This window comes from Cucumis melo, chromosome 8 (genome assembly GCF_025177605.1).
Source record: "Cucumis melo cultivar AY chromosome 8, USDA_Cmelo_AY_1.0, whole genome shotgun sequence".
NCBI lineage: Eukaryota > Viridiplantae > Streptophyta > Magnoliopsida > Cucurbitales > Cucurbitaceae > Cucumis > Cucumis melo.
The window spans coordinates 2278192-2384869 of NC_066864.1; the positions used below are offsets into that span (position 1 = coordinate 2278192).

The 106678-nt window shown below is 33.9% G+C and overlaps 21 protein-coding genes across 26 annotated transcripts; 7 read left to right on the plus strand and 14 right to left on the minus strand.

Annotated features, from left to right (window-relative positions):
* The first annotated feature begins 1164 nt into the window (after positions 1-1164).
* LOC103484571 (NAD(P)H dehydrogenase (quinone) FQR1-like) lies at positions 1165-4055 on the plus strand. The gene is made up of 4 exons (XM_008441712.3): positions 1165-1633; positions 2856-2949; positions 3282-3544; positions 3631-4055. Exons 1-4 carry the CDS (start codon positions 1611-1613, stop codon positions 3857-3859), a joined length of 609 nt encoding a protein of 202 aa, XP_008439934.1. The 5' UTR covers positions 1165-1610; the 3' UTR covers positions 3860-4055.
* A 3917-nt stretch (positions 4056-7972) lies between these two features.
* Positions 7973-10871, minus strand: LOC103484572 (transcription factor bHLH112-like). Of its 2 annotated transcripts, none has more exons than XM_008441714.3 (7): positions 10377-10871; positions 9794-10280; positions 9595-9717; positions 9324-9389; positions 8766-8825; positions 8579-8638; positions 7973-8493 (listed from the first exon to the last, which is right to left on the minus strand). In XM_008441714.3, the coding sequence occupies exons 1-7, from the start codon at positions 10640-10642 to the stop codon at positions 8347-8349; spliced, it is 1209 nt and encodes a 402-aa protein (XP_008439936.1). In that variant the 5' UTR covers positions 10643-10871; the 3' UTR covers positions 7973-8346. The 2 variants fall into 2 exon arrangements, with proteins under 2 accessions (XP_008439936.1, XP_008439935.1); XM_008441713.3 differs by having other exon boundaries at positions 8760-8825; positions 10377-10869.
* A 9531-nt stretch (positions 10872-20402) lies between these two features.
* LOC103484574 (pentatricopeptide repeat-containing protein At1g55890, mitochondrial-like) lies at positions 20403-21599 on the plus strand. Its single transcript, XM_008441715.2, has one exon. It carries the CDS (start codon positions 20403-20405, stop codon positions 21597-21599), a length of 1197 nt encoding a protein of 398 aa, XP_008439937.1.
* Positions 21600-23836: 2237 nt separating this feature from the next.
* LOC103485315 (pentatricopeptide repeat-containing protein At1g55890, mitochondrial-like) lies at positions 23837-25036 on the plus strand. The gene has a single exon (XM_008442866.3). It carries the CDS (start codon positions 23837-23839, stop codon positions 25034-25036), a length of 1200 nt encoding a protein of 399 aa, XP_008441088.3.
* A 3009-nt stretch (positions 25037-28045) lies between these two features.
* Positions 28046-29299, plus strand: LOC127150521 (pentatricopeptide repeat-containing protein At1g55890, mitochondrial-like). Its single transcript, XM_051088374.1, has one exon. It carries the CDS (start codon positions 28046-28048, stop codon positions 29297-29299), a length of 1254 nt encoding a protein of 417 aa, XP_050944331.1.
* A 183-nt stretch (positions 29300-29482) lies between these two features.
* On the minus strand, positions 29483-35663 carry LOC103484575 (uncharacterized). Its single transcript, XM_008441716.3, has 4 exons — positions 35300-35663; positions 34703-34871; positions 30705-33230; positions 29483-30611 (listed from the first exon to the last, which is right to left on the minus strand). The coding sequence occupies exons 1-4, from the start codon at positions 35411-35413 to the stop codon at positions 29647-29649; spliced, it is 3774 nt and encodes a 1257-aa protein (XP_008439938.1). The 5' UTR covers positions 35414-35663; the 3' UTR covers positions 29483-29646.
* LOC103484577 (uncharacterized) lies at positions 33185-37353 on the plus strand. 2 transcript variants are annotated; one of them, XM_051088628.1, is made up of 2 exons: positions 33185-33323; positions 36495-37353. In XM_051088628.1, exons 1-2 carry the CDS (start codon positions 33242-33244, stop codon positions 37223-37225), a joined length of 813 nt encoding a protein of 270 aa, XP_050944585.1. In that variant the 5' UTR covers positions 33185-33241; the 3' UTR covers positions 37226-37353. The 2 variants fall into 2 exon arrangements, with proteins under 2 accessions (XP_050944585.1, XP_008439941.1); XM_008441719.3 differs by lacking the exon at positions 33185-33323 and adding an exon at positions 35824-36094.
* Positions 37354-38795: 1442 nt separating this feature from the next.
* Positions 38796-39938, minus strand: LOC103484579 (uncharacterized). The gene is made up of 2 exons (XM_008441721.3): positions 39461-39938; positions 38796-39379 (listed from the first exon to the last, which is right to left on the minus strand). Exons 1-2 carry the CDS (start codon positions 39936-39938, stop codon positions 38796-38798), a joined length of 1062 nt encoding a protein of 353 aa, XP_008439943.1.
* Positions 39939-41026: 1088 nt separating this feature from the next.
* On the plus strand, positions 41027-42281 carry LOC103484578 (protein DESIGUAL 2-like). The gene is made up of 3 exons (XM_008441720.3): positions 41027-41413; positions 41525-41730; positions 41863-42281. Exons 1-3 carry the CDS (start codon positions 41249-41251, stop codon positions 42092-42094), a joined length of 603 nt encoding a protein of 200 aa, XP_008439942.1. The 5' UTR covers positions 41027-41248; the 3' UTR covers positions 42095-42281.
* A 598-nt stretch (positions 42282-42879) lies between these two features.
* Positions 42880-44525, minus strand: LOC103484580 (STOREKEEPER protein). The gene has a single exon (XM_008441722.3). It carries the CDS (start codon positions 44355-44357, stop codon positions 43113-43115), a length of 1245 nt encoding a protein of 414 aa, XP_008439944.1. The 5' UTR covers positions 44358-44525; the 3' UTR covers positions 42880-43112.
* A 1655-nt stretch (positions 44526-46180) lies between these two features.
* LOC103484581 (cysteine-rich receptor-like protein kinase 26) lies at positions 46181-47307 on the minus strand. Its single transcript, XM_051088629.1, has one exon. It carries the CDS (start codon positions 47255-47257, stop codon positions 46295-46297), a length of 963 nt encoding a protein of 320 aa, XP_050944586.1. The 5' UTR covers positions 47258-47307; the 3' UTR covers positions 46181-46294.
* Positions 47308-50075: 2768 nt separating this feature from the next.
* On the minus strand, positions 50076-52971 carry LOC103485317 (cysteine-rich receptor-like protein kinase 27). Its single transcript, XM_051088376.1, has 6 exons — positions 52197-52971; positions 51894-52016; positions 51641-51765; positions 51339-51549; positions 50709-51211; positions 50076-50635 (listed from the first exon to the last, which is right to left on the minus strand). Exons 1-5 carry the CDS (start codon positions 52969-52971, stop codon positions 50973-50975), a joined length of 1473 nt encoding a protein of 490 aa, XP_050944333.1. The 3' UTR covers positions 50076-50635; positions 50709-50972.
* LOC127150522 (cysteine-rich receptor-like protein kinase 44) lies at positions 50291-50852 on the minus strand. Its single transcript, XM_051088375.1, has 2 exons — positions 50709-50852; positions 50291-50635 (listed from the first exon to the last, which is right to left on the minus strand). Exons 1-2 carry the CDS (start codon positions 50850-50852, stop codon positions 50291-50293), a joined length of 489 nt encoding a protein of 162 aa, XP_050944332.1.
* Positions 52972-55399: 2428 nt separating the features above from the next.
* Positions 55400-63430, plus strand: LOC103484582 (cysteine-rich receptor-like protein kinase 8). Its single transcript, XM_008441725.3, has 16 exons — positions 55400-55875; positions 55960-56067; positions 56152-56354; positions 56449-56659; positions 56751-56988; positions 57243-57393; positions 57486-57785; positions 58475-58496; positions 58578-58611; positions 60202-61013; positions 61459-61566; positions 61657-61859; positions 62054-62264; positions 62370-62607; positions 62712-62862; positions 62959-63430. Exons 1-16 carry the CDS (start codon positions 55476-55478, stop codon positions 63265-63267), a joined length of 3699 nt encoding a protein of 1232 aa, XP_008439947.3. The 5' UTR covers positions 55400-55475; the 3' UTR covers positions 63268-63430.
* Positions 63431-64612: 1182 nt separating this feature from the next.
* On the minus strand, positions 64613-67571 carry LOC103484586 (cysteine-rich receptor-like protein kinase 44). Its single transcript, XM_008441731.3, has 7 exons — positions 66676-67571; positions 66315-66452; positions 66086-66225; positions 65775-65985; positions 65463-65700; positions 65233-65383; positions 64613-65055 (listed from the first exon to the last, which is right to left on the minus strand). Exons 1-7 carry the CDS (start codon positions 67547-67549, stop codon positions 64735-64737), a joined length of 2073 nt encoding a protein of 690 aa, XP_008439953.3. The 5' UTR covers positions 67550-67571; the 3' UTR covers positions 64613-64734.
* A 780-nt stretch (positions 67572-68351) lies between these two features.
* Positions 68352-74932, minus strand: LOC103485320 (uncharacterized). The gene is made up of 14 exons (XM_051088377.1): positions 74110-74932; positions 73500-73649; positions 73258-73382; positions 72924-73134; positions 72578-72815; positions 72230-72380; positions 71786-72103; positions 70330-71173; positions 69999-70145; positions 69767-69906; positions 69444-69654; positions 69116-69353; positions 68836-68986; positions 68352-68744 (listed from the first exon to the last, which is right to left on the minus strand). The coding sequence occupies exons 1-14, from the start codon at positions 74930-74932 to the stop codon at positions 68415-68417; spliced, it is 4077 nt and encodes a 1358-aa protein (XP_050944334.1). The 3' UTR covers positions 68352-68414.
* Positions 74933-75545: 613 nt separating this feature from the next.
* On the minus strand, positions 75546-86892 carry LOC107990443 (cysteine-rich receptor-like protein kinase 29). The gene is made up of 15 exons (XM_051088378.1): positions 86081-86892; positions 84438-84581; positions 84159-84298; positions 83847-84057; positions 83510-83747; positions 83263-83419; positions 82637-82916; positions 82544-82553; positions 78215-78831; positions 77424-77567; positions 77164-77303; positions 76837-77047; positions 76499-76736; positions 76159-76309; positions 75546-76029 (listed from the first exon to the last, which is right to left on the minus strand). The coding sequence occupies exons 1-15, from the start codon at positions 86871-86873 to the stop codon at positions 75700-75702; spliced, it is 3804 nt and encodes a 1267-aa protein (XP_050944335.1). The 5' UTR covers positions 86874-86892; the 3' UTR covers positions 75546-75699.
* Positions 86893-90073: 3181 nt separating this feature from the next.
* LOC127150601 (cysteine-rich receptor-like protein kinase 29) lies at positions 90074-92365 on the minus strand. Of its 4 annotated transcripts, XM_051088634.1 has the most exons (7): positions 92149-92365; positions 91272-91482; positions 91120-91173; positions 90936-91005; positions 90693-90849; positions 90549-90609; positions 90074-90391 (listed from the first exon to the last, which is right to left on the minus strand). In XM_051088634.1, the coding sequence occupies exons 1-7, from the start codon at positions 92221-92223 to the stop codon at positions 90129-90131; spliced, it is 891 nt and encodes a 296-aa protein (XP_050944591.1). In that variant the 5' UTR covers positions 92224-92365; the 3' UTR covers positions 90074-90128. The 4 variants fall into 4 exon arrangements, with proteins under 4 accessions (XP_050944591.1, XP_050944592.1, XP_050944589.1 ...); XM_051088635.1 differs by lacking the exon at positions 91120-91173; XM_051088632.1 differs by having other exon boundaries at positions 90936-91173.
* LOC127150523 (cysteine-rich repeat secretory protein 38-like) lies at positions 92244-92875 on the minus strand. Its single transcript, XM_051088379.1, has 2 exons — positions 92355-92875; positions 92244-92268 (listed from the first exon to the last, which is right to left on the minus strand). The coding sequence occupies exons 1-2, from the start codon at positions 92873-92875 to the stop codon at positions 92244-92246; spliced, it is 546 nt and encodes a 181-aa protein (XP_050944336.1).
* A 207-nt stretch (positions 92876-93082) lies between these two features.
* LOC127150600 (cysteine-rich receptor-like protein kinase 10) lies at positions 93083-96486 on the minus strand. Its single transcript, XM_051088631.1, has 8 exons — positions 96201-96486; positions 94911-96054; positions 94701-94829; positions 94457-94596; positions 94162-94372; positions 93811-94048; positions 93571-93731; positions 93083-93342 (listed from the first exon to the last, which is right to left on the minus strand). Exons 2-7 carry the CDS (start codon positions 95731-95733, stop codon positions 93620-93622), a joined length of 1653 nt encoding a protein of 550 aa, XP_050944588.1. The 5' UTR covers positions 95734-96054; positions 96201-96486; the 3' UTR covers positions 93083-93342; positions 93571-93619.
* Positions 96487-101507: 5021 nt separating this feature from the next.
* On the minus strand, positions 101508-104595 carry LOC103485324 (cysteine-rich receptor-like protein kinase 44). The gene is made up of 7 exons (XM_051088630.1): positions 103524-104595; positions 103314-103442; positions 103070-103209; positions 102775-102985; positions 102425-102662; positions 102199-102349; positions 101508-102060 (listed from the first exon to the last, which is right to left on the minus strand). The coding sequence occupies exons 1-7, from the start codon at positions 104344-104346 to the stop codon at positions 101704-101706; spliced, it is 2049 nt and encodes a 682-aa protein (XP_050944587.1). The 5' UTR covers positions 104347-104595; the 3' UTR covers positions 101508-101703.
* Between the last annotated feature and the right edge of the window lie 2083 nt (positions 104596-106678).

The following is a 106678-nucleotide window of genomic DNA, read 5'->3' on the forward strand; positions in this document are numbered from 1 at the left end:
ATGAAATATGAAAAAAGATATAGAGAAGATGAGTGAGTGGACCCACAAATGATCCATTTTGACCAAAGGAATGCATGTGCTAAAGTTTTGAGGCAAAAATATGCTTTACTCTCATCATACATACTATCCAACAACCCTACTGATTTGTTTTCCTTCCATCTTTCATTAGTTGCAAAAAAGAAAGAGAAGAAAAAAGGTATAAAATTTGTAGCAGAAACAGATTCAAAATCCATTCAACTTCTTCTTGACTTCACCCATTCTCCTCCTCTACAAAAAGGTAGAAAGAAGAATCCGAGAAGTGGTATGGTCTTTCCCTATTGACAAGCAATGCTCCATTCCACATTGGTGGACCACACCACAAACCCCAATCTCTTTCTTTATTTCCATTTCTATTTTTGAGTCCTCTGAACCCGAACTCACACTAGGCTATCTCATGGCTTTTTAAGCTCTCATTGGGGTTGATTCCATGGGTCATCTGAACTCAGGTTAGGCTCCATCATGGATCTTGTAATTGTAAGCTCTCTCATGGATTTTGGCCAATCCATTGGGACTAATCTCCTAAAGCGATGGAGGATTATTAGGTCGGATGTCATTATTATCGGCCTTGGTCTGTCTATGTGAATCCTTATCTTTGTCTATAAGCCTCTTATCAGTTATGAGTTATCTATCTAAACTCTCGGTCTTGGCCTTGATAAATCTACTCATAACAAAGTTCAAACAGTAACTGATTTCACACCAGATTGGACAGAATTATATCAAGCTTGTTTAGAAGCAATTAGTGACCCAATTTCAGGAGCCAAGAAGGGGAGGCAATTTGTATTTGGCAATCATGTTATTATCAAAGCGTAAATGGGATGAAAATGAAGGGAGTGGAATGGATTAACAAAGACAAGAAACGCACGCTTCAAGACAAAGGCTATCGATTCTCTCTAAACCCTCTCTACATTGCAATTTTACAGACGTTTTCCATTAAACTTAATTTCACCTAATAATTGATGTCATGGGACCCCCTTTAATCACTTACCTAAAACCTTTATTATAAAGCTTATCAACTTAAACCAAACCCAAATCACAATCTTATTTTACTCATTCTTTTTTAATCCCCCTTTCCCAAGATATCTTGAATTTCAAGTAAGGGACTATGAACAGAAAGAAGTGCAAAACTGTGGGAAAAGCATATGAAGAAAGTTAGTTCTTCTATCACTCTTTAGAAAATGATTTCGTTCATCGAATGGATGAATTTTACTTACATCAATAGTGAATCAGATTGAATCTTTCACCTGATGAAGAAGGGAGAACTTCCAATACGAAGAAGAATGAAGTTTTAATCAAAGAAAACAATGATGGTGGAAGGAGTGGAGTGGACATCAACCGTCCCACAATTCAACATTATTACTAACGAAACCCCACCAAAATTGGGGTTAGACCCCATTAATTATGGTATTAAAAAAAAACAAATAACATTTTCGTAGAACACAGCTTGTAGAGCACTATAAATTGGGGTCCCCCTTAATGTCAATACTGTCAAACATTTCGCTCACCCACTCAAATTAGAGAGAACAAGAAGAAGAAGAAGAAGACATACAGACAGAAACTCAGAGAATCTATCAATGGCCACCAAAGTTTACATTGTGTAATCCTCTCTCAATCCCTTCCAATTTATCAGTTTTTTCTTTTGATTATAATTCTCTGTTTTGTAGTCAACTTTCATGGCAATTATAAACCCAGATTTTTTTCGATATTTTTTCTGCAATTTTGAAGCTTTCTTTTTTATTCAAACGATAAACGTTGTTATGAATGATTATCAACAACCCCACTTGTCAAAGGTTCTGTTTTTTAATGATCAAGAGATATCCTGGAAACTTGGAGCTTGTTTACTCTGTTTTCGTATGATTCTGTAAGGGATTACTCTGATTTCTTTTTTGGTTTTGATTTTTTCCGATTAAAAGTCCATCGAACTCTAGCTTCGTTTTATGTTATGAACTTATTCTTGGTGTATTTTATTATAAATTTTTTTAATAATCTGCATGAACAATGAGATGAATAGCCTCAATGATGTTAGGACATTAATTGGATATCTTTTTCAATATTTGGTTGCTCCACCAAACGTCAGTAAATTTTGAATGTCACCCTCAAATTTTGTCCCAAGAGTTCAGAGTCAAAGTAGATTTTAATTACCATGTGTAAGTTTTATGGTTTTCCTTACCTATTATTAGGTTACTTCTAGAAATTGGATCTTAGTTTGACAAAATAATTGGGAATTTAGCTGTCATGTGTGAACTAGACTGTCATGAAAACTGAAGTGACTAAGAAACCTAACCTAACCTGTGGAAATCATGCAAGAACTTTTGGCTAATTTTGTGGACCCTGCTTTAGGACTTCCACTTCTCTTTCCTTTTACTTGTTTTTTGGTCCATAACTATTGAAACTTCCACTAAGTTCCATTGCTTAGCTTGTGTGATGTCAATGTATTACTGTTGTTTTGGCCTCAATGATAAGCAAAATTGTCTTGTCTCCCTTTTAATTACCTGTCATATTTCTACCTTATTCTTCTAGATAAATGGCTGCAACTCCCTTGAGATTCGCTTCCTTTTGGTTTTTTTAGTGTGTTGTTTTCGTGAATTCGGTTTTGTCGCAAAAATTTCTTCTCTTTATTTTGACATCACTTATCCAAAAAACACCATACATGTTGATTCCAATGAAGGATAGCTACGAGTATGAGAAATTATGGCCAACTATAGTTGTTTGTGATACGGTTGGTCGTCATGTCATACATGTATGAGAAAAACTTTGGTGGTTAGTCAATGGATGTAGAAAGTTATTTTGGAAATGATGAGGATGTTATGCTTGTGCAGATACTATTCCACTTATGGACATGTCTTGAGGCTGGCAGAGGAAATTCAAAAAGGAGCTGCTTCTGTGGAGGGAGTGGAAGTCAAATTATGGCAGGTGCGGGTCTTATTGTGATTGTAAACATCCGTTTCTTTACGTTCTCGATTAAGATCTGAAATCTGTTCACATTGAATTTGACAATGAACAACAAACGTCTTCATTTTGCTGATTAAGAGTTACTTTCCTGTTTTATCACACTCTTGCTATCCTTCGTTTTTATTTGAGATGCCTTGTTCAAATTAAATACAAACAAACTAGACAATCTATAGTTGAATGTGCTTTTTCAAGTTCATCAATTATGCAATTTAATCAGTGACAATTCTGAATACATTTTATAACTGGTTTTGGTATTCGAGCCACTTGAATGAGTATGCATCATATTTAAACAGGTGCCTGAAACGTTACCAAGCGAGGTTCTTGAAAAGATGCAAGCACCACCGAAGGGTGAAGCACCGATCATTACGCCAAGTGAACTCGCTGAAGCTGACGGTTTACTATTCGGGTTCCCTACAAGATTCGGAATGATGTGTGCTCAATTCAAAGCATTCATGGATGCAACAGGAAGTTTATGGAGAACACAATCACTTGCAGGAAAGCCAGCAGGCATTTTCTATAGCACTGCTTCTCAAGGAGGTGGACAGGAGACTACACCGTGAGCCTCTTTTTCAAACATTTTAGAGTTCAAACATTTCAAAATGAAAATTCGATCTTAAAATTTTTGTATTATATATATTGCAGCTTAACAGCCATAACTCAGCTGGTTCATCATGGCATGCTGTTTGTTCCAATTGGATATTCGTTCGGAGCTGGAATGTTCGAGATGGAAAACATCAAGGGCGGGAGCCCTTACGGTGCTGGAACTTTAGCCGGTGATGGCTCCAGACAGCCTTCTGAACTTGAACTGCAGCAAGCTTTCCATCAGGGGAAGTACTTTGCTGGCATTGCAAAGAAGCTCAAGGGAAACTGATTGTTTTCTATACTTATTATTTGTTCTCCCCGCCATTATATATATTAATATAATATATAATATATATATAGCTGTTCTTTGTTGAAGAATTTGCTATATCCTGTGTTTTGTCTTTTGATTTGTGTATGTATTGAATCTTACACTGCTACCAAACATTATTATCTATCAAAGTTATCTGCTATGCATGTATTTTTAACCCTTAATCTTTACATACATTACAGTAAATTTATTTATTACGAATGTTATACTGGTACGAGAGATGATTTGAGTGAAATAATATGTAATGAGAAAGGAAATACAACATTTTTTATGTGGATCACTTGGTTAGAAAGAAACCAGCTGGCATGGCATGCATGGATAGGTTAACTTATAATTAGGACAAGAAAGTTGGGGGAAAATGAAAACTGAAGCTGTATGATTAAAGAGGATGAAAACATATGGGCCAACAGAAACAGCTACAAATTTTATCCAACGCGAAGTTTTTGTTTCATTGTTTGGATATACAGATAGTAAGTACAATATTGGATGTACAGATTCTGTCTATATATATATCATCAAACTGGTCCATCCAAATGGGTTTAACATCAATCAAAGGCCAATCTGTTAAGGTTGTAGGTTCAAGACCACACACAATGATCTTAACCAAAAAAGAAAAAGAAATAAAAGAAACATTGCCGTACTACACTTATTAGTTTTGGATTTTAGATGTTGGAAGAGAATATATATAAAAGAATGTTAAAATATCATTTACCATTTTCATATTTATTCAATTTTAGCTTCAAATTATCACAATTATAACATATGACAAAATCAAGTATAATAAATAGTATGTCAACTTTTCTATCTTTTAAAAAAACCCAGTTTAGTTGCTATTAAAATTAGCTGATGTTGTTTTTCTGGTATATATAGAAAAAAGATTCGTGGAGGTATTTTTACTATAAATTTTAGAAATATATCCACATTATATTTTATATTCTTATATGAAATTAATTATTATTATCTAACCAATTTTGATAAAAATTAACTTAGAAGACTTTCAGCAATTGTAAAAATGCTCAAATGTTGCCTGACATAGGATAGTCCTGGGTCATGTCTCTGTCTTAGTATTGTGAGTCATTAATTCTCTTGTTCCCAATAACGATTGCTCTTTGCCTTGATAGACTATTGTCCACAAATTAGCTGATCAGATGCAAGCTCCTTTTTTGAGAGATCCATTCTTTTGTTTCTTACCCTACAAAACTGCAATCTAAATATTGGATACTTCCAATTATATAAAAGATTAGATATGACCAATTTTTTTAAAAATATGCGAGGGTTGAGTTGTATGAGGTAAAAAACTCTTAAACACAGTCTAAACTAAATTTAGGATGAATTTTAAATGTAGAGACTAAGATTATAAGTACTTCAAAGTTAAGAGTACATTATGTTATTTTAAAGATAAAAAGTCTAAATTTGTGGAAAAGGAAGATATAAATATATGATGAGGGAATGGATGAGGCCAACAATAATATTTCTAAAAGAAAAGCAGCTACATAAAAGTTTCTAAAAAGAGAGTATTTGGCCAAACGCTGTATTTTGATTCCTGAATGCCATACAAGATCGGATTCAAAGTTACGAAAAGAAATTACACTTTTTCATCCCACCCCCCCAAAAAAAATCCAATTTATCTTCAGATATTTAAAACTTCAAACAGAAGTCGAACAAATTCATTGTTTTTTTTTCCTCTTTTTAACCCATCCAAAACAAGAAAAGAAATTTGAGAAATGAAAAGTTATGGCAGAAAAAGAAAAAGAAAAAGGTAATAGGGTGTGAAATGGATGGGGGGATATGTGCTTTTGATTTTATTAAACATCATTCATAACCCAGATGCCTCACAAAGCTACCTTTTCCTTTTTCAGTATCAATCAATTATTACTATTGTTCTTATTTAATTTTCATAAACCATATATACCATTACCCCCCAAAAAGAAAAAAAAAGGTGAAAAATTCTTCATCTTAGAGAGACCAAGCAAAGGCAAAGTACTGATCCGGATTCTGCTAAAGCATGATACAAAAAATAACATAATATATATACACATATATTAAGTAGAAAAAGCAGTTTCCCACATGATTGGTCAGTTGTCAAAATGGTTCTTCCACGTTAAGCTTCTTACAAATGTTAATGTTCTTAATTCTAGTTTTGCTTGCATGTCCATAAAGCAACAAATTAAAAGAACCCACCTTCTTTTTTTCTTTTCTTTTTTAATGATTGGTTCTGTTAAAAGAAACAGATCAATTTTATTCATTTTAACATCACAAACAAGCTTCCTCGTTCTTTTTATAATCAAATATTATTCAATTTAAAGAAATCATTATTAAGAAAGAGAGATTAATTAAGTAGCCTACTAGCTTAGCTGTCCTCATATATATATAATTAACCTTAATTAAATCAGCTTCTATTTGGTTTAATACATTAGATTATTATAAACTTTGACATGCATGTTTGAATCATCGATTGGGTTTCTTCGTCGTGTTTTTTTTTTTCTTCTTTACTTTTTATAAGAATATAAGATTTAAGATTTATTTATTATCATATTTGTGGAATGTGGATGTTAAATGCTACATTAGCAGTTGTAGCAAAAATGCCATATAAGGGATAAGAAAATTTGATATGCTATCTGCCACATGTAATGGGAGAATTTGGGTGGTAAAAAGTTTAGGCCATCAGAATAAAATATTTCCATTATATATATATAACTTTAAATTACTTCAGTTTAATAAAAAAATTATTTTGGTGTAAATATTAAATGAATAAAATTAAAAACTTTTAAAAGGATAACGAAATAAAATCCTTTAGATAAAAATGTTTTAGCTAGCGGAACTATTTCCCTGAACAATTTTGAAAAAAATATAAAGTAAAACCATTATACATAGTTGTCTTTAATGTACAGTTGTTCTAGGGTTTTTTTCGAACAAAGTTGAAGATATTTGAACCACAATTTTATTTTTTTATTGTTAAGTAGACATCATTATTTCTAATTAAACCATACTCGTTGTGTTTTAGTTATGGGTTATAGATCACCCTATATCATTCTAGGAAATTATAACCCTTACCTGATCTAATATTTGTTAGGATTATATGTTATAATTGAGAAGTCATATTTCTTTGTCATAGAATATAATTTCTTTTATAAAAAGATATATTATTAAGAATATTTTGTTTAAAAAAGTTGTTATCATCAAAGGGATAATCACTACGTTGATTATCTGTGATATATAAACTATCAATCACAAATCTAACATGATGTGATAAAGCTATAATATATACGGAAGTAGTTAAAACAACATAACACATCAACACAAAATATATTCTTTCTTTTTTTCTCTTTTTTCCTTTTCTTGAACATACAGAAATTCTTTTTTTTTTTTTTTTCTTTTATCATATTCCATAAAAATAATTTTTTTTAAAGTAAATAGCATCTAAATTCCCAGTTAAGAAACACTACCAGTACTCAAGTTAATTAGTTACCTACAAATACACTTCTCCTCTCATCTCTACATCAACATAATAACACAACAAAAACTTTTAGACGTACGTGCTTAAACAGCAAAGAAAAAGAAGCCAACAATTATCAAAATTGTTATCTAGTTATCAACATTAACTCCAAAGATATCATCTCACAATATCAAACAAAGGTTAATACATTGTTTTCAAGTGTAATCTAGAAAAGTACAACACCAAATATGATCTTAAATATGGATAACAAAAATTATGATCGAGCAATTTGTAAGATAGAATATACGTATTTTTCTTCTTCGGGCATGAAGAAGCTCGTAAATGGCCCTTTGTAGGGTTGATCCCAGCACGCGCGCATGCCCTTCAGGAACCCTAAAATCAAAAGCACAAACACAAAGTGGGCCGCCCTCTTTCTGAGCTTCCCACTACCTATCCATCAAATTCCATAAATTCCAAAATTATTATTATTATTATTATTAAAAGAGAGAAAAAAAAAAGACTTATTTTTATTCCATCCAAACAAACACAAACACAAACTCCACGACTTACGCTTCTCGCTTCCCTAGGTATACATATTATGATTCAAAATCGAATTAATAATATTTGACAAACAAATAGATTCAAAAATAAAATTGATAATATAGACTTTGATGAAGTTCACAGGATATTACATATTAGAAATTGAAAAAGAAAAAAAAAAAAGGAACAGGAACAAAAGGGCCAACTTTATATTATAATTAAAAACCCCATCTGCTAAATCCAGCTATCATCAACCATTTCCTCGCTGCCCTTAATTACTCCAATTTGGTTGAGTACTTTACCTGAATTTAGCACTTGTTCCTGTTCTTCGATCTCGATATATTAGGCTACTACACTACCACAATCTCTAATTTCTTTTTTCTTTTTTATTACACCAATTTAAATCTTATATAGTTAATATATATCGCTCTATATAACTTCTTCCTACTCCCTGCATTTTTTTCGGTTCGCTTCACCGGAACGTTCCGCCGAACGTCGGTGTCCAGAAATCTGTGGGGGATGCATTTGTCACTGGAAATGTGCTTGAAATTGGCACCAAGCAAAGGCCTCGGCTTTTCAGATCTTGTTTTGGGCTATCTTGGTTTGCCTTTTCAGATACCTGAAATTCAACGACTAAATGTTAAAGCTGCAAACTTTTTTCCCTTTTCTTTTTGGGATTTTGAAGAAAAATTAATAGTTTTTACCTGTTGGTGTTGGACGGGTGTTATTCCATTGCTGTTTTTCATATATGGTGTGCTCAAGACCTGAAAATTACAACCAAATTGATAATCTTGATGAATGAATTTATTAATTAATTAATTTGGGTTTTTCTTTTTTTCTGAGGGAATTTATGTTGTAAATATATATAAATATAATGGAACATACACTGACTTGATCGTGGAGGAACTTTATGTACTCAATGGCTTCGTGTAGCACTGAGGCTGTATCGGTCTGGGTAAGAATAGATCACAAAAAACATTATTATTAATAAAAAGTAAAGTTGCTCTTTTTTCTTTTAGTTAAATTGCAAATTAGTCCTCTACGATTTGGTTGAAGTTTTCGTAAATTTATATTTAAATTTTCAGCAATACTTTCGGTGCATTTCAAGAATATCCATCTTTATGCAGAACATATTTGACCACATATCTAAACCAACAAACTATGATTTGAAAATTTGATGAAACACGTTAAGATATAAATACTATTTAAAATGTATTTAATTATTTTTTAAAAAGCTCATCCATATATAGTTAAATAGAACTCTCATAAATAATTTTTACCATAGGAATTAAGTTTTTATCAAATTATAAGAACTATCCATAAGATTTTATTGAATCATAATAACTAAATTCTAACCTTTTTAAATAATATGAGTTAAACTCTAGCTTCAATTTAACCATTTATATATATGTCAAAAAAGGATGAGACAATGAAAATCCAAGAATTCACCTTTCCAAATGGTGAAACCAGTTGTTGAAGGGCAGTGACTCGGTCCCCTAGCTTCTCTTTCCGCACCTGATAGCAAAACCATTAGTTTTTGTCCTTTTTATATTTATCAAGATTCTTCAAACATTCTTTTTCCTTTTTTTTTTTTTAAATAAAAAAAAACCCTAGCTACTCTACAATATTGAAGGGCTCACAAATAATAACAATAATAATTCACATTGCCAAACACAAAGAATAAATTTTAAAACACACAAAATTCAATATCTTATCTCACCTTAAATGTTGGCAATGGTGAAGGAGTTTCAATCCGAGGCCTTTTAAACACGGTTGGTTCAGTCGTTATTGCACTATTTTTATCAACTTTCTTCACTTGATCTTGACCATCTTCATTCATAGACTAAAGAAAAATAACCCAATAAGTAAGAACGACAAATTCAAAAAATAAAATATATAAATTAATAAAAAAAAATTACCTTGAAAGCAAGGGTATTGTTTTGGGATTTAGGGTTATTTTTGTCTTCAAGCAAGGAAGCAATACCCTGTGGAATGGAATTTGAAGAGGATGCATTCCAAAAAGGAGTATTGTTTGTGAATTGCAAGTGAGGTTGTGGGTTTGAAAGTGAGGGTTTAACAAGGTAATTAGAAGAAAAATTAGGGGTTGAAGATAAAGATAAGTGATTAGGAGGATTAATATTTGTGGGGAAGGTAGTGGAATTAGTGGTAATTGAAGGTGTAGAATTGAAAAGAGAACGAGGATCAGAATTATCATCCTCATATAAATTAGTTTGAAGCAACTTAGTTGAAGGAGAAGAGTATCCATATAAACTCGACTCCACAGGAAATAAACCGCCTTGACAATTTGTTGTATTTGTGGACGAACAATTTAAATAATCATCTCCATCATTTCCTTGCTTCAATCCATTTTCACTTGAGAAATTCGTTGGAATTCCATTCGAATTACTTCAACCAAAAAAGTTATATATTAATTACAAATTAAACCAAAAAAAAAAAAATCAATAAAAATCGAATCTCTTGTTGTTATTGTCAATTACTTACAGCAAATCTTGAGATTGATTCCAATGTTCGGAAGTGGTAGAAGAAGAAAGAGCAAAACCCATCATTTGAAAAGTGGAATAATCTTGAAAAAGCATGGAGGAATTGTTGTTGACGGAATCAGTGGCGGCAGAGGGCGGTTGTGGTGGCCAAGATAAGTCGGCGATACCGACGGAACAAGGGGACAACCCACCGACGGCGACCAACATACTCCGGGAAGAGTTCCACCAATTATCGCCACAAATAGGAGCTTGAAAATCTTCTGCCATATTCTAAAATTTAGCACTATCTTTACAAGTCGCTGCCTTTAAATATCAAAGAGAGAGAGCGGGCAGTTAAAAAAAAAATTGTGTTTAAAGTTTTAAGCGTTAAACAAATTTAAAATCGGAATCGGGTTGACGTTTCGAGGATAGATTGATGGATAGGACGAGAGGAACAAAAAGAAAAGAAAAAAAACAATTTTTTATTCAATTTTCTTTCTCCTACTTTCCCCTTTAATTTCTTCTTCTTCTTCTCCCACCTTTTTTATTTTCTTTTTAATACTTTAGTAATTTGGTACAAAAATTGTATATTGTTCCTTGAGAATAAAGGGTGTAGGGTTGACAATGATGGTGAGGAAGCTGAGGTGCTTAATCTAACGGTCACATCATGCTTTTAGACCAAATGATGTGCTCTCTCTTTTCCATCCAACGGTCTATATTTTTTCCTTTTCCTTTTTCTCATATTAAGCGCGCCAAAATATATAATTTAAATGGTTTATCTTACACGATTAATCAATTTTTAAAAACATTATTGTTTTTAGTTTTATTTATTCTATGTGTACGAACCACCACAAGTTCTATTTTCCTTCAAGCATTGAAATAAAATTGAAATCAAAATTTGTTTTTTCTTTTTTATTTAACCTCTCAACAAAACATTTATTAAAAAAAAAAACTTATTTTCTATTTATATAATCACTCCAATTTTGAAATCAGGTAAGAGAAAGTTAATTCATTCTTTGATTCCTCTTTTATCCGTATAGTTGAACACGTAGACATATCACTAAAATACTATCTAATAAATATGTGTTATGCTTACTTGTTTGTTAATGAAACATTAAATATAGTAAAATATGAGTTATTTTAACGAATATTTTAAAATTTTTGAATGGTCTACTTGAGAATATTTTATTTGAAAGAGATAAAGTTATTATATCTATTAAAGAGGTAGAATATTTAGCCAAAATTGTATATTATAAGAAGTAGATGGTTTAAAGACTCTTGACAATATAATGAAAGAATATGTAGACTAAAGTTTATAAATGTAGTTATCTTTACCAAGGCCAAACTAGACAATATGAATTATAATCTTTATACTATTTACACTTTAGGTTGAGTATCTTTTAATGGTTGTTAAAAGAAATTATTCAGCCTTTATGGAAAAGAAACTCCTATAATATGGATAATATAATAATTAGTTTAGCCTTTTTCTTTTTTAATTCACTGTTTTCATGAATGAATATAATAGCACAATAGTAAACAAATTTAAAGATAAATGTGGGAACATTTTTATCTATGATTCTTTAATGAAACAATATAATAAGTTTTGAAAATATATATATATATATATACAGCAATTTCTTTTTCAAATTTCTACACATAACAAAAATCACCTGATACTATACCCTATAAAACCCACTTTCAATGATTATTGACTAAGATTGAATTGCATGCTATGGTATACATGATAATATCAAGAGTAATCATTCAAATTTTAAATTATTCTCTTGCTTCAATTTGATTATTGATACGGTTTTATTTTTGTCGTAAAGGTGTTTATTCTCTAATAAATATATTTTTAGATATACTTTTTTTTTTATCATTTTAGAAGTGTTTTTGACTTCTTGAAAACTTTCAAATTTTTAAAGTTTTTTTTTTTTTTTATCTTATATCAAAACCGTGTGTATATTTCAAATCTTTAGAAACAGTTTGGTGTGTGATTACGAAAGAAACATCACATCAATTTCTTTGACCATAACACTATTTTGAAAATATATTAAAACATAATTTATGAATTCTCTCAAGTCCCTTAAGCATTTGCTTTTTTAAAAAAGAAATAATTGAAGTTATTTAAGAAGAAATCATAAATTATTTTATGAATTGAGAGAACACTTTACTGTGTTTAAAAAAAAAATCATACCTAACTAAGTACACTGTTAATCCATATCTAATAATCATATCTACAAAAGACCCCTTAACTTCTCACAGTTTCTTTATTATACTATTTGTTTTACTTGATTGTATTGTTAAGTTAATTTGACTACAACCACTATGGAAAAATGGAGATGGTCTCGATAAATTACTGCACACAACAAAAAATACTCGAGGTGGAAAAAGAAAGTTAATTCAGTTTTTTTTTTTTTTAAAAAAAAAGAGAAGGGTTGACTTTTGTGGTCTAAATATTATGAAGTAGAGGGAAAAAATGAAGTTGGAGAAGTTAGGTGGGTTGGATGATTGACTCAAATAAATCCAAGGGGTTGAAACTTGAAAGTAGGCTTAGGCAGAGTCATCAAATATTTAAATAAAGAAATCAAACTCAAACTCACGTGTAGAAAAAGAATTGGTTAAATGAATCAATCATATATATTTTCATTTCCATTACACTCCACTTACCCAATAGCAAGCTCCCTACTTTTCTTCCTCCTAATCTTGACTAAACCCACACCACATTTTCTCTTTTCTTTCTTTCACTTACTTTCTAACGCCATTGCTTGAGTTAGTTTTTTTTTCCCCTTAATTTGTGTTTTATATTTTTGTTATTAGTTTGAATTTAACTTTTGTGATTGTTAGTTGAGTTTCAAATTTTTTAATTCAATTCTATAAATATAAATAAACTTTATACTACATTTACGTCCGCGTAAACATCCAATTAACTTAACAAATCAATCCAATACAAAAAGCAGATTTGTTGTCATATGTAAATAAAAAAAAGAATTGTATGACCAAGTACTTGAACATATTTACAAATGAAGATATCTAATTCAAATTTTTACCCTCATGTATATTTGTTGTGCTGGAAAATAAATTATAATCGGAAAGGATTAACTATAAAAGGCAATGTATGAAATTGGACAAAATCATAGATAAGTCAAAATAAAAATAAACCGAAAACTAGAAAAGAGGAAATAGAAATGAATGAAAGGGAGGTGAATTAAAAGAAAAGATGGAGAATGGTCAAAGATAGCGACTTGTAAATAAATAAACGAGGAATAGAATTATGATTTGAGTTTTATATAATATATAAATAAATGGATTTAGAAAATGGGAAGAGGGGGAAAAAAGAATTAATTAAAAAGAAGAATGGGAAATGATGATAATAATAATAATAATAATAATAATAATAATAATAATAATAATAATAATAAATAATAATAATAATAATAATAATAATAATAATAATAATAATAAATAGATAAATAAATAAATGAAAAGTGAGGACCCACACGGTAATGGAGCGTGCGAGACATGTGGGGCCCATTTTTTGTTAAGAGAAAAAGTCAAAGGCCCAAAGACTCCATAGTCAGAGAGAGTCCTAAGTTTCCAATTTCAAATCATTTCGCTTAGCTTACACGAACAGCCTCCGCCTCCGCCTCCGACTGCGCTTCTTCCCCTTTCACCTCTTGACTTAATGATGCAAACATTTCACATTAAAACACATAAACATGTAGTTTAATGAAATTGTTTAGATTTAATTTATTATAATAGATAAGTATACTGTGTCAAACTTTTACCTCTAAAGCCACATAGATCAACTAGATAAATTCAAAATTCAAAATTAAAAACAAAAAAGAAAAAGTAATAAAAGATTTGTTAGAATTAAAATAAACAAGTATTAGACCGTTTGACGCCACCATTAAGCATCAAATACAAATTTGAAATTTGAGAAGCGTGTGGTGTGATGATTATGTTAAAAGGGTTTGAACTTTGAAGAATGGAGAGTAAGAAGATGATACGCCATTGTAAGGCTAAGGCAAGGCTTTGTGCTTACATCGTTGATTGGGATATGTGGGAATTAGGGTCAAATCCCTCCACTCCTTTTCTTTTGGATTTTCTTCTTTGTCCTTTTTTCCCTTTTAAGCATCCATCCTTTAGGTTTCCTCAATTTCAATTCTCTCTTTTTGTTATTTGTCGTTTTTTTTTACCACCCTTCAACATCACTATTCTCGTATTTAACTCTCGCTCATAGTAATACATCTGTACTAAATTATCATTTAGTTATAAACGTGTTAATTAAAAGTTTCTGTTTCTAAATTATTGTTTACATACACATCTAACTTTGTCACACCTCATTAGAAGTACGTCTATTGTTAACTGGGTGGTAGAACTACATTCATTAGTTCTAATGATTAAACAAGATTATTGTATAAAATATTGTTTTGTAACTTGGTTAACCAAGTTTTGGATGAGTTATTAACTTTGTTACCATCTTACAATTACATCTTCATTTTAGACACGTCTTCTTGTTTCTCCACCACAAGAACGTATGAGTGGAGATGATAAATATTTATTTAAACAAAAAATTAAGTTAAAAAAAGAGGTGCGCTATTACATGTGACGTCAAGATGGCGTAACCATGAGGTGTAGAAAACGACAAAATATCAAAACATGAGTCAGACATGGTCGGCCCCATAAGAATGGTGGAAAAGTGCCGTGGATCACGTGTCATTATGCCACCAACGGACACGTGCAGAGCGCATGCCCACAAAAATACTCTAATTTTTCCTCCTCCATCTTTCCTATTTTTTCATAGTTCCATTTTGTATTTTTTTTCCCCTAATAAAAGCTTTCCTATCCTCACCTCTGCTTTTATTACCTTTCCCTAGTCCTTGAATTTAACAATAATTCGTGTAATATTTTAAAATCTGCACGATTGGATAATTTATTAAATAAACTGTTCAAACTTATCTTTAAATTAGTCAACTAATTAATTCAATTCGAACATGATTTAGCCAATAATAAAGATGGTTATTAAAAACTCTCATACAATATACAAAGTTTAGTAAGAGATAAAAAAGAAATAGGGATGAATACAAGAGCTTTTATGTTTGATATTAAACTATTACAAATAAACGCAATACAATATATAATTACATCAACATTGAATACTCTAACACATATTAGAATTCTTAAGATAGGATGTCATATATATTCTCTAAATTGAAGCCTCATGAATGAACTTATCATAGAAGTCAACTATTGTAATCGTAAAAATATAACAAGCAAGCAGATAATTATATAATTTAAGAAAAGTTTCTTTGTGTTTTTAATTGGAAGCATTATTGTTTGTATGTCTGATATTTAGCAATGTCATTTGTTGTATGTTCTTACTGATAGGGGAAGTAAAAAAGTAAAAGATGCGCCTTAGAGAATGAAACAAAATGGGAATGACAAAGAAACATGGACAAAGACAAAAATGTTAGTTTCGCATGGGAGTTTCCTCAGCCAAACAAATTTAGGTATTTATTTATTTTTAACGGAGTTTATAATATATAGAACTGTCAAATCTCTTCCACCACGTAAGTTTGAAGATTTTCATTTTATTTTATTTTAAGAAGTCGTTATTGTAATTATAACAATTACTACTAATTTGACATGGAAAAAAAAATATGATCCTTTTAGAATTTATAAAACCTCTTACCTATATAAAATTTAAAAATGAATGTTGAAAATAATTCTAATACGAAAAACAATTATCTATTATTAAATTTAATTTGAAGGTAAAAAAAGGTTAGATGGAAAAGACGAATTAAGTATATAAATAAAATCAAACTAACTTCTCAAAGGAAAAAAAAAAAAAAAATCAAATCAAATAAGAAAATGTTAAAATATTAGTTTTGGTATTTATAAGTTTGGATTCGGACACATGTATATTGGAAAAATCAAATTTAGTTATTATAATTTTAATAATGACTAAATTTCCTCCCTTAAAGTTAATTTTTAAAATTAATATCGTAAAATATTAAAACTATTTTTAAAATATAGTAAAATTTATCAAACTATCTAAAGATTAATTAAATTCTCTTGCTATATTATAAATAGATCGAACAATTTTCCAATTTTTTTATCAAATAAAATACAGTAATTATTAAAAAAGTTTAAAGACTAAAGTGACATTATTTCCACTTAAACTATGTTCTATTTCTAAATCATCGATTTTGTCTAATTGAATTTTCAACTCAAATAAATTTGTTGTAATTTTTACCTTCAATTAAAATTTCACAATTTGGAAGAGAACGGAAAAAAAAAAGAAAAACAATGTTAAAATCTACATATATGCACACACTCATTAATTGCAATAAGATGAACTTTTACGCACAAAATATGGACAAAATTCACAAATTATTCATGGGATAAGTATAAAAAAATTACACATATTTTATAAGATTAAAGTGAGCTTTAGTACATATATATATCAAATTCGATAATTTCTATTTTCACAATGGTTGTACTCTTCTTATTAGAGAATAAAACTTGCCATAATGGTTAAAACTGAGACACTTGTATCTATCTATATTTGGAGTGGAATTTAATGGAATAAAATATTTAAAGGAACTTAATAAAAAGTTACCATTTTTTACTTTTTATTTTGTTCTATTGGAAAAAGAAAAAAACAAATGAATTAAGAAGCGTTAGAGAGGTAAAAACAAATGGAATTCCGTGAGTTGATGGCTTCATCTAATCCTTGTCGGAAATTCTCTCTCTCTAACAAACAAACTTACCCTAAAAAAAAAAACAAAATAAACAACCAACAAATTTTGAACACTAATCATAAACAATTCAAAAGTGTAATCAAAATATAAACAATAGAAAGCTCTGGATCCTGTATTTCTTACCTTTGACATTCGTGTAAGAATTGAATTCCCATTCAATTAATTAAGAATTTTTTTAATAGAGATTGATTCATTTAAATCCTCAAATTATATGAAAAAATCTTATATTTAATTCATGGTGATAATTTTTTATAGATTACTTTGATATTAAAAATGTTGTAGAATTGGATAAGCTAACTCATGGATATATAAAAAAAAAAACTATATAAAAAGGTTAATCAAATCTTTAATTTCTTGGAAAAACCTTTTTAACCTAATTTTTTTGCGTAGTCGAGTAGATAGTGTATACTCTAATTCCTTATTTTATATATTTTTATAACATTTAATTCAACTGATCTAAGTCTTTTAAACCCTGATAAAGTGGGGTTTCATTCACTAAACTAAACATAATTAATTAAAGATAACTTCCCTTTAGTACCTAATTTAATTAATTGGTTTAATTTATTAGGACCTCCTCCAGTTCATCTATATATAATTCCATTTTTTTAAAAAGACAAAAAATTCTTGATTTTGAAGACATTGATTAGAAAACATGGGTCATTCTTGTCTGTTGCCTTTTTTAACAACCCTATGTGTTGTCACTTTTTTCAATATTATTCTTCTTCACAATATTTTATTTTATATATACATACATTTATACGATCTTCATCTCTATCACAATAATGGGGTTTTCCTATAGCTTGATGCATATTTTTCAAGCATCCATGGAAACGTATTCTTCAAAGCAACACTTTTCTTTTATCCTTCTTTTTTCATGAAAAAATGATCACAAAATGGCATTTGAAAACCCTAAATAATAACAAAATGTTTAGGTCATTTTTAGGTATTTGCATATTTCAATAAACTCCATGGATAAAATGGAGTTGAAAGATGGGGGTTGGACCTACTCCCAGTTTTTCCTCTCCTTTTTTGCTCTATTAATTTTTATCATCATCATTAAAAGCAAGAAACTAAGAACACCCTCTATTTCTCTCTCTCTCATATATCACTTTGTTCTCAAGTTTTACTTTAATTATATATATATATATAATAATAATAAAGTATTAGATGAAAGGGGAAGGTAAGAACTTGAGTAGAGAGAAAAATAAATATAAATATGTGTATAGTAGTAACCATTCCATTCATTTTAGATAGCTTTTCTTTTTCTTTAGGGTTTCAATCATTTCATATAGTGTATAGGTTAGAAGGTTTAAGTTACTTGCTTTGTAATTTTATTATATATATATAGGTAACACCAAAGTCTAAGATCATATATTATCATAATTGACTCATACAAATAGTCTTCTTTTCTGACGTTACCAATCTTAATTGACCCGTTTTAATTAAGTCAATTTAATTTCTTCGCCTATTATATACTTTTTGATCTTGCTTAGAGTCAACCCATTGCTTCTTCCCAAAAACATAATTCCAAAACCAGGCATTAAAGTAATGATTAGGGGAGAGAAATTTTGTATTAGTTAGGTAAAACAACAAAAGTCACGAGATGAATTAATTAAGAACTCAATTTCTTTTTTAAAAAAATAAAAAATAAAAAAGAAATCCCTTGTTGGAGATTTAACTTATAATTAACTATATACATATGGGCTCAATCGAATTAATTAATAATCAAATCATCTCTCCTTTTGTGTTCTTCTAAAAGATTAATTGTATTATACATATTGGCTTTTTGTAGTGCTTCTTATTCCGTCTTATCTGCAAATTACTCTTAAAAAATGAGGATTTGTTCAACCACTAATACAATATTCTAAAATCAGAGAAGTTGCTCATGTAATTATTCTATAATTTACAAGACATTCCTTCTTTTCTAATTAGTTATAATAATTAATATAATCTTTCCTACTTTAATTTATATTTGAATCTTTGAGATTTTGTTATGTTACTTATGTCATTAGATTTGTTAGGGCATGTTAACAATGTTAAATAACCCGCTCTTTTTCAAACAAAAAAAAAAAATGTAAAAACGGAGAGATATCATAGTAAATTTATTATCATTGTCTAAATGAACACAACTCAATTGACATACAAATGTGTGATTTTGGTTTTCTATACATATTTTATTAACAAAAAGAACCTTAGTGTATATTTACGCGTATTTTTCCTATGTCACAACCGCAACCTTATACATGATTGAAAAAATATTGTATTATTCATATAGTTTTTATGCTGATGGGAAATGTATAATAATTTTCATCGATGAATACGTATTATTCAACAACACTCACACATACCACAAACGAGATAGACAAATATGATTTTATAAGAAAGAGACGTATGAATGTTTGTATGTATATGGATTACTAAAAATATTTAAAAGAGTCTATTGTTGTTGCCTATCGATTTGTAGAAAGTAGAAAAAACATCATTCCTTGTCAAGTTGAATTTGCTTTGAGACATCCAATAATCTGGATCGAACAATCTTAGGCCCACTTGATTTTCGGACAAATCCGTGTTTGAGAATTTATATGTTCTGGGCTGTATAATATTCAGGCCCATGTTTTATTTGGATACAACATTGTAGGTTTTTAGTTGGGCTTCAACCTTTGCATCCCAGCCCATATTATTGATAGTGCAAATAATGGAATGTTTTCTTAATCATAGAGATATCATTAACAAAGTATTTGAAACATTTCTGTTGTCTGAAGGATTTTCCTTTTTTTTTTGGATACATTGTTAAAGAAAACAATCTCAGATCAAAGTCAAAGCACAAACAAGACATAACAAAGAAAAACACAAAAGAAACACCCGGAAAGGAATATTTTTTAATTAGAAAAATTACATAATTAACCTATTATATTATCTTAAATGGAAAAGATGCTATTTATTCTCAAAAAGAAAAAAAAAAAAAAAAAGTAAAGGGAGAGAGATTATAATTAAAATGGAAGAACAATATTGTGGAAGCAAATAGATTGAGGGCGTATATCAAAGTATATTTTAAGAGTAGCAACATTTATAGATGATATAAATGAACATAAAAGAGATTATGATTATGTATAAAATTTGGTGTTTGGATTTATGGGAAGCCCAAGCATTATATAAAAAATGGACTACCAAAACGCAGTCGTATTGAGTTTTTGGTAAAGCCCCGTTCCTTGTATATTACATACCTTTTACCTCTACAAACCCTAAACCCTAAATCTCCCTGTTTCTCCTCAGTTGAAAATATGTCTTCCTCTTCCCTCTTCCGTCGTCTCCATGGCATCTTCAACCATTCTCGTTCCCCCACACGCATATTCAACAAACCCAACCTGTCGCTTCCTTCCTCAGCTACCAAAAAATCCAACAAATCCCCAGCCGCAACTCCTCTCACCGCCGAACAAGGTCTTCAAGAGCTCGCTAACAAGTTTATTAAGAACTCCGAGTCCAAACTATTTCGCCGCAAGAAAGGTACCTATGATTATACAATTCGCCTTCTTGCTGTCCGTAAAAGTTTTTCCATGATTGAAGATATTATAGAAGCCCAGAAGAAGTATGAGGACATTAAAGACGAAGGTTTTGCGACCCGCCTCATTATGCTCTATGGGAAAGCGGGCATGTTATCTCATGCGCGCAAGTTGTTCGATGAATTGCCTGCACTGAATTGCGAGCGGACTGTTCGGTCTTTTAATGCCCTTTTGTCTTCTTGTGTTAATTCCAAGGAATTTGATCAAGTTGAGAAGATTTTTAGGGAGGTGCCACGGGAACTTTCGATAGAAGCAGATGTGAGATCGTATAATATTGTTATCAATGCTTATTGCGAGATGGACGCTTTGGATAAAGCCATCTTGTTCTTCAATGACATGGAGAAGAATGGAATGGAGCCAGATTTGGTTACATTCAATACGCTTTTAGCTGCACTCTATAGAAAGGGTCAGTTCTCAGATGGAGAAAGCATCTGGGCTATGATGGAAAGCAAGAACATTGCTCCTAATCTAATAAGTTACAATGCGAGGTTGCGAGGAATGGTTCTAGAGAAGAGAATTCAAGATGGGATTGAGTTGCTAGCTGAAATGGAGGAGAAGGAAATCAAGCCAGATGTGTACAGTTACAATATTCTGATTAAAGGCTTTTGTGAAGATGGGGATTTGGAGGAAGCCAAAAAATGGTATGACAAACTGAAGGAGAGTGAAGTTGTTCCAAATGCATCGACTTACGCGACACTTCTCTCCTTGCTGTGCGAGCAGGGTGATTTTGATTTTGGACTTCAGCTGTGCAAGGAGGCCATTGATAATGGATTAGTTTTTCATACAGCGGAGGTGCAGCGTGTGGTCGATGGATTGGCTGAAGATTCCAAGATGGAAGAAGCAAATGACCTTGTGGAGCTCTACAATTCTAACAGTAAATTAAAATTCAAATTGAAACTGCCTCAGAACAGCACTTGAAAAGATGGTTTTACTTCTGTGTGACTTCGGCTTCAATTTTATCCTGTTTGTTAAATTGACCATCTTGTTCTTCTTCTTGAGTGGGAAATTTGATTAAAGAGGGATCTGAATGTATTTTTTTATGCTTATTATGAATCGTGAATTAGGAAGAAAGTTATTTTTTTTTCAAGTCTTGGCATCGGGATGAGAATGAAACTAATGGAAGAATAATTTCATCATTCTGACTTCACAGAATTATGATACAATTGTAGCATGAGAATGAATTGAGATGAATGGTGGTACATTACGTATCTCCACATCCTCCACACGGTCTCGCAACCCGTCTCCTTCCAATGCTCTAAGAACATCAGACTTGTCATCCTCAGTGACATCAACCACACCCTTTGGTTTTGGAGTATCCAGTTCATCCATTTGGATCTCCACCACCTTTGCTCTTCTCAAGACTTTCGCAGTTTCATCAGTGTCCCCTTTTGTTCTAAGGGGCAAGTGACTTTCCTCTTAAATTGACTCCAAAGTCTAAATTTAAAATAATTAAAGCTAATTAATTTAAGGTAATTTATTTTAATTTATATGGATTCGAGTTAATTTATTGTTTAGGTTTCATATAATTGTAATTGTAATTAATGCAGCCAATGGTTGTTCTATAACGTTTGATATTAACACTTGTATGAATTATGGATAACAACTATTATTTAAAGATATACTCGACTCTCCTATGTAGTCATTTGTAAATTTAATTACACTAACTAATGTTTGAAATTTACTAAATAATGTATTAAGGAATGAAAAATTTAGTGTAAGCTTCTGGCCTCTCTAAGCCTTAAATTACAATTTGAAACTTATGATAGTTTTTTTAGTACAAATGGTGGAGGAATTTGGACCAGCATAATTTGAATTCGAGATTTTTTTATTTTCAAATAGACAAGTTTTTGTTCCCACTAAACAAAACTCATGTTGGTATCAAGTGATCATATAGCAAAGAGAGAGATTAAGAAATGAGGGCGAGCATGATAGATCGAAAAACTAATTTGACCAACCAAACTGAAGTCGGTCAGAAAACGAAAGGGGTTAGTCAAGGTCAGTTTCAAGAAGTTTCAAAAAATATTTTTAAGTGTTAAACTAACCCAACCCTTATTCATTAGTGTCGAGGTCGGTTTGATACTTATTAAACTGACTATGGTCCCCGATTCCAATCGACCAATGAGCACTCTTATTAAGAACAATGAAAGGGTTAAAACTTAATTGAGAGTTGACTATGGTTATTTGTAATCTGATTTAATATAATACAAAGTTTATTTCATTGATAAAAACAAGTAATTGTAAACTAAACATATGTTTCATGTTTAAAATGAAACTTATAGTAAATAAAATCAAATTTTAAACAAGAAAAGTTATTTAAAAACTAGATACATATAACGTTCTTTCATGTTTAAAATGAAATTCTATTAAAGATACGATAAAAATATTGATAAAAACAATTTTGACAATAAATGATTTAGTTAGTATGGACGTAAACAATATTTATGAAAAATAACGTAACTTGAGATTTTTGAGATAGAAAATTCTTTAGATATGAACTTGACATATTTTTAAACCATAAACTGAAACTAATACCAAAATATATGCGTGTGTATTTGACGAATTAATTACCGTCTAATGATGATACTATTGGATCAATTGAAGTGTAATTAAAGGTATCGTCAAGGACATCAACCATTTTAATCTTTACATTAGAATAATTGCAACTATTACAATACAATTTTAACCGAGAAATTATATATTCAGAAAAGGGATCCATGACAAGATATTGTTTGGTAGGAGATGAAAAAGTTGGATTATGAGTTAGAGTGTCGTAAGTGTATAAATCAAAATAATTTTACAACGAACAATAAGATACATCTTTTAACGATTCAATAAAATGGGAAGGCATTTTATTACTTCATAAAGTAGAATACACGTGAATTTTGCTAAAAAAATCAAAAGAATGTCCTTGTATGACATATATCAAAATCAAACTTAAAACATGATATATATACACACACACACACACACCTACCTGATCTTCCTTAAAGAGTTCTTTGGATTTATGGGAGGCCAAGCACTATCCAAAAATCCAAAAATGGGCCATTAAACAACAACAACAACGCCGTCGTTTTGGTTTTTGTTAAAGCCCGTCCCTTATTACACACCTTTTACCTCAAAACCCTAAACCCTCTGTCACTCTTCAGTTGAGAAAAATGTTTTCCTCTTCCCTCTCCCGTCGTCTCCATGGCATCTTCAACCATTCTCGTTCCCCCACACCCAGATTCAACAAACCCAACCCCTCGCCTCCTTCTTCAGCTACCAAAAAATGCAACAAATCCACCGCCGCAACTCCTCTCACGTCCGAACAACGACGTTTTCAAAACCTCGTTGACAGGTTCATTAAGAACTCCGAGTCCAAACGATTCCGCCAAAACAAAGGTAAGTATGATTATACAGTTCGCGTTCTTGCTGTCCGTAAAAATTTTTCCATGATTGAAGATATTATAGAAGCCCAGAAGAAGTATGAGGAGATTAAAGAAGAAGGTTTTGCGACCCGCCTCATTAAGCTCTATGGGAAAGCGGGCATGATCTCTCATGCGCGCAAGTTGTTCGATGAATTGCCTGCACTGAATTGCGAGCGGACTGCTCAGTCTTTTAATGCCCTTTTGGCTTCTTGTGTTAAGTGCAAGGAATTTGATCAAGTTGACAAGATTTTTAGGGAGGTACAACAGGAAGTTTCGATAAAAGCAGATGTGATATCGTATAATATTGTTATCAATGCTTACTGCGAGATGGACGCTTTGGATAAAGCCATCTTGTTCTTCAATGACATGGAGAAGAATGGAATGGAGCCAAATTTGGTTACATTCAATACGCTTTTAACTGCACTCTATAGAAAGGGTCAGTTCTTAGATGGAGAAAGCATCTGGGCTTTGATGGAAAACAAGAACATTGCTCCTGATCTAATAAGTTACAATGCGAGGTTGCGAGGAATGATTCTAGAGAAGAGAATTCGAGATGGGATTGAGTTGCTAGCCGAAATGGAGAAGAAGGAAATCAAGCCAGATGTGCACAGTTACAATATTCTGATTAAAGGCTTTTGTGTAGATGGGGATTTGGAGGAAGCCAAAAAATGCTATGTCAAATTCAAGGAGAGTGAAGTTGTTCCAAATGCAACGACTTACAAGACACTTCTCCCCTTGCTTTGCGAGCAAGGTGATTTTGATTTTGGACTTCAGCTGTGCAAGGAGGCCATTGATAATGGATTAGTTTTTCATACAGCGGAGGTGCAGCGTGTGGTTGATGGATTGGCTGAAGTTTCCAAGATGGAAGAAGCGAAGGAACTTGTGGAGCTTTACAATTCTAATAATTATTTAAAATTCAAATTGAAATTACCTCAGAACAGCACTTGAAAAGATGGTTTTACTTCTGTGTGACTTCGGCTTCAATTTTATCCTGTTTGTTAAATTGACCATCTTTTTCTTCTTCTTCAGTGGGAAATTTGATTAAAGATGGATCTGATTGTATTTTTCTTGAGTTTTTTTATGCTTATTATGGATCGTCAATTAGGAAGAGAGTTTGTTTTCAACTCTTGGCACGAGGATGAGAATGAAACTAATGGAAGAATAATTTCATTGTTCTGACTTATCAGGATTATGACACAATTGTAGCATGAGAATGAATTGAGATCAATGATGGTACATTTTCAAATGATAGTGTACCAATATCAAGAATTAATTGAAAGAGGCATTCAATATCGCACACAACTTGCTCTTAATTCGATACCAAGGCTTTCAACTATTTTTCGTAGAGTTTGGCTCGCCGCAAGGCATCTAAGGCTTCACCTTGCTTTCCCAGACGTTTCAAGTTCACTGCCTTCACCTTCTCTACTTTGATACGTTCCTCCAATCGACTTCTTTCGAACTTTGTATTTTCCTTCTTATCCGTGCTTACTTTTGGTGGTGGCTTTAACGTTTCTTGACTTCTAGATATGCTCGGAGTCGAATCTTCCAAACCAATAACTCTCAAAGCAGAGAGCAGCTGAGGATCAAAAATGTCCTCAACACTTATATCTTATACATGCTTTTCTCCACTTGCAGATGATTTTGTTGAGTCGGTTAACTGCTCTAACTGAGTTTCAATGGCCTTGGCCTTTTCAAACTCTTCATCAGCTTGTTGTGTTCGACCTTCTCTACTAAATTTCAAATGTGCTTGGTTTCTGTTCTACAGTTGCTAGATTCCTTACGGTCAGTTGATAGTACATTGTTTGAGGAAATTGACGAACTTTGTGAAGTAAGTTGAACCCGACCATTGTTTCCCTCAAGAGATTTCTTCACGAGCTTCTGACAGTCTTCCCTCTATCTTAAATGCAACTGCCTTTTTCTTGCGAGCCAAAACTTCTTGGCGCAGGGAACTTTCGTTGCTCTGAGAATTAGAGTCCTGATAGGAGCTGTCCGCTTGGTAATGTTGTTTCCCTTTATGATGAATTACAGTGTCTTGGTTTACGATGCTGAAATAATCTGTGTACAAACAGTAGAAATTGCCTGGGATCCAGACTCTGTGGAAAGGCCAACATTAGTCAACACATCGGAGTGAGAGATTGATTGATCATCTCGTCGTCCATTGCCTACATGAAATATCCAATTATTTAAAGTTAAATATGTATTCACATTCTCACCAAGTTGATAATTTGAACTGAAAGCTTCAGTAGCTTATCTTACCTTCCAAAGATCTATTTCTACCTGAAGTACTTTCTCTGAATGAGGCTCCACGCTCTTTAGAAAGGTCAGATATTTGTCAAAATTCTGCAAACGGGAATGAACTGAATTGCCTTCGGAAAACTTTAAATCCATGGACAGACGATCTGGCACTCCATCATTTGCTTTGAGACCGTCTCCAACTTGTGCTGATGCATTATGTATCTCCACATCCTCCACACGGTCTCGCAACTCATCTTCTTCCAATGCTCTAAGCACTTCAGACTTGTCATCCTCTGTGACATCAACCACATCTTTTGGTTTGAGTATCCAGTTCATCCATTTGGATCTCCACCACCTTTGCTCTTTTCAAGACTTCCTCAGCTTCATCAATGTCCCCTTCTCTTCTAAGGGCAAGTGCCTTTCTTCTTAAATTGACTCCAAAGTCTAAATTTAAAATAATTAAAGCTAATTAATTTAAGATAATTTATTTTAATTTATGTAGATTCTAGTTAATTTATGTAATTGTAATTGTAAGTAATGCAGCCAAGGGGTGTTTTATTACGTTCATATTAATACTTCTATGAATTATGAATAACAATTATTATTAAAAAAGTATACTCGATTCTCCTATGTAGTCATTTGTAGAGCTAATTACACCAACTAATAATTGAAATTTACTAACCAATGCATTAAAGAATATATGAAGCATAGTGTATACGGACTTCAAGGTCCTAGGAATAAAATTTAGTGCAAGCTTTTGACCTCTCTAAGCCTTATATCACAATTCACATCTCATATAAATCATTTTCATGAAACTTAGATAGAAGTGATGATATTTTCTTAGTACAAATTGAGGATGGAGGAATTTAAACTCACATAATTTAAACCCGAGACTTTTTGGTCTTTAGATAAACAAGTTTTTCTATTAGTTGAACTAAGCTATTGTTGGCATCAAGTGAAGATATAACAAAGGGAGAGATTAGGAACAATGAAAGAGCTAGCGAACACTTAATTGATAGTTGACTATATAGTTATTTGTAATTTGATTTAATAAAATACGAGGTTTATCCCATCGATAAAAACAAGTAATTGTAAACTAAACATATATTTCATGTTTAAAATTATTATAATAAATGTGGCGATAAAATCAAATTTGAAAACAAGAAGAATTGTTTAGAAACTTGATAGCTATAAAAATATTGATAAAAATAATTTTGAAACAGAATGATTTAACGACAAAAAAACGATTATAAAAAGTAACATAATATGAGATTTTGAAATTTAAATTAAAACTCAAAGATAAAAAGTTATTTAGATATGTATTCAGTTATGTTAAAATATTTGCGTATGTATTTGAAAAATTAATTACAGTCTAATAATAAAACCATTAGACTAATTAAAATGTAGTTAAAGATGTTGTCAAGAACAACAACCATTTTCGTCCCTATCATTATCATTGTCACAATTATCACAATACAATGTCAAATGAGAAATTATATATTCAGAAGAGAGATCGATGACAAGAAAGTGTTGTTTCGTAAAAGGGATGAAGAAAGTTGGACTACGAGTTAAAAAATTTCAACTTGAAAATTAAAATCTGTTACTAAAACTAAATATTAACTATATGAAAATGAAAATTAGAAGAAGCTATATACCTGATTTTGCTTAAGAAGTGTTTTGGATTTGGGCCATTAAACAACTAAAACGCCGTCCTTTTACTTTATGGTAAAGCCCGTCCCTTATTACACACACCTTTTTACCTCTGTTTCTCTTCAGTTGAGAAATATGTTTTCCTCTTCCCTCTCCCGTCGTCTCCATGGCATCTTCAACCATTCTCGTTTCCCCACACCCATATTCAACAAACCCAACCCCTCGCCTCCTTCTTCAGCTACCAATAAATGCAACAAATCAACCGCCGCAACTCCTCTCACCGCCGAGCAAGGTCTTCAAAAGCTCGTTAACAAGTTCATAAAGAACTCGGAATCCGAAAAATTTCGCCGCAAGGACAGTATTTATTTTTCTACAGTTCGCCTTCTTGCTTTACATAAAAAATTTTCCATGATTGAAGATATTATAGAAGCCCAGAAGAAGTATGAGGAAATTAAAGAAGAAGGTTTTGCGACCCGCCTCATTAAGCTCTATGGGAAAGCGGGCATGTTCTCTCATGCACGCAAGTTGTTCGATGAATTACCTGAACTGAATTGCGAGCGGACTGTTAAGTCTTTTAATGCACTTTTGACTTCTTGTGTTAATTCCAAGGAATTCAATCAAATTGAAACAATTTTTAGGGAGGTACCACAGGAAGTTTCGATAGAAGCAGATGTGATATCGTATAACATTGTTATCAATGCGTGCTGCGAGATGGACGCTTTGGATAAAGCCATCTTGTTCTTCAATGACATGGAGAAGAATGGAATGGAGCCAAATTTGGTTACATTCAATACGCTTTTAACTGCACTCTATAGTAAGGGTCAGTTCTTAGATGGAGAAAGCATGTGGGCCAGGATGGAAAACAAGAACATTGCTCCTGATCTAATAAGTTACAATGCGAGGTTGCGAAGAATGGTTCTAGAGAAGAGAATTCAAGATGGGATTGACTTGCTGGCTGAAATGGAGGAGAAGGCAATCAAGCCAAATCTGGACAGTTACTATATTCTGATTAAAGGCTTTTGTGAAGATGGGGATTTGGAGCAAGCCAAAAAATGGTATTACAAATTGAAGGAGAACGAAGTTAATCCAAATGCATCGATTTACAGGACACTTCTCCCATTGCTTTGCGAGAAGGGTGATTTTGATTCTGCACTTCAACTGTGCAAGGAGTCCTTTGGTTGTGGAATAGTTTTTCTTGCAGAGGAGGTGAAACGTGTGGTTGATGGATTGGCTGAAATTTCCAAGATTGAAGAAGCTAAGGACCTTGTGGAGCTCTACAATTCTCATTCAATTTTCAAATTGAAATTGCCTCAGAGGAGCACTTGAAAATATGGTTTTACTCCTGTGTGACTTCGGCTTCAATTTATCCTGTTTGTTAAATTGACCATCTTTTTCTTCTTTTTCACTGGGAAATTTGATTAAAGAGAGATCTGAATGTATTTTCCTTGTGAATTTCTATGCTTAGAAAGAGTTTTTTTTACCTTAAAACTCTTGGCACCAGAATGAGAATGAATCTAATGGAAGAATAATTTCATCATTCTGGCTTAACAGAATTATGACACAATTGTAGCATGAGAATGAATTGAGATCAATGATGGTACATTTTCAAATAACAATGGACCAATAGGAAGAACTAATTGAAGGAGGCATTCAACATCTCACACAACTTGCTCTTAATTCGATACTAAGGCATTCAACTTTTTTTCATAGAGTTTGGCTCGCCGCAAGGCATCTAAGGCCTCTGCTTGCTTTCCCGAACGTTTCAAGTTCACTGCCTTCATCTTTTCTGCTTTGATACGTTCCTCCAATTGATTTCTTTCTAACACTGGATTTTCCATCTTATCAGTGCCAGCTTTTGGTGGTGGCTTTAACGTGTCTTGACCTCTAGAAATGCTCGGTGTCGGATCTTCCAAACCAATAGCTCTCAAAGCAGAGAGCAGTTGAGGATCAAGAAAATCCTCAACACTAACATCTCCTGCATGCTCTTCTCCACTTGCAGATGAATTTGTAGCGTTGGTTAACTGCTCTAATTGAGTTTCAATGGCCTTGGCCTTTTCAAACTCTGCATCAGCTTCTTGTGTTCGACCTTCTCTACGAAATTTCAAAGCCTGTCGTTTGTGCTTGAGTGACTCCTGCTGCAACTTGAAGCGGTCACGAGCAGACATTGGTTTCTGTTCCATAGTTGATGGGCTAGACTGCTTCTCAGGTGATGGTTTCTGTTCTACGGTTGATGTGCTAGATTCCTTTCGGCTAGGTGATGGTACATTGTTTGAGGAAATTGACGAACTTTTTGAAGTAAGTTGAACCTGACCATTGTTTTCCTCAAGAGATTTCTCCATTAACTTTGCGTGTCGAAGTTCTTCACGAGCTTCTGACAGTTTTCCCTCTCTCTTTAATGCAACTGCCTTCTTCTTGCGAGCCAAAACTTCTTGGCGCAGGGAACTTGTGCTGCTCTGAGAATTAGAGTCCTGAAAGGAGCTGTCCGCTTGGTAATGTTCTTTCCCTTCATGAACTACAGTGTCCTGGTTTACAATGCTGAAATGATCTTTATTTGTAACAGTAGAAATTGCCTGGGATCCAGACTCTGTGAAAAGGCCAACACTAGTCAACACATCGGAGTGAGAGATTCGTCCATTTCCTACATGAAATATCCAATTATTTAAGATTAAATATGTATCCACATTCTCAGCAGGTTGATAATTGGAACTAAAAGCATCAGTAGCTATCTTACCTTCCAGAGAACTATTTCTACCTGAAGTACTTTCTCTGAATGACGCTCCGAGCTCTTTCGAATCTAAACGGTCTGATTGGTTAAAATTCTGTAAACGGGAATGAACTGAATTGCCTTTGGAGGACTTTAAATCCATGGACAGATCTGGTACTTCGTTATACACTTTCAGACCGTCTGCAACTTGTGCTGATACATTATTTACCTCCACATCCTTCACACGGTCTCGCAACTCATCGCCTCCCAATGCTCTGAGAACTTCAGACTTGTCATCCTCAGTGATACCGACCACACCTTTTGGTTTTGGAGTATCCAGTTCATCCATTTGGATCTCCAACACCTTTGCCCTTCTCAAGACTTCCTCAGCCTCATCAATGTCGCCTTTCCTTCTAAGGGAAAGAGCCTTTCTTTTCAAATTTAGAACCTCTCTTTGAATTTCACTTCTACTTTGTGGTGCAGTGACATTGGTTGTAGAAGATTGGTTACTAGATGGTTTTGCATCCTCTTTAACTGGATTGACCTGCTTAATTACTGGTGCAACATCATCACCATTCCATCCCAAATTCTGTAGAACAGAGAGTAATGACGGATCACTCATATCTTCCTCTGTGACATCACAATCATCACCTTGATTGACCAACCTTCCAGAAGAGGCTTTGCGATTGTCCTCTTGGTTCCCACTATAGGCAGCAGTTCTAACTCTATCCCTACTTTCTATCTCCTCCATCTCAGCCTCTAAAGCTTTGGTCTTTAGCAGCACTTCGTCTGCTGCCTCAGTCTCCCCTTGGCGTCTAAGAGAGAGAGCCTTTCTTTTCAATCCCAAAAGTTCTCTCTGGACTTCAGCCTTTTTTCTTAGTGGCCTAACTGCGTATTTAGGAGCATGATTTGCAGATGACTCACTTGGTTCCACATCTAACAAATCATCTTGTTTAGAGGGCTTTGAAGGAACCAAATCATCATCTTTGTCATTCCAACCTAAATTTTTAAGAACAGAAAGATACTCGGGATCATGCATTTCTTGATCTGTTACATCTTCAACCACTTCCACATCTAGCAAGTTTTTATTGAGATCCTCAGAGAGCAAATGTGGATTTTTAGTCTCAACACCCACCTCTCTGCCATTCCCCCTTGAAGCTTCAGCCGCTTGTTCAAGTTGGTGCTCCAGGACCTTGCATTTGTTCAATTCTTTTTCTGCCTCATCCAACCTTCCTTCCCTTCTCAAGGACAGGGCTTTCTTCTTTATAGCAAGAAGCTCTTTCTGGATGGCTACTTTACTTTTCGAAGGAAGTTTAGGAATCATGACTTCTGTCGTTTCAGTACTGCCACCGCCTGAAACATGCTTATCTTCTTGAGATCCGAAGTTCTCAAGGTCTCTCTCAAGTATCTTGGCTTTCTTAAGCTGTTCCATAGCCACTGCAATATTACCTGCACGCTTTTGATTAAGAGCCTCTCTTTTCAAGGAAATTATTTCACTTTTTATCGAATCCCTAGTACTAGAAGAAGGTTGGGGCTGAGTGCTTTCAGCGTTATTGGAATCTTCAGTCCAACCTAATGTTTCTAAAGCAGCAGAAATTTCAGGATCTTCCATGTCCTCATCTGTCACTTCGAAGTTGATGTCAGAAATGATAGTATTAGCAGCCCCTAGAAGGTTATCAAGATCAAATTCGAGATTCTCCTTGTACTGAAATGAAATATCTTCATGCTTATTATCATCCAAACTACGCACCAATGCAGATAGCTCATCATCTGACTCATCCTCAGCTCCAGCCAAGAGCTCTTGTTCTTCAAGCTGCTTTTCTAAAACTTTGGCTTTCTTAAGTTCTTCCTTGGCTTCCGTTAGCTTGCCTTCACGTTTCAACATTAAAGCTTTTCTTTTGTGAGCAACAACCTGGGTATTATCAATGCTATGAACACCCTTAGCTTTGTCGGTCTTTTGTGAGACCCCACTAAGAAGAGAAGATAGCTCGCCCTCTAAACTCATTGTAGCTGATTTTTTATCCTCGGCATGGAGATCCATTTCAGACCATCCAAGTTCTTTGAGTTCAGCATTAAGATCATGCTTTTCATTACTACTTTGTTGATTAAGTTTCATTTTCCTACCAGATTCTTTAGAACCAACATTTTGGTCTTCACATGCATTACTGGATACTAGAGCATTTCTACGGCTTCTTCTTATGGAAATCTCCAAAGCATCAGCTTTCCTCTCGAGTTCTTTTCCTCTCTTAAAAGCTTTTAATGCTTCCTCAGATTTACCTTCTCCTTTAAGAACTCTATATTTCTTTTTTTCATCTAAAGCTTGCTGGCGCAATTGCTCCGGACTGCTAGATTCCATTTTATTCTCTAGACGATCTGTTAAGCTACTGGATGCCTCTCCTTCCCCATGGTCTACGAACTCTTCACCAGCAACAGTCCTTCCACTTGAAGAACTGTTGCCATTTAATTCTTGCACTGAAGATGATGATTCCTTTCTATCACTACCAAGAATTTCAGCCAAAATGTCATCCTCAGGCTTTGTCGATTTCAAGCTACCTACACGATAAATGGAGAGAATAAAACTCTTTCAGAAAGGCAAACAGAAAGCGAGAGAATCAAGAATGACAGACGATGTTATACGTGGGAATGGTAAGCGTGCTTTCTGAACCTAACATACACAAGAAAGAGAAAGTAGTTCTTGTCAATGCATTATACAAAAGCCTAAACACATTCAAATTATACAAAAAGAAACAATATTTTTCATTAATTATTGAAAGTAGAGATGAAGAAAACAAAAGGAAACAATACTCTATTAATTATTGAAAGTAGAGATGAAGAACAAACACCTGTTTTATGTGAAAACTCTAGTTCAGGAAGAAAAACCAAGGTGCAAATCTTTTTTATTATTTTCTTATATAACTAATGATATAGGGGAGCATTATTAGTTGGGGAGGAAACAACAATACAAAGTTTGGACATAGGACCTCAGACCACCTGCTCTGATACCATATTAAAGCATCAATTCACCTAAAAGCTTAAGCTGGTGGTTGAAGTCAAATTTAATTATATATCACTAACGAGGATAGAAGTAGAAGGAAAATTTCAAAGCTTGAATCATTCCACAAAAACCACCCGATTTCCTTTGATCTCCATGAAGACTTGATGAATACTATATCAAACTCTTCCCTTTCAGTATCTTGATTTACAACCAATTTTGGATTTAGATTTTTCAGAATTTTCTTTAAAGCCAAACGATTAGATTTGTCTGCAAGACCTTCCATATTCCATGAGATGATCTTCATACTGAAAACATAATTTGTTGCCAGCAATTAAGGATGAACAAAGAGGAGACTTACACAATCGTAGAGCACAAGCATCAACAATGGAGGAAAACTTAGCAGGAATTGGAAACCTGGTGAACCTTTTCTTCTTCTGATCTTTGAAATAGACAAACTAAAGCTTTCCCATTATTTTCTTCTGAAAAAACCACCTCAGAATCTGACTCCAACGCAATATCATCTAAATCTTTGCTACTTACACTGGAGACAAATCATTGTTCGAATTATACTGAGAAGAAGAATTATTTTTAGGAACTTGACCTGTGAATTTGAAACAAAGATAACCGACTGATTTAAACTACGTGAAGGAGAAGACTCCTTAGAAGGAATGCAGTTAACCTTTGAGGGCAGATCCAAACTCTGTGCGGGATACTTGCTTAAAATAAATCGTAGTTTACTTCAAGTATTGTGGATGGACGTGTAAAACAAAACTTGCAAGAATAGTGAAGGGGAAAAGCTGAAATAAACCTCTCAGTTATCACTCCACCAGATTCATCTTTTTTGCTCAAATGAACAAACTTCTCAACTTTCAAAGGAGTAGAAAATTCATCAGATGAAATAAACTTTTCACCTTCCGAAGGTCTTAGTTCAAATTTCATACTTCTACAAATTTAATTACGGAAGTACAATGATTACAAAGAAAAAAAAAAAAAAACTCGTAGAACAATTGGCTTCATGATACACTCATACCTCTTCCAGTTCTGCTTTTGTGTCCATGCCGAAGCTCAAACCTTGCAGCTTCTTCTAGCTTCTTGCAAGGTTCGCATATGCGCACAGGAGAATCACCTTGTCCACGCAAAACCATTCGATGCTGCGTGCAACTATTGCAAAATATTCCCCCGCACCTCCGACAATGATGCTGAAAACCCAGAATGCATACGTACCAAAATAATTAACAAGTGGTATCAGATATCTTCAGTAAGATACAGCGTTCAAATTTTAATAAAAAAAATTGAATTCCTTATTAAGAATCTAGCCTTGTTCATTAGAGCACCCGTATCATGATTCATCGGTCATCTTGATTTTAGCCCTAGTGCTTGTTGTCTAATTCAAACCAAGACAATCCCTTACACTTATATGCAAAGAAACCGTCACTTAGAGGAATGAAAGAAAAAAAAAAAAAAAAAAAAAGAATCATCCACACAGCTGAGCAGAATAGAATTAAGTAAGACGTCAGAGGATACTATCATGATGACCTACACACACCGTGCTTCAAAAGAAAAAAAGAAGAATTTAAAGATAGAGTATGAAAAAAAACCAAAGATTAGAAGTAGAAATAAGACAGACCTTGCGATTGATAAAGGTGAACTGAGACGAACATCCTTGACAATGAGAAGCATCCACCACCCAGTTGTTCCCTCGAAGAGATGGCCTAGCCGGCAATCCGATCTTCTCCAACATCTCGGCTACCGGAGATAATTAAAATCCGAACGATATCAAATAAATGAAAGATCTGATTAAAGCCACCGCTTCGAAGATCTTCGATTTTCCTTCAGAGTTTTTCTCAGACTGGAAATTGATTAAGACTTCAGAACTAGAAGGACGAAAAAGTGGCTATCGGAAAAAGGGAATTGTAAAACCGAGCGACCGAAACGACGACTTTGGAGCCATGGACGAAGTAATTGTTCGGAAAGGAGAAGGACTCGTAAGGACGCCGTATGGAATGTGTCCCAAGTCCATATTTGACGGCTCAATTGACGTCGTTTGTTTTGTAGATAACGGGATAAACGTATCTGGGCCTCGAATATGGGCCTCCACCTTTGCAAATGGCCACGTCGTAAAACCATATCGTACTAATTCGTAACGTTTGCCCTAAACCAAATTCAAAGTTATAATCCGACCCTCAACCCATCCAACGAACCCAAATTTAGGGTTCGAATTCGTAAAAATTTGAAAATTTTAGTGCCAGATTTTGAGTTTTGTTCCCCTGTTTCTTTCCCAAAACCTAATTCTTTTGTAAGACCTCCGCCTTCTTCTTTTTCCTACCGACCTTCTTCCCTCATCCTCATTTATCCTTCACCGGCGACGGCGACGGCAACGGCAAGGGCTCGTTCCCACCAGCCAGATTTTGACGATTGAAATGTAAAAATTACATTTTTATTAAGTTGGTTTAAATGCGTTTTGATTCTCGAAACACTATGGTTGTAGGAGCTTCAAACAATAATAGGGTATATGTTTAGAAGTAATTTTAGTAATATTATTCTAGTGAGTGATTTGAATCTGATTATATAATTGTTTTAATATTTAGTTTTACACTTTTTCAGAGGTAATTCTGAATGATTTGAAGGTTTTTTTTTGTGATTATTGTTTGTTTGTTTTTGTATATATTGGAAGTTTGATGGTACGCTGGATTGGGAGGAAGAGTTTTGATTACTCAAATTTAGTTTAGTTAATGTCAAAGACCCGAATTCTAAAAATAATGAAAACTAATGTTAGACACTCTCAACATCAATTTGTTTGAAACACTGTATTGTTGGTGCAGCAATGAGTAAATCACAAGGGCCATCATCACTCAAGAGAAAAAGGCCAGATTTGAGTACGAAAAATTCCTCTGTAGGAGCTCTAATTGGGCAAGAAAAAGTTCTCTATGACCTAATTTGCAGCAAGCAAAGCATGGGGATTTGCACTTTTGACATGAAAAGAGAAACAAAGTTTGCCGAAAGTGTTGTAACAAAATCCCTTAAGTCTCTTCAAACCAAAGGCCTGATAAAGATAGTCCAACACTATCAAAACAAAGGCAAGAAGTTCTACCTATCTAACGACTTTGAACCAGCTAAGGAATTAACCGGTGGTAACTGGTATCGTGACGGGGAGCTCGACAAAGACTACATCAATACTCTCAAACAAGTTTGTGCAAGAATGATACAAAGGAAGAAGTTGATGACCATTGAAGGGATTGTGGAGTCTTTCAAACAGAGTGGAGCTTTCAAAGTAGAGTTGACAAGAGAACAAATTGAAGAGATTGTAAATGCTTTGGTGTTGGACAATCAAGTGACGGAAGTGAAGAGCTCTGGATTTGGTGAATTTGAATTTATTCCAATTGGGAAGATTTGTTATAAGTATTGTAGTCAAGGAGGCCTCAAAGGGGAGCCTAAAACAGGGGCAATGGCTTCCATTCCTTGTGGAGTTTGTCCAAGGATCACTCATTGTACCCCAAATGGCATCATTTCTCCTGCTACCTGTGTCTATTATACCAAGTGGTTAGATTTTTAAGTTAACCATTTTGAAAATATACACATAATGTGCATATGAATTTGAACTTGTCTCAAGTTGTGGGACTGATTTCTGTTTTCTTTTTATTTATATATATACACATATTACAGTGTGTTTGGGCTAGCTTACATACTAATCTATCTAGTCTTTCAAGTTATAACATTTAGATGAAGGAAACTTTTAAGATATTAATCTTAGATAAGTAACAAACATGGATTCAACTCATGATTTCTTGATTGTCATCTCTCTTATTTACATATTATTCTTATTCTTATTGATGACTGATAGGAGCTTCAAGCAATAATAGAGTATATGTTTAGAAGTAATTTTAGTAACATTTTTCTAATGAGTGAATTGAATCTGATTATATAACCACTTTAATATTTAGTTTTACACTTTGAAAAAGGTAGTTTTGAATGATTTGAAGGTGTTCTTTTTTCTGTGATTATTGTTTGTTTGTGTATATATTGGAAGTTTGATGGTAGCTGGATTGGGAGGAAGAGTTTTGATTACTCAAATTTAGTTTCGTTAATGTCAATGACTCGAATCCTAAAAATAATAAAACTAATATCACACTCTCAACATCAGTTTGTTTGACATTAGTGCAACCAAATTTGGATTATCCCTTAAGAAAAAACACTCTCGAAGAAATGAGTATCCTGTTATTGTTTGAATACATGGTAGAAAGCAAATTATTAGACAATCTCAACATCAATTTGTTTGAAGCACTATAATGTTGGTGGCAATGAGTAAATCACAAGGGCCATCATCACTAGAGAAAACGGCCAGATTTGAGTACGAAACATTCCTCTGGAGAGCTGAGCTCTAATTGGGCAAGAAAAAGTACTCTATGACCTAATTTGCTGCAAGCAAAGCATGGAGATTTGCACTTTTGACATGAAAAGAGAGACATGCTTTGGATGCAGCCCACAAAGCACATACACCTAAATATTTCTATTTTGTAAATCGATATAGCATGAACCCTAGAAATATTAAAAAAAAGTTGAGAGATCATTTGTTTATCTGTTATTCCTACCATGTCACTCACTCACGAGTCACCTACTCTAGGGGCGAAAATGCCAAAAGAAAAGAGAGAAAAAGCATAGCAACCAGGATGTGGAAAGGGGCTGGACATTCCAATAGGTGCAGCCATGAGTATGGACCTTCAAAGACGACCATTTTATTCTCCCTTCATCCATCTCTTTCCAACCTTTTTACTCTATTTTCCCATCCTTTTTTACTCCCTTGTTTTATTTCTAACCTTGAATTCAACATACTTTTATTTGAGATTCATTTCCTTTCATTATAATTCACGTCTACAAAATTATCCATATATTATTAAAGGATTATGATATAGTCGATAGTTTTGCATTTCAAAATGTAAAAACACGATTAAAGTATCATTTTGGTTGAACATTGTGGTTGGTTTTTTAAACGTTATATTTTATTATAAAATTTAATTTGGAAGAGGAAGTTCAAAATTTATTACATAGACCAAAATTGTGGAACATACGAAAACGACCAAAATCGTATTTTAAGCTTTAAAAAGTCATAAAATAAGATTCCCTAATTAGCGTTTGAAAGTTAGCACGAAGCAAGGAAGTACAGCTTTAGAATCAAAGACATAAAGCTCTTCCCGTTTCGAACTCCGACCCGTTTTCCCACCCGACAAATCCAACCCGGAATTATCACTCTCTTCGTCTTCCTCAATCCTACCTGCAATCACTCTGCACACCATTAAAGCTTTTCTTAACCTCACATCTTCATTCATCGCAATACCTTCAAAGGCTTTTCCACTTGTTGCACAAGTAAACGCGCCATTAAACCCATGTCTTAAAATTTGGCAAACTCCACAGTTCACTAAGTTGCAGAGAATCTGAGAACCATCGGCGGCCGATAATGAGCAAGCAATCGTTGTCCCATAGAACCTCAAGAGCTCGTTTCCATCGACTAAGCAACGTGGGTTTTCATTCTCCAGTTCTCTCGCTTTGGTTTTCACCATTTCTCTGTAGACTTCAAAGAGAGACTGAGTTCTTGGGGAACTGTGGACTTTGAAAACCTTCTCAATGTGATGGGATTTTGACATGTGCCAATTTCTTTTGCAGATTAGTTCTATCACTCTCCTCGATGAATCCCCCTGTAATAATTCTCTCACTGCAACATCAAAACTAATCCATTATAGTCTACAATTTGAAGAGTTTGAGCAACAGAGGAAACAGTTTAATCTTTCATTACCAGCATGCTTGGAAAGATGATGCGATTCCAGTGCATCCGAGTTCTTAAAAACCCCGCCACATTCTTGGCAAATCAATTCGTAGCCATCATTGAATTGGCTATGAGAAGTTGCAGAATAGGCATGGCTATTTCTTGTAACAGAAATTTTGTGGAGTTTAAGACGGGGTTTCTCTTCATGAGGAACAAAGAAGTTATCTCTTTTAATTTGGGATTCAATTTCATGGATCATGGTGTGGAGAACTTCACTCATCGCCAATGATCTCGAGCTCGATCGTGGCGATGGCTTCTGTGAGTGTCTTTTGCTTCCACAAATGATGTCTCTAAGGTTAGATTTGGACCTTAAACATCCAGATGAATCTCGTTCTGTTCTTTCCTTGGAGTTTGAATCTCTAATCGGTTCTGGCTCATGAACATCGTCACAAAGGAATGATTTGCTGCAGGATAATGATCTCTTCAGAGTACACCAAACTTCTGGCATTCTACAGTGTTAATCTTGCACTGAAACTCCTCTTTGTTTTTTGTTCTTCTAGTCTCTAATGGTTTCAATCTTCTGAGAATCCCTTGAATTTGTCTGCCATTACACTTTAGAAAGGAAATTAAAACCAATTTTTCTCATAAAAATCCTTCTGTTTCTGGTACCCTTTTCCCTAATGTTCTCCAACTTCTTTCCTATCTTGAAATACCCACAAAACGAATTATGTAAAGGAATTAATGGGTTTCGAAGCAGTTTTCTTCACAAAAAGTAATTTGCTTTATTTTGATACTGCATCGTTTTCAACTTTCCTACTTTGCAATGTCATTTTCTCTTCCTATCTGAAAAATACAATGATTTTTCTGGAGTGAACTGCCGCCATTTTCCAAACACAAGAAACAAGATGACAACAATTGAGGAATATAGTCAACTACATACACTGCCACCATTTTCCTTAAACGACCAAACAGTCCAAACAAGTTGCAGAGACATTTTTCATCATGGACAGCAGATTACAATTCAAGCAAGAATAATCAATGGCCGTAAACAGTCTCGAGCAAAGAAATCAAAACCAATACTCGGCTGATCAATTTCTGTAGTGATTGCTAAACTGCAGCCGATGATCCCTTCCTCCTCTGCTCGGCTCGTGCTATTCTCCAACTTTAGTCTGCGGATAAAGTACAGAACTTGATGAAATAAGCACACGAAGTTTGGCCCTATAAGTAATGTGGATGAATGCGAAGCCTTTGAATCAAATATTTTCCTACATACTTGTAGTGTGTAAAATGCGTAGCCTTTGAATCACAAGTCATTGCGCCATTGTAAGACTATTGAAGGTATCTCTCAGATAATGACATGAAATCAAACCACTTTCCAACTTGACCCAAGTCAGAACTCTCATAAGTTCTATTGATGACGATAACAACACAAACAGTGGGATAAAAAAAAAAAAAGAGAAACCCTGTTCTTTTAACTGTGTTATATTCCAAAGAGCTTTTTGATGGATTAAAAAGCTCGAAGAAGGCGAGATAAAGATTAGGGAGGCATTCAGAGAAGGATACTCACCCTGCACTGCTGGAGATGCCCAACTTTCCTTGCACCCTGTGACAAGAATCAGCATCTAAAGATAAAAGGAAGACGCAGGGAAAAAATTTTAGAGGAGAAAAGAAGCTTTTACAATGTTGCCACAGCTAAATCTAAGGCATCACACATATAAGTTTATTAGCCTACAAGCTGGCTTTCCCTTTATTCGTATTCCCTCCTCGTAATCTAGACCACTTATAAAGCTTTCTTGACAAAGCCTACAGTTCTTGCCTATGGTTTCTCCTCAACCTCCTTCTTCACGTAATTCAATTGAGCTTCTTCCATTTGTTTCTGCCAAAATGAAGAAAACTTACGGTATTGTTGTCTGCATCTTGATTATTATTTTGGATGTTACAGCAGGAATTCTTGGAATTCAAGCTGAAATAGCTCAAAACAAGGTATACCGAAACTGGAATGAAAATTATGTACCGATATATTATATATATAATATATTTGTCATGGATATGGTTTTTTATTTCTTTCCAATTGTATTATGTACTCTTTGACAGGTGAACCATTTCAAAATGTGGATATTTGAGTGTAAAGACCCAAGCTATAATGCTTTCAAGCTAGGTTTGGCTGCAGCCATACTGCTTGCCCTTGCTCACGCCATTGCCAACCTGGTTGGTGGGTGCATTTTTGTTCGATCTGCCCAGGACTACAAAGGATTATCCGCTAACAAGCAACTTGCTGCGGGTTCACTCATATTTGCATGGTAACAGCCTTACTTTCCCCCTTTTCAAGTTCAATCCTTAGTATGCAATTTCAGAGATCTCCAAAAGTTCTAATAGACTTAAATTATCCAAACCTTGTTGAATCTAATGTTTTTGAATGACGATTACATCAGGATTGCGCTAATTGTTGGGTTCTCCTTGCTCATCTCTGGGGCGATGTATAACACAAGGTCGAGAAAGTCATGCGGACTCGCACACAATCAACTTCTGTCTATAGGGGGGATTGTGTGCTTCGTGCACGGCCTGTTTGCAGTTGCTTATTATGTTTCTGTCACAGCTGGACAAAGGGAGGATACAAAGCCACCACCACAAGGGAATCCTGCCGTAGCTACAGGCCATGTTTAGCTCTTTGATCTTCATGTTATCCTAAAAATGCAATCAATGAACTTCACTTCAATTTTTCAGCCGTAAGATTTTGTGAAATGGACTGCTTTCAAATTCTGCATGTTACTTCAACTCGTAGCTAGATACTAAATTCAGGAAATTGTTCTCCTTGCAAAATATAAAATGATATCCCTCGCGAAGTTGGTCATTATCTTGGTTCGAGAACTCTGAGGAAAGGAAGAAATTTCATTTTATAAGAACTACTTAGTAACATGAAATTTGAAAATGACAAACTATAATGAATTGTTTGAACAAAATATAGGATTTTTTTAATATAAAAGGTTGTTTGGACAACATTTTCAAGTTAACTTTAGAAGAACCTGTTCGTTAACCATTTCACAAGAGTTTTGTATGAATATAACTTTAGAAGAACTCTGTGAAATGTGCGTAAGATCATGATCTGCAGACATTAAAAAAAAAAACAACAATAAAACAATTCCATGAAATTATTCCAAAACATGCATACCCCATTCAGAACCTAACCAGCCAATTCATCTACAACAAGAGAACCGTAATTTACACCTCCATGGGATTATTAAATTATATAGAATCTCATAATATGTTAATGATCTTCAATTACCAAACACAGCAATTGAAATAAAACGCCCTACAAATTTCTTGAATGATATTATAACTGTCCATACCAAAGTAATAAGACAGCCAGATACCTGTTTAACAACAATGAAGGACATATAAAGCAGTTGTTCTTAGGAGTAAAAGAAAAATCCAAACATCACTAGAAGAAATTGACACAAACACAAAATACATATAGCAGAGATTCACCAACAGAAGTAGATGTTTAAACATAGTCTGTAGTAACTCACCCTAGCGTCTCAAGAATATTCGTAAAATTAGACAAACTACAAGTATAACAATCAGTAAATCCTAGACAGAAACAACGAACAACATGAATAAAATTGAGCCCTCAATTATCAACCTGGAAGCTGATGAGTTATACCCTTGTCCAAACTTCAATTCTTTACTTGCTAGATGACTTGTACGCGTCCAGTATCAACTTTGTCTGATCCCTAATCAACTCCGTCCTCTTCAGAAAAAGCTCGAGTTCTGCAAGATGCAATTTCTTCCACTCTTCCTCCAGCTCTGTTCTCTTGGATTGCCCTATTAACTCTAATCCTGGCTTCAAAAAACTTTCCGGCAAACCAACAGCACCCAAAGACCTTTCAAACGCAACAAAACCATCCATGCAACCTGAAGGAGCCTCGCAATCATCGACTTTCATGCTATCATCCTCCTTCGGGGCATCAGGAGAAGGAAGCAAATCAGCTTTCAGTGAAGCCAGTGCCTTACTGGTGTTACCTCTTTGGTTCTTCTTTGGAGTGCCATTAGCATTTGGCTTGAGCTGCTCCACAGCCGGAGTTCGAAGAATTCCTTCGCCGCCCCATATTCTCTTCGACAGTTCAAACCCTTTCTGCTCGTGGGCTTTTGAGAACGTTGGGTCTGCACCCTTCTTCCCTCTATCTGCATTGTTCCTATATTTCTTCTTCAGTCGACGTATCTTATCCATTAATTGGGCCTTGGTTACGTCGACATGGAGAGATTTCTTGATGAAATCATGAAATGCATTCATATCCAAAGATGGGTCAGAACCCTTCTCAGCTGAATAATCGATCATACCGTTCAGTATAGCAATCTCGTCGTCCTCACTCCATAGTCTCTGAAACAGCTTCTTGGACTCGTCAACAGATTTCTTGGAATCGTCTTCCGCCACAACCCCATCATCAGCGTCAGCGTCAGAACTCTTCTTTGGCCGTTTTGCATCTCTTGTCGTCTCACTAGGCTTCTTCAAAGACGGTCTCGCAGGCGTAGCTGAGGCAGAAGGCTTGGATCTGGGCTTTTTCACCTTCGGAGTCTCTTCCATCGGCTTAGAAGCAATCGGCTTGACGTTTCGTCCGGACTCAGTATCCGAATCGGTGTCGGATCCGGAGCCGGTCTCTGAGGAAGAAGACTGAGCCTGAGAGTTAGTAGAAGGTTCAGATTTCTTAGGTACAGGTTTCTTCTCGACAACAGGAGTGGAAGGAAGAGAAGAAGGTTTCTTCGGTTTCTGAGTCTGAGCTTGAGTTTCTTCTTCATCCTCTTCTTCTTCTTCAGAGGAAGATCCGTCTCTGGAAACGCCTTCCTCTTCCTCGCCTGATGAGGTTTCTACTTCTTCGGAGGAAGACGCTGCCGGAGGCTCATCCAACGGCGAGGGGCGTTTGGGAGCCATAGTCGGGGACGGAGATCGGGGTTTGTTTGGCTTGGAGGTGCTAGGGTTTGATCAGAAACAAGAGACTGCGCATCAAAAGTTCCGTGGTCTTAGTCAAAGGAACGAGAATTGGGCGCAATATCTGGGGGTCCACCATTTGTGACCGTCAGGTTAAAGTTAAAGGAATCTTCTTCCGTTGGGGGTAATGACGAACGCATCACATTTTCAACTCATTTCTAAAATTAAATTTGTCAAGAAAAAAAAAAAAAAACAAAAAACAAAAACTATTCAAAATATGCAAAGTATTATAAAAATATAATTCTTAATAGATTGTAGTAGATAAAAGATAAATCACTATTGATTTATTATAATAGATACTTTTAGATTACTAGCATTCATGAATGTATGGTGGTTGCTCCGTTTCTAGTTCATGTTAAGGCGTCTATGTAGCAACTTCTTACCACTGATTATTACTATGGAGGTTTTCACTTTTCACCAAAGTTAACGCCACCAACGTTATTGACGACGACAACACACCGTCAATGCGATTAACTTTCTTGTCCTTTGTGTTGATGCTTTATGTCTCTGTTTTAGCTAATTTGATGTGATCATCTCAAAGAGCAAAAAAGAATATTGATGAAAAGAAAAAAAATAATAAGCTTAAATACTAATTATTCTATGATTTTGAAAATATGTATTTGAAATCTTGAATTTTCTTTTTACTAATATCAAAATATTTAGTAAAGAATTTACAATGATAACTCACTGATGACGATTTATGAATTTCTAAATGTTGTTGGTAATATGTTGTCTTGCAAAACTACTAAAATTATAATCAAAAGTAAAATCATAAATTCTTGAGTGGTTGTCTTTTGAAAAATAAACAGATAAAGAAATTTCGTATTCAACGTTACATTTAATGATAATTAATAATTAAAAATCATTTTTATTAAGAGTTTATTGAAGTGATTTAATTAGCAATCTTACATCTGATTTATAAAATAATAAAGTTATCCATCAAATTAATTATGAAAATTGTTAAAAAGGATAAAAAGGAAGGGTAAAATACAGAAAAAAGAATTTTTCCATATAGAAACTTTTATACATAGTATAAATACAAAAATTTATATACATAGTAATACAGACTTTAATTGCTGAAAGGCTTCTATAATTTATCCGTGATAAATCAATATTTTAGATATAATTTATAGTTATAGATTTTCGTCGATTTTGTTATATTTACAATATTTTTAAAATATTACGTATGTTAATATTTTAAATATAATTACTATTTCATTTATTTTTAAACAATTATTATAAACTATATAAATACTTAATGTAGATGGTAAATGAATATTATTTATTGAATAATTGGTAATATGCATAAAAGAAAATAAATTGTTGTAACGTACATATGTTAACATATATAAATTGGAAACTTTGTAGTTCCCATCAACCTTCAAGATTTTTTTTTTTCTTTTGGTAAAAATAAGTATTTATATGGTTTCCTACGGAACACAATAATGTAACAATGGTCAGAATATTTATGATCTTGAACCATGCCAACTGTTAATGCATGGCTCGATTCCAATCAAAATCTAAGAAATTGATCAACTCAAGCATTTTTAACATCGAGCGGTAGATTAGGTCCACATTTTATTGTTATTTTTATCGTCATCAATATTTTAGTCAATATCTTTATAGAATTACATGTGATCCATAAAAAAAATCCAACTGAACTTTTTTAGAAGTTTATTCCAAATAAACCCCACGTTAACCACCATTATTAGAAGCTGGAAAAAAAGAAAAGTCAAAGTTTTATACAAAAAGGGAAAGAGCTTGATTGTTCACTGGAATCTAAGTCAATCTTTCATTTCTTTCTCTTCTTTCTTGAAGTAATATAATATAATGAATTGAATATAAGAACAAAAAGAGATTAAATACTATCAGCTCTCTCCTCAATCTTCCTGGATTGCAGAAACATGTAGATGCAGATTATCAAAATCCAGCAAGAAGCTACTGACAAAACCATTATGATCACAATATGAACTTTGTTCTTCCCATTCTTTTTGCCTGCAAAAACCTGAGTTAGGCCCAGAATTCACACTGCTCTGTGAAGATAAACAAAAGGAAAGAAACATACCTACTGCACGAGATTTGTGAACGGTTGATGAGGTAGTTGGCCCATCATCAGTTACAGAATCAAAGAAGCGGGTTGGTTTATAATTCACCAAACAGCTGGGGGTAAAAATCCCAGCTGATTGGCTACAACAACTTGGGAGTTTCTTGAAAATGGAGGATAAGCAATCATCACATTGTTGTGGAGTTAAATCAGGCAGGCATTGAACAAGGGCGTATGTTGTTTCCAGCTCTGAACTTGACATATTTCCAGCTGCATATTTGTGTAGAGAACCATGATCACCTAAAGAAGCTTTGTTTTTTAGACTATTCAACAAGATTCTTAGATTTCGAATGAACTGATCTGTGTTCGTTGCGTTTTTTGTAGACTGAGTCCTGAACATTGGACTAATATGCATTTGATTGGACAAGGATGAACTTGAGTAGTGCAAGAAGCAATTTTCATACCATCCAATTGCTTCCTTTTGGTTAGGACAGCGCTTTGTGAGGAGGCGAACAGAGTCATTGAGGCAGCTTTGACAAGCGTCAAGCTTAATCTCAGGTCGACAAAGACCAACGGCATTAGCTCTGTCTGAGTTTTGTCCATAAGAGAATCTGTAAAAGCCATTCTCGAGCTTTCCATTGGTGGTGACGGAGGAGAGGACATGGTCAAGGTTGGCCTTGAAGGTACTGTTGGGTATGAAGTTACCAGTTTTATACAAGCAGAGGTGAGAGATGAAGTTTGGCTGAGCACTAGCTTTGGTCATTAATAGCAGCAGAGAAGGGAGAAGGTACAATGCCATAGCTGCTTGGCTTTGAGCTTCTTCTCAGCCATTCCCTTTTATATATCAGACTCATTTTGAGTTTCCTATTTGACCATGTATATAAAATTAATGGAAATTCATAATTGTCAAATAACCATGTTCAATTATTCTTGACAGCACACTATAAATTTAAATCATGACGGGAGAATTGGAAAAAAATGTACGCAACACATATAAATTAAAACAATTATGAAGGTGAGAATATTCAATTTGAAATAGAAGAAGAATACATATGTTACAAGCACATTCAACTTTATGAAGATTACAAGACCTGTTTTGCACCAATGTTAATTTGAGATTGTTACCTCCATCCCAGGACCCTAGTAAGCTTGAACATCAATAGCTGAATACTGATTTGCCGATTCTTCTTCAACATAAAAGCTCTCAGATAGACTATGCTGTGATCCTTCTGTGTAATCATCAAGATGCCGTGGCAAGTTTGAGGTATTGCTCTGCAGCAAAAATCCAGGCTCCAACGGTACAGGTAGAGTGACGGAGTTGCAATTGAGCATGAGAACAACTGAATCCATGGTTGGTCGGCTATCTACATTTTCTTGAACACACAGTAATCCTAGATGGATGCATCTCACGATTTCATCAATGCAAGTTCTAGCCAGTATTGGGTCTATTATGGTATTCTTCTTTGCTGAAAACAATTGACATCTCTCTGCTAAATTCTTGAACTAATTCTTTTTAAACAACAAGTCTATAATTAATATTCTATTAATATTCCTTTGTTTCTTTTTTTAGTGAAAATTAAGCTAGCACACACCGATTCCAAGTTCAAACTTTGGATCCCCTTCCTCCCCCTTTTTACAAGTGTTTTGCAACTTCGGAAAGCTAAAACTTAAAAAGAAAATTTAAAACTAAATTTATCGAAAGAAATTAAAATATATACATATACATGCATAAATACATACACATTTATGTATATTTGACGATAGGTGGAGTAGAGGAATCAAAACTCAAACTTGCAACCAAAAGCTTGTGAGTCAAACACCAAACGCCAATATGTGATATCTAACATTACAGTTGGGTGAATAATATCTCCAAGTTTTAGTACAACATAGTGGGATTCTTTGAAACACCAATTTAAGCATGCGTCTTCCTTTTATCTTTCGATGCTGGTTGAATTGTTTGCTGAAGCCAAGCACGCATGTATATCAAATATACATACAATGTGATGTGCATATATCCTACCAAAAGCTTCTTGGATTGAATCCTACTATAACAATGTAGGAAGACACGGGGAAAAATTTAGGCACGCATCACATTGTACATTTGAATCCAAGCTTTTGGCAGTAAGTTTGAGGTTTGATTCCTCCACCAGCGGTCAAATATTATGCATGTATATGCATAGACTTTAGTTCTTCAATAAATTTCAAAGATGGGGAGGGAGATCTATAGTTGAATTGTTTTGACTGCTGAATCCAAGCATGGCTCACATAAGTAAATAATAAGAAATGTATGTATTGTGGTTTTTCTCCATGTGCTAAAAGTTTCTCCGAATATATCTTCACTTGTTACAAATAATGGACTTAGGTCATGTTGAAAGCTCAAGAATAACTAAGATTTACTTTGTCCAAATTTTTTATTATCCTAATAAGGATCTTGTTGCTTATAAATACTTCCCCTTTGTACCTTTATTATTATAAGAAAATAATGAGAAATATTAATACCGTAGTTTTTCTCCCTTTTAGTACTTCCGTATATAGAATCACGAAGAAGCAGCATCTTTCAAGCTATCCAGTAATGCGATCAGGTTTGCTTGAACAGATCTTTCTGTATTATTTGGTGGTTTGTTATCCATGGTATGTATTGGGGCTCAAGTTCCATTGCTCCAAATATGGGACGACTTGAAAAGCGTGGCATACAGTTACCATACCACACAATTGCTTCTTTCTGCTTAGGACAAGGATGTGTGAGAAAATATATATTAAGGCAGCTTCGACAAACATCCGGCTCTGTCTCTCCTCGGCAGAGGCCAATAACGTTTGCTGATTCTGAGCTTTGACCATAGGAAAAATTGTAAAAGTCATTGACAGTATCTTCGGCAGTGATTATGGAGGAGAGTACATGATCGAAGTTGGTCTGATAGGTGCTGTTGCCGGTAAGTTCCCTACTTCATACATGCAGACATGGTTGACCATGACTCGTTGGGTGGCACAAATTCTTGCAAAGAAAAACAAAGCAAGAGGAAGAAGGAATGCCATATAATGTTGGCTAAACAACAGAGAAGTTACAAAAAACCATAACATGTAGGAGCTTCCCTTTAAGACAAATATATCAAATATTTAAACAGTAGCCTTTGGACTTCGAAGGTCCTTGGTTTATCCTTTGACTTCTGATTTTTGTCTGACTTTCCCTTATTTAAATTTTTAATAGAGTTTTTATTGTATGATCTACTTTATTAATAAATTCAAATTTTGAATATAGTATAACAACAGTTGTTATCTGCTAACTTTATAACTCGCGGATAGAATTTTCAACCAACTTAGGAAAACCAATTTTTATTGATCTAAAGTTATGAAAACGACACAAGAATTTAATCATAGGGTAATCTATTTTTTTTTAATACTTTTAAAGACAGTGCGTACATGGAGATATTATAATCATTGGAAAGATAATGGAATGCCTAAATAAAAAAAATGTCAAAAGTCAATGACCAATCCAATTAGCTTCACAAACGAAAAGACAAATTAAAAATCTATGAATACTTTTTCAACTAATTAAGAAGTTAAAATGACAAATGACTTGATATACTTATTTGTTAACTTAAATCTTTTCATCTATAACTTTTTTAGAAATATATATCACAATTCTGTCTAAATCACCTTAAAATTGAGATGGGACATTTTTCTCAATATCAACTTTTAAAAGCCTGGGTTAGAAATACCCTAGAGTTATTCTTATTTCTCCACAGAAAATCACTAAAGACATGGACTAAAGAACTATGCACATGAAAAGGTTAGTATTGCCTGTTCACATAAATGTTAAGTCGAGGTTGTTTCTTCATTCCAAGTCCCTAGAATATGGGTTAAACTGGTTTGATGATTCTTCTTCAATAGAATTGCTCGCAGATGGGCTAAATTGAGAACCTTCTGAGCAATTAAATTGCTGTGCAATGTTCGATGATCTACTATGCAGCAAAAATCCAGGCCGTGTTGGTGCAGGAAGAGTGAAGGAGTTGCTATTCAGCATGAGAACAACAAAAGCCATGGTTGGTCTGCTATCTGCATCTTCTTGAACACATAATAATCCTAGATGAGTGGATCTTATGATTCCATCAATGCAAGTTCCACTCAATATTGGGTCTATAATATTTGCAATTGTTCCTTTCGTCCAGTTTTCCCATGTCTGCATTGCCAGGATTGTGTTACATTTGTAGGAAAAGAAGTAAATGATGTCCCTTAAGAATATTAGTACTTACATAGCTCAAAAGATGCTTTATATTTTCACCGTCTTGAAAGCTACCGTTCTTCTGGCCACTCACTATCTCTAAAAGAAGGACACCAAAACTAAATACGTCTGATTTTACTGAGAAATGTCCATACAATGCATATTCTGGGGCCATGTATCCACTTGAAATAAATAAATACTTTTAAGTTCAATAATTGTCTGTCTCCCAAAAGAAACTAATTTTTCAAGAGAATTCAATTCCTCGACTTTAAAAAAAGGGGGCAAAAGAGACTTACTATGTTCCTTTAATTTTACTTGTATCACCATTGGATTGATTGTTCGAACACAATCTTGCCATTCCAAAGTCGTTAATTTTTGGATTTAGTTCTGCATCTAATAATATATTACTAGCTTTAAGATCATGATGGATGACTTTGAATCGAGAATCTTCATGGAGATACATGAGGCCACGACTGATGCCTACTATAATTTTGTAACGTCTTGGCCAGTCCAAATATTGGCGCTGCATTGGATCTACATTTTCATTTGACAGGAATATGGCTTGCTTAGCTACTAAAGGCAACGATAATGTGGATTTTTTTTTTACCAGAAAGTTTACAAAATGATGCTCAAGAACATAGAACAAAGTGCAGAAAAGTACCGAATATGAAACGATCTAGGCTTGAATTAGGTAAAAACTCGTAGATTAGAAGTCTTTCACTTCTCTCGAAACAAAAGCCTAGAAGACGAACCAGATTCCGGTGCTGCAACTTGGCAACCAATAAAACTTCATTCTTAAATTCAAGGTCTCCCTGTTGAGATCCTCGAGCTAGCCTTTTTACAGCCACTTCTTGTCCATTGAGAAGTTTACCCTGAAGGATAAAAAGCAAAACAAAAATATTAGAATTCATCTATCCTGATGGGACAAAATGCTACAGTTGTGTTCTATTTCTGTTCAATTACCTTATAAACGATGCCAAATCCACCTCGTCCAAGTTCATTGGCAGTTGAAAAGTCATTGGTTGCACCTCTGATCGTCTTAAAGTCGTATTGCAAGAAGTCCACAGAGTTAATATCACCATCACTAGCTTCACAAGTAGTGTAGTGACAAGAGATTTAAAAGAAAATCATACTTTCAAGAAGATAATTATACCCATTGGGGGGGGGGGGGGGGGGGGGGGGGGGGAGCTCTGTGACAAAAATAAAATAATCTTACTCTCTCGTCTTTCCCTCAACTTTCTGGATCTCCAAAAGATAAAGATCCCGGTGGTCAATAATGCCAAAACCGCCACAAGTGGAAGAACTATCACAATGACACTTCGTATTTTGAACTTCTTTCCTGAAAAAAGGGCATCTTTGGAAGCTAAATTCTTGAACTACTTGTTAAAAACACTAAATCTTTTTATCCTGAGAATGTATTATTCAATTTTTGCAAATACATTGCTTGATTCTTGAAAGCTTGAGAAAAAACAAAATATAGTATAGAAAAGGGCAAAAGTGACATAAGCATAAACCATACCCCCTGTAGACATGGTACTAGTTGGGTGCGGTTGCAGTGGTCGTTTCCACTTAGAAGAAAACTCAAAGAAGATGTACGGTTCATATCTGGCATGACAGCTGGGTAAAAAAACTTTCATTCCTTCGCTACAGCATGGTGGGATTGCTTGCAACGCTGACTCTAAGCACTCATCACATTGTAGCTGAGACAGGTCAGGTGTGCATTGCATAAGCCCATATATTGTCCAGAGCCTCTCTGCAACTACGTCTCCAGTTGCATACTTCATTAGAGAACCACCTGAAGAGGTATTGTTTTTCAAGCTATCCAGCAACAATTTTAACTTCTGGCTGAACATAGCTTCCTCTGTTATATTGACTGTCGACCACGTGTAGATTTTGGGTCGAGTATCCACTACACCAAATATGGAAGAGCTTGAATAGCGAAGCATACAGTTGTCAAACCACCCAATTGCTTCTTTCTGCTGAGGACATAGATTTTTCAGAAGATATATAGAGTCAATGAGGCAGCTTTGACATACATCAAACATAAGATCGCCTCGGCAGAGGCCAATAGCATTGGCTTTGTCTAAGTTTTTCCCGTAGGAAAAACTGTAAAAGCCATTGCCAGTATCTTTGGCAGTTGCAATAGTGGTGAGGACATGATCGAGGTTGGTCTTATACGTACTGTTGCTGGTGAAGTTCCCCCTATCATACGAACAGAAATGGCCGATGAAGACAGGTGGGCTGGCACAAACTCTGGCAATGAAAAACAAAACAAGAGTAAGAAAGAATGCCATGTACAATATTGGCAATGAGAACAAAAGAATTGCAGAAACATCATTACAATATTTTGGTTTTTAAGTTAGATCTATCAAATATTTAAATCTGTTAGGACTTGGAATGATCATAAAGACCATGATTAGTTTATTGTTTGACCAACAAGATACAAATTTTGGCTTAAAATACTGATCCTTTGCTTTGTTTATTGCCTTTATTTTATAAGAAGTTTGATTCTATACACTACATTATTATGAATTCCAAATGTCGCAATCGATGTTATTAGTCAATTTAATAAATTGCAGGTGCAATTTCCATCCAAAACTCACCAAGTTCCGCCTTTCTTAAACTAAAGTTAAAAACTAAACATACAATTTAACAATAAGGTTATTTAATCCATGTAAATATTCGTACTTACTATGGAAAGTGCGTTCATGGAGAGAAGCATTTCGCATTTATTTATATTTAAACATAGTCAATGATCAGAATCAGGAATGCAAGAATACCTGAAATATTGGCTATAAAATCTTCATTGTCAAGCTTTTCAACCATTACGACTGACCTAATTGGAAACATGAGGAGTCTCTTTTGCTACAAATTGTATTGCTGAAATTTAAAAACGAACCATACAATAGGAATTGGTATAATTTCTGGAAGCGTTCCTGCAAATAAGAAAAAGTCAAAGTCAGAGTTCAGTCCGGTCAATTCCATGCATTGTATAAAATGTCTTCGGTTCTGATAAAACATAGAATCTCTACCCAAAACCAAACTACGATTCATCTCACACAGATGCAAACTCAATCAATCTTCCTCCAACTCCGTTCTTTAGGATTTTCACAGATTTTAGGGCAAAAGCAGGAAGACCATTCAAGCATCCTGCAGAGACCGTGATAGTGATTTTTCAAACTTCTTGTCCCCCCTCCTTTCGGAATGTCTAGAGACGAATGAAACTTGGGTTTCAGTGACTCGACGAAACTTGTAAATTGATTAGGTCTTAGTAACATCGACGATCATGAAACGGATTCATCCATTTGTAAAGCTAGGGCTTCATTTTTTTCTTTCTCCGTATAATCAATCAACAAATTCAGTATAGCTATCTGGTGCTCCCCAGATATGAAAACAAATTTATAATATGAACAAGACTACTTTAATACTACAAAAATTTCTTAGATATATGTGTTTGGAGAGGATGAGTTGAGTTGAAATGTTTGTTTGAGTTTACAAAATTCAATCTATTCCTCTAAGGAATTTTAATTCAATTTGGTTGGAAGGTTTCCCCTCTCAATCTTAGATAACTTTAATGTCACAGTCTAAAGAGTGTCAACTTCTATACTAATCAACAAATTATAATTAATTAAAATTATAAAGAAAACTTGTAAACACTACTTTTATCAATATAATCTTTTTGTTATCATTTTTTCGAAGAATGCTTTCAAAATTCAATCAAGATGGAAGGTTTAGTCTCCACTTTCGTAATTGTTGATATTAAGTTTAAGGTAAATCGTATAGATGGCAATTATGTGCTATCTTAGTTCAATTTTTCATAAAAGGATAGTCGTTGATGTTGATGGGGAGGAAGAAGAAAATTGGTTGAAAATTTTTCAATTTTATCGTGTTATTATTTTTCAGAGAAAAATCTCATACCTATCGGGAAAAATGTCAATGGAATTTTTTTTTTTCTCTCTTTAAAAGTTTACAAACATCATTTTTCCAATATTGGCGCCCCCACCCACAACCACTTCCGACGAGAAGCTTCCGTGCTTCAAGAAATCTAAAAGCCATTACTTTATGATTGTCGTTTAACAGAAAAATCTATATCAGCATTCTCAGAAGAAGTCCAACGAGTATTAGGTCCAGAAAGGAAACTTTGGTTGCAAAGTTTTCTTCTTGACACACGTGATGACTATTTGTATTGAGAAGTTATGATAAGTTTCTTTTACTACAAATAGTAATTCTGAAACTTTCAAATGGAAAAACATAGACAGGTTAGTTGTTGATCTTACTTCCACTTCCACAAGCGTTTTGGTTGAATTTGGACTCCAGAATCACTTCATTCAAACTTATTCAACAAAATATATCTTCATTTCAATATATAATGACATCTCTCTCAACTCATCATCCTCATTTGTTTCTTTTTGAGCAACCTGAAAACTTAAAAAAAGTTATAAACCATGATTCCTTTCCTCATTCAAACACCTTCTTCTTGGCCTTTAACTTTACTGCTTCTGATTTCAATCTCTGAATTCATATTCCTTGTTGTAGCCAACGTTATCTATCCTGCTCAGGATCCAACACAGCTCACCCCAATCTAAATTCAAACATCAATTTCCTATTGAATTCCTTGATCTCTCATGCTTCCTCTCGCACTTTCTACACTGAGACCTCTAATGGAATCCATGGCCTCTTCCTCTGCCGAGGGGATATTCCCAATGAGACTTGTCGTACATGCATCGAAGGAGCTAGTCAACAAATCAAGGTCGATTGTGCATCACAAACAAATGGTACCATAGGCTTTGATGAATGTATGTTGAGATACTCAGTTGTGAACTTCTTTGGAATTCTGGAGATGTCACCAAGAATACTACTATATAATAGTCTGAATCAATCTACTTTTGAAGACCGCGATTTCGTCGATCTTGCATTGGTGTCTAATTTAGTAAGAGATGCCACAAATGCGGATTCTATGTTCAAGGAAGGTGAGGTAAATATAGCGGGGGTGGATCAGAGATTTGGATTGGCACAGTGTACAAGAGGTATCGATAAGCGTGATTGTGAGTTCTGTTTGACAAATTTAGTGGATTACGCCAAGGGATGTTGCCTAAGGCAACGGGGATGGCGAGTTTTAGCCCCCAATTGTAATTTAAGAGTTGAGGCCTTTCGTTTTTATGGAATTCCACCTCCATCTTTGCCTCTGGACGAAGAAGGTGAGATGAAGACATTCAGTTTATTTTCTTGACTGTCATCAAATTTAAAAGATTTTTGATCTAACGATAAAAGGGAATGCACAGGAGGGAGCAGAACGAGGATCATAGTCATCACCATATCAACAGTTGCCGCGACTGCAGTTCTGCTAGGCCTATTGTATGGCTCATTTTTATGGAGAAACAAGAGACGGGGTAAGAAGACTAAATCTCTAAGATAAACAATGCACTTGCAGTAGGATTTTGATTAATAAAAACATACATGGTTTTTTCATTCAGAGATGGATAGAAGTGAAGAGTTTCCTTTGCGAAATGGATCAGATCAACAACCAGTTTACTCACTAAGGCAACATTTTGATGAAACAAATCATGACAATGATGGAGATATGCATTACTTCAACTTTAGTACTCTAAAAGCTGCTACAGATGACTTTTCAGATGTTAATAAACTTGGAGAAGGGGGGTTTGGTCCAGTTTACAGGGTTAGTAAATCAGAAGTTTGAGATATAAATTTTTATTACTTTTATTTCTAAGGAGTATTAGAACAACCATATGACAATATCATTAATTGATCAGGGGAAGCTGACGGGTGGTGAGGAAGTAGCAGTGAAAAGACTATCAACAAAATCAAGTCAAGGACATGAAGAGTTCAAGAATGAAGCAAAGGTCATTTGGAAGCTTCAACATAAGAATCTGGTCAGGCTCTTGGGATGTTGTGTTGAAGGAGAAGAAAAACTTCTAGTCTACGAGTACATGGCAAATACTAGCCTTGATGCTTTCTTGTTTGGTTAGACCTCTTTCTCTCATATAATTTCATTTTTATTCCCCATACACCTTTTTCTAGTCATGTGCTTATACTGATCTAATTCCGGTAGCAGATCCATTGAAGTGCAAACAACTTGATTTTCTCAAGCGTGAAAACATCGTCAATGGGATTGCAAGAGGAATTCTCTACCTCCATGAAGATTCTCGACTCAAAATCATCCACAGAGATTTGAAAGCAAGCAATGTACTATTAGATGAGGAGATGAACCCAAAAATATCAGACTTCGGAACTGCCAGGATATTTGGAGGCAAACAAATTGATGCCAGCACCAATAGAATAGTTGGAACATAGTAAGTCATGTACAGTTAGTAATCCATTCAGCCATACGTTCATCTATATATAAATTCATGAGTACAAGTAAAAACAGCATCTCCATTCATACGAGAATTTTAAGCAAGTAAGCTTACACTTAAAATAGATTTATTGCACGGTGAAGATAATGAAAAGTTTGTTATCGTAACAGTATACTAGGCATATAAAAATGAACTAACATTGTTTTTCTTTCACATTCGTTGCTCATTGGCTGTAATTATCAATTTTGTAGTGGTTATATGGCACCAGAGTACGCTATGGAGGGAGTTTTCTCAGTTAAGTCCGATGTATACAGTTTCGGAGTTCTTATGCTCGAAGTGATGAGCGGGAGAAAAAACATTGGTTTTCTGAACATGGACAGAGCACAGAACCTTCTGTCATATGTATGTATGGTTTTGCTCTTTATCAAACATAAACTTCGAAAACTCTCCTCTCATTTTTGTGATGGATGTTTAACAAGATAACAATTTAACAGGCGTGGGAGCTATGGAGTGAAGGAAGAGCAGAGGAAATGATAGACGAGAACTTGAGTGGAGAATGTCCTGAGAGTGAGGCTGTAAAATGGATCCACATAGGGTTGTTGTGTGTGCAAGAAGATCCTAACATCAGGCCTACCATGTCAATGGTTGTTTTAATGCTTGGAAGCAAATCGATTCAGCTTCCTCAGCCATCAAAACCTCCATTTCTTACAAGTAGAGGGTCTCTAAGTAGATATCAATTTTCAACAACTGAAACAAGAACAGGGTTACACACCACAGATCAGTCGTCTACTAGTGCTTCTATTTAGCCATAGCACTCGGTCTTAGGATGTATTTTTCTTGTCATTCTTTCTTTTCTTGTAATTGAGGCTCGTATATAGTTTAAATTATGGTTTGTCTTCACACGATTAATCGTCCAAAAGTCATTGCCTTTTGAGAGAGGTTGATCATTTCTTTACGTGATAAGTTTCTTACTAAATTTATATTTACTTGAATGAGCGAAAAATGAACCTCAAACTAGATATAATATCATAAAAAATTATTACATCTTGCTCATGTTAATGATTAAATTATATTCATGATTAAATTATATTATAAAGAGATGTTTCCAAATATAGCAAATTGAGCCAACTTAACTAAAAATATAAAAAAAAAAATTGTAGATGGCAAAAGGCAATAAGAAGCCTAGTAACAAAATTGCATCCTTCAAATAACATTGCCATGTGAAACTATACAATTGCTTATAATGATCAGAAACTATAAAATGAAAAAAGTATGAACTTTTTAATACAAATCAAGGGTAGGAGACTTGAACAAGGATTTGTTGATCCTCAGGTACATAAGCACTCGTTGGCACATTGATTGAACTAACATAGCTAATTCCTAAAACAAATTGAATTTTTTTCAATTTTTGTCCGAATGGAGGAAAACAAAATTACTTTATGAAAAATTTTAGACCATCCAAATCTTGAAATTTTGATTTCAGAGATTTTGGATAAAAATTTTCAGTAAATGAAGTACCAAACAAATGAGGCTACCCAAGAATGGATGAGATTCTGTAAGTTATTCCATCTTTGTTGGAATCACAGATCTCGAAGATGATGATGCTATGTATGCTTTAAGGTTTGTTCCCTTTCACCTTTCACCTAAGTAAACGTGACCAAACTTGACAACACAATCTCTCTCAACTACCCCTCTCCTTCAAGAAATTAACTTTATTTAATTAGACATTCACACTACATCCTAAATTGTCTCTAAATACAACAAATTGAAAAGAATATATATATATAGAAAGGATTGAATTGAAAAATATATTGAAAGATAAGTTTCTTTCATACTACTTGATATAATCCCATCTGCAGCCGCGGTTTTTGAACAAGGCAACGGAGCCGAGTCTTGGGCAGTTGAAGTAAGGCACCAATGTCGTAGATTAGGGTTGCTATTGCTCCATCACTAGGTTGTCGTTGGAGAAAAAAATAATAGGGAAGAAACAAGGAAGTATAGTATGGTCTTGGAATACACCAGAAAAGGAATGGCACTCTTGTATGAAATGAATTAATATATTATTTAGAAATTATATGTTATAAACACAACTCAAGCTTATAACTTTATTACATTACATTGCACCCTTACATGAAGTCTTTTGGATCCGCCACTCCTTCACTCATGCCGGTGTAGAAGGTTCCCCTTATAATTTGTGAGTGAGTCTTAACTATGGCGGTGGTGTAAACAGAAGGTAAGACAAAAGCATCAATAATAATTTTTTTGACATTTATTGCATTGAGCAATGAGCGACAGTTAACTGATATAAATATGTATATTTATGTGTTGTTGTTTACGTTGCAACACCAAATGATAATTTGATCTCAATTGGAAAACAGTTGGATGTCAATAATTATGTTAAGGTTGGTGTCATAATTTAAAACTCAACTACCACGTAAAATTGAATTAAAAGGGAGAGAGAAATATTTTGAACCAATAGCCACAGCCATTTAATATAACATTTTGAAATTTAGTGAATAAATAGAACTTAACTTTAAAATAAGGACCAAAGTATTTTTTTTTTCCTAATACTTTTGCTAATTATTTATCTACTGTCTTAATGAATACATGTTTCTACTATATTCATGTGTCAGATCAACATATGGTTATTTACATAAATAATCATATGGTTATCTCTTACAATATAATGCCGATGCAACCAATTTTCTACGATGACTCTGTCCCTGTCCACACGACTTTTACGGCTACCGGCGCAGCAATATTTCGCACCCTGCATTAGTATTATCCAATTGTCAACCCGAAAGATCAAGGTTTGTAAAAAATGGATTCAAGCCCATGAAAATTATTGCATACAAAACTCAAGAGTAACGTAAATGAAAGTAAATTTTTCCGAGTGCTTGCTGTGTTCAACATTGTCTTCTCTGATCACGAAGTTTTATCATCTTCTCTGCTTGAAGAAACTAGTCGAACGAGTCAATTGGTAAAATCCCAGACGTAATCCTCATAATGAAAAACAGACTTACTTTCTTAGAAGAGTATTTAATATGGCCCATCAACTTCTGAATATTCAATTTTGTATCAAACCCAACAGAACCCGCCATGATACGATGACTTGGTCTTTTGTACTGCAAATAAATGCTGAAAAGCACATCTAGACAAGTGGCTCCAAAAGGTTACCTCTGAATTATTGTACAGCTAAAGGTACTAAAGATATTTCAATCATCTGTTTTTATCTCTAAAACAAAAAAGTTCGTTTCTTTTTCTGCTTTCCCAAACCAAAATCATGTTCTGTTTCCTCGATTACAGATCTTTGCCAATTTCGTTGCTAATCCTGATTTCAATCTTTGGGCTCAGTCACTCCCATCATTTCGAACCCAAATATAGGTTCCACATCTGTTCAGCGCCAAGTAATAACATAACAAACGCTAATCTGGGTTCGAACCTCAGTGGCTTACTGAGTTCCCTATCAGAAGCTTCATCTGACACCTTCTACAGTATGACTTCCAATGGAATGTACGGTGTCGTCCTTTGTCGAGGGGATATTAACAGCGATAACTGTCATAGTTGTGTCAGTGCCGCAAGCAAAGAATTAAGCATTCGATGCTCTTTAAGAGTTAACGGCATAATATGGTACGATGAATGTATGCTGAGGTACTCAGACAAGAACTTCTTGGGTACTGTAGAGATGTCGCCAAGATTCCTCATGGGCGATTCTGGGAACCAGACATCGCCAGATGATCGCAACATTGACGGGCCTGATTTTTTGTCTCAGATGGCCAGTGAAGCTGCAGGGTTAGAGATGATGTTCAAGGCAAACAAGTTGGATAACCGTGGGACACGCTATGGACTGGTTCAGTGCACAAGGGATCTTAACAGTAGCCAGTGTGGTACATGTTTGACGGCTCTGCTGGAGGAGATCAAGCTGGTTTACAAAGGGAGAGTGGGGTGGAGAATATTGAGCCCAAGTTGTAGCATAACGTATGAGCAATATCTTTTCTATCAGCTACCAGATTCGCCTCCAGGTGATTCAAATGGCAGCTTCTTTTACATCTTTTGACTTGTGTTTGCATTTCTCAGCTGACTCATTTTTAGTTTATGACGTGTTGTGATCTGAACTCAGTTTCACATCAAGTAGAAGTGAAAAAGATTATATCATATAAAGTAAGGAGAACATCTCTATTAGTATGAGACGTTTTGAATAGAATTCCAAAGCATAATGCATAGACCAAAGGTAGAAGTAGAAAGCGTGAGAACTTCTGTTGGCGTGGGACCAAGAACTTAGTAAAACTTGGGTCTTAAAAACTAAGAAAATGAGTTCAACATGGTTAAATATAAAATAGTTCTCTTAAATTTATGGTGAGAATATAGATTTTTCATGAAAGCTTCTTTCACTCAAATATAGATTTATTGCTTAGTTCTTCTACGTCTTGTAATTTTATACTAAATCTCAAAATTGTTGTTAAACAGGATTAAGTGCGAAAATGATTGCAATAATCACTGTATCAACAATTGCTGCAGTAGCAATTTTTGCTATTCTATTGTATTGCTTACTTTTGTCCAGGAAGAGACGACAGGGTAAGAAAAACGAATCTTTTGTGTTTAGACTGCACTTGTAAGGCTTTGATTCAAATAAAATATTATGATATATTAAATCCATACATCCAGATATGGACACAGGTGAACAAGTTCTGTTGCGAAATTTGGGAGATGCAAAGTCCGCAGAATTGATGAAGCAAGATTTGCATACAAGAGATAGAGACAATGATGAAGACATGCACTACTTCAGTTTCATCACCCTACAGGCTGCCACAAACAACTTTGCAGATGCAAATAGGCTTGGAGAAGGTGGTTTTGGTCCGGTTTTCAAGGTTAACTACTGAATCCTAAAATTAAATATATGGAAATGGTATTAGGATATATAGTAATATGAATTTAAGAACTGTCATAATGTACATATAACAAAGAACAATTATCTGGTCCTTTTGCTCAGAACTACATGTATTAGTTACCCCTGTGCTATTTGCTGCTTTCGTTCTGTTTGCTAAATTTTAAATACATCCAGGGAAAGTTGACAAATGGGGAAGAAATAGCTGTAAAAAGACTGTCCGTGAAGTCGAGTCAAGGTCACGATGAGTTCAAGAATGAAGTAATGGTCATAATGAAGCTTCAACACAAAAATCTGGTCAGACTTTTGGGATGCTGTCTGGAGGGAGAGGAAAAGCTACTTGTCTATGAGTACATGGCAAACACTAGTCTAGATGCCTTCTTATTTGGTTTGTTTAGTTTTAATTCTCCATATGATTTTTTGGTCCATTGGAATCAAAACAAAGGATCATTAACAGGAAAGCTTATCTCCTCTGGTTCATACTGCAATGCAGATCCAGTTAAAAGCAAACAACTCAACTGGGTTAAGCGCAACAACATCATCAATGGAGTTGCAAAAGGAATTCTTTATCTACATGAAGACTCTCGGCTCAAAATTATTCATAGGGATTTGAAAGCCAGCAATGTGTTATTGGATGACGAGATGAATGCAAAGATATCAGACTTTGGAACAGCCAGAATTTTTGGAGGCAAGCAAGTTGAGGCTAGCACCAACAGAGTTGTTGGGACTTTGTAAGTCATTAAGCATAAGATATTTCAACGAATAGAACAGTGACAATGAGTATCAATTGTTGTCAGTATTAGCATCTAATCCTTCATTCTAATAACTTCTACAGTGGATATATGGCACCGGAATATGCAATGGAAGGAGTGTTTTCAATAAAGTCTGATGTTTACAGTTTTGGGATATTAATGTTAGAAGTGATAAGCGGAAGAAAGAACAGCGGTTTCTTCAAAGTAAACAATGCACAGAGCCTTCTATCACAGGTAAAGATTGTTTCCTAGTTTATGCATGAAAATCAAATTATTAGTATTTGTGTGGGCAAGATATTTACAATACAAAAATCAATTGAACAAAATCAGGCATGGCAACTTTGGAAGGAAGGCAGAGAAGAGGAAATGGTTGATGCGAACCTGGTTGGAGAATGCTCTTTAAGCGAAGCACTGAGATGGATCCAAATTGGTCTGCTGTGTGTCCAAGAAGATCCTAACATCAGACCAACCATGTCAATGGTTGTTCTAATGCTTGGAAGCAAATCGATTCACCTTCCCCAACCGTCGAAACCTCCATTCTTTCCGATTGGGTTTCCAATGTCTGCCAATCAATCTTCAACAACTTTACTGGGAACAGGATATCTCTCCACTCAATCTTCTACCACTGCTTCTATATAGCTAACCATGGGCTTCGCAAATTTGCACAAAAATTCAATCTGCCTCATGGATTACTTCACATTATATTAGAAATTAAAAACGTGTTTAGATTGTTAATACATGCAACTTTGCAATAGGAACTGATTTGTCCTTTTTCTTTTTAGTAGAGACTACACTTTATTTAGGACCTTCTAAACATTTGTAAATCTTCAAACTTACAAACATGACAAACAAAATGCAATTAGTATATACTGTTGCCAAAATCTAAATCAAACTAAACAACAAACAGAAACATCCAGAATTAGATTCCTTATATCTATATCTATATATACTTTATCATTTATGTCTCCAAATAATACATATCTGCGAAAGGAAGATGAAGAAAAATCTTCACACGACTGTGAAGTGGTCATCGTTCTTTTCTTTTGTCAAAATGAGGATTAGAAATTTATGAGTTTGACAAGTCCAAGATATCTGGATCTTTGGTCCCCTATTATTAATGCGTTATTGAGTTTCGTTACGTTTCGTTCTTTTCCGATCGAAACATTCTTAGAATTGTCTTTATAATAACTTCCACATTTCCACGGATTCATATTGCCTCCTTCCTTCTTCAATTGCATTTTTTCTACAAAATTTTGCGACTTTATTCATGATATCAATACTCAAAAAGACCATGCCAGATTATACTAGTTTTATTAGTTAGGTAAATCATATCTAAAAAACTTTGGTTGTATCTTAGTTGTCCAATAAAAATAGTACAATTTTTTTCAATGATCTTTTTTTTTTAAAAAAAAAATTAATTTTCATATAAAAGAAAGGAATGCATGGAATTTTAGGTGTATTCTAAATTGCACCAATTATTGTCTTTACAAATTTATCCTTTAATTTTCATTTTGAGATTTGTTTGTCTAGCCAGAAGTATAACTTTGTGCTTTAAAAGATCTTTCAGCTCTTTCATATTTTTGAAAGCTTATGAACTTATTAAATAGAATTAAATGGAAACATTTAGCTAGGTTTCGGTTATACCTAAAATTTAATATTTAAGTCGATACATGTATATTGTTGAAACTATATCATAACATCTTCCGTGATAGCGGATTTTTTTTCTAAACTAATTTTGATAGTTCCTACATTCAACTATTCTTTGGTAAACAATTAAGATGAGGGATTCCATTTTCAACCATTTTGGAGATGAAAGTCACCTTAATACACTAATGATGTGTTTGAGATATATTTTTAGGTGTTAAAAAAAAGTCATTTGAAAATAAAGTAGAATTGTGGCCAAAGCATATATTTTAAAGAACTTCTTTAACCGTCTCTATATATATATATATGTTCAAGATTGATTGTGAGTATATGAACCAAATTTTGGTCGAATGAAGAACTTAACATATTATTAAAATTCTTGAGGTTGTCAGTGGCACTAGCTAGTACATGAAGAACTTTCAAAATAACATATAGTTTACTGCCAAAATACATGACGACAACTTAACGAGGATGAAGTTCTGTAACTGAAGTTTCGTTATCCGAATGTTGAAGAGTTGTACTTTTAGAATGATTAAACTCATTTGTGTTGGATCCACCGGTGACACTATCCATAAAGAATGCAGGTTTAGAGGGTATAGGGAGAGTAAGAGAAGAACTACTTAGCATCATAACCACTGAAGCCATTGTTGGTCGGTTTGCTACATTTTCTTGAACACACAATAGTCCAATGTGAATGCATCTTATCATTTCAATTCTTGAACCAATACCAAGTGTTGAATCTATGACATTTGTTGTTGCTCCTGCCCTCCAATTATTCCAAGTCTACGAAAAGTCCACGATAAATACTTTATATGAGAACTTTGAGATCTAACTATCGACTATAGAAGACTAAATTTAACAAATAACTATTTTTTTATTATCAAAATCTTCTAGCACTATTGTTTGTTGCTAGAAGTTTATTATGTATGGATATTTAAGAGAAGTAAACCAAATACTTACAAAGCTGGTGAGATCTTCTCTATTTTCTCCGTTGGAAAGACAATTGTTTTTCTGGCCGCTCACAATTTCAAGAACCAAAACACCAAAACTAAAGACATCAGATTTTATCGAAAATTGTCCATGCGTTATATACTCAGGAGCCATATAGCCACTGCAAAAAATGATCACGACAATAGATTTAGATTATTCAAAAGGTATATTGTGTAAAAGAGAAAAAAAGTTGTACTTACTAAGTCCCCACAATTCTACTTGTATTGCCTTGAGTTTCATCTACTTCGAACAATCTTGCTAGACCAAAATCGGCAATCTTCGGATTCATTTCTTCATCTAACAGAATATTGCTAGCTTTGAGATCACGATGAATGATTCGAAGGCGAGAATCTTCATGAAGATAAAGAAGTCCTCGTGCAATGCCATTTATGATTTTGTATCGTCTTCCCCAATCCAAGAGTATACGCTTCTCAAAATCTACATGGTCATAAATATCAAAAAAGGATGCCTTCTTCAATTTGTGTATGCCAAATAATGAACAAATGTCATACCAAATATGAAATGGTCAAGGCTGCCATTTGGTACAAACTCATAAATGAGAAGTCTTTCGCTTCCTTGCAAGCAGAATCCCAATAGCCTAACCAAATTTCGATGTTGAAGTTTGACTACCAAAAGGACTTCATTTTTGAATTCAGCATCTCCTTGTTGTGAATTATGCGCAAGCCTCTTGACTGCAATATGTTGTCCATTAGGTAGCTTACCCTGAAAGCATAAACATCAATTTTTATCACGAAACATTTCACTTAACACTACTTTAACCCAATTTAGTGCCATTACATTCTTCAATAAATCAATTTCATACCTTGTAAACAGCTCCAAACCCACCCTGTCCTAGCTTGTTTTCATTTGAGAAGTCATTAGTTGCATCTTTAATGACATCAAAATCAAATTGAATTGTTTCCACAATGCTAATTTCATCACTGGCATCTTCAACATCAACATCTAAGAATGTAGGTTAAGATTTAATTTAAGACACAGACATCAAATTGGAAATTTGTAGAATATAAGTAAGGGTAACATAAACCACTAACTTCCAAATTTTCTTAGTAGTCCTTTCTGCTTTCTTTTTCTGAATCTCCGAACCAAGCAAATCCCAACAATGAGAATGATGACAGAAGCGATGGACACTGTAACAACTATAACTATTATAATAGTATTGCTATTATTTCCTGCAAAAGAAAAGAACCCAAATCAAAGATGAAAAGAAAATATAAAACAGAAGAGACGGAGATAGGGATTCATATGTATTACTAAGAGTGCGTTAATTAATACATCTTCAAGGAGAACGTTTATTATTAGATAGAATAATTCTTATTTAGTGTAGTTAATTCTCTAAAGCTTTAGTCGGTGGATGCGCGTAAGTCATTCCAACATGTTTAAAGGTATTATTACCTTGTGTTGGCGGAGAAGATGAAGTGGGGAAATCAGGGAGATCAGAATCTGACGGCCGAAGCGGGAGCGGGGATGGGGGCGGAGGGAGAAGTGATTCATAGAGAGGGTGAATTTCATAATTGATTTGACAACTAGCTGCAATCAATCTTGCTCCTATGCTGCCGCTACAACAAGTAGGAAGATTACTTTGAAGCCGACTGAGGCAGACATCACAACTGAAGTACGACATGTCGGGAAAACAATCAACAAGCCCATATATAGTATAAGTATTCGGATTTTGAAGCTTCACATCTCCGGCTGCAGACTTCCGAATCGAAGTCCCTGATGCAGCCTCCACGCGCAGTCCATCCAATAACTCTCTGAGTTCCTCATTGAAACCGTTCTGGTCTGGGGCTCTACCGGTGTTGAATAAAATTCGAAAGGCAGGCAAGTCTGTCTCATCGTGAACAGAGTTGTTTGAGTAAAGAATCTGGCAATCGCCGTACCATCCTGCACCTTCCTTCTGGTTCGGACAGTTTTGTTTAATTCTAAGAACAGAGTTATTCACGCAAGTTCTGCATTGTTCCAACGGAACTCCTTTACGACAAAGAACCTTAGCGTTGGCTGTGTCGGGATCTTCTCCGGAGGTTGCGTTATAGAAACCGTAGTCGACGTGGCGCGTGTCGGTGTTGGAATTGGAGGAGATTGAAGCAAGAACATTGTCAAGATTTTTCTCGAAAGGGCTGTTGTTGGTGTAGTTTCCTTTTTCTGAACAGATGTGATAAAAGAAGTCGGGCTGAGATGTTGTTGTGGTTATAAACATCAGTTGTGAAAAAAGAGAGAAGAGGAGGAAAAGCCTAATGGATAATCTCAAAAACAAAATTCCCATATCCATTTTATTCTCCCGGGGGATATAAAATTGAGAAGAGAGAATTAAATAATAGATTGAAGGGGGAGTAGGGATGGATGGATTGGATTCGTGGGTCTTCATTATCGGTCCTTGTCCTTACGCAAGTCAACGGACTCGGTCATCACTTCCGTTGCGTTGGAAAATTCTGATTGATACTGATAGGCACCACTGACTTTGATTTTAAAGGAGGAGTTAAACTTAAAATCAACCTACCTAATACTGACACGTGGTCCATTCTAACGTGTCAATTCAGTTTTTATGTTTCTTTTTCCAAAATATAGCCATTTAAAGTTTACTTGATTCCACCTCATATTCCCATTTATTAAATTAAGTTTATATTCTATTTCTTTTTACTGCAACCTGAAGGGTGCCAGTTAAATATGTTTTTATATTGACTATCGTTCTTTTGTTTGAGACTTTTTTTTTTTCTTTTTAATTTTTGCTTTTAGAATGTTTTTATTGACTATTTCACAGCACAACTATTTCCATTAAATGTTGTTGTATACTTAATTAGTATTTCTAATTAGAACTACTTAATTCGTAGTTAATTAGGAGGTAATAACAAAACTTTTCTAAAATTGATTGCAATGGGATTGCACATATAGCCTAGCTTTGCTTGCTTTGCGAGGATAACCAATACGAATAGTATATGTATAGATAATAAATACTAGAGAATGTTTTACTAAACCTACGCAACATTTGGTGGTTCATTGAGCAATAAAAATAAATACATATTGAATAATAGCCCATTTACATTTAATGTGTTGCTTAATCCACGATTAATCTCAAAATAAAAAACAACTTCCAAAACAATTAGATATATACTTTGCATAAAATTAAAGATAATAATCTAACGAGCATGGATCTCTGTAATCGAAAGGTTGTTGATTGAAGGTTGAATGGAGGGGTTTTCACGCCCATTTCCATCTGACCTTGATACTATGTGATTGTTGGTAGACATACTATGCAGGAAGAATGCTGGTTTATGGGGTATAGGGAGAGTGAGAGTAGAACTACTTAGCATTGTAACTATTGAATTCATTGTTGGTCGATCTACTAAATTTTCTTGAATGCACAATAGTCCAATATGAATGCATCTTTCCATATCCATCCTTGAACCAACGGTAAGAGTTGAATCTATGACATTTGTAGTTGTTCCTGCCCTCCAATTTGTCCACACCTATAAGAAAAAAATCACAATATTGTTTTTTTAGCTGCTTCAAGCGTTGTCAAGAGTTAGGAGATTTTAAAAATGAAATTATAATACTTACAAAGCTTGAGAGATCTTCGGAATGTTCTCCATTGTGAGAATTGTTATTTTTTTTGCCGCTCAAAATCTCAAGAACCAAAATACCAAAACTAAAAACATCTGATTTTACTGAAAAATGTCCATGCTTTACATACTCTGGAGCCATATAGCCACTACAAAATTAATGACAACAAATAATTATTCATATATGCATTTATCCACTGAGTTATACTTAGATCATTGACAACAACAAATGATTATTCAAAATTAAAGGATTGCAAAGGAAAAAAAGTTGTACTTACAAAGTCCCAACTATTCTATTTGTATTGCCTCGAGTCTGATCTACTTCGAATAATCTTGCCATACCAAAATCTCCAATCTTTGGATTCATTTCTTGATCCAACAAAATATTGCTAGCTTTGAGATCACGATGTATGATGCGAAAGCGAGAATCTTCATGAAGGTAAAGAAGTCCTCGTGCAATGCCATTTATAATCTTGTATCGTCTTTCCCAATTTAATTGTGTCCGCTTCTGAGGATCTACATGATCATCCATGTACGTAAAATCATTTGTCAATTGTATGAAAGGACGTCTTAAGATCAAGAAGAAGAAGAAGAATTGTTGTATACCAAATATGAAGTTGTCAAGGCTGCCATTTGGTATGAACTCATATATAAGCAGTCTTTCGCTTCCTTGCAAACAGAATCCCAATAGCCTAACCAAGTTTCGGTGTTGAAGCTTGAGCACCAAAAGGACTTCATTTTTGAATTCAGCATCGCCTTGTTGTGAATTGTTCGCAAGCCTCTTCACAGCTATAGGTCGTCCAACAGCTAGCCTACCCTGAAAAGTATCATTAATGATTGTAAATTTTAATTAGTTCGAGTATCGCATAACTCATAATTAATTATGATTTGGCCATCATCGTTAGCAATTTTTTCAATTCATTTCATACCTTATAAACAACTCCAAACCCACCCTGTCCGAGCTTGTTTTCACTAGCGAAGTTGTTTGTTGCAGCTTTAATGCTATCAAGATCAAATTGAATCATCTCCACACAGCTAATTTCATCAGTGGTGTCTTCAAGAGATGCACCTAAAAAGTAAACTATTATGTTTAAAAAAAGAAAAAATTGCACAATGAAAACAAAATTGCTCATATATATAAAGAAAACCAGGGAATCATACGTTCGAAATTGTCTAATGGTCTTTTGTGCTTTCGCTTCCTCAATATCAAAATGATGAAAATGGCAACAAGAAGAATGACAGTAGGAACTACGGCCACCACAACGACTACAACACTACTTCTACTTCTACCTGTACTGCCACTAATCACTGAATTTTTAAGGGGGAAAGAAAGCAGGGACAAATGTTAATGGTGTTACTGTACGAAAAATAAGTGTATGTATGTGAGTAATTTAACTTTTAAACATTATTTTTCACACCAACAAAAATTGATTTTATAGGAATGATAAAAGTGATGTGAACCATTTTCAAAACTTTTCAGAACAAGTGATACCAGGTGTCGGAGGTGAGGATGGCAATGGCGATGGCGGAAGCGAAGGAGAAGATATAAGTGAGGGATAGATGGGTTTACTCTCATAATTGAGCTGACAACTAATTCCAATTACTCTAACTCCCATACTGTTATTGCAACAAGTAGGAAGAAATTTTTGAAGCATATGGAGGCAGTCCAAACAATCCAAGTAAGACAAATCAGGAAGACAATCAACCAATCCATATATGATATCCACGCTTGAACTTGGAACCTTCTTATCTCCCCAAGCTGACTTCTGAACAGAGCTCCCCGACGCAGCCTCCCTCCCCAGCTCATCCAACAAACTGCGCAGCACCTTATTGAACCCATCTGGGTTTACTGCTGTTCGCCTGTTCCACACCACGTACTTGATATTTCTGACTAAGACACCATAAATAGAGTTGTTTGAGTAACGAATTTGACAATCCGAGTACCATCCCTCTGCTTCTCTCTGCTTTGGACAATCTTTAGTAATCCTCAGCGTGGAGTTATAAACACAGCTTCTACATTGCTCTAATGGAACGCCTCCACGGCAAAGAGCGAGAGCGGTGGCTCGATCGGGATCTTCGCCAGAAGTGGCGTTGTAGAAACGACCGTAATCAAGTAGGGTGGTTTGGGAAGAGATGGAGAAAAGTACGTTGTGGAGATTTTTCTTGAAAGGGCTGTTGTTGGTGTAGATGGCATTGTTTGAACAGCTGCTGTATATAAAGTCTGGCTGAGAATTAGTTGTGGGAAACATTGAGTGTTGGAGGACGAGGAGGAGAATGAAGGAGACGAGGAAGAAGGGCGTTTCACAACACAAGCTTCCCATCTCTATGACCTTGACCTACATATTTTGTTAGATTAAGTGGAGGAACGGTTATTGAACTTGACTGCATGCCCAGCAGTCAGCACCCAAAGATAATAGATAACTCAGCTTTTTAATAATACTAATGGTTGGGAGAAGGGTTCCACTCATCTTGCCTTCTTTAATCAGTTTTCTAACATTTGATACTTTCTTTTGTTTGTTTTTTAAGATTCAAAATCTCAATTTGATTATCTCTTTTAGAAAAGTCAATCAAATTTGTTAAAAATAGTTCGTAGCAAGTCAATAGGTGTATGTCGAATTGTATTATAAAAATGATAATGATGGAGAGTCAACTGCTTAAACATTCAGCAGTTAGCGGCCAAAAATTGTTTTGTTACTTTCTTTGTTTTTGTTTCTTTAATGTATTAATGTATGAGAAAATTAATTTGATATGCAAATATATATTTTGTTAATGAAATTCCAAACTGATAAACAACATATATTAATGACTTTGATGATTAATTATAGCGTTTCATAAAATAAAAAAAGAATTGTTAAAATAACACACACACACACACATATATATATATACTTTAATTTACATTTTACAACCATAGGGGTGATGATAATTATAATCTAACGAGGATGCACCTCCGTAATTGGAATGTAATTCTTCGAAAGTTGAATAGATGCATTTTCACAATTAGCTCCACCTGGCCTTGCAAGTGTGCCGTTATATCTATTTGTAGAACTATGCAAAAAGAATGCTGGTTTAGAGGGCATAGGGAGAGTGAGAGAAGAAGTACTTAACATCATAACTACTGTAGTCATGGTTGGTCGGTTTGTTAAATTTTCTTGAACACACAATAGTCCAATATGGATGCATCTTATCATCTCAATTCTTGAACCAACGGTGAGTGTTGAATCTATGATATTTGAAATTGTTCCTGCCATCCAATTTGTCCATGCCTGTAACAAAGTTTACAATAATTACCTTATATTAATTAGAACTTATGAAGAACATGTATTGTTGTCTAGTTGCTTGATATGTTGTCAATATGCAAGCATATTTTAAGAATTAAATCTTGTACTTACAAAGCTCGAGAGATCTTCCGAAAGTTCTTTATTGTGAAAAGAATTGTTTTTTTGACCACTCAAAATCTCAAGCACTAAAATACCAAAACTATAGACATCTGATTTCACTGAGAACCGTCCATGTATTACATACTCTGGAGCCATATAGCCACTGAAAATAATAACAATAAATTTATTATTACTATTATTATTTAGTTCAACAATTGTAGGGTGAGAAATGAATAATTACCATCATCAATTTTTTAGGTGGTGTAATGAATATTTTTATATACTAAGCATATAATGCTTCAAATGGTTGGCAACAATAAATTATAAAGGTAAAAAATTAATAATTAAATTTGTACTTACTAAGTTCCCACAACTCTATTCGTATTGCCTTGAGTTTGGTCTACTTCGAACAATCTTGCCATACCAAAATCTGAAATCTTTGAATTCATATCTTCATCCAACAAAATATTACTAGCTTTAAGATCACGATGTATGATTCGATGTTGAGAATCTTCATGAAGGTAAACAAGTCCTCGTGCAATGCCATTTATGATTTTGCAACGTGTTTCCCAATCTAACAGTCCCCGCTTCGCAGAATCTATATACCCATTCATTCAATGATAATTTGTCAAATATATATAAGAAAAAAAATGTCTTTTACAATAAGTGTAGACCAAAGAAACTAAAATAAACCATAAAGTTATACCAAATATGAAGTGGTCAAGGCTGCCATTTTGTATAAACTCATATATAAGAAGTCGCTCACTCCCTTGCAAACAGAATCCCAATAGTCTAACTAAGTTTCGATGTTGAAGTTTGAGCATTAAAAGAACTTCGTTTTTGAATTCAACATCCCCTTGTTGTGAACTACTTGCAAGCCTCTTCACAGCTATAGCTCGCCCATCAGGTAGTTTACCCTAAAAATATTAGTAATAACTATAAGTCTCAAGTCGTTTTAACTACAATATCACTTTAGCACTCTTAATTAATTATGATTTATTTTAATTTACCCATCATCGGTAGCAGCAATTCATAGATACCTTATAAACAACTCCAAATCCACCCTGTCCAAGCTTGTTTTCACTTGCAAAGTCATTTGTTGCGACCTTAATGCTATCAAAATCAAATTGAATCGTCTCCACACTAATTATCTCATTACCGGTGCCTCCAGCAGATATATCTAGGCATAGATTAATAAGGACGTACATGAAAATCAAATTCATTTTTACGATTAAAGCATATATTAAACTGCCCATCTTAAAAAAGAGAGGAATATTCATACCTTCGAAATTGTCCGATGGTCTTTTGCGTTTTTTCTTCCTCAGTATCAAAATGGTAAAAATGACAACAAGAAGAATGACAGCAGCAGAAACGATGGTCACCATAATAATTACAAAAGTAGTTCTACTTCTACCACTGTTGTCATTATTTTCTGATTAGAAAAAAAACAAAGAAAGTAATAGGAGCTTATGTGCATAACCAACCAAAGTTCAAAGATGATCCACTAAATTATCTGTAAATTAAGGAAGAAAAGAAAAGAACATGGGGGGAGAGATTTGAACTGGGAATCTTGAATTCATAATAAGACTGCATTTTTTTTCTTCTTTTGCTTAGAAACATTATTCTTTTAGTTAAACACATTTAACAATTTTTCGACTTGAATCCATAAATTTTGTCTACAATTCATAAACTTGACCGGAGATTCAAGTTTTTTTTCGCCATTCTTTTTCTTTTTTTCTGAAAATTCATATCTCCTTTGTAGAAAAGTAATAATAATAAATCAACCAAAAACCAAAAAACAACTCTCAAAACTTAATCTAAAAAATTGACCAACAAATTTATAATTTAGAAGAATGTATTAGATATTATATTAAATTTATCTTAAAATGTACCATGCGAGGGGGAAGGAGACAGAGACAGAGGGGAAGGTGGAGGCGGAAGCGGAGCATAGACGGGGTGGAGCTCATAAGCGAGTTGACAACTAGTTGCAGCTAATCTGACCCCTATACTGGCATTACAACAACTAGGAAGAGAAGCTTGAAGCTGATTGAGGCAATCAAAACAGTCCAAATAAGACAAATCAGGAAAACAATCAACCAATCCATATATGGTATCCATACTCGGACTTCGAACCTTCTCCCCTCCCCAAGCCGACTTTTGAATCGAACTCCCCGACGAAGCTTCCATTTTCAACCGATCAAACAAACTTCTTAGCGCCATATTGAACCCAACCCAGTCTTCAACTCTTCCACCGTTGACTAAAAACAACTGCACAGTGTTGTCTTTCACCCCATAAATAGAGTTGTTTGAGTAACGAATTTGACAATCCTGGTACAATCCTTCTGCCTCTTTCTGGTTTGGACAATCTTGAGTAATCCTCAGCGTTGAGTTATACACACACCTTCTACATTGTTCTAACTCAACGCCTCCACGGCAAAGCGCTAAAGCCGTGGCTCGGTCCGGTTCTTGGCCTGCAGTTTCGTTGTAGTAACCGTAATCGATATAGCTGGTTTTAGAAGAGATGGAGAGAAGTACGGTGTCGAGATTTTTCTTGAAAGTGGTGTTGTTGGTGTAGTTGCCAGCTTCGTCGGAACAAGTAAATTGTAAAAAGGGGGGCAGCTGTGAAGTTGTGTGAAACATTAAATGTGGGAGAGGCAGAATGAAAGAGTACAGCATGAAATACAAATTCGTTTCCCAAATCAACCTACAACCCATCTCTTTGTTACCCTATTTGATTTCCATTCTCTCAAAAAATCTATATAAATTTATTAAACACTTCTCAGCTACCTTTGCCGTTCGACGACGTCGAGAAACAGTCGTTAAAGCTCTTTTCTTTTTTCTCAACACAAAAAAGTATATCAGTTTGTTTTATTCAAAGTCTAAGTTAAGGTCATTTTCTTAGAAACGTGGATAGAATTTGTTTATTTAAAAATAAGATCGGTTTAATAATTATGGTCATGTTGAATGGACTAATACCAATAATTAACATATAATTGAGGAGCTATCAAAGCAAAATTTATTTCTTTACGAGTAATTAAGTCAGAGTCATCTCGACACAACAAATTATTTCAATTGGAAATTAGCCGCCCTTTCAAGCAAAGGGTGATGACAGACTCACTTTTTTTCTTCTGAAATTCTCATCCTACAATCGTATATATTTCTGAAATTGAGCGATCTTTTTCCTTTTTTCTTTTTGAAGCTCCCAGTTGATTGATATTTGATATCTCAATAATGCCATTTATATATGCTGGTAAAGTGAATGGAATTTATTAACAATAACTCAGGTTGGGATGTACTACATCAATTACATAACAAACTAGCCAGAGAATACTTTTAATCATGAAAAATTACATTGAATCATTGAGATTTTGAAACTATTTACAAATATAATAAAATATTGCAATTTTTTTAATGATAGTTCTATAAAAAAAAAAAACAACCATTCAAATAACAAATACTTTACGACCACAGATGATGACAATCTAACGAGGATGAATCTCTGTGATTGAAGTATTATTTCTCGAATGTTGATCAGACAGACTTTCACTATTAGATTCGTCTGATCTTAATGTTGTGTCATATCTATTTGTAGTAGTATGCATAAAAAATGCTGGTTTAGAGGGTATAGGAAGAGTGAGGGAAGCACTACTTAGCATCATAACTATGGAAGTCATTGTCGGTCGATTTGCTATATTTTCTTGTACACACAATAGTCCAATGTGAATGCATCTTATCATATCAAATCTTAAACTAGAGGTAAGTGTTGAATCTATGACATTCAAAGTTGTTCCTGCTCTCCAATTTGTCCATGCCTGTAAGAAAATTAACAATAATCTTTGCCTTATATATATATATCACTTATGAAGAACATATACTATTCTTAATTGCATGATATCATGTTGTCATGCAAGGAGATTTTAAGAATTAAATCGTGTACTTACGAAGCTTGTGAGATCTTCCAAGGCTTCTCCATTGTAAAAATTGTTATTTTTTCTACCACTTATAATTTCAAGGACCAAAACACCAAAACTAAAGACATCTGATTTTACTGAGAAATGTCCATGTATCGCATACTCCGGAGCCATATAACCACTGTCAAAATAATAACAATAAATTGTTACTATTATTGTTTAGTTCAACTATTGCAAGGTGAGAAATGCACCATCAACTTTTGAGATGGCCTAATGAGTGTCTCAACCTGATAAGTGATGCATAGATAATTGGCAACGATGAATTATTCAAAATCTTTATAAAGGAAAATAAAATTAAATTTATACTTACTAAGTTCCCACAATTCTACTTGTATTGCCTCGAGTCTGATCTACTTCGAACAATCTTGCCATACCAAAATCTGAAATCTTTGAATTCATATCTACATCTAACAAAATGTTGCTAGGCTTAAGATCACGATGTACAATTCGAATTTGAGAATCTTCGTGAAGGTAAAGAAGTCCTCGTGCAATGCCATTTATGATTTTGTAACGCGTTTCCCAGTCTAAAAGTCTCCGCTTTTCAGAATCTACACATCCTCATCCAATTATTTGTCAATTAATTATAAGAAAGGATGTCTTTTCCATACGTTAAATTTAGACCAGAGAAAGAAACCAAGATCACTGTACCAAATAGAAGGTGGTCAAGACTGCCATTTTGTACAAACTCATATATGAGAAGTCTTTCGGTTTGTTGCGAACAGAATCCCAATAGCCTAACCAAGTTTCGATGTTGAAGCTTCAGCACCAATAGGACTTCATTTTTGAATTCAACATCTCCTTGATGTGAATTCTTCGCAAGCCTCTTCACAGCTATAAGTTGTCCATTAGGTAACTTACCCTGAAAATATCACTAATAACTACAAGAATAATCTAATAATAATTACATGATCACTTTACTCCTTAGTTTTATGATTTGTTCATGATCCGTAACAATTTTTTAAATTCAATTTATACCTTATAAACAACTCCAAATCCACCTTGTCCAAGCTTGTTTTCGCTTGCGAAGTCATTTGTTGCGGCTTTAATGCTATCAAAATCAAATTGAATCGTCTCCACACTGCTAATTTCATTATCGGTATCTCCAACGGATATATCTAACCCTAGATTATTAGAACGTACATGAACATCAAATTCATTTTTATGATTAAAAAAAAACTTCACAATCAAAGCATATATCAAACCGTGCATCTCAAAAAACAAAGGGACATCCGTACCTTCAAAATTGTCTGATGGTCTCTTGTGATTTTGCTTCCTCAATATCAAAATGATAAAAAGGGCAACAAGAAAAATGGCAGCAGAAACGACGGTCACTGTGATGATGACAATAGTTCTAGTTCTACCAGTATTGTCGTTATTTCCTGATAAAAGAGGACCAAGAAGCTAAATGGTTTATGTGGGCAATCAATCCTAAGTTCAGAAAATCAACTATAAGTTAAGGAAGAACAAAAAGAAAAAAAAAACATAAAAAATAATGTGTTAAAGTATATGATAATTGTGAGTAATATTAAAACAGACTGACCTTTGTAAAATCTTAAAAATACATTTTTTTACGGGCTACATCACTATTTTAAGTATTTAAGGACTCCATCTAAATATGCCTTTAATTGAGATTACATCTAAAATTAAAGATCAAAATTTCAAACCATAATTCATAATTTTTTGGCTAGAAGCCTTGAATTATGAATTTGGGTTGAAATACATCGACCATCAATAGAAATAACCAAGATTCTACTTTTCAGTACTAAATCCTTAGTTTCGAAAATCAAATCCGCTTAAAATATTAGTTGGAAAAAAAAAAAAAAAAAGTCAACCAAAACCAAACAATAGAATTACTTACCTAAATCATGATTAATTTTGTTAGAAATACAAGTTAATTCAACCACAAATTCATAATTCTTATTCAACAGACTTAATCGTAAACTACATTATTATCTAAAGTCAAACACGCACAAAAACAAAAGTAGTAATTTTTATTCATGACATCAATTTTTTCCCATAAGAGTACCAGGTTTCGGAGATGAAGATGGAGACAGCAAGGCCGGAGGAGAAGAAGGCGGGAGTGGAGATGGAGGAAAGGGATAAATGGGGTGGAGCTCATAATTGAGTTGACAACTAGTTGCAATTAATCTCACCCCTATACTCGCATTACAACAACTTGGAATAACAGTTTGAAGATTCCGAAGGCAATCAAAACAACCCAAATAAGACAAATCAGGATAGCAATCAACCAATCCATATAATATATCCACACTCCGATTTCGAATCTTCTCCCCTCCCCAAGCCGACTTCAGAACAGAGGTCCCCAACGCCGCCTCCTTCCTCAGCCGGTCAAGCAAATTCCATAACGCATCATTGAACCCCACCGGATCTTCCGCTGTTCGAAAGTTCCAGAAGAAAATCTGGGGAGTGCTGTCTTCCACGCCATAAATAGAGTTGTTTGAGTAACGAATTTGACAATCTTGATACCACACAGCAGCTTCTTTCTGGTTTGGACAATCTTGAAGGATTCTGAGGGTGGAGTTATAGACACAGGTTCTACATTGTTCTAAGGGAACGCCTCCGCGGCAAAGAGCGAGAGCAGTGGCTCGGTCGGGGTCGTGGCCGGAAGTGGCGTTATAGAAACTGTAATTATTGAATCGGGTGTTGGAAGAGATGGAGAGAAGTACGTTGTTGAGGTTTTTGTTGAAAGTGCTGTTTTGTGTGTAGTTGCTGTTGTTGGAACAGGTGCGGTATAAAAAATCTGGCTGAGAAGTAGTGGGAAAGATCAAGTGTGCGGCTGCGAGAATGAAGAAAAGGGGTTTGAAACTTAACCTTCCCATCTCATCTGCCTATTTCTCTCTCTCAAAGACCTATGAATTTAAACTTCTAAGACAGATTTGGAACGTTGACTCCATGGAGGATTGTTGTTAAACTTGGAATTCTTCCAGACTTCCAAGTTCCAATCCAAGTTTTAAGAAATATATAAAAACGTCGACGTGATTTAAATAATGATAATATTTTTAAACTTTCAAAATTAAATTTTTTTTTTTAACCCTCAAACTTATCTAAATTCTAAAATTGAAACTTTAAAACTTAAATTAATTGTATTCAATTAAATAAGTTTAAACGTTAAATTTGTTTAAAAGTTGACTTAATTATTTTTATTAAAAGTTTATGGACTTAATTATTTTTATTAAAAGTTCAAAAGAGATCGTAACTACTTTTCAATTCAAAAAAGAGTTTCAAATATTATTTTGATATCTATATTTGAAAGTTTGTTCAATTTTGCCAAAAACACTTTTAATTGTCCAATTTTACTCGGAATGCTTCTACTAAATCTTTATATTCCCTTTTTATTATTTTGAATAACATGTTAAATCATCACTCAACCCAAAAATTAAATTATTAGATCATGTTAAAATAACTATTTCAATAGGATCCCTTTTGCATCAGAAAACTAAAATACTGTGTTACATGCAAAAATATCTAAGTTGACATAATTCATTATTGTTTATCATAAAATAAATATTTAAAAATGATATAAATTTATAAATATCATCTTAAAAAAGGAAGTATGTATAGTATTGTAATCAAAATTAAAAAAAAAATGTACACTCGCTCATAATTGAAAAATAGGTTAAATAAACTTAACTCAACATTTTTCTTAAAGAGAAACGACGTAAGTCGAAGAAGCTTAAACTTAACTCAACATTAATCGACATGATTTAAAAATACCTACTACCCATTGTTATGGTAAAAGAAAACCATGGGAATGGAATATATAATTTATGTGGCACACGAAACATATACAATTCATCAATTGTGACGTCTCAAATCTCTCTCCTAGATTGTGATCACATAATTCCTTAACATTTAGTGCAGTTTAATGATTTAAGAAGCAGGTCAAAGGAAGGAAGCAGCTGGCCCCCCATACATTATATTAATATAAATTCAAAAAAATTATTGACAATGATTCAGGTTTGTATATGGACTAGATGAATATATGTTACACAATTAACATGAAGAAACGATCAAAACTTTGGTACTGATAGGTTCAGAAGTGATGATGAAATTATTAAAATATTTTTGGCCTTGTAACATAAAGTGATTTCAAATTAGTTACTCTTTTAAACCTGCAGTTGAATATAAGGAATGAGATAATTGAGAATGAGAATATGGAAAAGTGACCTTATATTTGTCTATTGAAGTTGTAGCAATACACCGTAAGAAGTGATTTCAAACATAAAGTGACCTTATTTTTGGCCTTGTAACATAAAGTGATTTCAAACAGACACACCGTAAGAAGATAATGTATTAATTGTAGCAATAAAAGTAAATTTAATAAATAAAACCCAAAAAGATTAAGCAAAACTAGACCAATTAACTTCTTTGAGTTACGTGTGGCAATTAAACTAATTAATTAACTTAATCTTAATGTGAATTAATATGTTATTTATATGAGTTGGTAGAAGAAAACAATTATTCGTAATTTATTTTGAAACGATGAATAGTCAACTAAGGATTGATTCAGCAACAATATAATCTATATAATATATGATAAAATGAATAATAATGGAGACAAATTGAAATTAAAGTAGATGTGAGAGTGAGTATGGTACTGGTGCAGGCTGAATATAATCCCACTAGACCTCTTCCCCCATATCTTTCTTTAACAAATGTGGTGATTATACTCCATAATTTATATAACAAAATTTGCATCATATGCCAAAAAACAAAAGTTTTACAACATACTACCGTTGTCACTTATTTTATTAATATTGCAAATATGACCTAATTACGTTATATCACATTTAACGTTCTTTTTAATTCCAAATTTACCTTTAATTTACAAAAGATTCCTTTCTTCTTTTTCTTCCATATGTACTGTTCGAATTCCCCCATCTTCTAGTTTTGTCCACCATTTTTAAGTCGCAACGCCGACGCCATCTTTCATTTCAGTTGCGGCCCCTCCTTCTCGCTTCCCAGCCATCGACGTGCCAGTACTCCTCTCTGTTTCACTCCCAAGTAGTTAGTCGACGCCTACTTTCGATTATTTGATGAATGGTGTCTCGCTCATACCAAACGACACTCGCGTATAATAATGGTATCGCTTTCGCTTTCACCCATTTTTCAAAATGGTGTTATTGCTTGCCATGGATTCGATGTGTTTGAGCTTTTTTTTTTTAGTGAAATCTCGGACAAGATTAACACCAAGATCCTATATATGTGCCAAATATTAGATTATGTTTTTTTTTTCCGCAAAATTTGATATTTTCCAAAATTTTAGTTTACATTCAAGTTGGAGTTTGAGTAGGATTTCTAATTTGTCAAAAGTAATATTTAATGTTAGTAAGAATATGTTTTATTCTTTTAAATTGCGTGTTTTTCCTGAGCAGCAACATAAATTTTATTTTCTTCACAACGTAGCTCTAAAAATTATAAAGATAACTTATTTGCAAAAGGATTATTCGCTTTATTTAATTAAATGTATTTGAAATATTATTTGAAAAATAAAATAAAATATGTATCTAGCCTGAGCTACGTACATAGTCGTTTGACTTTACATTGTGTGTTGGATTCATATGCTTTTTACTAGCCATATCTAATAAAATTATCAAATTTCCTCCTACTTTAAACGAAACAAATTAATGAAGTCTTGAACATACGATCTTGTTAGATCATTTACTATGTTACTCTTTTAAATTATCAATTGACCCAAAAACAATTAAAATTTTTTTTAATTATATATCATCTAACATCTCTAGGGTTTTAGCATTGTTAGACAAATAAAAATAAGAACTCTAAAATTAAATTATAATTTTCAATTATTCGTTTAAGTTGTTATGATTAAGGGCCTGGACGTGAAAGGCTATACCTTCTGTCTGTGGTTGACTTGAAAGGCCATAACTCTTATCTGGTGCCATTGTGTCTAGCTGTGTATATTAATCATACTATATGTCTGCTGAATTCACAAATTAAAAATACTCCATTCTCTTAATCATAATTTTATTTGATTTTTTATTTTCAATACCTCATCAACAATACTTCCAAACCCAATATATCATATTTTTGTCATTCACTTTCTACTAACATTTTTAAAAACCTAGCTAGTCAAATTTTAAAACAGTAAAAATGTAGTTTTCAAAATCGGGTTGTTTTTAGAATTTGACTAGAAATTCAATTGTTTCTATATAGATACATAAAAGTACTCATACGAAACTATCGAGAAAATAAGCTTGAATTTCAGAAATAGATAGCTAAAAGCACAACATATATATATATATATATATATATATATATATATATATATATATATATATATATAAATAAGAAATTTAAAGGTTACAGAACTTACCATGATATTTCTATCCAAATGAAATAGTACATGTCGTAATGGATGAAAATGCAAGTGAGAGCTAACGAGGATAAAATTCAGAAACAGACATACCATTTTTTGAAGCTGGAGGAGGAGCTGTTTGGGAATTATGTGCATTTGAGCAGTCATTATTACTGTACAAAAGAAAGCCAGGTTTAGAGGGAAGAGAGAGTGTAAGCGAGAAACTGTTTAGCATCAAAATTACTGAAGCCATTGTTGGTCGATCCACCACGTTCTCTTGAACACATAACAATCCAATTTGAATACATCTTATCATTTCAACGTTCGAACTTGATATTAGTATCTTATCTATTACATTTTCAGGTTTTCCTGCCCTCCAACTTTTCCATGCCTGCAAAAAATAATCTACCATCAATCTGTGTGATGTTAATGAAAAATATACTAATTATGATTTATGTGATATTATTAATCGTTCGCATCCTCGTTCTTTCCTTAACTTAATTTCCTTTGAGAAACATGTACTTGGTGCATCTTGATCTGCACCTATTATTTTCCGTCGATTGTCGGCCAACAACACTTTGCCACTCGATAAACTCTTCTTCCTTCCTTTCCAATCTTTTGTTTTTGTTTTTTTTACTTGTTGGAGTGGGTTGCATCCAAATTATTCCCCATTTTATAATTCACAGAAAATATTTCTTTTTCTCTAAAATCTTCAATTATATGTAAAATGTACTTACAAAGTTTAAAAGATCTATGTCTCGCTCTCCGTTGTCATTGCAAAAATCAGTATTTTTCTGGCCACTTATAATTTCAAGAATTAGAATTCCAAAACTAAACACGTCTGATTTTGGTGAGAATTGTCCATGATATGCATATTCTGGAGCCATATAACCACTACAAAAAAAATTAATAATTAAAAAATTTATTCAAATTTAATTAACCTTTACGTATAGAGGATGTCACAGAAAAATGATTAAAACTTACTAAGTTCCCACAATTTTTTGAGTATGACGTCTAGTCTCGTCTAATTTGAATAACTTTGCCATGCCAAAGTCTGCAATCTTAGGATTCATATTTTCATCCAACAAAATATTGCTAGCTTTAAGATCACGATGAACGATTCGAATACGGGAGTCTTCATGGAGGTATACCAATCCTCGAGCAATACCATTTATAATTTTGTATCGTGTTTGCCAATCCAAAATTGTGCGTCTGACAACATCTACTCCATAATGCAGGCACATACTAAGATTTTTTAATATATCTGTTAATTTTGAATGAATAAAAGAACGAGAGGAATAAAATTAAAATGAATTTATACCGAAGATGAAGTGATCAAGGCTGGCATTTGGTAGAAACTCATAAATGAGAAGCTTTTCATTCCCATCCAAACTAAACCCTAGCAGCCTAACTAAGTTCCTGTGTTGAAGCTTGGCCATTACAAGAACTTCATTTTTGAATTCCAAGTCTCCTTGATTTGAATCTCTTGATAGCCTCTTCACTGCTATGTCTTGTCCATTACACAACTTTCCCTGAATTATTCAATGCATTTTAAAATTTATTTTGAATTCTATTGCCAGTCGATCTCAAAATCAATGATAACTAAACCACTACTATGGGTAATTTTTTTTACCTTGTAGACAACTCCAAATCCACCTTGTCCAAGTTGATTTTCATCTGAGAACACATTTGTTGCTACTTTGATCGTCTCAAAATCAAGTTGAATAGTCTCCACATCGCTAATTTCATCTGTTGCTTCTTGGAATGCAATGCCTTGAATTGTTCAGATATTCACATGCATTAAAAATTAAAACCTCAATTAATTTGAGTGACTAAATCAATAAAAAATACTTCAATAATTATAATCCAGCCTCACTTATTATTATTATTAAGAATATAGATCTAAGCTTACTTTGAACTTCGTCGGATGGCATTTTGTATTTATGTCTTCTCATCCACAAAAAGAAGAAAATGCTAACAAAAAGAAAGACAGCAGAAAGAATTGACACTACTATGACTATGATAACAATAGTTTTGCCTTCGCCTTTTTTGGCTCCTGCAAAATTTCCGAACATTAAAAACAATGTTAGATTAGAGTAGAGAAAAAATGAAGGGTTAATTGAAAAATTGGGTCGATTTTGAAAGAAAAAAAAGATGGGAGAAAAGAGTTGTTTAGAAACAAATTAAGGGAAAGAGTTGTCCAACACACACACACTCCACCCTTTTTTGTTTAATCCCTTAGTTTCTTTTCTTTATCTTTTTCTAGTTATTATTAATTTGCTTCTTCATCTTCTTCTTCCTCTTTTTTTTTTACCTTTTTTATTTTCATTTTAAATTGTATTTTTTATTTTAGTAGTGAAATTTTCAATTTTATTTTTGTGTGATAAAATGTATTTTTTTTATTTTTTAAATTTTGCATCTAATTTATTCATAGGTTCTAAAATAATATTTTTCTAATAAAAAATAAGTATTTTTTAGTAAATTTTGTTTCAGTTTGGTTTTAAGGTTTCATAATTTTAAATTTTTATTTTGAGATGTGAATTTTATTTCAATTGATCTTAACCTAGGTTTCATAATTTTAGCTTATTTTAAATTAAATTGAAACAAAAATTATATCTAGTTTGTTATAAATTAACTAATAGACATTACTAATAAAGATAAAAAGTGAGCCTTTAATGAAAAATTGAATTTAAAAGTATAAATGTTTAAATCTATCAATTAAACTGAAACAAAAATTAAATTTTACTGCGATTGTCTGAAAAAAAAATTGAAGTTAAAGTGCAAATAACTGTAATAATTGTTTCAATTCCACTTCATATAGAATTATTTTAAACTCATTAACTACCATTAATGTCAATGATCGGAAGTGGGTATTCTATGAAACAAAAGCCAAAAAGTGTGAAATAGAAACAAAATCAAATCTAACCTTAAAACAAATTTTACTAAAAAAAAAAAAAAAATTTATTAAAAATATCATTTTAGAACCTAGGAATATATTAGATTAAAAAAAAATTTAAAAAAAAAAAACCTTTTATCACAAGAAAAATAAAATTTGTGAATTTCAATACTAAAATAAAAATGTAAAAGGAAAAGGAAAAAAAAAGTGACAAAAGGAAAGAAGCTAAGATATTGAAATAAGAAAAAAAAAAAAAAAAAAAGGGACGAAGCATTCAAAAAAGCAAAAAGACATCCTTTTTCCTAATCTGTTTTCTAAACGAATATTTTCTCCTAATTTTTTTCTTGAAAATCTACTCTCATTTCCCAAAGAAGATGGCGATACATCATATCGACTTAAGGTTACGATAGAAGAGATGTTTGTAAGGTATGAAAACATGGTATGGTAGTGCACTTAGACATATGCATAAAGTGAGTTATTATATTGTTTTTTGGTGGGTAGGTCATTAATTTGTTGACATGACTGAGTTAGGGACGAGAAGAAGGGTCAGATGGAGGACCAAATCAATCCCCGAGTTTGACCAATTACATGGTCAAATCGAGGCCCAACGTCCCTTTCAAATTCCCCCGAAGTGCAAGAAGTAGGGTACCAGTACGTACCTGGCGTTGGGAGAGGAGATGAGGAGGGAAAACCATTATTGGGCGTCGGATTAAAGAAAGTATAGTTTTCATATCTCAAAACACAACCACCTCTGAATATTCTTGCTCCCATCCTCGCTTCAGATATCAGCACCGAACCCTCACCAACGCACCTATCGCAATCCCTCGACGACATGTCGGGAATGCACTGCACAAGCCCGTACACAGTTTCATTCCCCACCGATATCTCCCCCTTCCCCAGTTTACGAGTCCGATTCCCTGATGCAGCCTCTTCTCTTAGTCTCCCCATCAAGCTCTTCACTGCCTCAACGAACCTATCCGGGTCCGACGACGCCTTATTTCCGTTGAAAATAGACTTCATTCCCCAATCGTAATTTCCACTACTTCCTGAGTACCGAAGTAAGCATTGATCGTACCACACGATTCCCGCCTTCTCATTGGGGCAAACCGTTAGAATCTTCTTACTCGATTCCTTCACGCAAATCCTGCACATATCCATTGAAATATCTCCGATGCAGACCGCGACGGAGTTCACTCTGTCTGTCCCCTCTCCAGCCGACAGATTGTAAAAGCCGTAATTTATCAACTGGGGATCGGAGGACACCGTTGAAAGTAGGGTTTCTAGATTTTTCCAGTAAGTGCTGTTGGGAAGGGTGCTGTTGTTGCCGGCGTCTGGACATGAAGATCTCGCGAAGTCTAGCTGGGAAATGGTGGGATAGATCATGATCATCATGTGTATGACAAATACAGTGCAAAGAAAAATATATCTTCTCCAACTCCTTATGATCTCCATCAATTAAACATGGAACAGTTCCAATTCCAATTCCAAATCAAACGAGGTGCTAAATGACTTACAACACTCTACTATATATATGGGGAGTTTTTAGATTATACTCAGGCCTCTTCTCTTTTAATTCATGATTTATGTTTGAATTAATTTTTAAAATTGTTTAAAAAATGGTTTACGAGTGAAAAAGAATAAGAATGTAATGTTTAAATATCTATAAAGTCAATCCAAACATAACCTATATCTATATTTTGTCGTTTTCTTCTCCTTTCTTAAATACTTTTTCCCAACAACATGATGTTATATTATTTGACTTGTTGATGGATTGATTAAGCTTATAAGCCTATGGAGTATATTTTTTCTTTTTTTTTTATTTTTATTGACATATGGAGTGTGAAATTTTAGTAATTTTAGTTCGTGTAATCGGAGAGAATTTGAGAAATTTTCCTTATAGTGGGATCGAGTATAGACAATTTTTCCTACTTCGTTTATTATGTGTTACATAAACATATTTTAATCAAATGGAGTTCACCAATATCTATAAAGACAAATTTATAGTTTAAGCAAAATATTTAACCATTTTCTACTAACCATATTTAATGTCCTATAGCGTTGATCCTAATTACTTTCTTTATTCCTTCTCCTTTTATTTATTTAAAGCTTCTTCTCGATCTGTTGAGACAATGCAAGTACATCAAGCATTTCAGCACTCTCGTATATATTCTGCCTTAGTACAAATCAAATTATTTTGTTAAAACAAAGTTTATTATTTTAAGTTATCTTAGTTTTTATTATTATTATTATTATTATTATTGTAATAGTTTAATAAGCACGACTTCTACATTATTAATATTATTTTGCAATTGCTCAACAATGGGCACCAAGTATCAATCAAAAGACACCCCAAATCCTCAATATAACTATGTGAAAAAAACAGAAACCAAAATAGGTTTTTTTATTATTATTATTTTAAATGTGTGGGGGATATACCTTAATTGTAGCAGGAGATGAGCGCTGTACTGTCTCATAAATTAAGGGCAGAGTGAATTGACCGGCGGCCTTTAAACATATTCTGTTAGTTTATGATTGGGGAGAAGACTTTAATTTGTTGCCCTGTTTTCATGTGAGGCTATATGGATCAGATGAACAAGTGGGATCTGTATGTCTCAAAAACACAAAATAAAAATATAGTAAATGAAATGAAATGAAACTAATCTTTACAGTTTTTTAATTTTTATGTATAAGGTTATATGAAAGAGTTGTGGGACTAAAACTTAAGACAATGAGCCCAAAAGCAGGATTATAATTAAACATACATATTTACATCAATAGTCTTTTCTTTTCCTTCTATATTTTATAAACTTTTTTAAATTTGATTTCTTTTAAAAGATGTTTTTTTAGTACTAATTTCGAACAATTTTACCTTTTTTTGTATTTATTTATATCTAATTTTAATATATGTTTTCTTATTTATGAAGCTTCTTGAGAGAATTCATTTATTTTGAAGAAAGAAAATGCATTTAATATCGTTTTTTCCTTTTACGAATTTTCAATTTGAAACTAAAATTGCATTTAATATAAAATTTTCGAGAGAAATGACACTTAATACATTTTTTATTTTCCATTTCATTTTTTGTTGAACTTTTTTTATGTTGTCTCAATAAAATTATTGTTTATTTGAAAATGTTATAACCAATATATGAAATATACTTGTGAATATATTTGATATGTATTCAAATATAATCTTGGTCGGTTTTAACGTTGTTGGTTTTTCAGACGGATTCATAGTCATTTTGAAATAAACTTTTGAACATTTTGTATTACATGTTTGCAAATATTTTAACCGAATATACTATGGATATATTTGAAACATATACTCAAATAGTTTGAAATTTTCGATATTACAATTCTGGTACGACAAGTATAATAGGCATCAACGAGATCTTGGGCGGAAGGATGAGTAAGAGCTTTGAGAGAATTTGAGGTGGAAGAAAGGAAGAGTGAAGAAAACGAGGAAGATGAAAGTGGAAAGAGAAAATATTTGGAAAAAGAAATGTTTAAAAGGAAGGGAGAGAGAGAGAGAGGAGGAAACATCAACTATCTCTAATTATTTTGTTTGTTCAAAACGTGCAGTCGGCCCAGATTAATTGGCCTAAAAATAAGAAAAGGAAAATTAGAAGAGCAGGTGTAGGTTGCAGGGGAGACAGTGATGACAAAGTGGCAAGTAAAGCTTCGGTTTAAGACAAGATTTATTCGTAAACAAAGGGCACCATGTAAAGGTTTTCGTACTGATCATACTATAGAATTCTTTTTTAATTCTAAACATAACATAGAATCTTCCACCAATAAAGACCAGTGAGAGGGTGAAATTGTAGTTTTGATGTATTCTCCCAGTCTATCTCTTCATTCGTAATATATTATTTGATCTTTAGAATAATTTCCAATAGAAAGGATCAGCAATACAAATAAGGAAGCCTCGTTGTGTTTTAGAATAATTTCTCTACAACAATGTTTCATCTGGTCCACAGAAAAGAGAGTTCGTTTTGAGGATGAATTTCAGTAAAACCTTTGCCTAGATCAGTAGGTTTCAATTGTTTCCACTTTCCTCCAGAAATAACCCATTTTTTTCTAATCATATGACCTTTCTTTTAAGAATTCTAGTCTATTTGTGAATCTCTTTTTATCGTAATTATAGCGAATAAATATTGTGCAGAATTTAAATTTATTTTCATATCGCCATGAAGCATATATAATAATAAAACTAATTCTAAGCTGTAATAACATAAATTTTATTTAAATAATTTATAAGATCCTGAACTAGTAAATAAGTAATTTGAAAGAAATATGCATTCAAATGATTGTAGAACTTAACCATATATATTAAAAATGAAGGAAAAAAGAATAGAAATCATATTACGAATGATTTTTCTAGAATTTGATGGTATGATCTTCGAATCTCTATAGAGTTCTTACAGCTTTGTCTAATTCCTTCATATGTTTAAGAATTCCAACGACCTAACCCCTACCGTTCATCCTAATGTCCTTTGACGATCATTAGCATAACCACCACCATACTTCAACACACTGCAACCGTAGTTTTTGCAATTTGTTTGTTCCAGAATTAAAAAGTAAAAGTTTTATCATAACATAAGACAGCTGAATAATCTATTTGAATTGTTTACATTTTATTGATATCAAGGAGAGTCAACTGCAGATTTATTCAGCAAAATTTATTGATATAATATATGATAAGTATGAATTTCAAAAATAGAAAGCAAAAAACAAAATGGTTAAAATGGAACTTAAAACATTTCGATCGAACACTACACATATGTAAGTAGAAAATTTAAAGGTTACAGAACTCACAATGATTTTTATATCGATCGAGATGAAATATATCGTAACAGATGAAACTACATACAGAGAGTTAACGAGCATAAAAATCAGAAACGGACATACCATTTTGTGAAGCTGGAAGAGTAGCAGTTTGGAAATTATGTGTATTTGAGTAGACGTCATTATTACTGTACAAAAGGAAGGCAGGTTTAGAGGGAAGAGAGAGTGTGAGAGGGAAGTTGTTTAGCATCAAAACTATCGCAGCCATTGTTGGTCGATCCACCTCGTTCTCTTGAACACATAATAATCCAATTTGAATACATCTTAACATTTCAACGTTGGTACCTGATATTAGTGCCTCATCTATTACATTTTCAGGTTTTCCTTCTCTCCAACTTTTCCATGTCTGCAAAAGAATCTACCATCAATGTATGTGATGTTAATGAAAAATATACTAATTATGATTTATGTGATGTAAAATGTACTTACAAAGTTCAAAAGATCTATGTCTTGCTCTCCATTGTCGATGCAAAAATTGGTATTTTCCTGGCCACTTATAATCTCAAGAATTAGAACTCCAAAACTAAACACATCTGATTTTGGTGAGAATTGTCCGTGAAATACATATTCTGGAGCCATATAACCACTACAAAAAGGCATATATAAGCAACCCTATTAAACTTTAACCTTTAAGCAGGGGAGGAGGTCAAAGTGAAAATTACCGAAACTTACTAAGTTCCCACAATTCTCTGGGTATGCCTTCGAGTCTCGTCTAATTTGAATAACCTTGCCATGCCAAAGTCTGCAATTTTAGGATTCATTTTTCCATCCAACAAAATATTGCTAGCTTTAAGGTCACGATGAACTATTCGAATACGGGAATCTTCATGGAGGTATAACAATCCTCGAGCAATACCGTTTATAATTTTGTATCGTGTTTTCCAATCCAAAATTGTGCGTTTGACAAGATCTACTCCATAATGCAGGCACGTACTAAGATTTTTGAATATATATGTTAATTACAATTAATAAAAGAACAAGAGGAATAAAATTAAAATGAATTTATACCGAAGATGAAGTGATCAAGACTGGCATTTGGTAGAAACTCATAGATGAGAAGCCTTTCATTTCCATCCAAGCTAAACCCTAGCAGCCTAACTAAGTTCCTGTGTTGAAGCTTGGCCATTACAAGAACTTCATTTTTGAATTCCAGGTCTCCTTGATTTGAATCTCTTGAGAGCCTCTTCACTGCTATGCTTTGTCCATTACACAACTTTCCCTGAATTATTCAATGCACAATATAGTTTGTTAACATTCAAAGCGTGATTTTAAATTTTACTGCCAGTTTTAAAATTTCTAAAATCACTACTTTATCTATAAATCTCAAATGTACGACTCATTAGCAAGACGAAGTAAATAGCAATAGAAAGAATGACGGTTGAAAGAATTGACACTATTATGACTATGATAGCAGTAGTTTTGCCTTTTCCTTTCTTGCTTCCTGCAAAAATTACAAACATAAGAAAAATGTTGCAGTGAACAATTGGAGAAAAATGAAGATCGAGCTAAACGTCCCCATTCTATTAGGAGAATGACAGGTAGAGTGTTTTTGACATAAGCATAAGGTTAGTTTTTCATTTGTTTAGGGAGACGGATCTTTAGTCGTGGCAGATGATTAATCAATTTCGCGTCCCTGACTCGATCAAGGCTAGGAATATAATCCCCAATTTGACTGGTTATAGTCAAACTGAGGTTTTAAATCTGATCCTTGACCAAATATCTTCTTTTATTATATATATATATACTATACTCTACAAAAATTTGTAATATTAACTTTTAAATTTTCATTCCATAATATATAACAACTTCAACTTTTTTTCAAACTACCATAGAAATTTGTATTTGCACTTTTATGAAACTGGAGGTTAAGTTAGAAATGGAGTACCGGCAGTTGGCACTGGTAGAGGAGATGAGGAGGGAGAAGCATTAGCCGTCGAATTAAGGAAAATATAATTCTCATATCGCAAAACACAACCACCCCTAAATATTATTGCTCCGATCCTCGCTTCAAAGATCAGCTCCAAACCCTCACCAATGCACTTGTCGCAATCCGCGGACGACATGTCGGGAATACACTGCACAAGCCCATACACAGTTTCATTGCCGGCCGATATCTCCCCTTTCCCCATTTTCCGTGTCGAATTCCCTAAAGCAGCCTCTACTCTTAATCTCTCCATCAATCTCTTCACTGCCTCAATGAACTCATCCGAATTCGTCGACGCCTTATTGCCGTTGAAAATCGATTCCCTGCCCCAATCGTAATTCCCACTTCCCGAGTACCCAAGTAAACACTGATCGTACCACACGATTCCGCCCTCCTCGCTAGGGCAAACCTCTAAAATCTTCCGACTCGATTCATCCACGCAAATCCTGCATCTATCTGTTGAAGTATCTCCAATGCAGAGGGCGATGACGTTCACTCTCTCTGGCTCCTCTCCGACATTGAGATTGTAAAAGCCGTAATTTATCAACTGGGGATCCGAGGACACGGACGAAAGTAGGGTTTCTAGATTTTTCTGATAAGTGCTGTTGAGGGTGCTGCTGTTGCCGGCGTCTTGACATGAAGATTTGGCGAAGTCTAGCTGGGAAATGGTGGGATGAATATAAATCATGAGTGTGAGAAATACAATGTAAAGGAAAATAAGTCTTTTCCAAGTCCTTACGATCTCCATCATTTAATTCATGGAATAATTCCAATTCCAATACAAATACCAATCAGGTGCCAATAGTTATAAAACCTACTATATGGGGAAGGTAGTTTTTAATTAAACTTTGGCCTCTGTTTTATTCATTTAGTATATTGTCTTGACCAGACCACATCAACCAATTTGTTTTTTTGCCATTAACATTACTCGGTGAAAACGATGTTAGAATATTTAATTCACATAATCAAAGTTTGGTCGTGTTTATATATATACATAAACCAATTTTGATTTGTTATTTAATTGAAATGCGATCACAGGCATTACATTCTTGCAGGCGACGAAAGTAGAGTCGAATTAATTAACGGTGGCGTGAGTTGACAAGCAGCCTTTAAACATATTCTTCAGTTCTTCGTTGGAGAGAAGACTTTCTTCACCTGTTTTCATCAAAGGTTTAATCGGTCAAATGAACGGGAGGGATCCATATGTCGCAAAAACACTTGAAAATAGTAGATCACTGTAGAGTGAATACCACAAAATAGTTATATACTATGGGTTTTTCTTTTTAAATTGTATATTATATTACAAACATATAGGTGATTTTCAACTACAAAGTTGATAAATCATCAGAATAACAAACACCCTCCAATATAATATATACTGACCCAACAGAAGTATGAATCTCATTTTCAAGCTACTCTTCAATTTGTTGTGCTAGACAATTCGAACAGGCCTCACGATTTCAAGCATTAAAACACCAAAGCTAAAGACATCCGATTTAACTGAAAACTGGTCTTGCATTAAATATTCTGGAGCCATATAGCCACTGCAAAAATAATCAAAATTTGAATTATTGATATATATTATACAAAAAAAAAATAAACAATTGTGTACTTCTAGCTTACTGAGTTCCCACAATTCTACTTGTACTGCCTTGAGTCTCATCTACTTCAAACAATATTGCCATACCAAAATCAGCGATCTTTGGATTCATTTTTTCATCCAACAAAATATTGCTAGCTTTGAGATCCCGATGTATGATTCGAAGGCGAGAATCTTCATGAAGGTAAAGAAGTCCTCGTGCAGTTCCATTTATGATTTTGAATCGTCTTTCCCAATCTAATAGTGTCCGTTTCCTAGAATCTACATCATCAACCACACATATGAATAATTTTCTGTCAGTTTTATGAAAAATACAACTTTGGCAATGTGATATTAAAAAGTGAAAGAAATAATAAGGTAGAAAATGAATATACCAAATATGAATTGGTCAAGGCTGGCATTTGGTACAAACTCATAAATGAGAAGTCTTTCAGTTTTCTGCAAGCAAAATCCCAACAGCCTAACCAAGTTTCGATGTTGAAGCTTTACCACCAAAAGAACTTCATTTTTGAATTCAACATCTCCTTGTTGTGAATTATTAGCAAGCCTCTTCACTGCAATACGTTGTCCATTAGGCAGCTTACCCTGAAAGATAGAACCGTCCATTTCTACTTAGAATTAATATCAAATTCACTCCTTCAAACCTTTATTCCTTAATTCTTTCCATACCTTATAAACAGCTCCAAATCCACCCTGTCCAAGCTTGTTTTCACTTGAGAAATCATTTGTCGCAATTTTAATGGTTTCAAAATCAAATTGAATTGTCTCCACACTGCTAATTTCGTCAGTGGTGTCCCCAATAACAACTCCTGAGTGTAGATAAGAACATGAGCCAATAAATTAAAGAAGTCAACGACCAATGTAAAACTTCCCATCTAAGAAAACAGAGTATTCATATTCATAAACCACTCACCTTCAAATTTATCTGTTGATTTTCTGTTCTTTCGTTTTCTCAACCTCAAAATGATGAAAATTGCAACAACGAGAATGATGACAGAAACAATGGACACAACAACAATAATTACAGTTCTAGCCGTAATCCCTACAAAAAGAAATCTAAATCAGAGGCCTTGTAAGCGCTTATTATCTAAATTCAGGAAGAACCTACAAAAAGGAAAAGTACCTGGCTTTGGAGGCAGAGGCGGCGGAGGAGGTGGCGATGACATAGGTGGGGAAGTAGCGCCGCCGCCACCAGCAGTGGGAGGCAGCGACTGAATGTCGTAGAAAATATCATTAGTCTCATATCTCAAAAAACAGTTGGTCGAAAATATCGTCGTTCCCATACTTCCATTCGGAATATGTTCAGCAGTCTTCATAAGACAATTATTGCAATCCACAGAGGACAAATCCGGAGTACATTGAACAAACCCAAATATGTTATCCAAATTGGGAGCTCTGATTTCACCCACTGCCAATTTGTGTCTAGAATCCCCAGACGCAGCTTCATTTCTCAGACTTTGCAACAAAGTTCCGAGTGATAGATTGTAACCATCTATATCTGACGCAATCCGACCGGAAACAAAAGTTGGCCCAAGAACTCGGTCGACCCAAACGCCAAATATTGATCTATTTGAGTAACGAACCATGCAAACGGTGTACCATCCGATAGCTTCTTTCTGGTTGGGGCAATCCTCTAGAATCCTTCGAGTTGAATTTTGGATACAGCTCCGGCATTCGTCCACCGTTAGACCGGCCAGGCAAAAGGCGATGCCGTTAACTCTGTTGGGTTGCTGTCCGGCTGAGAAATTGTAAAAGCCGTAATCAATATCGGTGTTGGAGGCGATGGAGGAAAGGAGGGTGTCGAGATTTTGCTTATAAATGCTGTTGGTGGTGTAGTTGCCGCTGTTTGAACATGAATGGGTTACTATTTCTATTTGAGAAATGGTGGTTGAAACCATGAATATGAGAATGAAGCAAAGGAAGAGAAGGTTTTTTGGAGTTCCCATCTCCGTTTTTCTGCTTTCTTTGGCTGTGTAAACAAAAGTTTTTTTTTTTTTTTTCTTTTAGAGAAACTTAGGTGTTAGAAAGGAACTAAAAATCTTCCATTGACGTGTTTCAATGGTTTGGATTGCTAAATGGGAGATAAGAAATAATGTTTGGAAAATTTGGCGATAAGCATTAGGCAAGGAGGAGGAAGGAGGTGCCCTCCCCGCTTCTCATTTATTCTCGAGAGCCGCTGCTCCTTTTTGGGAAACATGACTGTGTATCTCGGCTCCTCACAAAAGGCATGTGAAATGCAACATATATCGGCATTCCTTCAAACGAATCTGGCCAAAATGATGAAATTCCCAAGATTAATGGAAGGAAATCATATGCATTAACAAAAAAAAAAAACCAACTACATATTTTACCATTCATTTTAGATTTCATAAACTAAAATTCAGTCTTAAAGGAATCGTTCAAAGTAATTTACCTTCTGAGATTTAAGTTCTAGAATAACTCCTTAAATTTTGGGAGCAAAAATGAAAGAAATATCTTCGATTTTGGAAGCAAACTTGTTTAGTATACTGAAATGAGAGCACAGTTGAGAGTTTTGAGAATATTTAAAGTTCGAGCTTCCAAAGGTATTTTGGTCATTCAATAAAACCTTTTATTTTGAAATTTAAAAACAAAAACACAATCTTCATGTCAATCTCGATCGAGATGGACCGAGAAATTATAGTTGAAACTGTTTCTTAAAATTATCTGTTGTTCTTTTTTCTTTGTCATGCAATTTCCCAAATTATTATTTTATATTTAGTAATGTGTAGGAAAGTGAAGGGAGAGTTGTCCAATTCAACAAAGCCATGAATGGGTTTAGGGGACTTGTCATTGCTTAGGGAAAAGGAAATATGAGGCAGATGACGACACTAAACACATCCGAGATTGACGGACTTCTCCTCCGACACCTTACTTCTTTGACGATTTCGCCATTAGACAAATCCTTTCTCATTCACTTGTGTCATTTTCTTTTCTTTTCTTTTCTTTTCTTTTTTCATTTTTCTAACATATATGTTTATTTTCTTCTTCTTCTTCTTCTTCTTCTTTTTTTTTTTTTTTTTTGTTTCCTTTTTTGAAAGTTCATGAAAAAAGCACAGAATAGAAAATATCATCTGTTAATTTCATCAGGAACATCTAAAGTTCTGAACTAATAACAAACTACATAGTTGGAGGCTATATATGCAATTTACCCTTGAAGTCAAAATGTAAAGACCTCTGTGAAATCAAATTTCCGATCCACTTTCATTTTCCGTGCTCTGTCCATCAGATTATCTTCATTTATCTTCAAAGTTGTTAATGTGGATGTGGGTTTATATTCTGTAAAACTTGAAAAAGATGGATGTCGTGTGAACAAAATTCCTAGTGGAATATTTTCTAAAAATAGAGAGGGAGAAAACATTCCAGAAGCTGGCCTAGAAGAGAAGTGAAAGTCAGATAATCAAATATTTATCATCCACCAATAAATCAAAGGCATACAAATCAAATTTAAGATTATCAAGCAAAACTACTATTGCGATGTTGAAAATTTTATGTATTTCTTGAATGTCTTTTTTTTCTACTTTAAAAATAGAATAAACAACTTGGGACTATATACGATCATCCCTCTCAAAAGTTTAGGAAACATGTAAGGGCTTGAAAATAGGAACTTCATATGAACGGTCATACAGTGATACAGTAATACTGAGGAGAATTATATAACAACTCGTCCTTTTTCTATTTTCTCCACAACCATATCGATAGGATTCAAGGCGGAGTGAAGAGTCAAGTACCTTGTTAAATTTTGGTAATGAAAAATTATCGACAAATCAACATGCGAAGACTTGAACAGATGAGTTAAATTTCAAACGGTATTGACCGATATGTGTGTACGTTTGATGTTTAATAACAATTTTGTTTTACTCTTTTTTTCTTTTCCAAAATGACCCAATTTTTAGTGTGAACAAAGATAGGATGTTTGTTATGTTCAAGGAATTGCTAAGATATTTCAAATTTTCAAGAACATCAGTTGTGTGAAAAAAGAGAGAAGATCAGGAGAAAAAGCCTTAGATGTCAAAATCAAATTTCCCATATCCATTTTATTCTTCCGGAGGATATAAAATTGAGAAGAGAGAATTAAATAATAGATTGAAGGGGGAGTTATGTGTGAACTTAACCATGGATGGATTTGTCGGTCTTCATTATTGGTCGTTCCATTGAAAATTTATATATGATTATGATAGAGTGATAAACACGACTGACTTTGATTTAAAGAAAACTTGGATCATATTTTAGAGTGTTTAATTTAAAAATAAGTTATTTTGAAAAAATATTAAATCATTTGAAACTTATTCAAAATAGTTTTTGTAAATGTGATTTAAACAATTTTCATTAGTTTAAACAAAATGTTTTCCTCAAAAACATTTTTTTAGGTCAATACAGACGGTCCATTAAATTTTCAATCAACCTACCTAGTACTAACATGTAGCCCATTCTAACGTGTCAATTCAGTTTTATGTTTCCTTTTTCCACATACAGATATTTAAAATCTACTTGATTCCTAATTTTTAAAAGATGTTACCTTACGTGATACTAAGTTTATATTCAATTTTTTAGTATAAGTTGAGGGTGACAGTTGAGATAAGCTTTTGTTGACGATCATTCCGAACGGGTTGTACCTTTAATTTAAAATTGTTGCTGCAAGATTGAGATAGTAAAAGTTTTATTCGGGTACAAATCCTTACAAACTTCAGTTTATTTTATATTTATTATTGCAATTTTGCATATTCTAATTTTATATATATAATTTACATGATAGTAAAGGACTTCAAGAAATGTGATATAAGAGAAAGATTGATATAATCTTTTTAGTTTTTATGTCAGCCATTAATTGAAAGTTTTCTGTTGATCTATTGAAAGAAGCATTTTTGTGTTCTCCTATGGCATTTATTTCTTTTAGTTTTTACGACACGAAAGTTAATTGTTTGCTTTGATTTAAGTTTTAGCTAATTGAGACAGTCAAATTTAGATTACAAATCTATTGTGTGACAGCTCCTAATTAAATTAAATTATAGTATGAGAGTGAAAGAGTTATCTTAAAAGTTCTTAAAATAAATTTCTTTAATGTTATTGCATTGTTAATAAAAACTGGACATATATGTTTGAGTTTAGTTGCAAATTTAACTATTAGATTCAAAATATCACTTCAAATATTAATCCATCACCAATAAACTATATTATTCAATGATAAACTTTACTATATTTGTAATTTTTTAAAAATATTGTTATATACTTAAATATCATTTCTAATAACTACCCTATTTGTAGTTAAGTAGTAAGAACAAAAAAACTTCCCCAAAATTGTTGTAATTCAGTACCCACTAAACCAATGATAAATATTAATAATTAATATTTTTCTTAATATATATATTATATAAAGACGAGAAAGTTGAGATGGAGAAAAAAAAAAAACAACCACAGCAACTACGACAGTGTCGAATCTAGAATGGAACAAACTTGAAGAAAAAATTGATATTTATGGGCCAAAATATAAATGAATTAGCATGACCAAAATAGTACTGTTTCAACTTAAATTAATGACGAAAGACATACACTCATTTCGTTTGAAGGTGAAGATGGGGAGGGGGCTTTAACAGCTGATGGTGGAGGCGGAGACAATTCAAAGAAAGGCTGGACTCATAATTCAATTGGCAACTAGTTGTAGTTATTCTTGCCCCTATGCTAGCATTACAACAAGCGGAATATAACTTTGGAGCTGACTGAGACAACCATTACAATCCAACGATGACAAGTCAGGAAAACAATCAATAACAGCGTATATCGTGTCCACACTGGGACTAGACACTGCCAATGGACCGGCCGCAGAGATTCGAGTAGAAGTCCCTGAGGCGGAGGCGTTTCGTAGTCCAACCAACAAGCTCCTCAGTGTCTGACTGAAACCAATTGGGTCTGGAGATTTTTGAAAGTTCATATATGCTCACATCACAGAGCTGTCTCTGACACCGTAAATAAAGTTGTTTGAGTAGCGAATTTGGGAATGGTGGTACCATCCCACGGCTTCATTCTGGGTCGCACATTCTTGTAAAATCCTGTGGGCTGAATCATTCACGCAACTCCTGCATTTTTCAAATGGAACATTTCCACGACAAAGAGCCATAGCGGTGGCTCTGTCGGGATTTTCTCCGGAGGAGGCATTGTAGAAACCGGAATCGAACTGATTGTTGGAAGAGAGGGAGAGAAGTACGGCGTCGAGATTTTTCTTGAAAGGGCTATTGGTGTAGGGTGTAATTAACTTTGTCTGAGCAACCTTTGTCAAAAAAAAAAGAGGGTGGCTGAGAAATTATGGGAAACACCAACTTTGCGAGAAAGAAGGAGAGGAAGAACAGCGTCTTTGTCAAATTGAAAGCTTCCCATTTCTCAGTGAAAATCTACTGAAATGATTGATATCAACTTTTGGTTTCGATACGCTTCTACAAACTTAATAATATATGATGAATGAAGTCAATTGAATAATTTACAAGACATTAGTCCATCCTCCATGCCCATTTTCTTATTTTGCTTCTCCTAATTAAGTCGATGCTTCCAATTCCAAAACTTAAATTATTGACCCTCCGTTGAATGAATTTCAAAGTAAAATTGTCTTATATCAGTACTTAATTTAGAAGGTGGAAGATTTAAAATTATGCATTTAGAATTAGATGGTGACTGAAAAATAAGAGAATATTAAGATTAACAATAATTAAAGGTACAGATTCAAATCATAAACCTTATGGTTACTAAGATGAACTCTTTTCTTTTCTTTTCTTTTTTTTTTTTTTTTTTTTTTTTTCTTTTTTTTTTTTTTTTTGCAATAAATGATTGTGTTTAAGATCATGTGAAATTTGATCACATTCTACTTTAAGATTTAGTAATAAGGATGCAAAATCGCTTTGAAGTATAAAATCATTTATTTTAACAAACTGGACAATTCATTAAAAATCTCACGAAAGTTTCAAACAACCCAAGACTGTTGTGTGATATCTTTCATTTATTGTTCATTAATGTTGCTACTTATAGACTATATCAAATTTGTGGTACAAAATTCAAAAGCACACGATGTTCTTTCTTTGTTAAAAAGAAGTGATTTTTTTATTAAAAAAAGTCAATTTTATTTTAAATGATCTCGATCAGGTTCGTGACGCCTTCTCCGTCCCGTGGGAGTAGAAGAAGAAGAAGAAAAAGAAAGTTTCGGGCCTCGATTCAGAAAGATTCAGGGTACGAGCTTATGGATCATACTTATTAACAACACGAAAGCAGATGTCTTAAACAAACTCGAATATTTATGATATTGGTTTCAAATATAATAAAATGAATCAAAATATCAACCTAAACTAACATCATCTATATTGTCTATAACTATTAGGCTATAAAATTTTATTATATTTATAAATATTTTCAACCATTTTATTTAAAAATAAACTGTCATAGATAGAAAAGATTAAAATAGAAAAAAGAAAACTAAATTTCATAAATATATTATAAATTTGACATTGTCAAGAGATTTTGTAAAGAAAGAGACCACGATATATATGTTGTTTATGATGGTTGACTGGAAGATTTTGAAATTAAACATAGAAATGTTCTTGAAGGCAAAGAAAAAGAGAAGATGGTGCAACTGCAACCAACTAGCAGCACTAACTCATGTTTATTTTGTTTATGCCATCATGATCTATGAATCCAAATTCATAATGTTGCAGTTAAATCATGTCACAATTCGTAACTTCAATAATAAATAAATAGATATAGACAAATTAAACAATATTTTCAAGAACACAACTCTTGCTTGATCACTCCATAGAACAACGCATACATTGATTGAATTCAACCAATCAAATGCTAAAATGTCAACCTAAAAACGAGTTTCAAAATTACATATTTTTACCAAAAAGTGGATAAAAGATCTAGCGAGGATTGAGCTCACTAATTGAAGCATCATTAGATAAAGATTGGAGGGGTACGCTTTCAGAATGATCACTAGCCTTCTCGTTCATTTCCAACCATTGATTTATCTTTGATTGTGTGGTGGATTCATCAACGTTACTATGCATGAAGAATGCTGGTTCTAATGGTACAGGAAGATTGAGGGACATACTACTAAGCATCAGAACCACAGCAGCCATCGTTGGACGATCTGCTGCATTCTCTTGAACGCACAATAATCCAATATGAATGCATCTTAACATTTCAACATTTGAACCAACACTAAGTGTTGAATCTATGACGTTTTTAGTTGTTCCAGCCTTCCAATTTTTCCATGCCTAAACACACAATCAGAAATTAGCAATCAGTTTTATTACTTTAGAACAATACAATACTTTGATATCAAATCTGTTAATGCTATCAACAATGCTAGAAGTGTGTCGTCGGTGATTTTGAGAAGTGAATTGTACACTTACAAAGCTTGAGAGATCTTCTATCTTTTCTCCATTGCGAAAGCAATTATTTTTCTTGCCACTCACAATTTCAAGTATCAAAACACCAAAGCTAAAGACGTCCGATTTAACTGAAAATTGGCCGTGCATTAAATATTCTGGAGCCATATAACCACTGCAAAAATAACCAAAATTTTAGTTACGGATATATATTATACCAAAAATTGAACAATAATTGTGTATGACTTACTAAGTTCCCACAATTCTACTTGTATTGCCTTGAGTTTCATCTACTTCAAACAATCTTGCCATACCAAAATCAGCAATCTTTGGATTCATTTCTTCATCCAACAAAATATTACTAGCTTTGAGATCCCGATGTATGATTCGAAGACGAGAATCTTCATGAAGGTAAAGAAGTCCTCGTGCAGTTCCATTTATGATTTTGAATCGTCTTTCCCAATCTAATAGTGTCCGTTTCGTAAAATCTACATCATCATCCACACATATGAATAGTTTTGTGTCAATTTTATGAAAATAGAACTTTGGTAATGTGATATTGTAAAGTGAAAGAAACAATAAGGTAGAAAATGAGTATACCAAATATGAATTGGTCAAGGCTGGCATTTGGTACAAACTCATAAATGAGAAGTCTTTCAGTTTTCTGCAAGCAAAATCCCAACAGCCTAACCAAGTTTCGATGTTGAAGCTTTACCACCAAAAGAACTTCATTTTTGAATTCAACATCTCCTTGTTGTGAATTATTAGCAAGCCTCTTCACTGCAATACGTTGTCCATTAGGCAGCTTACCCTGAAAGATACAACCGTCCCTTTCTACTTAGAATTAATATCAAATTCACTCCTTCAAACCTTTATTCCTTAATTCTTTCCATACCTTATAAACAGCTCCAAATCCACCCTGTCCAAGCTTGTTTTCACTTGAGAAATCATTTGTCGCAATTTTAATGGTTTCAAAATCAAATTGAATTGTCTCCACACTGCTAATTTCGTCAGTGGTGTCCCCAATAACAACTCCTGAGTGTAGATAAGAACATGAGTCAATAAATTAAAGAAGTCAACGACCAATGTAAAACTTCCCATCTAAGAAAACAGAGTATTCATATTCATAAACCACTCACCTTCAAATTTATCTGTTGATTTTCTGTTCTTTCGTTTTCTCAACCTCAAAATGATGAAAATTGCAACAACGAGAATGATGACAGAAACAATGGACACAACAATAATAATTACAGTTCTAGCCGTAATCCCTACAAAAAGAAATCTAAATCAGAGGCCTTGTAAGCGCTTATTATCTAAATTCAGGAAGAACCTACAAAAAGGAAAAGTACCTGGCTTTGGAGGCAGAGGCGGCGGAGGAGGTGGCGATGACATAGGTGGGGAAGTAGCGCCGCCGCCACCAGCAGTGGGAGGCAGCGACTGAATGTCGTAGAAAATATCATTAGTCTCATATCTCAAAAAACAGTTGGTCGAAAATATCCTCGTTCCCGTACTTCCATTCGGAACATTTTCAGCAGCCTTCATAAGACAATTATTGCAATCCATAGAGGACAAATCGGGAGTACATTGAACAAACCCAAATATGTTATCCAAATTGGTAGCTTCAATTTCACCCACTGCATATTTGTGTCTAGAATCCCCAGACGCAGCTTCATTTCTCAGTCTTTGCAACAAAGTTCTAAGTGATCGAGTGTAAACATCTATATCTGACGTAGTCCGACCGGAAACAAAAGTTGGCCCAAGAACTCGGTCGACCCAAACGCCAAATATTGATCTGTTTGAGTAACGAACCATGCAAACGGTGTACCATCCGATAGCTTCTTTCTGGTTGGGGCAATCCTCTAGAATTCTTCGAGTTGAATTTCGGATACAGCTCCGGCATTCTTCCACCGTTAGATCGGCCAGGCAAAGGGCGATGGCGTTAACTCTGTCGGGTTGCTGTCCTTCTGAGAAATTGTAAAAGCCGTAATCAATATCGGTGTTGGAGGCGATGGAGGAAAGGAGGGTGTCGAGATTTTGCTTGTAAATGCTGTTGGTGGTGTAGTTGCCGCTGTTTGAACATGACCGGGCTACTATTTCTCTTTGAGAAATGGTGGTTGCAACCATGAATACGAGAATGAAGCAAAGGAAGAGAAAATTTTTTGGAGTTCCCATCTCCGTTTTTCTGCTTTCTTTGGCTGTGTAAACAAAGTTCAGTTTTTTTTTTTCTTTCAGAGAAACTTAGGTGTTAGACAGGAACTAAAAACCTTCCATTGACGTGTTTCAATGGTTTGAATTGCGAGATGGGAGAGAAGAAATAATAAAGTTTGGTAGATATGGTGATAGGCATTAGGCAAGGAGGAGGAAGGCAGTGCCCCCTCGCTGGTCATTTCTCGAAAGCCGCCCCTTTTTTTGTCAACTTGCGTACTCATACATATTATTTGTGTCTCTGTGGTTTTGATTATTATTTTATTTTTAACATCTATTGTTTTAAAAATTTAACTCTATAACTACTCTTTCTTTTTATATTTTCAAAAATCAAGTTAAATTTTAAATTTTAAAAGTACTTTTAAATTAAAATTTTTCTTTTTTTCCTCAAATTTGTTTAATAATTCAATTCTTTTCTTTTAATCAATTTTAAAGTAAATATTTTCCCTTTATTTTTACATTAATTAAATTAATTTTGTATTCAATATTTCATCTTTTTGTTTGTCAATTTTTAAAATTCTCACCAAATTTATATCTTTTTTTTCCGAGCAATTATGAAAGTCTTGGACCATAATTTATCTTGTCACAAAAGTTGGATCAATTCATAAATTTCCTACTTCAACAATTAGCGTGATAAATTGTCAGTGCAATTCATCAAACCATCCTCTCCTTCACCATGCTTGGTCCAAGTTAACCTTCAAAAGAACTCACATTGATGAATTGTTTTCCCCCCTTCAATGGTGAAATGACACCATGTGTAGAGTTCATGATTCGACATAGCTCTAATTAGGATATTTGCAATACTAATTCTCATTAGTAAGCTTCATATTGGGGTTACATAATATATAGTATTTATAAAGAACGGGTAGCCCATAGTTTAGCGAAAAGTACCTTTACCACTTGGTACGGATGGAACGAGTAATTGTGAGGGAAAGGGAAGCTGATTGATCAAGAAAATTCAAAATGAGTGGGTAAGGAAGATTATTGTACAAAAGCGAAGGGGGACTTGCCCACATCAATAAAGTCAGCTGAATGGGTTTGGCAGGCTTGTCAAATTGCGTAGTGAAAAGGAAATATGTGGAAGATGACGACACTAAAGATATTCCGAGTTTGACGGACTTCTCCTCCCACGCCTTACTCTTTTGACCATTTGCCCTTTAAACAAATCATTATTCATTGACTCCCGTCGGTTTCTTTGGATAGAAGGTTACATATAATTCAAAGAAGTTAAAACCAAAGTTTGTCAAAGTCTATGGACAATGTTATTATACATAACTCACGTTACAAATATTAGTCTATTTAATTTTTTTTTGTTATATTTATAATTTTTTTAAAATACTACCGTATATACATTATAATTATAATTATCTAATAAAACTAAATTTTAAAAACAAATGAAAAAGATGGGTGTGGCGAGAACAGAATTTCTAATGGATTATTTTCTAAAAATAAAGGGGAGAAGAAGACTAGAAGAGAAGTCAAGGTCAGATAATCAAAATTTTCAAAGGCATACAAATCAAATTTAAGATTATCAAGCAAACTATTATGTTGATGATGAAAATTTTATGTATTTTTTTAATGTATTTTTTTTTATTTTTTTTCTCCTTCAAAAATCTGTAAACAACATGAGACTATGACCATCCCTCTTAAAGGTTTAAGAAACGTGTAAGGGCTTGAAAATAGGCCTTCATGAACTGGGTATGTCAATATTGAGGAGAATTATAGAATTGTATAAGTCATCCTTTTTCTATTTTCACGACAACCATATTGATATATTTAAGACGGAGTGGAAAGTCGAGTACCTTTTGTTAAAATTTGTTAATGAAAAATTATTGTTGGCAATTAAGACAAATCAACATTGACCGATATGTTTTTACGTAGATTAACAAAGATGTTTTAATAACACAATTTTGTTTTACTCCTTTATTGTTCCCGAAATGACCCAATTTTTATTATGAACAAAGATGGGAAACAATGGAGTTGCTTTCAACAACATCCCTGTTATGCTCAAGGAATTGCTGAGATATTGTTAGACCCAGCTTTCTCTCTTGATATTTATTTACAACTTTCCAATAAACTTAGAAATATTGATATTTACATTTAAATTATTTATTTAGATAGTTCAAGAGACTTCTCGATTCTGTTTAAGAAAAAACTTCTGTTATCTTTTATTTTAACTAACTACTTCTTCAAAAATATTATATCACACCTATTAGTGTTACTGCCATAATCTTTTTGTAGAATAATGTATTTTAGAAAACTAATGTCAAAATTAGAGTGAAGCCAAACTATTGACAAA

Coding starts and splice junctions, on each gene's coding strand:
- LOC103484579 (XM_008441721.3), bottom strand. CDS start 39,938: ATGCCAGAAGTTTGGTGTACTCTGAAGAGATCATTATCCTGCAGCAAA. Junction 39,380..39,460: donor TCATCTTTCCAAGCATGCTG/GTAATGAAAGAT, acceptor TTGATGTTGCAG/TGAGAGAATTATTACAGGGG.
- LOC127150601 (XM_051088632.1), bottom strand. CDS start 92,223: ATGAGAATTATATTTTCCTTAATTCGACGGCTAATGCTTCTCCCTCCT. Junction 91,483..92,148: donor TCTACCAGTGCCAACTGCCG/GTACTCCATTTC, acceptor TGAATAATTCAG/GGAAAGTTGTGTAATGGACA. Junction 90,392..90,548: donor AGATGAGGCACTAATATCAG/GTACCAACGTTG, acceptor CCTTTTGTACAG/TAATAATGACGTCTACTCAA.
- LOC127150521 (XM_051088374.1), top strand. CDS start 28,046: ATGGTAAAGCCCGTCCCTTATTACACACACCTTTTTACCTCTGTTTCT.
- LOC127150523 (XM_051088379.1), bottom strand. CDS start 92,875: ATGATTTATATTCATCCCACCATTTCCCAGCTAGACTTCGCCAAATCT. Junction 92,269..92,354: donor TCGGCCGGCAATGAAACTGT/GTATGGGCTTGT, acceptor TGATCTTTGAAG/CGAGGATCGGAGCAATAATA.
- LOC103485317 (XM_051088376.1), bottom strand. CDS start 52,971: ATGGCATTCTTTCTTACTCTTGTTTTGTTTTTCATTGCCAGAGTTTGT. Junction 51,550..51,640: donor GATTTGGCATCGTTTATAAG/GTAATTGAACAG, acceptor TTTATCCTTCAG/GGTAAACTTCTCAATGGACA. Junction 51,212..51,338: donor CCTAGATCGTTTCATATTCG/GTACTTTTCTGC, acceptor ATGAAAATGTAG/ATCCAATGCAGCGCCAATAT.
- LOC103484571 (XM_008441712.3), top strand. CDS start 1,611: ATGGCCACCAAAGTTTACATTGT. Junction 1,634..2,855: donor GCCACCAAAGTTTACATTGT/GTAATCCTCTCT, acceptor ATGCTTGTGCAG/ATACTATTCCACTTATGGAC. Junction 2,950..3,281: donor TGGAAGTCAAATTATGGCAG/GTGCGGGTCTTA, acceptor ATATTTAAACAG/GTGCCTGAAACGTTACCAAG.
- LOC103484578 (XM_008441720.3), top strand. CDS start 41,249: ATGGTTTCTCCTCAACCTCCTTCTTCACGTAATTCAATTGAGCTTCTT. Junction 41,414..41,524: donor CTGAAATAGCTCAAAACAAG/GTATACCGAAAC, acceptor ACTCTTTGACAG/GTGAACCATTTCAAAATGTG. Junction 41,731..41,862: donor GGTTCACTCATATTTGCATG/GTAACAGCCTTA, acceptor CGATTACATCAG/GATTGCGCTAATTGTTGGGT.
- LOC103484572 (XM_008441713.3), bottom strand. CDS start 10,642: ATGGCAGAAGATTTTCAAGCTCCTATTTGTGGCGATAATTGGTGGAAC. Junction 8,639..8,759: donor TCCTCCACGATCAAGTCAGT/GTATGTTCCATT, acceptor TGTAATTTTCAG/GTCTTGAGCACACCATATAT. Junction 8,494..8,578: donor CACCCGTCCAACACCAACAG/GTAAAAACTATT, acceptor GTTGAATTTCAG/GTATCTGAAAAGGCAAACCA.
- LOC127150522 (XM_051088375.1), bottom strand. CDS start 50,852: ATGGCCCCAGAATATGCATTGTATGGACATTTCTCAGTAAAATCAGAC. Junction 50,636..50,708: donor TAAAGCATCTTTTGAGCTAT/GTAAGTACTAAT, acceptor CTGGCAATGCAG/ACATGGGAAAACTGGACGAA.
- LOC103485315 (XM_008442866.3), top strand. CDS start 23,837: ATGTTTTCCTCTTCCCTCTCCCGTCGTCTCCATGGCATCTTCAACCAT.
- LOC103484581 (XM_051088629.1), bottom strand. CDS start 47,257: ATGGCATTGTACCTTCTCCCTTCTCTGCTGCTATTAATGACCAAAGCT.
- LOC103484574 (XM_008441715.2), top strand. CDS start 20,403: ATGTCTTCCTCTTCCCTCTTCCGTCGTCTCCATGGCATCTTCAACCAT.
- LOC103485320 (XM_051088377.1), bottom strand. CDS start 74,932: ATGGGTTGTAGGTTGATTTGGGAAACGAATTTGTATTTCATGCTGTAC. Junction 72,104..72,229: donor CGGAAGATCTCTCGAGCTTT/GTAAGTACAAGA, acceptor ACTTTGTTACAG/GCATGGACAAATTGGATGGC. Junction 71,174..71,785: donor ATTACATTCCAATTACGGAG/GTGCATCCTCGT, acceptor CAAAATATGTAG/GTCAAGGTCATAGAGATGGG.
- LOC127150600 (XM_051088631.1), bottom strand. CDS start 95,733: ATGGGAACTCCAAAAAACCTTCTCTTCCTTTGCTTCATTCTCATATTC. Junction 94,830..94,910: donor GCCTCTGCCTCCAAAGCCAG/GTACTTTTCCTT, acceptor TTCTTTTTGTAG/GGATTACGGCTAGAACTGTA. Junction 94,373..94,456: donor GATTTGGAGCTGTTTATAAG/GTATGGAAAGAA, acceptor TCTATCTTTCAG/GGTAAGCTGCCTAATGGACA.
- LOC103484577 (XM_051088628.1), top strand. CDS start 33,242: ATGGAGAGAATAAAACTCTTTCAGAAAGGCAAACAGAAAGCGAGAGAA. Junction 33,324..36,494: donor CGATGTTATACGTGGGAATG/GTAAGCGTGCTT, acceptor TTGTTGGTGCAG/CAATGAGTAAATCACAAGGG.
- LOC103484586 (XM_008441731.3), bottom strand. CDS start 67,549: ATGGATATGGGAATTTTGTTTTTGAGATTATCCATTAGGCTTTTCCTC. Junction 66,226..66,314: donor ACTACTAAGAAAATTTGGAA/GTTAGTGGTTTA, acceptor CTACATTCTTAG/ATGTTGATGTTGAAGATGCC. Junction 65,056..65,232: donor GAGAAGATCTCACCAGCTTT/GTAAGTATTTGG, acceptor GACTTTTCGTAG/ACTTGGAATAATTGGAGGGC.
- LOC103484575 (XM_008441716.3), bottom strand. CDS start 35,413: ATGTTGGAGAAGATCGGATTGCCGGCTAGGCCATCTCTTCGAGGGAAC. Junction 33,231..34,702: donor CAAAAGCAGAACTGGAAGAG/GTATGAGTGTAT, acceptor TTTATCGTGTAG/GTAGCTTGAAATCGACAAAG. Junction 30,612..30,704: donor TAGAAATAGTTCTCTGGAAG/GTAAGATAGCTA, acceptor TATTTCATGTAG/GAAATGGACGAATCTCTCAC.
- LOC103484580 (XM_008441722.3), bottom strand. CDS start 44,357: ATGGCTCCCAAACGCCCCTCGCCGTTGGATGAGCCTCCGGCAGCGTCT.
- LOC107990443 (XM_051088378.1), bottom strand. CDS start 86,873: ATGGAGATCATAAGGAGTTGGAGAAGATATATTTTTCTTTGCACTGTA. Junction 76,737..76,836: donor TCTTGACCACCTTCTATTTG/GTACAGTGATCT, acceptor GAGGATGTGTAG/ATTCTGAAAAGCGGAGACTT. Junction 76,030..76,158: donor TGGAAGATCTCACAAGCTTC/GTAAGTACACGA, acceptor ATTTTCTTACAG/GCATGGACAAATTGGAGAGC.
- LOC103485324 (XM_051088630.1), bottom strand. CDS start 104,346: ATGGGAACTCCAAAAAATTTTCTCTTCCTTTGCTTCATTCTCGTATTC. Junction 103,210..103,313: donor ATCAACAGATAAATTTGAAG/GTGAGTGGTTTA, acceptor ATCTACACTCAG/GAGTTGTTATTGGGGACACC. Junction 102,663..102,774: donor CCTTGACCAATTCATATTTG/GTATACTCATTT, acceptor ATGATGATGTAG/ATTTTACGAAACGGACACTA.
- LOC103484582 (XM_008441725.3), top strand. CDS start 55,476: ATGTTGAGATACTCAGTTGTGAACTTCTTTGGAATTCTGGAGATGTCA. Junction 57,786..58,474: donor CAGATCAGTCGTCTACTAGT/GCTTCTATTTAG, acceptor TTTTGATTTCAG/AGATTTTGGATAAAAATTTT. Junction 61,567..61,656: donor GTCCAGGAAGAGACGACAGG/GTAAGAAAAACG, acceptor CCATACATCCAG/ATATGGACACAGGTGAACAA.